The 144,179-nt window shown below is 42.6% G+C and overlaps 2 protein-coding genes across 6 annotated transcripts in view; one reads left to right on the top strand and one right to left on the bottom strand.

The window, feature by feature from the left end:
* LOC135512979 (adenylate cyclase type 1-like) overlaps positions 1-24,012 on the bottom strand; it is a 57,210-nt gene extending 33,198 nt beyond the window's left edge. For both annotated transcript variants that reach the window (XM_064935562.1, XM_064935553.1), the window contains exons 1-4: positions 23,131-24,012; positions 15,013-15,162; positions 14,467-14,585; positions 2,321-2,432 (exon numbers count right to left, since the gene is read on the bottom strand). In XM_064935562.1, coding sequence (XP_064791634.1) covers positions 2,321-2,432; positions 14,467-14,585; positions 15,013-15,162; positions 23,131-23,739 — 990 coding nt within the window. In that variant the 5' untranslated portion in view covers positions 23,740-24,012. The remainder of the gene's footprint in view (positions 1-2,320; positions 2,433-14,466; positions 14,586-15,012; positions 15,163-23,130) is intronic.
* A 31,207-nt stretch (positions 24,013-55,219) lies between these two features.
* Positions 55,220-143,313, top strand: LOC135512961 (phosphatase and actin regulator 1-like). Of its 4 annotated transcripts, none has more exons than XM_064935541.1 (12): positions 55,220-55,454; positions 101,831-101,995; positions 111,865-111,945; positions 121,007-121,213; positions 122,525-122,933; positions 125,524-125,717; positions 125,843-125,999; positions 130,415-130,470; positions 131,852-131,913; positions 136,019-136,163; positions 139,274-139,346; positions 141,000-143,313. In XM_064935541.1, the coding sequence occupies exons 1-12, from the start codon at positions 55,343-55,345 to the stop codon at positions 141,013-141,015; spliced, it is 1,677 nt and encodes a 558-aa protein (XP_064791613.1). In that variant the 5' UTR covers positions 55,220-55,342; the 3' UTR covers positions 141,016-143,313. The 4 variants fall into 4 exon arrangements, with proteins under 4 accessions (XP_064791613.1, XP_064791605.1, XP_064791598.1 ...); XM_064935533.1 differs by having other exon boundaries at positions 130,415-130,479; XM_064935526.1 differs by lacking the exon at positions 55,220-55,454 and adding an exon at positions 86,014-86,541.
* Positions 143,314-144,179: the final 866 nt, after the last annotated feature.

Below are 144,179 nucleotides of genomic sequence, written 5' to 3'. Positions count from 1 at the left end.
CTCCAGGCTAGCCATGACCTTCTTCTGAATAACTGGTAAGACATACAGTACTGTAAACCAAGGCATTGTGATATGTCAAATCAAATATGGAATAATGACAAAATAACCAATGTCACAATGACTTCTAGGAATTCCCTTTTAGTATCTTGACTGCCATTCATCACTTTTAAAAAAACTACAGTTGTCTTGTCCGATTCTGTTTTAATGCATGTAAAACAAACAGCATTTTTTTTGTAAATGGTTGTAATCCAGTGGATTAAGGGATTGCACAGGCATGTGCACAGTGTAAGTAATGGGGGCCAGATTACAGAGAGATGTGAGAAAATGATCTGCTGGGTGTGTGTGAAAGGGTGGGGGTCTGAACCCTCTAACTCTAACACAACAAATACATGTGTCAGCCTAATATCAAGGTCTGGAAGTCCCTGCAGAAGAAAGGGGATGGGTTGAGGCTACTACAGTAACGATGCCTGTTGTGAGAGCAGAATCTTAGAATTTATTCCACATTTGCATTTTCCCTGAGTGTAAGAATATCAATGATAATTGAAAAATCTAAATAGGCCAAAACAAGGGGAAGTACTAAAGTGTAAAGGCTTTTCTTGTTGTTGAATGGACTTTCAAGGCACCAACATAGCAAGAGAGTTGCTAAGAATGGAATACTGTATATTGACAGATGGACCATGCAAATATTTTTCTTTTGCCACTGGATGGAAAGACTGGGACAAATATACAGTAACTTAGTCCACTATTAGTCCACTTTCCCCTCCCCTTTACTCAGTTCATTCAGACTATCACAGAGGAGACATAGGAGCTTTAGTCAGGGGTCAATCTGGGATGGATTAAGAGTCCTGTCATCTCTTTCTCAGATGAGAGTGCATATAATCACATTAAAAATCATATGGGGCCCTGATGTTCCTGATGACATCCTACTAAGCTGTAATGATAGCTGCGAGAGCCAGTCGACTGTATCCCATATCCTTAAGAAGACAGACACTATCCATATGGCTATGGACCAAAGCCTACACAGACCAGGGAGCAAAAGGACAGTCCCCTGGTCTAACACAAACTGAAAACATTAGAAAATTGTAGGTTGAAGGCATTGTCTTACGTCAGATAGCGCATCAATTCCGCCTGCATTGATCAGTCTCATATCTCACAAAGGGTGAAGATATAGGTTCAAAATTATTTCGGACACAACATGCTGTCACAAATGTGGAAAATATGACTTCAGTGACAGTGTCTGCTGAACCCCATTTCTGCCTCAAAACAGTCCATCTAAAACAATACATCTCTATAATGTTCACATTTTTTGGTTTAGGTTGAAGATACCCAGGTTAGTACAAGTTATGATTCCGTGTGCTGTCGCTAGCTAGCATATTTGGTTCAACTGTTAAAAATTCTTCCTCATTTATGCAAAACCTTATGGGATATTAGAATCCTCTAGTCTTAACCTTTGTCATTTTCAACATAGTTTTGGAGAGAAAATCTTAGTCACACCATTTTTTATCTAGCAAAGGAGTTTTGTGTTTCAACAAGCAGTATTTTCTGAAGATTGACAATGTTCATGAACGCTAGCTTAAATCTGTCCAACATTAGCTTGCTAGCTGAGCCAGTCACACTTTCATATAGAACGAATGGGATGCTGCTAACCAACGAGCTACCCTGTGCTGCACACACAATGCCGAATGCTTCCACCAAAAGCTAGCTAGCTAGCCACTTTAGTAGCTAGTATTATTATGACTTTTCATCTGTTTTCATGAAGCAGCTGCCTCTTCTGCTGAGAGTCTTCGTAGTAGCGTCCTGAGTCAGCTGCTGCTGCATTTAGCTGACCCAATGTCACAACATAGCGATCGCGGCACAACATGCTGATCTACGAATTGATTTCTGATAACATTCCCTCTTACTTTTGGGGCAGCATGTCTACAACTTGAGGGTAATTAAACAAACCAAGCAAGCTGTTTAGCTTTCAGTAAGGTAGAGCTAGCTGGCAAAACTGTAAGCTAGCTACAAGTTCTTCTGTGATAAGTCATGAATAAACCTTCAATATCTTCCTCAATGATAAAGCAGCAAATTACTGAAATCCATGTGTCAAATTCCAAATGACCACAGTACATGACTTGGTGTTAGCACTTCAACAATAGGCACTAGGGTATCATGTAGATAAGGATGGACCACGTGACTGTATAGCAACTGAACAACACCTTGACCATGCCAGCATGTCTAGGAGCCATTCTATGGAACAGAGTGAGAATTATAGTAAGTTCCATATGTGTCCAGCAGTAGACAGCCAGAGAGAGGGAGGACAGGAAAACTGTAGACTCACTGTGGCCAGCTCATCAAACTTCCCAAAGAGCTCGTTGAGTAGTTTGACCAGTTCCTGGGCTGTACACTGGGACGCCAGACTGGTGAACCCCACGATATCAGCAAACAGGATACTGGGAGAGAGAAGGAGAAATAGTTACATACAAGCTATTTTTTATTTAACATTCATTTAACGAGGCAAGTCATTTAAGAACAAATTCTTATTTTCAATGACGGCCTACCGGGAAACAGCTGGTTAACTGCCTTGTTCAGGAGCAGAACGACAGATTTTTACCTTGTCAGCTCGGGGATTCTATCCAGCAACCGTTCGGTTACTGGCCCAACACTCTAACCACTAGGCTACCTGCCACCCCATGCTAAGTCAGACTGTCTCATTGGATTTGTTAAATTACATTTAGAAAGCAATGCTAAAGTGGAAGTGAGTGAGCATTGTCTCTATTCATAATGTGTTTTCCTCCAATCAATCAAACGTTGTGATTTAACGAACCGTGACAGCCAATGAGATGATCCCTGTTCTGTTCCACTGACTGACTGGCAGTGAAGTCAAGCAGAAGAACTCAGAATAGAAACATGGATAATTCTTCCCTAGATCATTCTCATAGGAATCAAAGCAGAGACATGCCCTGTTAGGAACTAGACAGAAATATAAATGCATCTCAACCCTTAGACAATCTAACTAGATGAGTAGATATTATAAGCAGACACAACTCATATAGGGCCCAAAGTTTGTCTTGACTGGGGAAAACTCCAGCCCCTAGTTACATGGGGTAACAGGTCCTTAAGGGGACCTAACAACATGAATATGTATCTGTTCAGACCTGAGAAGCTTAGTTATCTTGTATGGAATTGTCCTAACTGCTGGGGGAGCAGGGGAGGTGTGGTAAGGGGATCATTCGTCTTCATCTACAGATGAAGGTTGACCATACTACTTTGCATGTCTGTGTTTAAGGCTCTTGTGGTCGAAGTGCCCTGCTGTCTTTCTTTGGAATGGACTTTTCACAGTGTGACAGAGCATGCACACACACACATACACACACACACACACACACACACACACACACACACACACACACACACACACACACACACACACACACACACACACACACACACACACACACACACACACACACACACACACACACACACACACACACACACACACACACACACACACACAGCGTGTCCCTCTGGCGTGACGATCTGTGAGCTGCTAAATTCCAGTTTGTCATATCCCAGATGTCAATGTAATGAACTGCAATGGATTCAATTTACTGTGATTGTTTTAATTGGAAGCCATCTACGAGCAGCAAACATTTGGAGTGAGAACTTGAAATATTGTGCTCATGGTGAAATATGAGCTGTGGTTAAACAGCCATTTTAATGCAGCTCCAGTCCTATCCCACAGCCCCAAACCTAAATAGCACCAACTGAAACATTCTGCTTGAGGAGGTGGCATGTGTTGGGCGCAGCGACTGATCAATGCTACCTTGAGCAGAGGGTCCCTGGCTGGATAATGCTGTTAAATCCCTGTGTGAGAGGACAGGTGGCATGCGGTGCCATGACACACACACACACACACACACACACACACACACACACACACACACACACACACACACACACACACACACACACACACACACACACACACACACACACACACACACACACACACACACACACACATCATCAACAGGCATAAAGCCCCCAGAGGGCCCTGCTCTAGGAACACTAGACCTGTCAGGTGTGACAAGAATGTGTCAGGTGGGATTCAGGAGACAACTGTGACGCAACCTGTCTGTCTGTCTGCCTGTCTGGGATTACGCAACAATAGCAGACTGTCAGCAGGCTTGTGCATGTTGCAGTAGTGGTGCATGGGTAAACTCAATGGGGAAGATAATCCAGAAAAAAAGCCATGTTTCAACCTGTGTTCTGATAATTGCATTGTTTTCTTTATAACTCATTAGTACTTACACCACCTTGACAACATGGTGACAACAGTCACACAGTGGCAGAGTAAATTCAATATGACATTTTTTATTTGTTATTATATATATTTTTTTTTTCCTTTTGTTTATTTGTATTGTTTATTAGTTATAGTTTTATTTGAATTTTATTTGTACATTTTTTTAGTTTATGATTTAATTTTACTTCAGTTTATTTAGTAAATACTTTTTAAATACTTTATGTTTGTTAAAACTGCATTGTTGGTTAAGGGCTTGTAAGTAAGCATTTCACTGTAAGGTCTACTACACCTGTTGTATTCGGCGCAAGTAACAAATAAAATTAGATTTGATTTGTTTCATCGCAAAACCAGAGAGAAACATCTATCCGGTGAAGTCCACAAAACAAATACAATTACATGACCTACAGCATGGTAAAGCAAGTCAATGTGTTAGACGTTTTTAAACTGCTAGAATACTATGTATTTAGAACCATGGAGAGCTACCGCAAGTCGCAAAGAATCTAGGAGCAGCCTCCACTATTCCAGCACCATTTCAACTTCAACATTTCAACATCATCAAATCACCTCTGCTTAGTGTAATACAGTGACAACTTAAATATACCAAAAACGATTTAGTGTAATTAACTTAAGCTAAATATCATATGGCTGTCCATGGTGCTGATTTCTGTGTGTAGACCTGTGTGTGTATACACACATGTGCGCAAGTAGAAAAAACATGTTTACTCACCCAACTTGTAGAGGAATGCTATGCCAACCTCTCTTTCATGTTGCCAAAACGTCTATGACTCCTGTCACAGAGTAGTACACGCTTTTAGTATTTGTTGTCCTTGACCACCTTGCTAAAATACTTGCTTTCTTTTCTTCCTTTCATGGGCAATGATGTGACAGCTAGTTAACATTAGCCTATACTACATCTAACTTAGTGAGGTACATATTGATAAAACAATTGTTTTGGCCTTACTACTCTTAGCCCATACAAAAGCATTGAATAACAGATTCACTACATGGTAAAACAGACAGTTGTAAAAAAGGGCCTTCAGGCGAGACTTGTGAGGCCTGTGGGCGTCCTAAAGCAGGACAAACCGTTCTGATGCTACAGGCGATTCTGTGGGGAGACTGATTTTCAGGATGTCTCATGGGGTGATAAACACCGCTCTCGCTCTGTCACCTTTCACTGCAGATGCGGAAGTGCGACATCGGCGAATGCAGTGGAATGCATTCGCCTGTTGTATTGTATTTTTGTATTATACTAACTAGATATCCTCGGGGGCCCGGGCATCTACTTTAGGGGGTTAATGCTACGGGCTTGTCATACTAAATGTCATTCCTTCGTTGGCCAGACAGGATCAGATACATGGACTACAGATACTGAAACAGAGAGGCGCCGTTTCGCTTACTGAGATTCTTTCTCTGGTTGAAACATTCAGCTACTTGCGAATGATGAAAGAGACAGACGGTTGGTTTGTAGGCTGCAAGGATAAAGCAAGCCTCTTTTGTTAAGATGAGGCAGATGGCATTCTTTGCTGACTGGATAATGCTACTGAGATATTTTTTTGCTGTTATCACATTGTTAGTTCGCAAACAGGCAAACAGGTCTGATGCATTGCTTTCCTAATTTTCTTTGCATCTCTACTTTCCTCTCTTTCTTTCCCAGTATAATTCTGCACACACCAGTGCAGATTCTCTCCCTTATTTTCTCCCTCTCCCCAGTGCAACAGAAACAGACACACACAGATGAATGTGCTGTAAATTGAGAGATGAATAAATACAATCTCATTTGAAAGCATCTATGAAATTAGACTATACAGTATTACATTATCTAGTTTACAAAGCAGATGCCCATATCAAGAAGACTTACACTGTGGCTGGCATTTCATGTGTGGTTACGTTCTGTAACATATTATGGTTTTACTTAGTAAAGGGCAACTCCGCCACTTTTCAACCTCATATTAATTATCCCCAGCACCAAGCAAGTGTCTACATATGTGAAAATGGCACATTTCTAAGTTTTATAAAGAAATACTGTAATTAAAGCAAAGAAAATACCCTCCCTCTTGCTAGAAACACATTGCAGGTTTTGAAAATGATTGTTTTTCTTACTTTGAATCCTACCCTGTGATGTCACAGAGAAACACTCTTTATGTTTTTACCACAGATTTTCACATTACGTAGACACTGGTTTGGTGCTGGAGATAATTAATATTTGAGGTTGAAAAGTGGCGGAGTTGCCTTTAATTTTGGCAACGCGTCATATTTTAATTGTTTTATTTTTAAGGTTATTAGTACTGTATAATATTTACGTGTTTAATAACTTCCCACACCATGCCCACAATCTACAGTCTACAGAGATTGTCCAGACAGACAGATCATCAGCAGAGATTGTCCAGATAGACAGATCATCTACAGAGATTGTCCAGATAGACAGATCATTAGCAGAGATATTGCTCCCTGTGTACTCACCTAAGATTATACTTTTCTATCCCACATATTGTATGACTTTGTACAAAACCAAAATTACCTTTCATGCATATAAAAATTGGCTAATGGTATACAAGGTCTGCCAATGGTATAAATACTTGATAGGACTGCAATACAAAACTAAGATACACTCTGAATCTACACAGAGAGCTGTATTAGTGTGTATTCTCTGAAAAGTCATTATTCTCGGGCAAATCTCAAAAAGCATTTATTTGAATCCCGGTTTCTCTGGAGACAATATTATCATATGTAGAGAGGGACCTGTATCAGTGATCTTGACCTGATCGACAAATCCCCTGTAGAGATGGAGCACCTTATGTACTCGTCTATTGTCATAACTGGTTAGAACTAGGTTAAAATGACCTTACATATATGCTAGGCTGCAGTCAAAACAGCTCATCAAATTCTGTCAGTGGTATGAATACTTCTTAGAACTGTAATACAGAAACCAGCTACCCTCCAAATGTACGCATAGTGCTGTATTGGTGTATATTCTTTGAAAAATAGTTGTTCTACCGGAAATGTTATATAAATACCAGAATTCCTAAAATATCATCCAATATTCAATATATGCAACTTGTTTCACTAGCAGTAATGCTAATGCTGGCTGTGAGGTAAGTAAATATTACAACTCTAAGGATCAATGGATGAATCACTTTTTGTCAATAGAATTAAGTATATTTTAAATGTTGGTGTACTGCAACTTAAAATGGCAGTCGATTTTGTCAAAATATGTATTTAGATATTTTTTTAAAATTATACTACAATTAAATTATGGTAAATCGTCTTTTTAGTACTTATTTGGATAGTAAGTAGCACATTATTTAAGGGAAATCTTTACATATCTGTTTAACAGAATATATGAATGAATTGTAATTTAGCAAAAATAACAGTCTGCTTAGATTTATTTTCATCAGATAACATTATTTACATGTCTAATGATGTTTTTATAATCATTCAGTTTATATTTTGCTATGATTGTTGTTTTTTCCAAAAGTTTCTACTTGGGGGTCAAAATGACCCCCGTTGGTAATCTATGTACAGTATGTAAAATATGTTGGTAGTATGAGGGTTAATGATCTGATTTATTTTAAATCAAATAACGCCCACAGTTGTGGAAGATAATAATAAAGTATTGACTAAACTGCTGTAATATTGTTTACTTTGCAGTTACTGCCCACCCAAATCCCATCATCACCCCCTGCAATATGCTTGAATCTCTTATAATGGATCGTCAGTGGGCACTAACTGCATGTGAATAAGGCCTACAGTAAAGCCCTTTGGTGCAGTGAGAGGCGTAGTGCAATCAGAAGCACTCCATTGAGATGTGTCCATGCTTAACCACCACACACACACTGCTTTATGCAATACAGTTTAGTCTCCACTGCAGAGGCTTAATGCCGAGGCTAAGCAAACTTCCCACCGCACACCTCAATGCCCCAACGCCCCTCTGACAACATAAAGGAAGAGAGAGGGAGGAGAGAGAGAGATGGAGAGAGGGGGCTCGGGGAGAGAGATGGAGAGAGGGGGCTCGAGGAGAGAGGGGGCTCGGGGAGAGAGAGATGGAGAGAAGGGTCTCGGGGAGAAAGATGGAGAGAGGGGGCTCAGGGAGAGAGAGATGGAGAGAGGGGGCTCGGGAAGAGAGATGGAGATAGGGGGTGGGGGAGAGAGAGATGGAAAGAAGGGGCAGGGAGCAAGAGAGAGATGGAGAGAAGTGGCGGGGGGACAGTGAGATAGATAGATGGGGTGGGGGGAGAGTGAGATGGAGAGAGGATGAGGGGAGAGAGAGATGGAGTGAGTATGAGGGGAGAGAGATGGAGAATTGAATTTACTGTGTTAAATGAGGCCTCACCTCCTGACTACACTAGTGACCATATCCCCCGTGCATCCCGCAAAGGTGGAGGTGTTGCTAACATTTACGATAGCAAATTTCAATTTACAAAAAAAAAATGATGTTTTTGTCTTTTGAGCTTCTAGTCATGAAATCTATGCAGCCAACTTGATCACTTTTTATAGCTTCTGTTTACAGGCCTCCTGGGCCATATACAGCGTTCCTCATTGAGTTCCCTGAATTCCTATCGGACCTTGTAGTCATAGAAGATAATATTCTAATCTTTGGTGACTTTAATATTCACATGGAAAAGTCCACAGACCCACTCCAAAAGGCTTTCGGAGCCATCATCGACTCAGTGGGTTTTGTCCAACATGTCTCTGGACCCACTCACTGTCACAGCCATACTCTGGACCTAGTTCTGTCCCATGGAATAAATGTTGTGGATCTTAATGTTTTTCCTCATAATCCTGGACTATCGGACCACCATTTTATTATGTTTGCAATTGCAACAAATAATCTGCTCAGACCCCAACCAAGGAACATCAAAAGTCGTGCTATAAATTCACAGACAACACAAAGATTCCTTGATGTCCTTCCAGATTCCCTCTGTCTACCCAAAGACGCCAGAGGACAAAAATCATTTAACCACCTAACTGAGGAACTCAATTTAACCTTGCACAATACCCTAGATGCAGTTGCACCCCTAAAAACTAAAACAAATTCTCATAAGAAACTAGCTCCCTGGTACACAGAAAATACTCGAGCTCTGAAGCAAGCTTCCAGAAAATTGGAACGGAAATGGAGCCACACCAAACTGTAAGTCTTCCGACTAGCTTGGAAAGTCAGTACCGTGCAGTACCGAAGAGCCCCTACTGCTGCTCGATCATCCTATTTTTCTAACTTAATTGAGGAAAATAAGAACAATCCAAAATTCCTTTTTGGTATTGTCGCAAAGCTAACTAAAAAGCAGCATTCCCCAAGAGAGGATGGCTTTCACTTTAGCAGTGATAAATTCATGAACTTCTTTGAGGAAAAGATTATGATTATTAGAAAGCAAATTATGGACTCCTCTTTAAATCTGCGTATTCCTTCAAAGCTCAGTTGTCCTGAGTCTGCACAACTCTGCCAGGACCTAGGATCAAGAGAGATGCTCAAGTGTTTTAGTGCTATATCTCTTGACACAATGATGAAAATAATCATGGCCTCTAAAACTTCAAGCTGCATACTGGACCCTATTCCAACTAAACTACTGAAAGAGCTGCTTCCTGTGCTTGGCCCTCCTATGTTGAACATAATAAACGGCTCTTTATCCACCGGATGTGTACCAAACTCACTAAAAGTGGCAGTAATAAAGCCTCTCTTGAAAAAGCCAAACCTTGACCCAGAAAATATAAAAAACTAATCGGCCTATATTGAATCTTCCATTCCTCTCAAAATTTTTAGAAAAGGCTGTTGCGCAGCAACTCACTGCCTTCCTGAAGACAAACAAAGTATACGAAATGCTTCGGTCTGGTTTTAGACCCCATCATAGCACTGAGACTGCACTTGTGAAGGTGGTAAATTACATTTTAATGGCATCAGACCGAGGCTCTGCATCTGTCCTCGTGCTCCTAGACCTTAGTGCTGCTTTTGATATCATCGATCACCACATTCTTTTGGAGAGATTGGAAACTCAAATGGGTCTACACAGACAAGTTCTGGCCTGGTTTAGATCTTATCTGTCGGAAAGATATCAGTTTGTCTCTGTGAATGGTTTGTCCTCTGACAAATCAACTGTGAATTTCGGTGTTCCTCAAAGGTTCCGTTTTAGGACCACTATTGTTTTCACTATATATTTTACCTCTTGGGGGATGTCATTCGAAAACATAATGTTAACTATCACTGCTATGCGGATGACACACAGCTGTACATTTCAATGAAACATGGTGAAGCCCCAAAATTGCCCTTGCTAGAAGCATGTGTTTCAGACATAAGGAAGTGGATGGCTGCAAACTTTCTACTTTTAAATTCGGACAAAACAGAGATGCTTGTTCTAGGTCCCAAGAAACAAAGAGATCTTCTGTTGAATCTGACAATTAATCTTAATGGTTGTACAGTCGTCTCAAATAAAACTGTGAAGGACCTCGGCGTTACTCTGGACCCTGATCTCTCTTTTGAAGAACATACCAAGACCATTTCAAGGACAGCTTTTTTCCATCTACGTAACATTGCAAAAATCAGAAACTTTCTGTCCAAAGAAGATGCAGAAAAATTAATCCATGCTTTTGTCACTTCTAGGTTAGACTACTGCAATGCTCTACTTTCCGGCTACCCGGATAAAGCACTAAATAAACTTCAGTTAGTGCTAAATACGGCTGCTAGAATCCTAAAAAAATTTGATCATATTACTCCAGTGCTAGCCTCCCTACACTGGCTTCCTGTCAAAGCAAGGCTGATTTCAAGGTTTTACTGCTAACCTACAAAGCATTACATGGGCTTGCTCCTACCTATCTTTCTGATTTAGTCCTGCCGTACATACCTACACGTACGCTACGGTCACAAGACGCAGGCCTCCTAATTGTCCCTAGAATTTCTAAGCAAACAGCTGGAGGCAGGGCATTCTCCTATAGAGCTCCATTTTTATGGAACGGTCTGCCTACACATGTCAGAGACGAAAACTCGGTCTCAACCTTTAAGTCCTTACTGAAGACTCATCTCTTCAGTGGGTCATATGATTGAGTGTAGTCTGGCCCAGGAGTGGGAAGGTGAACGGAAAGGCTCTGGAGCAACGAACCGCCCTTGCTGTCTCTGCCTGGCCAGTTCCCCTCTTTCCACTGGGATTCTCTGCCTCTAACCCTATTACAGGGGCTGAGTCACTGGCTTACTGGGGCTCTCTCATGCCGTCCCTGGAAGGGGTGCGTCACCTGAGTGGGTTGATTCACTGGTGTGGTCATCCTGTCTGGGTTGGCGGCCCCCTTGGGTTGTGCCATGGCGGAGATCTTTGTGGGCTATACTCGGCCTTGTCTCAGGATGGTAGGTTGGTGGTTGAAGATATCCCTCTAGTGGTGTGGGGGCTGTGCCTTGGCAAAGTGGGTGGGGTTATATCCTTCCTGTTTGGCCCTGTCCGGGGGTGTCCTTGGATGGGGCCACAGTGTCTCCTGACCCCTCCTGTCTCAGCCTCCAGTATTTATGCTGCAGTAGTTTATGTGTCGGGGGGCTAGGGTCAGTTTGTTATATCTGGAGTACTTCTCCTGTCCTATTCGGTGTCCTGTGTGAATTTAAGTGTGCTTTCTCTAATTCTCTCTTTCTCTCTTTCTTTCTCTCTCTCGGAGGACCTGAGCCCTAGGACCATGCCCCAGGACTACCTGACATGATGACTCCTTGCTGTCCCCAGTCCACCTGGTCATGTTGCTGCTCCAGTTTCAACTGTTCTGCCTTATTATTATTCGACCATGCTGGTCATTTATGAACATTTGAACATCTTGGCCATGTTCTGTTATAATCTCCACCCGGCACAGCCAGAAGAGGACTGGCCACCCCACGTGCTCTCTCTAATTCTCTCTTTCTTTCTCTCTCTCTGAGGACCTGAGCCCTAAGACCATGCCCCAGGACAACTTGACATGATGACTCCTTGCTGTCCCCAGTCCACCTGGCCTTGCTGCTGCTCCAGTTTCAACTGTTCTGCCTTATTATTATTCGACCATGCTGGTCATTTATGAACATTTGAACGTCTTGGCCATGTTCTGTTATAATCTCCACCCGGCACAGCCAGAAGAGGACTGGCCACCCCACATAGCCTGGTTCCTCTCTAAGGTTTCTTCCTAGGTTTTGGCCTTTCTAGGGAGTTTTTCCTAGCCACCGTGCTTCTACACCTGCATTGCTTGCGGTTTGAGGTTTTAGGCTGGGTTTCTGTACAGCACTTTGAGATATCAGCTGATATACAAAGGGCTATATAAAATAAATGTGATTTGATTTGATTTGAGAGAGGGGGCTGTAGGACAGTGAGATGGAGAGAGGGGGCAGGTGGATAGTGAGATGGAGAGAGGGGGCGGGGGACAGTGAGATGGAGAGAGGTGGCAGGGGGATAGTGAGATGGAGAGAGGGGGCAGGGGGATAGTGAGATGGAGAGAGGGGGCAGGTGGATAGAGAGAGAGCTGGAGAGTGGGGCGGGGGGAGAGAGATGGAGAGAGGGGGCGGGGGGATAGAGAGAGATGGAGAGAGGAAGCGGGGGGATAGAGAAAGAGATGGAGAGAGGGGGCGGGGGGATAGAGAGAGGAAGCGGGGGATAGAGAGAGAGAGATGGAGAGAGAGTACAGGGACGGGGGGAAGGTGTAAACAAATTACTTAGACATCAAAGCTGGTTAATCATATGAAAGCAGATCCGCCCACAAACCTCTAATTGATCACTGGCTGTTTGTTTACTGGACAGGGAGGGAGGGAGGGAGGGAGGGAGGGAGGGAGGGAGGGAGGGAGGGAGGGAGGGAGGGAGGGAGGGAGGGAGGGAGGGAGGGAGGGAGGGAGGGGAGGGAGGGAGGGAGGGAGGGAGGGAGGGAGGGAAATACTCCAACAAAAAAGCCCTCTGGAAGTGGAAAAGATACTAAAGTCCATGAAGAAGCACTCAGTGAACCCACTAAATAAATCGCTGGTCTCCCTCCAGCGAAACCACAGTGTATCGGCCGGTAACATTCTGTGCAAGCTAATGCCATTTGGCAAAAACTGACACCCACCACTGACTGAGACACAATTCCTCTCTGTCTGCTCACAAGAAGCTCTGCTCAATGCCAACGTAACCACTACAATAGTAAACCCTCCAGCAAACGCAACAGCATCCCAACTCATACATGTCTATAAATCCACTGGTAATGGTATAGTGGATTGCTAGTGGTATAAGGCTCTTTTAACTGGAGTTTAAAGCTCTAATCTAGAGGAGACAGTGTGAGCAGGTAATATGATGCTCTTATAACTGGAGAATAAAGCTCTATTTTAGAGGACACGGAACGTGAGAATTTGAGCTCAGCCAGTAGGGGGCTTGGTTTGGCGGCCAAGGCAGGATATTGCTTAAGAGCCGGAGGAGTCTACTGCTCACTGAGCGTTGCTTAATCCACCTTTCACTGGAACCTAGAGGAACTATGACTCCCCGGGCCATGTTTCCCTTCCCCAGGGACCCAATAAGAAGTGACGCTCCCAGAAGTTGTCATGTTCACCCATGGGTCATGGCATAGTGCCCTCGGTCTGGCCAAAACATGGCGGCATCCTGACCTTGGCGTGAGTTGAGGTTGGGGGAGCGTTCACTACAACTCACGTCGTTAGTTTATTATTGTTGAAAAACTGTTTCGATTTTTGCTCACGGAACCAAAACTTGCCGGTTCTAATCCTGTGAGGGACAGTGTAGCCTTAAGCAAGGCACTGAATGGATGATGGAACTACTCTATTTAGAAACGCATTATAATATTATGCAAGTGACCTTGAGTTGGATAGGGGGTACATTTCACAGTGATAAAAAAAACACAGCAAGCAATGAATATTACAATCAATCGCAAATCTGCAGTAACGATGGATTTGGATGCAGGGTCTTTCTGGGACACTCTGCCGTAATGTTAGATTGTGTTACTCTCTCTCCATCTCTGAGTTTAGCTACATCCACAGGGCATGTTTGGTTTCCTTTTGTGGAAATATTATAACACAACCAGACAGTATTTATGCTTCTGCTTTTAGCTGAAAATGACTAAGAGGAGAAAATGTCTCAGTCTGTTAATTCATGGCTAAATGAGTCAAAGAGGGTGTAGGCAATATGTGTGGGGAGTTTTGAGTTGTTTTAAATGAACCAATGCCAAGTTTATCACCCTGACGCTGGGGTGGGAGTTCGGAGATTGGGTGGGTGTCCTACCTGACGTTGTCATGGCGTTGGATGTAGATCTTGTGGAAGATCCTTTCAGGAGGCTTCAGGAAATCTTCTTTCATCTCCATCGCCACGTTCCTTGGCAACAAACTCATCAGAAGGCGCTCCTGTGTGTGTGTGGGAGGGAGAGAGGGAGAGAGGGAGAGGGATAGGGAGAGAACGAGAGAGAGAACGAGAGAGAGAACGAACGAGAGAGAGAACGAGAGAGAGAACGAGAGACAGAACGAGAGAGAGAGAGAGAGAGAGAGAGAGAGGTAGAGAGAGAGAGAGGTAGAGAGAGAGACAGAGAGTTATACTGTATCAGACTTGAGAATAGGAGAGGAGAGAGTGTTGGTGCAGATAAGAAAAGTGAGAGACAAAAAGGTGGTGTATCAAACAGAATTGAAAAGGTGTGTGAATGAGTCACCAAGTGTGATAAAAAAAGAAAATGGGGGGAAGAAAGGAGCCATGCATAAATGAGACATCATACATGTGATTTTAACCTTATGCCTTCTGTTAATGTGTGTGTGTGCATGTGTGTGTGTGTGCTTGTACCTGTTTCTCATTCTCGTCCTCCATGCGTAGCCTCTCCTCGATGCAGTTGCGTGCCTGTAGGAAAGCCTTCCTTTGGGCTCGCTCAGTCAGGATGCGCACAAACAATCCAGACAGGTTCACACTGGTAAACAGCACTGTGTTGGCCACCAGCTACAAGCACAAACAACAAACAACACAACATTATGCCACTTAGCATATGCTTTTATCCAAAGTGACATAGGATCCCTGCAGAAATTGAACGTATGACCTTAGAGTTGCTAGTGCCACGCTCTCACCAACTGATCTACACAGGACTACGTTCTCAAGGCAAGACTGTCTTAAATAGCAAACACATGTATTGACTGTCTGATAATTGTGTAAAGTATGTATGTATGGTGATAGTGAAACTACACATTGACAGGTAGCTAGCTAACATGGCTATGCCCCCATACGATGACAATTCCCCCATCCACAGGGCACGAGAGGTCACTGAACGTTTTGATGAGCATGAAAACTATTTAAATAATATGCCACGGCAGTCTCAGTCACCAGATCTCAACCCAATTGAACATTTATGGAAGATTCTGGGGCGGCGCCTGAGACAGTGTTTTCCACCACCATCAACACCAAATGATGGAATTTCTCATGGAAGAATGGTGTCGCATCCCTCCCATAGAGACACTTGTAGAAGCTATGCCAAGGAGCATTGAAGCTGTTCTGGTGGCTTGTGGTGGTCCAACGCCCTATTAACACACTTTATGTTGGTGGTTCATTCATTTTGAAAGTTACCTGCATTATATCTTTAAAGGGGAAATCTGTGATTGCTACATCCATTTTTGGACTCTTAAATTCACATATACTGTATATACTGTATATCCATAGATTTTTAAAGAACATAAACATTTTTTGTTAAATTGTCTTATCCCATCAGATCCCCAATTACAAGCTTGTTTGACCTCTTTTGTTTGAAAACCATGTAATTGAAAACAAGCACTGTATAGCCTCAAAACATGTCTAAAGCTATCATGGATGGTCAGTCCATGTATCCATGTATCCATAGCTCTGTCAATGAATTGTAGAGAGGTACAATTTGTGTGTGTGTGTGTGTGTGTGTGTGTGTGTGTGTGTGTGTGTGTGTGTGTGTGTGTGTGTGTGTGTGTGTGTGTGTGTGTGTGTGTGTGTGTGTGTGTGTGTGTGTGTGTGTGTGTGTGTCAGCTGTGCTTCCAGCCGAGCATAGGACATGTAGGAGAGAACAACGGAACAACAGAACAACAGAGGCTGGAACAGTGAGTGTTTTCCATGTGGCTGGGCATGACTGGTCCTGGCACAGTGTGACCTTTACAACAACAAAACAAGGCCTGTACACAGAGGCACACATACACAAGTACACACACACACACACACACACTAGTCCATTAAAACTCTGGATAACCTCAGCCAGCCTTCCTCACCTGGAGCAATACTCAACATGGAATAATTTATTCCACAGACCCTGATTGGGGATTGGTCACTGGTGTTTACAAAGTCTACTGTAATATAGGTCATTGACAGAGTATGATGACTGGTGGTGAGAACAAGCATTTAGAAAACACAATACAGGAAACAGCAGCCAATGGGATAATTAGATAACACAGTACTGTACTATGGGGTTTGGGATTGTATTTGATGAGGGCAAGCTTGATACTGTCAACCTGACTACCAACAGTTATAAACAGGGATCTGACCTGACCCCCAAGGCACAAGAAATCCATGGTCTCACAAGACTGCCATACAGACGACGACCCTCGAATATCCGTGAGTGTGTTGGTGGACTCTTATAACAGAAGTCAGCCAAATAACGGCTGCAGTGACTAATCAGGAGAGGGGAAAGAAAGAGTCTAGTTCAACTCCTTCTCTCTCTGACTGAGGCAAGGCATGGCTATTGTTGGCTTGTTTACACCACACATAGACACACTGAGGCTCTGAAGAGAAGGTGGTCTATAGGTCCTGTACGGTTACACCGCTGAGCTCATCTTCAGGATTAAGGGATTAGCTTTCCCTCCCCAGGCTGCACTCTGCTTCTGCTAGCACTGTCCTTCACACACTGTCTTCCTGCCCCACATACAGTATAGGCTACAGGCGTGAGATATTATAGGCCACATGCTAAAAAACTAAAAACACACACAACCTTAACCTGTAAGGAGAAGAACTAGAGCTGATTTGATAGAGCTCAACCTATCCAGAGAGAGAGAGAGAGAGAGAGAGTAGTGATAGAGGTAGAGAGAGAGGTAGAGAGAGAGTTAGAGAGAGCGAGAGAGAGAGGTAGAGAGCGAGAGAGAGAGGTAGAGAGAGAGGGAGAGAGAGCGAGAGAGAGAGGTAGAGAGAGAGGTAGAGAGAGAGGTAGAGAGAGAGGGAGAGAGAGAGGTAGAGAGAGGGAGAGAGAGAGGTAGAGAGAGAGGGAGAGGTAGAGAGAGAGGGAGAGAGAGAGGGAGAGAGAGAGGTAGAGAGAGAGGTAGAGAGAGAGGTAGAGAGAGCGAGAGAGAGAGGTAGAGAGAGAGGGAGAGAGAGAGAGAGGGAGAGAGTGAGGTAGAGAGAGGGAGAGAGAGAGGTAGAGAGAGAGGGAGAGAGAGAGGTAGAGAGGAGGTAGAGAGAGGTAGAGAGAGAGGAAGAGAACGTGTTGAGATTGTCAAGACATTTTAGTTATTTCTGTCCTGAAATAACTTATCTAGCTTTGAAATGCCCTTTATTTAACTGTCTGGTTGTCTGGTATCTGGTTCAGATCCTCAACCTTGACCTACTTTGGTTCTGCATCAAGGATGTTTTATCCTCATCCTCTGAGGCCTAAGTGGACCAGATATTCCCTATGAAACAGAGGCATATGTGAACCCTGTCTGAACACTGTCTGTCTGCTCTCTCTGTGTGGTCCTGTTTGTTTTGTTTCACTCTGTGTTGGCGGTGTAGGATGATATGAGGTTGAGTCATATTATTAGACATACACTCTCATATTAGCTTGGTTTTCTATCAGACATGGCGGCTGATCACTTGATCTCAAAGGTGAGATTCCAGTAAATCTTGGATGTGCTTCAGAACAAGTATAATAAGTGAAGAGGCTTTCCATTTTCAGATAATGTGCACTGTGTTTTCATATTTGACATAGGCAGTTACAATATATGAATGGGGAATTGTACATTTAAACGGGAGTGTGTTTTCATAGATGATCCCTATTCCCACATCTTGTGTGATATTGAAATTCATACCATAGACCCAAGTCATATCAGTCACACAGGCTATTTTGAAGTCAATGGTGTGAGACAGACACAGCTCTATAGGCTCTAGTGGATACTGCTCATTCGCCTGCCGCTACCACTATCAGGCTTGAAACTGAGTATGCATGTCGCACATGGCTAGTCGAACGCCAAACGCTTCATTGAGACAATGTTGAAACATCAATCCATGGGGGCGAGTCAGTGGCACATTTTTATTTGTGCCGATGGAAAGCGGTTTTGACATATATTCATTGATTGATTGATTTTTTTTATCGATGATTAGAATTCTTGATATCAATAATTCATTTTTTTATTGATGATTATATTATATATATATATCAATAATTATATGATAATGACATTCATGAGAGCAGGATTACATTTGCATGCTCCTACATACTGTTGCTAGTGAAAGTCTACACACCCCTTGCTGTCTTCACATATTGCTGCCTTAAAATCATATCTAAAAAGAGATTACTACATTTGATCATTTTCCTATAGATCTACACAAATTACTCCTCTTTTTAAAAATTGTAAGAACATTTTTGGAAAATTTTCCAAATTCATGATAAAATATGTTTTCAATGTATTGATAGAATATGTCTTCACAGCCCATTAGTTAATACTTGGTGGAAGCACCTTTGGCAGCCATTACAGCTGTGATTAATTTTGAATAAGATTATACTAACCTTGCACAACTCTTAGGGAATCATATCCATTATTTTTTGTCAAAATTACTCAAGCTCAGTAAATTTGGTTGAGATTCACTGACAGACTACTAAACCATTCAGGAACACTCAACACCTCTTAGAAAGCCATTGTGTTGATCTTTGGCATTAGCATTTGTGTAACTGTTCTGCTGAAAAATAAAACCATGGCAAGTTTAGGTTTTCATCAGACTATTGCAGGTTTTCCTCTAACTTTTTATCTGTCAAATGTATTTTGATGCAAACACACTCTCCAGCCCCTGCCGGAAACAAGCATACCCATAACATGATGCTGCCACCACAATATTAGTCTTATTCAAAATGAATCACTCATGATGTTTCTATGGCACACCATTTTTGATTTATTTTAATAAAATCTATCGACGCAAAGTGTTAAGAAGAGTAGCAAAGTGCTTTTCTTTTTACTGATTTGCCCCATGATTGGTCAACTCGTGCACAATTTCTCTGTCTTTCACATCGGAGTGCTGCTGCAGGCTCTGTGCGTGTCTTGACCAATCAGATTCACAGAAAGGTCACACGAGCCGGGCACAACACACAAAGCTGAAGGCTCGCTTTCCACTTTCCGCCGGCATTTATTTAGCAAGCGTGATAACACATGATGAATGCCTAGAGGTCAGGCTACAGTCTCTATGTCTTCCCTGCTGTTAAGCAGTTTTATTGACAGGGGTACAAACTAATGTTTATATCTGTTTAGCCAGCATACAGGCACCCTGTAACGCCTCCACGATGGCATCAGCTGGAACTCTGTGTTCAGTGCGTGAGTGGGGTCCCACATGACCTTTCTGGCCAGTCTGATGATGGTCTCATCAAAACATGTCCTGGAGAGAGGAGGGAAGTGTCATGCCTATAATCTTCCTTGCTGTCTTGGTCAGTCTCAAAATGTGGGCTTTGAGCTGCACTGTCAGGTTACCAAATCATGTAACAATGCCATAGAGTAGGATTGACTCAATTGTGGATCTATAAAAGAGGAGCATGATCTTCTGGTTGACACAATAGACAAATGCAAGTGCTGTTGGACGCTTGAGCACACTCTCCACACGGATGCACCAGCACAGCCCACTGTCAATGTGGACTCCCAGGTACTATGAGTTCACCTGCTCAATGTGCTCTCTGTTTACCACTATGGGGCTGTGGTCCCCAATGGACTTAGGGTCAAGGATCATCTCCTCTGTGTTTTTTTTCACATTCAGTTGTAGGTGATGTTCATCACACCATCTGACGAATCCTTCAATCTCTGCCCTGTGGCCAGTGGTGTCAAAGACTTTGTTTAAGAGCCTGAGGACAGCAGTGTCGTCCAAGAACTTAACTATGTAGTTGTTGGGATGCCTGCAGGCGTAGTCCCTTACACAGCATGAAGCGTATAGGAGAACTTGGTGGAAGCACCATTGGCAGCCATTACAGGTGTGAATGATTTTGAATGAGATGAATATGCTTGTTACCGGCAGGGGCTGGGAGTACTGTATGTTAGGATCAAAATGAATTTGAAAGGAGCAAAGGGCAGGTAAAACATGAAGAGGAAAATCTGCCATAGTCTTCCAAAACCCTAACACTGCCATAGTCTTCTGAAACCCTAACACTGCCATAGTCTTCTGAAACCCTAACACTGCCATAGCCTTCTGAAACCCTAACACTGCCATAGTATTCTGAAACCCTAACACTGCCATAGTCTTCTGAAACCCTAACACTGCCATAGTCTTCTGAAACCCTAACACTGCCATAGTATTCTGAAACCCTAACATTGCCATAGTATTCTGAAACCCTAACACTGCCAACACTGCCATAGTATTCTGAAACCCTAACACTGCCATAGTATTCTGAAACCCTAACACTGCCATAGTATTCTGAAACCCTAACACTGCCATAGTCTTCTGAAACCCTAACACTGCCATAGTCTTCTGAAACCCTAACACTGCCATAGTCTTCTGAAACCCTAACACTGCCATAGTCTTCTGAAACCCTAACACTGCCATAGTCTTCTGAAACCCTAACACTGCCATAGTCTTCTGAAACCCTAACACTGCCATAGTCTTCTGAAACCCTAACACTGCCATAGTCTTCTGAAACCCTAACACTGCCATAGTCTTCTGAAACCCTAACACTGCCATAGTCTTCTGAAACCCTAACACTGCCATAGTCTTCTGAAACCCTAACACTGCCATAGTCTTCTGAAACCCTAACACTGCCATAGTCTTCTGAAACCCTAACACTGCCATAGTCTTCTGAAACCCTAACACTGCCATAGTCTTCTGAAACCCTAACACTGCCATAGTCTTCTGAAACCCTAACACTGCTTCATAACACTGTAGTCTTCTGAAACCCTAACACTGCCATAGTCTTCTGAAACCCTAACACTGCCATAGTCTTCTGAAACCCTAACACTGCCATAGTCTTCTGAAACCCTAACACTGCCATAGTCTTCTGAAACCCTAACACTGCCATAGTCTTCTGAAACCCTAACACTGCCATAGTCTTCTGAAACCCTAACACTGCCATAGTTTTATTTTCAGCGAAACAATTTTTTAAATTCTAATTCGAAAGACACAGCAGAACGCCTTTCCAAGAGGTGCTGAGTGTTCCTGAATGGTCTAGTAGTCTCAGTCCTGATCTAAATCTGCTTGAAAATCAGAGGCAAGAATTGAATATTGTTGTCTGGCAATTATTCCCAAACAAATATACTGAGCTTGAGTAATTTTGGCAAAAACAATGGATATTTTGCCCTTAGAGTTGTGCAATGTTAGTAGAATCTTATTCCAAATGATTCCCAGCTGGGATGGCGGCCAAAAGTTCTTCCACCAAGTATTAACTCTGGGGTGTGAAGACATACTCAATCAATACATGCAATCAACACATTTTCATTTCTTACTTTTTAAAATTATTTTGAAAAAAGGTTCTAAAATTTTTAAAAGAGCAGTACGTTGTGTAGATCTATAGGAAAATAATAAAATGTAATCCATTTTTTGATTCATTTTCATAGCAGCAACATGTGAAGACTGCAAGGGGTGTGTGGACTTTCACAAGTGACTGTATGTAGGAGCATGCAAATGGAATTCAGCCCCTATGAAGGTCATTATTATATGATTATTGATATCAACAAATTAATTATTTATATAAAAAATATGAATTATTAATATAAAATGTATATAAATATATGTTAAAAATGGCTTTCCACATAATGTGATATATTTTAACATTACTCTTTTTTTAACACACAAACAAACGTTAATTAATCAAATATGTAATCAGTCATCTCTCAAATGAAGGGGGTGATGACGCAATCTTTGCAAGAGGGAGGGAATCTGATTTCATTGGTCCTCACCTCGTGGCTGTCATTTCATTCATGATAAGTGAAGATAGCGATGAGTTGGCCTGCCCCGGAGCAGGTTAGTTTTGAAGGACTCCTTGCCATAGAAATGTACCTGTTAAAAGGTGACACACTTTCTTATGGCCAGTTATCCCGAACTGAACTCAAGTGTTGACCAAAGTTACCTCCTCAAACCTGCTTCGTGAGATACCCCTCTGCTCTACTGTCTGTAGTGATTATCAAAATTCGCCTCACGTCATTGAAGTCCGAGTTTAGATTGAGCTACTGAGCACCTCTCCGTTCATCATCTCGCACAGCCTTGCACTTTCTACAAGCTACTGTAGAGCCGTGCAATTTCTACCAGCCTACTGTAGGCCTACATCCAGCACACGCTCGTTATAAAAAAAGAAATGCATGGCTTGAGTTCACAATTGTTTCTATTCTACATAAATCTAAACCATTACATATAGAAACCTAAAACATATTTAATTTAAGAATTTAACTTTGTAGGTCTTCCACAAGCGAGACATTGTAGTATGGTGTGCCTCATTTGTTAGAGCATGACAACGCCAGGGTTGTGTGTTCGACTCCCACGGGGGACCAGTATGAAAATGTATGCACTCACTACTGTAAATCGCTCTGCATACGAGTGTCTGCTAAATGACTGAAATGTATATGTATGAAAAACTGCCGGTCGCTGTCCAGTTTGACGGTGCTGAACTACATATTGACATAGGCCTACTCATTGCTTCCTCTCGCGGATGTTATCCCTAATCGGTTCTTCATAAAAGCCGTTACCCATGCCTTGAACAGTCTGGTGGTTAACTATGTATGCACACATACAAATTAGTATGCACCTACTTACCGTTCTCCATAATTTCTGCGTCTTGACTGTCACCGAGGTCGCTGTCACAATTACATGAGAGATGGCAATCATTATTCCAAACACTACTGCTAACAGAGTCCGCACGGGCAGGAGTGAGTAGGCGACGAATGTAACCAGCATGAGCTGCCACATGCCCTGCTCCGGGTTGGTCGGGGGCTCCAGCCCCACGGCTCCGAGAGAGAAGGGACAGCAGAGGAACGAGAAGGTGAAGGCGAAGAGCAAGGTCAGGTTGACGATCTGCTGGAGCTGGGTCACCTGTAGGTATTTGACGTTGGTGACAATGAAGAGGGAAACGAAGACGATACAGTGGACAGGATGGGACCCCTTGGGGATGGTCAGATTGGGCCCGGAAAGCAACTCCACCACGGCCAGCGTCGATGCCATGATGATGAGCACCGCCAGGGCTTTGAGAGTGGACGTCTGCTCCAGCTTTAGGTTGTAGTTCTGGAACAGAGACTCCAGCTCCTTACAGTCGAACTCGTCCTCGCATGCAATGGTAGTCAGAGGGACGCCGGGTGGACAGTGGCTTTTCTTCCGCCGGGTTTTGACTTTCTGAAACGGAATTTCCTCCATGTCAGGGCCATTCATAAACGAGACACTGGACCACACAGCGCGCCACAGACCGACGCCGGGAAACAATCAAGCACGCAGCCGGCTAGAGGAGGAGAGCGTCCCGAATCCCTATGGTTGGAAACTGGCGCACGCCACGCAGTATCCACAGGTTGAAGTCTGTTGTTCGTGGAGATCAGTCACCAAGGAAACGTGCAAGCATTTTCTCCCCTTCAGGAAGACTCCAAAAAGTAGGCTCTCGGCAGCTTTTGTTTCACTCGTGCGAGGAATACAGTGTGGAAACAGACTCGAGCACACGACGGTCGAGTTCTGAATCTGACAGCTTTTCGCTAGGCTTAGATTGGATCACGCCTGCGCATTATGAAGTGGAGCTAAGACACGTATTAGTAACTCAACAGATCTCCAACACAAAACAGAGATTTGAGAGGTAGCTGGCACTACAGTCCCCACACAGAGAAAATAACTATCTTTCTCTGGGCTTAGTGAACTATACTGTAGGCTATTTACTGTAGTTTTAAGTCAGAGAAGTATGTCGATTATTTCTTAGAACAATTAATTTACACAAACTAAAGTAGACTACTGGGTTTCATATATACAAATGAAAACAGGTATGGCACTTCGGGGCCTATGCACAGAACACAATTAATGTCTGTGTATAACATGTATCAGCTAACAGGCATATACATAACATAATTGCTGTATAACTATTATATATTGCACTATAAAATGATATCCATTTTGATCCATTAATAGACTTTGTCCATTCCCCAATTAGAGAAACAGTAGCACATTCGCATATCTGTGAGCAGCTGTAAAAATAGCAATGCACAAGGGAGGCCACCTGTGTATTTTTATATAGACAGATATATCACCTCTGCCAGGTGAAGAGAGTTGTTTGGAAGATATCAGGAATGATCACAGTACTCATGGATGTGTGAATCCGTGTGTGTGTGTGTGTGTGTGTGTGTGTGTGAATCTGTGTGTGTGTGTGTGTGTGTGTGTGTGTGTGTGTGTGTGTGTGTGTGTGTGTGTGTGTGTGTGTGTGTGTGTGTGTGTGTGTGTGTGTGTGTTTGTGTGTGTGTTCTGTGTGTCTGCATGCGTTTGTTTATGGGCATGAGTAAGGACGCAGGAGGGAGAGCATTTTTCATGTCTAAGTCATCTTTTTAAAGTTTAAAGGGAAGTTGTCATGTGTAGGAGAGCAGCTTGTGAGATCTGGAGAGGCAGAATGAACACCAAAAAAAGAAAAAAAGCATGAGAGAAGGATAAATCCTTAATATCGCTTTGTCATTCTCCGTCTTCATCGCTCTCCTGTCTTGAAGAAAAAAAGACCCAGTATTGCAGAGCTCACTTTAGACCGAACCGACAGTTCCCCTCTTCTCTCTCTGGTAAACTACAATATTATCCTAACTTTAGGTCCTAATCATTGAATACACAGAAAATCCATAAGATACAATGTGATTCCACATGAAAAACTCCTATATTGGAAACATCTGTGAACATACAGTACCAGTCAAAAGTTGACACAACTGCTCATTCAAGGGTTTTTCTTTTTTCTGCAACAGGACAGCACCTCAAGAGTAAAAATGAACAGTTTAGTGTTCCATAGCCGCAGGCAGAACAGTTGAAACTGGAACAGCAGCAAGGCCAGGTGGACTGGAGTCATCAAGGAGTCATCATACCAGGTAGTCCTGATGCATGGTCCTAGGGCTCAGGTCCTCAGAGAGAGAGAAAGAGAGAATTAGATAGAGCATACTTAAATTCACACAGGACACCGGATAAGACAGAAGAAGTACTCCAGATATAACAAACTGACCCTACCCCCCCCCCCCCCGACACAAACTATTGCAGCATAAATACTGGAGGCTGAGACAGGAGGGGTCAGGAGACACTGTGGCCCCATTCGATGAGACCCCCGGACAGGGCCAAACAGAAAGGATATAACCCCACCCACATTGCCAAAGCTCTACACAATATTGTGCTGCTGATGCCAGGTGCCATAGCAGTCTCTTTCTGCTGTAAAGCAGAGGGTCACCAAGCATGTGGCACAGGTGATGGGGGACTTAATTTTGCAAAGAACACAGCGACGCCTCCATGCTGTGCCCTTTTGGCCCTGAGGCACATCCATGCCTGCAGAAATACATTTGGGCAGATGAACACCACATGTGGCAGGAGCTGGATGAACCAGCTTCAGTGGGGGATGGAAACCTTGGCCCTGGGGGCTGCCATTCGGAGTCAGTGTCACTGTGAAAGAAAATGTTCAGTTAGAATAGTTTCACATATGAGCCCTGTATCAACAGGTATAATAAACAGATAGAGTTTAGAGTACAGGGAACATAAGGTTGCATATATTATTATGACCTGCTAGATCTACTGTCTCTTTTACATTATGACATTTCAGCTAGATCTACTGTCTCTATTATATTATAACATACCAGCTAGAACTACTGTCTTTATTATATTACAACAGACCAGCTGTATCTACTGTCTCCATTTCACTTTGGACGTTGTTGTGGGCCTGCCCTCCCCTCAACAGCCTCAAATACGCTATTTCATGTGGGCTGTGGTGGGGCGGCAGACACGCATCTCACATTTCATGACATTACATGTTTATATATTGCTTCTAAAATAAAATAAAAATCACAAATAATAATTTATATTATTAATTTCAAACAAGGGCATTAGCATGATAAGAACTTACCAGTCCAAAACGATGTCCTCTCCCGTTCAAAAAATATTCCTCCATAATCGCCAAATGAATCGTCCTACAACAATCTCTGTCTCACTTTTTAATCTATTTTTTTCTAAAATTGTGTGTACATCTGTATATCTAGACTTAGATTTAGCTTTCCCTGACTTAGTCGCCATAATGATTGATATATAAACAGCTGAATCTGCGCGTTTACCAAACAATGTAGTGCGTAATACTGTATGTGTTTCTCCTTCCAGTATGAAACTTCAATAGCGAATGACTCGTTACACTGGAGCTTACTACATGGGTTGGTCTTGCGACACATAAACATGACCTATTGCCGTTTAGCTCAGCTCATTGGCTATCTATCCAGCTAGATTTCAAGACGATCAGTGGTCATTGGGTTAAAATACAGTCAATCAACGAAACAGCGGGCAAATCATTGGTGCACAATGATGTCATGACTTGTTGTCTTCAAATCGGTTTCTTTCAGTCAATACTTCCCGCGAAATGGCCCATCATGTTTGATTGCAGTGAATTGTTACAAACAAACCAGTTGATTGCAGTGAAACCAAACATGACTGGAAAAGTCACGTTCTGTGTGGGTTATTTACCTGGAATGTGTCGTCGAAAATGAAATGAGACAGAATTCACGACACAAGCGGGTTCACAAAATGTTTCGTGTTAGGCTATAAAAACAAATTTTATCAAACAAAAGATCATTCATTGTGTAACAATGAGCATTGGAATTGCAAACAGACGGAGATCGTCAAAGGTAAACTATTTATTTTAATGCAGTTTGTGATTATGTTACGTCTGTGCTGGTGAATTTTTTTATGGGGCTCTATGCTCAGATAATCACATCGTATTCTTTCGCAGTAAATCCTTTTTTAAATCTGACAACGCAGTTGGATTAGCAAGATGCTAGGCTTTCGATACATGTGAGACACTTGTATTTTCATGAATGTTTAATATGACAATTTATGTAGCGATCACCGTATGTTGAGGCATTTCAGCCCGCTTGCGGGTTCGGTGCGCAGAGAGGTTAAAGTAATGATGGACTGTCGTTTCTCTTTTCTTATTTGAGCTGTTCTTGTCATAATATGGACTTGGTCTTTTACCAAATAAGGCTATCTTCTGAATACCACCCCTACCTTGTCAAAACACAACTTATTTGCTCAAATGCATTAAGAAGGAAAGAAATTCCACAAATTAACTGTGTGGCTCCTGTGTGGCTCAGTCGGTAGAGCATGGCGCTTGCAACGCCAAGCGTCGTGGGTTCGATTCCCGCTAGGGCCACCCATATGTAAAAGTAGTGGCCCCAGCCGACTTGTAAGTCGCTTTGGACAAAAGCGTCTGCTAAATGGGATATTATTATTATTATTAACAAGGCACAGCTGTTAATTGAAATGCATTCCAGGTGACTTCCTCACAAATTTGGTTGAGAGAATGCCAGGAGTGTGCAAAGCTGTCATCAAGGCAAATAGTGACGATATTCTCATTTTTTAAACACTTGTTTTGGTTACTACATGATTCCATATGTGTTATTTAGTAGTTTTGATGTCTTCACTATTATTTTACAATGTAGACAATAGTAAAAATAAAGAAAAACCCTTGAATGAGTTGGTGTGTCCAAACTGTATATATTATGTATGTCTTAGTGAGGGTGTGAATACAGTATAATTATGATTATGGTTACTGCATTGAGCTAGCTGAGTGAAGAGAATAATTTCCTTCAAGCAGCCCCCTCTTCATTTTGCACTCTTGTATGTGTTATATTGTATTTCATGTTCAAAAGCAATGAAACACGAAAGCTCATGTTGTACGCAGGTTATTACACAGGAGATCTAGATACTATCAGTCTGAATCAGACACAGCTAGGGAATTCAGAAACACATGTCTACTCTTTAAAATTCTTTGGGGCTTCATGGTGTTGTAGCCACTCCCTGTCTCCCTCCCTCCTCTCCATCTCCCTCCTCTCTTTCTTTCTCCCCCTTTCTCTCCCTCTTACTCTCCTCTCACTCACCCTCTCCTTCTCTCCCCAACTGTCACCCCCCCCTCCTCTCGCGCCATCTCCTCTTATCCAGCTGCTTGGCATTCAGAAGGTAGCTCCTCCTCAGTCATTACCAGGAGAAGATTAGTCATCCATCAGAGGCAAAATGACGGCCACACACACACACACACACACACACACACACACACACACACACATGACCCATCTGTGCCAGGGGGAGGTTGGCGTGCAATAGCTCAAAGATGGCCTACCTATGTAAAGCAGAACACTCAACTATTTCACCCAGACAGACACTCTTCAGTTGTCTGCATCGTTGGCTTCGATTGATGAATACTCACTCTGAATAAGTGATTATGCCATAACATGCAAACAGAGAGACGATGCACAGGATGTTGATGTTGTGGTGGAAGGAAGAAAATAGACAAGAAAATTTGAGAAAGTTGATATCTAATACTGTACGTATATCAACGTTAGGGTTTGTGTAACATTGGAATTTCAATTCAGTTCCTTAACTGACTGTACTGAAATGGCAATGACCCCAACCCAAGTATACAGTAAATCACAACCGTCATTCCAACAATCACACACCATATGATGACCTATTTCTGGTTCACATCTAGGGATCACCAACTCCTCAGCATGACAATGAGAGGCCAAGGATGTGCCCCAAATTGCACCAAATTCCCTATAGTACGCTACTTTTGACCAGAGATATGGTCAACAGTAGTGCACTAAATAGAGAATAGGGTGTCATTTGGGACAGAGCCGGAGTGTGCATCTGTCAACTGCACAGACCACAGACAGCCTCTGGGCTCCTTCCCCGAAGGGCCTGGGCTTGGCACTGCATTTCATCAGTGACATTTCAACACCTCGCTAGCATGAAGAAGTACAAAGATGTGGGACTCAGGATGTAGACCACAAATTATTATGAGCCTGATATTCTGTCTTACATGTCTTGAACATATTGCTGCTCGGTAGTAGCTACTGTACATCCTCATGTAAGAGTTTCATTATTACTGACACAGATAGACGGACAGGACGACAGACAGACATACAGACAGGCAGACAGTCTAAGTTGGGTGAACAGTATCTGATTAATCTGCTGTTTAAATATCTGGTATACACATGATGAATATTGCATCAATGGCTTTCATGGATTTTAAATTTCCAACCTCAATAAAATAAAATAAATACTCTGTATTTCAATCCCCATGCATTCTATAGATGGATGTAAAAATGGATGATGACGAAGAGACCAAACAGATGCCAGTGAAAATTAACTAATTGTGTTGTGGTGCGTTAACAGACGATTTAAAAGGCTGCTTCTGGTATCAGTCTAGCAGTTGAGATTGGCCCCTGGATAGAGACATACATGAGGAACTCCTTAGAAATTATTTTTAGAACAACCGGTTGTCTGAGCTGCCTGTCACACTTTAAAAACATCCCCCACTCTAGGTTAGGCTCACACGCACGCAACCACACACACACACACAACCACACACACACAACCACACACACACACACACACACACACACACACACACACACACACACACACACACACACACACACACACACACACACACACACACACACGCTGCTGCTCATAGTAATCTTCTCCATCTCCCTTCTCTAGCCCTTATATGAACTGCCTCTGTTTATGTTATTGGGCAACAATAACACAGGTTCATTACTAATCCACAAAGTTGCTATGGAAGAGAAGGGGGAGTGAGAAAGAGAAAAACAGAGCAAGAGAGCAAGAGAGAGAGAGATCTGGTGAGAAAACTGATAAACTAAGGTGTCTTGTCCCCACCTGTATTTCGCTTTATTGGGCAGAGGCTAGAGGTTCTGGGTAGTGAGGCTAGGCTGATTGGGAGGGAGTTGTTTTTAAGACAGGCTGAGAATGGGGCTCAGGTGCAGGCTAATCTCCTCCAAAGCCAGGATAATTAGGATCAAGGCTAGCGGCCACCTAATTATTGATCATGGCCGCAAACCCTGGCCTGCCTCAGAACCCAGTCTGGACACTCACAGGATAAAAGCAGAGCATAGGACATGAAAGAAACCGACCTGAAAGAAACCGACATGTCAATTGATTCAAATCAAATTTTATTTGTCACATGCGCCGAATACAACAAGTGTAGACCTTACCGTGAAATGCTTACTTACAAGCCCTTACAACCAACAATGTAGTTTAAAACAATAAGAGTTAAGAAAAATATTTACTAAATAAACTAAAGTAATAAATAAAAAGCAACAATAACGAGGCTATATACAGGGGATACCGAGTCAATATGCGGGGATACAGGTTAGTCGAAGTAGTTGAGGTAATATGTATAGATACAGATAATAAACAGCAGGTAGCAGTGGCATAAGAAAAAATGGGGGGGGGTGTCAATGCAAATAGTCTGGGTAGCCATTTGACTAGCTGTCCAGCAGTCTTATGGATTGGGGATAGAAGCTGTTAGGAAGCCTCTTGGACCTAGACTTAGCACTCTGGTGCTTGTCGTCCGGTAGCAGAGAAAACAGTCTATGACTAGGGTGGCTGGAGTCTTAGGCAATTCTTTGGGCCTTCATCTGACACCACCTGGTATAGAGGGCCTGGATGTTAGGAAGCTTGGCTCCAGTGATGTACTGGGCCGTACACACTACCCTCTGTAGCGCCTTGCGGTCAGAGGCCGTGCAGTTGCCATACCAGGCGATGACGCAACCAGTCAGGATGCTCTCGATGGTGCAGCTGTAGAACTTTTTGTGGATCTGAGTACTCATGAGGGGGAATAGGCGTTGTCGTGCCCTCTTCATGACTGTCTTGGTGTGTTTAGACCATGATAGTTTGTTGGTGATGTGGACACCAAGGAACTTGAAGCTCTGAACTAGCTCCAGTCCAGTCGATGAGAATGGGTGCGTGCTCGGCCCTCCTTTTCCTGTAGTCCATGATCAACTTCTTCGTCTTGATCACGTTGAGGGAGAGGTTGTTGTCCTGGCACCACAATGCCAGTTCTCTGACCTCCTCCATATAGGCTGTCTCATCGTTGTCGGTGATCAGGCCTCCAAATGTTGTCGTCTGCAAACTTAATGATGGTGTTGGAGTCTTGCTCTGCCACACAGTCATGGGTGAACAAGGAGTACAGGAGGGGACTAAGCATGCACCACTGAAGGGCCCCTGTGTTAAGGATCAACGTGTCAAATGTGTTGTTGCCTACGCTTACCACCTGGGGGAGGTCTGTCAGGAAGTCCACGATCCAGTTGCAGAGGGAGGTGTTTAGTACCAGGGTCCTTACCTTAGTGATGAGCTTTGAGAGCACTATGGCGTTGAACACTTAGCTGTATTCAAGGAATAGCATTCTCACGTAGGTGTTCATTTTGTCCAGGTGGGAAAGGGCAGTGGTGAATGCAACAGAGATTGCATAATCTGTGGATCTGTTGGGGCGGTATGCAAATTGGAGTGGATCTAGGGTTTCTGTGATGATGATCTTGATGTGAGCCATGACCAGCCTTTCAAAGCACTTCATGACTACAGACGTGAGTGCTACGGGTCAGTAGTCATTTAGGCAGGTTACCTTGGTGTTCTTGGGCACAGGGACTATGGTGGTCTGCTTGAAACATGCAGGTATTACAGACTCGGCCAGGGACAGGTTGAAAATGTCAGAGAAGAGACTTGCCAGTCAGAGTACAAGTCCTGGTAATCCGTCATCCACACCCACTCCCAAAATGGCTGCTGTGCCATTTTTTCCCCTTGCATTACTTGACATATATTAGTCAACAAAGATGACTGCAATGGTGTGTGGTCATCCACACCCCCTCCCAAAATGGCTGCTGTGCCATTTTTTCCCCTTACATTACATGACATAGATCAAGAAAAACTAGATGTGTAAATCTAGTAAGTCCAGAACTGGCATAGTCCTTTAGTGGGTCCTTTAAGACAACGGGGCAGATATTGTATGTTACCAGTGAATGTTGACCTGTCTTACTCACATTGGTTACCAGGAGCGTGATCACACAGTCATCCGAAACTGCTTGTGCTCTCATGCATGCTTCAGTGTTGCTTGCCTCTAAGAGCGCATAGAAGTCATTTAGCTCGTCTGTTTGGCTTGTGTCACTGGGCAGCTTGCAGCTGGGCTTCCCTTTGTCATCTGTAATAGTTTGCAAGCTCTGCCACATCCGACAAATGTCAGAGCCAGTGTTGTGTCTTAGTCCTGTATTTATGCTTTCCCTCTTTGATGGTTCATCTGAGGGCATAGCGGGATTTCTTATAAGCGTCCGGGTTAGAGTACCGCTCCTTGAAATTGGCAGCTCTACCTTTTAGCTCTGTGCGGATGTTGCCTGTAATCAAAGGCTTCTGGTTGGGGTATGTACATACGGTCATTGTGGGGACAACGTCATCAATGCACTTTTTGATGAAGCCGGTAACTGATGTGGTGTACTCCTCAATGCCATCGGACGAGTCCCGGAACATATTCAGGTCTGTGCTAGAAGACGAGTCCTGTAGCTTAGCATCAATGTCATCTCACCACTTCCGTATTGAGCGAGTCACTGATATTTCCTGCTTTAGTTTTTCCTTGTAAGCAGGAATCAGGGTGATAGAATTATGGTCAGATTTGCCAAATGGAGGGTGCGAGACAGCTTTGTATGTGTCTATGTGTGTGGAGTAAAAGTGGCCTCGAGTTTTTTCCCCTCTAGTTGCACATGTACCATGCTGATAGAAATGAGGAAAAATGCATTTAAGTTTCCCTGCATTAAAGTTCCTGGCCACTAGGAACGCTGCCTCTGGATGAGCATTTTCTTGTTTGCGTATGGCCGTTACAGCTCGATGAGCGCGGTCTTAGTGCCAGCATCGGTATGTGGTGGTAAATAGAAAGCTACAAAAAATCTAGATGAAAACTCTCTTGGTAAATAGTGTGGTCTACAGCTTATCATGAGATACTCTAACTCAGACGATCTAAACATTGAGACTTCCTTAATATTTGATTTTGCGCACCAGCTGTTATTGACAAATGGACACAGACCGCCACCCCTGTCTTACCGGACACAGTTGTTCTGTCTTGCTGACGCAGAAAAAAACCAGCCAACTGTATATTATCCATGTCGTCATTCAGCCACGACTCTGTGAAACACAAGATATTACCGTTTTTAATGTTCCGTTGTTAGGATCGTCTTGACTAGAGTTCATCCAGTTTATTCTCCAATGATTACATGATGGCCAATAGGATGGATGGTAGAGGCGGGTTACCCGCTTGCCGTCAAATTCTCACAAGGCACCCAGACCTGCGTCCCCTGTATCGGTGTACACTGGTAGACGGAAAGCAAGTACAGGGAGTGAATTTAATAATAAATGTAACACGAGTAGCGTATAGACATGAAGCACAGAAACAGAATCAATAATGCCTGGGGAATTAACCATTCGGAGTGACAGATATAGGGGAGGTAATCAGGAAGGTGATGGAGTCCAGGTGAGTCACATGAAGCGCAGGTGCGTGTAACGACGGTGACAGGTGTGAGTAATGATGAGTAAACTGGTGACAACGAGCACCAGAGATGAGGAGCAGGAGTAGACGTGACAGTACCTCCTCCCTGACGCGCGGCTCCAGCCGCAGGACACCAGCCAGAAGGACGGTCCCGAGGACCAGGAACCTGTAGAGCCACGGCTCGTTAAAGAAAAAATCTTTGTACAGTTCGAGGTAAGTAATCGCTGTTCTGATGTCCAGAAGCAATTTTTGCCCATAAGAGACGATGGCAGAAACATTATCTAAATAAGTTACAAACAACGTTAAAAAACACAGAAAATAGCAGAATTGGTTAGGAGCCCGTAAAACGGCAGGCGTCTCCTCCGGCGCCATTCTTCTTCAATTGATAGAATGGATGGGTTGTATAGGACTTGAACAGGCTCTGTTCTATTTTCTTCCATTTTAATCTGTACATTGGAATTATATCCAGGTATTATCATGATGCATTAAGTGCTACCAGGTTTTATTGAAAGCAAAAAAATGCATGTTAATTTGTTACATTATGTTAATATGTTACATTATGGTAATCTTGTACATTATATTAATGTTTTACATTATGTTTATATACTGAACAAAAATATAGACACAACATGCAACAATTTCAACGATTTTACTGAGTTACAGTTCAAATAAGGAATTCAGTAAATTAGGCCCTAATCTATGGATTTCACATAACTGGGCAGGGGCGCAGCCATGGGTGGACCTGGGAGGGCATGGGTCCACCCAGTTGGGAGCCAGGCCAGGCCAATCAAAATAATTGTTTCCACACAAAAGGGCTTTATTACAGACAGAAATACCTCAGTTTCATCTAGGTGCCTGGTCTCAGATGATCCCGCATGTAAAGAAGCTGGATGTGGAGGTCTTGGGCTGGCATGGTTGTGAGGCCGGTTGAACGTCCTGCCAAATTCTCTAAAATGACATTGGAGGCATGCAGCATGTCAACATGCCAATTGCACGCTCATTCAAAACTTGAGACATATGTAGCATTGTGCTGTGTGACAAAACTGCACATTTTAGACTGGCCTTTTATTGTCCCCCAGCACAAGGTGCACCTGTGTAATGATCATGCTGTTTAATCAGCTTCTTCATATGCCACATTTCTCAGGTGGATGGATTATCTTTGGTGAAGGAGAAATGCTCAATAACAAGGATGTAAGGGCCTCCCGGGTGGTGCAGTGGTTAAGGGCCACCAGAGACTCTGGGTCCGTGCCCAGGCTCTGTCGTAACCTGCCGCGAGGTCCGTGGGGCGACACACAATTGGCCTAGCGTCATCTGGGTTAGGGAGGGCTTGGCCGGTAGGGATATCCTTGTCTCATTGCGCATCAGCGACTCCTGTGGCGGTCCGGGCGCAGTTTGCGCTAACCAAGGTTGCCAGGTGCACGGTGTTTCCTCCGACACATTGGTGCAGCTGGCTTCCGGGTTGGATGCGCGCTGTGTTAAGAAGCAGTACGAATTGGTTGGGTTGTGTATCGGAGGACGCATGACTTTCGACCTTCATCTCTCCCGAGCCTGTACGGGAGTTGTAGCGATGAGACAAGATAGTAGCTACTAACAATTGGATACCACGAAATTGGGGAGAAAAAGGTTCATTTAAAAAATATTTTTTTAAATAACAGGGATGTAAATACATTTGTTCACAACATTTTAGAGAAATAAGCTATTTGTCTGTATGGAAGATTTCTGGGATATTTTATTTCAGCTCATGAAATATGGGACCAACACTTTACATGTTGCGTTTATATTTTTGTTCAGTGTACATTGCTTTTCTTATTTTCCACATACCTTGACAAACCAATGTCTTGTTTTTGTTGTTGTCTTATTTGTCTTGTTTTTGTTGTTGTTCTGAACGTCACATCTGTTTACCTGACCCTATGACAACCAGTCTTTATGACTGTTGACCCTCATCCACTTATATCGCATAACTTCCTGCACAATCTTCTCTCGGTCTCCCTAGTCAAGGTCCCCAATATATCTACACTAGAAATAAACCATATCTGACTCATAGGTGTTACCTCTATTATTGCCATCAGACACCAATTTATAGGCATTTCCTCTTCCTCCTTTTTCCTCTTCCTCTATCTCTCTCTCTCTCTCTGTTTCTCTCACCCTCTTTCTGTATCCCTCTCTATGTGTGCCTCTGTGTGACTCTGCGAGGGGTGGGTGTGAGGCCTCCCATGTTCAGGGTAAGACCAACCTTGCACTATATTTCAGTTCAGCATCGGGCACGTGTAGCAAAGCCCTGGAGGGAGGAGACAGGGCACATGGGCAGGCACACACACAGTTACTGGCCTCTACTAGATTACTTGACCTATCAGCAGCATTAAGAGGATTCTCCTATCTATTGATCCAACCTAAGCTAGAGTACACACACACACACACACACACACACACACACACACACACACACACACACACACACACACACACACACACACACACACACACATGCACACATACACACAATGTATGTCAGAGGGAATTAGTTTTGGAGCCTTTTAGGTCTACTGGGTTTTGGTCATTATCACTTCATTAGTCCATAGAAGTACTCATACAGGTCCTCACAGGTAAAGTCCTCATACAAGTCCTCACAGGTAAAGTCCTCATACAAGTCCTCACAGGTAAAGTCAAGTCCTCACAGGTAAAGTCCTCATACAAGTCCTCACAGGTAAAGTCCTCATACAAGTCCTCACAGGTAAAGTCCTCATACAAGTCCTCAAGTCCTCACAGGTAAAGTCCTCATACAAGTCCTCACAGGTAAAGTCCTCACAGGTAAAGTCCTCATACAAGTCCTCACAGGTAAAGTCCTCTCATACAAGTCCTCACAGGTAAAGTCCTCATACAAGTTGTCACAGGTAAAGTCCTCATACAAGTCCTCACAGGTAAAGTCCTCATACAAGTCCTCACAGGTAAAGTCCTCATACAAGTCCTCACAGGTAAAGTCCTCATACAAGTCCTCACAGGTAAAGTCCTCATACAAGTCCTCACAGGTAATGTCCTCATACAAGTCCTCACAGGTAAAGTCCTCATACAAGTCCTCACAGGTAAAGTCCTCATACAAGTCCTCACAGGTAAAGTCCTCATACAAGTCCTCACAGGTAAAGTCCTCATACAAGTCCTCACAGGTAAAGTACTCATACAAGTCCTCACAGGTAAAGTCCTCATACAAGTCCTCACAGGTAAAGTCCTCATACAAGTCCTCACAGGTAAAGTCCTCATACAAGTCCTCACAGGTAAAGTCCTCAGTCCATAAAATAATATGTTATCCTCTAGCAATAGCAAATAGCCTGCTTCTTTGGGGTCTGGAATGCACATGCTGATGTACAATAGGCTCAGATTATTAAACCCAGCTCCCTGGCTGTTTCTCCAGATTGGATTTTTGGACTGAAATCCTCCAGGCAATAACTAATACACAGTTTGTTAGGAAGAACAAATATTACTCTAGAAAGAAAAACTGCTGCTATTTTTAGGCAGCCTAAGCTTTTTAACGAGTCACTTGGTTTACACACTGATTTCCTGCTTGGTAGCCTAATTAATCTAGAAATCAATAGAAAGATAAATAAACAAGCCCATATACTAAAAATGTATGGACTCACTGTAATGTGAATTGATTTATGGATATTGGAGTTGGCAGTGTGACTGGTACTACCATATTTATAAAGCATCTCAGAGTAAGAGTGCTGATTTAGGATCAGGTCCGCCCTGTTCATGTGATCTTGTTCAATATTATCCTAAAGGTAAAACTGATCCTCGGTCAGCAGCACTACTACTCTCAGATAGTTCATATTGGTCTCCAACCCAGGAGTGGCAGGGAAGCCTAGTGGTTAGAGCGTTGGACTAGCAACCGCAAGGTTGAAAGTTCAAATCCCCAAGCTTACCAGGTATAAATCTGTTGTTCCACCCCTGAACAGGCAGTTAACCCACTGTTCCTAGGCTGTCACTGAAAATAAGAATTAGTTCTTAACTGACTTGCCTAGTTAAATAAAGGTTTAAAAAAATACATCAGTCAGTCAACTGCTTGAACAGAGGAACTGGATGAGGCAAGAGATGCACCAACAGATGCCAAGCTATTTGAAGGGGTTAAAGTAGAGAACTGTGTTCATGATGTATAGTAGTGAGGATTCTTTTATATCTGGTGCCTGGGATTTGTGTCATAGTCTCATAGTCTCATAGTTTCATATGTAGGAGAGCATGTGTAAGAGCTTTAAAATGGTTAATTATAATTCTGCACTTTAGTTCTAATTCAGCTTTGACATTTTGTTCTCGTCATCACAAGTATACCGAATCCCTTGCCTGACAAAAGAAAAGCCTCACTTCTATCGTACTGTGTTGAATATTGGATTGCAATTCAAATATGTGAACTGTAACACTGTTCCGATGGCACTTAAAGTGTTTGTTGTATTGTATTAGTGTTATCACAGATACTGTAGATATCACTGTTTAGCAGTCACACACCGTTATATAATGACAGGAAATTAATTAATTCAATATTCATTTCAAGCATCTGAAATGTAAACTCATAATGGTTTGGCAACACATTTGACTTGTGTTTTACTTTTAGGTTTCAATTGATTTGAGATATTATGGAAAAGTAATATTTTTGAAACTTTCCTAGGCTATTGGCTATTTTGATACTCTGTCTCTGATATAATGACAGTTCTGTTTCAATCTCTGAGTCTGGCTTTTACTGCTCTTTGTCGTTTCTCTCTGAAACATGTTGCTTTTCCTCTGCCATTGTGAAATATTGTGCTCTCTCTTTGTTCTTATGGGCCATTCACTATCACTAAGATGACAAAAATAATTGCCTGGACAATAATTAACGCCTGAACAATGGGCAGTGGACTTGCATGCAACTCTGCTATAATCACTGATGATCACTTGTTGACAGCTAGCATAAACACAGACTTAGCCTAAGGTCAAATGTGCAAGAGCCTGGACGTTGGGTTTTGCTTGGTATTCTATTCCCTTATTTATTCCCACCTGTGTGTGTATGAGAGGGAGAAATAGAGAGAGAGAAAGAGAGAAAGAGATAGAGACCGGCCGCAGCCTCCCCTGCATCGTTGTGAAGCTGATTGACGATTAATATGAATAGAAAGTACCTACAGTGCCAGTCAAAAGTTTGGACACACCGACTTATTCCAGGGTTTTTCTTTATTTTTTTTACTATTTTCTACATTGTAGAATAATAGTGAAGGCATCAAAACTATGAAATAACACATATGGAATCATGTAGTAACCAAAAAAAGTGTTAAACAAATCAAAATATATTTTATGTTTTATATTCTTCAAAGTAGTCACCCTTTGCCTTGATGACATCTATGCACACTCTTGGCATTCTCTCAATGAGCTTCATGAGGTAGCCACCTGGAATGCATTTCAATTAACAGGTGTATCTTGTTAAAAGTTCATTTGTGGAATTTATTTTCTTCTTAATGCGTTTGAGCCAATCAGTTGTGTTGTGACAAGGTAGGGGTGGTACACAGAAGATAGCCCTATTTGGTAAAATACCATGTCCATATTAGTAAAGTTTCTTCAAAGGCAGTCGCAAAAACCATCAAGCGCTGTGATAAAACTGGCTCTCATGGGACCGCCACAGAAAAGGAAGATCCAGAATTACTTCTGCTGCAGAGGTTACCAGCCTCAGAAATTGCAGCCCAAATAAATGCTTTACAGAGTTCAAGTGACAGACACATCTCAACATCAACTGTTCCCACGGAGACTGAGTGAATCAGGACTTCATGGTCGAACTAAACGACACCAATAAGAAGAATAGAATTGCCTGGACAGAGAAACACAAGCAATGGACCATTGGAAATCTATCCTTTGGTCTGATGAGTCCACATTTGAGATTTTTGGTTCCAACCGCCATGTCTTTGTGAGAAGCAGAGTATGATCTTTGCATGTGTGGATCCCACTTTGAAGCATGGAGGAGGAGGTGTGATGGTGTGGGGGTACTTTGCTGGTGACACTGTCAGTGATTTATTTAGAATTCAAGACACACTTAACCAGCATGGCTACCACAGCATTCTGCAGCGATACGCCATCCCAGCTGGTTTGCACTAAGTTGGACTATCATTTGTTCTTCTACAGGACATTGACCCAAAACCTCCAGGCTGTGTTAGGGATATTTGAACAAGAAGGATGGTGATGCATCAGATGATCTGGCCTTCACAATCACTAGACCTCAACCCAATTAAAATGGTTTGGGATGAGTTGGACCGCAGAGTGAAGGAAAAGCAGCCAACAAGTGCTCAGCACATGTGGGAACTCCTTCAAGACTTTTGGAAAAGCATTCCAGGTGAAGTTGGTTGAGAGAATGCCAAGTGTGCAAAATTGACAATTAAGGCAAAGGTTGCCTCCTTTAAAGAATCTCAAATATAAAATATGTTTTGATTTGTTTAACACTTTTATGATTACTACATGACTCCATATGTGTTATTTCATAGTTTTCATGTCATCACTACTATTCTACAATGTAGAAAAAATAAAAAAAATAAAGGAAAACCTTTGAATGAGTAGGTGTGTCCAAACGTTTGACTGGTACTGTACATCAACTTCTGCTTGTCTGTTAATATATTTCACAGCAATGTTGAAATGTGATTTTTTTTTACACAAAGTGGCACCTTGTTTTGTAGGTAATTGAAATAATATCTGTCTTCACTAAGCTGCCATGCTCTTTGAATGGGTCAAATTCATGGTGTGTTTTTGCTGACCTGGATAGCTCTGACAGTCCTATCAGTCTGCATAAAGAGAAACCCGCTTACGCACACGCGCACACACACACACACACACACACACACACACACACACACACACACACACACACACACACACACACACACACACACACACACACACACACACACACACACACACACACACACACACACACACACACACCATGTCTCCTGGTCAATTTCCTTTTCATTCAAATAGACACAAGGATATTTGCAGAACTGATACCAATGATGATGGCTCTATAAACCTGCAGCTGCCTGGGTCAGACAGGGACCTCTACACATCTACCATCTCATCCCTCCCTCAGTCCCCCCTCATCCCACTCACCTGCATCCAGTCACTGCCAATAAAACCACTCACACTCCAGCAGGCTTGCTCAATTGAGGCTTTAAAACCACTGTATCACATTATATCGAAGCAAGGAGAATCTTATCTTCTATTTAATGGCTTCTTTTTAGGATGTGAAAAACCACGTCACATTTTCCCTCACATCTACCTGACATTAGACATACTGTTTATAGAAGATAAAGAATATGAACAAAATAAAGGGAAAGAAAAGGAAAGGAAAGGGAGATACCAAGTCAGTTGTACAACTGAAAACATTCACATTCAACTGAAATAAAGAGGTAAGAAGAGTAGGAGAAAGGTTCTGATGATAGTCATCATCATCATCAATGATAATCAACATTACAGTAGAAGATTCAATATGGTGGACATAAGGAGGATGTAATTTAGCCCTTAATTGTTGGTAAAGAAATGAAGCAGAGAGAAGCCATGAAGAAAAGGGAATTACTCCTTAATGAATGGGAAATGGGAAGGGGTATTTTTGGACTTGATGAGTCTAGACAGGGTTGTGATGCATGTCTTTTTGTTTTGTTCCCTCGGTTTTGTGCCTGTGTGTGTGTGTGTGTGTGTGTGTGTGTGTGTGTGTGTGTGTGTGTGTGTGTGTGTGTGTGTGTGTGTGTGTGTGTGTGTGTGTGTGTGTGTGTGTGCGTGCGTGCGTGCGTGCGTGCGTGCGTGCGTGTGCGTGTGCGTGTGCGTGTGTGTGTGTGTGACACTAATTTGATAAGAGTGCTGGGAGCAGGGTGGGCATGATATGAACTGGGCCTGTATGACTCCCCTGGGTTGGCAACAATGAATCACCTTGCCCACGCACGCACACACAAAATACACTGGGTGTACAAAACATTAAGAGCACCTTCCTATTACTGAGAGCACCCCAGCCTCAATTAGTCAGGGAATGGACTCTACAAGGTGTCCAAAGCGTTCCACAGGGATGCTGGCCCCAGTTGACTCCAATGCTTCCCACAGTTGTGTCAAGTTGGCTGGATGTCTTTTGGGTGTTGGACCATTCTTGATACACACAGGAAACTGTTGAGTGTGACACAAACCAGATTATTTTGTGCCCTATAGAAATGAATGGTAAATAATGTATTGTGTCAGTTTGGAGACACTTTTTTTGTAAAGAAGAAAATAATGTTTCTAAACATTAATGTGGATTCTACCATGATTATACAGTATGTAATCCTGAATGAATTGTGAATAATGATGAGTAAGAACGTTAGAGGCTTAAATATCATACACTCCCCAAAAATGCTAACCTCTCCTGTTATTGTTATGGTGAGAGGTTAGCATGTCTTGGAGGTGTGATATTTGTGTGTCTGTGTTCTTTCTCACTCATCATTATTCATGATTAGTTCAGGACTATCCATAGTCATGGTAGCATCCACATTCATGTAAAATAGAAGTGACTCCGAAAATGACACAATACATTATTTACCATTAATTTCTATATGGCATAATCTGAAACACAGCCAAAACAAACAGCAAATGTAGTCACAAGCTTGATGTAATCATTGCATGCTAGGAATATGGGACCAAATACTAAACTTTTTACTATTTTAATATACAAAAGTGAATTTGTCCCAATACTTTGGGTCCCCTAAAATGGGGGGACTGAGTCCAAAAAGTCCTGTAATTTCTAAACGTATCCCCCGATATAGATTAAAATACCATTGAATTTAAGCTGACAGTCTGCGCTTCAACCCTCATAGTCATTGTATAATATCAAATCCAAAGTGCTGGAAAACCAGGTTCACCTTCCAACAGGACAAAAACCCTAAGAACACAGCCAAGACAAAGCAGGTGTGGCTTCGGGACAAGTCTCTGAATGTCCTTGAGTGGCCCAGCTAGAGCCCAGACTTCAACCTGATCGAACATCTCTGGAGGGACCTGAAAATAACTGTGCAGCGACACTCCCCATTCAACCTGACAGAGCTTCAGAGGATCTGCAGAGAAGAATGGGAGAAACTCTCCATTTCAGGTTTCAGGTATAATCAAGATGGAGACAGTGTCGAAGAAACAAATGTTTATTTCTAGTACAGGGGCAGGCAAACGACAGGTCAAAGTCAGGCAGAGGTCAGTAATCCAGAGAGGGTGCAAAAGGTCCAGAACGGCAGGCAGTCTCAGAGTCAGGGCTGGCTGGCTCAGGGTCAGGGCTGGCTGGCTCAGGGTCAGGGCAGGCAGGCTCAGGGTCAGGGCAGGCAGGCTCAGGGTCAGGGCATGCAGGCTCAGGGTCAGGGCTGGCAGGCTCAGGGTCAGGGCATGCAGACTCAGGGTCAGGGCAGGCAGAACGGTCAAAACCGGGAAGGACTAGAAAACAGGAGCAAGATCAGACAGCAGCATGGGAACAAACGCTGGTTTCACGAAACAAAACGAACTGGCAACAGACAAACAGAGAACACAGGTATAAATACAAAGGGGATAATGGGGAAGATTGGCGACACCTGGAGGTGGGTGGAGACGAGCACAAAGACAGATGAAACAGATCAGGGTGTGACACCCCAAATACAGTTGTGCCAAGCTTGTAGCGTCTTCCCCAAGAAGACTCAAGGCTGTAATCACTGCCAAAGGTGCTTCAACAAAGTACTGAGTTCAGGGTCTGAATACTTATGTAAATGTTATATTCTAGTTTTTTTATTTTATTAAATTAGCAAAAATGTCTAAAAACCTGTTTTTGCTTTGTCATTAGGGGGTATTGTGTGTGGATTTATGAGGAGTAAAAAACAATGCAATCCATTTTAGAATAAGGCTGTAACATAACAAAATGTGGAAAAGGTCAAGGGGTCTGAATACTTTCCGAATGCACTGTATACTTAGTTTTATCCACATTCAATACTAGTTTAATGTCACTTAAGGTTTACAGTAAAACAATGAAGGCAGACTGTAGATCAGACAGAGCTGTGTCAACAGAAGGGGCAATACAATACACAGCAGTATCATCTGCATACAAGTGAAGGTTACATTGTTTTCTTTACAGACAAACCAGTTTCATTTATATAGATAGTTAAAAGTACAGCACCCAAAATTGACACCTGTGGGACACCTTTCATAATATCAAAGAAACTTGACTTAACACAATTTAAACCAATTACATATAGCTTGACACAGGCCAATTTCTGACAACCTTTGAATTAATAATGAGTGGTCCACAGTGTCAATAGCCTTTGACAGGCCAATGAAAAGGGTAGCACAATGTTTCCTTTTGTTGATAGTTTTAACTATAACTAACTACACACACACGCACACACTTGGATGGACACACACACACACAGACACACACACACACACACACACACACACACACACACGCACACACACACACACAGACCTCACTGTCACAACCACCCCCCTCTCCTCCTGTCAACCAGGCCTATAAGAACAGAAACAGGCCCTGAAACAGATGGAGACTCAGCTTGATGTGAACTACTGTCTCACACAATATGAACTAACCTCAACCATCAACAACCAATTAACAGTGAGGAGACAGGCAACCCCACCTGTGATGAGTGAACTTGTCTGTTATTTTGGGATGTTTACTGTGGTCTCTCTTTTCCTGTATTTGTGATTTGTTTTCTATAAGACATTCTAACTGATGTCATGCCCTCTGTATGACATTTCACCTTTGAACTTGTAAGTTGTAAGAGTGGTCTGTCATGCTTGGACCTTAGCATCCAGATCCTCTCCCCATACCCCATGCCTCCAAATCATGCTCTCTCTGGTTTCATAAGGTTTCTCGTTCACTCAATAGATCAATAAAAATGGAGAGTATTTTGAGAATACATATGGGAACAGAGAAATAACTAAAATAGCTAAACAGGGTCATACAATGACCATGAACCTGTAGTCAATGTGGCTAGTAGTTGACGCCTACATGATATTTTTATTTTACAACATTATGATGGTTTGAATGAGCTCCCTGGGTCTGCAGTCTACTGCATTACTGCCAGTGTTAGCTCCACCTCGAGCAGAGCAAAGCATTGTCGCAGGAGAACACAACTCTGTACTTCCTCTCACTCATTCATACTAAGTGAGAGACAGTCTGACTGCAGCCTCTCCTGACTATTCTGTCTGTCTGTTCAGAGGAGTTTGTTATTAAAGCTACAGTATGAGGAAGAAGCTAAACTGAACAAAAATATAAAGTCTTGGTCCCATGTTCTATGAGCTGAAATTTAAAAAAATACCAGAAATGTTCCATATGGACAAAAAGCTTATTTCTCTAACATGTTGTGCACAAATTTGTTTACATCCCTGTTAGTGAGCATTTCTCTATTGCCAAGCTAATCCATCCACCTGACAGGTATAGCATATCAAGAAGCTGATAAAATAGCATGATCATTGCACAGGTGCACGTGTGTCATTTTGTGTGAGAAAACTCATTCTGATTGGCTGGGCCTGGCTCCCCAGTGGGTGGTCCTTTCTGCTAAGTGGGCGGGCCTATGCCCTCCAAGGCCTACACATGGCTGCACCCCCGACTAGTCATGTGAAATCCATAGATTAGGGACTAATTTATTAATTTCAATTGACTGCTTTCCTTATATGAACTGTAACTCAGTAAAACCTTTGAAATTGTTTCACTTTACGTTCATATTTTTGTTCAGTATACATACTGGCATCTACTGTTAGCTTTGGGAACTCCCTCAATGACTCATAGCTTATTATGTAGAGACCGTTCACTGAAAGGACTGCAGTAATGATAACATTGTGTGAGACAAAAAAGGACAAACGTAATGAAAATGTATTCATAATGTTGTTGACAGTATTATATTTTGAAGCATTACATATGAGATCTCAACTTGAATTGAAGCGAAACACCTACAATAGCTAGTGGTAATTGTACAAAAGTACAAATACAATCATTGTATCGAAGTATATGCAGTACATTTGCAAGGTATTCAGACCCCTTAACTTTTTCCATTCCTCTCTGCAGATCCTCTAAAGCTCTGTCAGGTTGGATGGGGAGCATCGCTGCAAATGATTTTCAGGTCTCTCCAGAGATGCTTGATGAGGTTCAAGTCTGGGCTCTGTCTGGGACTCTCAAGGAAATTCAGAGACTTGTCCTGAAGCCAGTCCTGCGTTGTCTTGGCTGTGTGCTTCGGGTCGTTGTCCTGTTGAAAGGTGTACCTTCGTCCGAGTCTGAGGCCCTGAGCACTCTGGAGCAAGTTTTCATCAAGGATCTCTCTGTACTTTGCTCAGTACATCTTTGCCTCGATCCTGACTAGTCTCTCAATCTCTGCTGCTGAAAAACATCCCCACAGCATGACATTGCCACCACCATGCTTCACCGTAGGGATAGTGCCAGGTTTCCTCAAGACGTGATGCTTGGCATTCAGGCCAAAGAGTTGAAACTTGGTTCCATCAGACCAGAGAATCTTGTTTTTCATTGACAACTCTCGCCAGTCTGCACAGCGCAATTCAAACCAGAGCAATTCAGACTTATTTTTCTCCATATCTCCGGATTCCTACCGCAAGCTCTGAACCCTTTTTTATTTATTCCACCAGGATCGCCGCAGCTAGCTAGCTGCTATTTGAGTGGCCACTCCTGGCTAATGTCACTGTCCGGAAGCAATAACCAATTAGCCTGGAGCTAGACTTGCTAGGCCCATCTCCCGGCTAGCCAAAGAGGTCCATCAGCCACTACTTGGGCTACAATACCTATTTTTGCCAACTGGCTTGGAGCCCCACCGACTCATCACGACTGGACCACCGACGTGATTTGTCCGATGGGGTTTTTCTCAACTGACTCCACCGTCGATTCGTCCCCTGACATCCCATCCACTAGCATGCTAGCCGTGGCCTGCTAACTGTCCGGAGCACATCGGACTGTTAGCTTAAGAGGCCTTCCGGACAAATTATTTGGCCACTATACCTATTCTGCCAATTGGCCTGGTTTACCTCACGGAGCCCTGCTGATCCGTCTGCCGATGTAACAGCACGAGGGGGCCACAACAGACTTTCTTCCATCGCGACGTCCCTCCAAGGCCCTTCTGTTAGCTTGCAAGCCCCGGCTCGCAAGCTACCTGAAGCCACTCACTGGACTCCCTTTAAGAGTGTGCTCCTAATCTCAGCTCGTTACCTGTATAAGACACCTGGGAGCCAGAAATCTTTCTGATTGAGAGGGGGTCAAATACTGATTTCCCTCATAATAATGCAAATCAATTTATAACATTTTTGATGTGCGTTTTTATGGATGTTTTTGTTGTTATTCTGTCTCTCACTGTTCCTATAAACCTACCATTAAAATTATAGACTGATCATTTCTTTGTCAGTGAGCAAACGTACAAAATCAGCAGGGGATCGACTACTTTTTTCCCTCACTGTATATTACCCACCACTGCGACCTGTACACTCTCGTTGGCTGGCCATCGCTCTTCACCAAACCCACTGGCTCCAGGTCATCTACAAGTCTCTGCTAGGTAAAGCCCCGCCTTATCTCAACTCACTGATCACCATAGCAGCACCCACCTGCAGCACGCGCTCCAGCAGGTTTATCTCACTGGTCACCCACAAAGCCAATTCCTCCTTTGGCCGCCTCTCCTTCCAGTTCTCTGCTGCCAACGACTGGAACGAACTGCAAAAATCTCTGAAGTTGGAGACTCTTACCTCCCTCACCAGCTGTCAGAGCAGCTCACAAATCACTGCACCTGTACATAGCTCATCTGTAATTAGCCCATCCAATCTCCCTCATTCTCACGCCATGTAACAACAGTATAATACTTTATGATAGATATCAATATGGTACATATGGTTCAGGGACGGAAATACAAAACAGGTTCAAAAGATCAAACAAAAGCCCAAACTCTCCCGTGTCTCTGTCCACCTCCTCTTTCCCTTAGCAATAGCCAGCTCAGTGAACTTGGCTGAAACTCTCTCTGTGGCATTTGCCATGTACTTGATGTATTTGGTCATTGTTGTGTGTATTTGGTCATGGTTGTGTGTATTTGGTCATGGCTGTGTGTATTTGGTTGTGTAAACAGTTGACCAAGCATATGGATTAGGTATTGTACTGGGTTGTAGTTTATACAGTTCACAAGGGAAATAGTGTAAACATTTCCTCCATAGAGAATAAAAACAAGCATTCAGGTATATGATTGCATTACTGTATGATCATATGGTATGCTATAAAAAATATATATACGTATATACAGTACCAGTCAAACGTTTGGACACGCCTATTTAATCAAGGGTTTTTCTTTATTTTTACTATTTTCTACATTGTAGAATAATGAAATAACAGATATGGAATCATGTAGTAACCAAAAAAGTGTTGAGATTCTTCAAAGTAGCCACCCTTTGCATTGATGACAGCTTTGCACACTCTTGGCATTTTCTAGAACCTTTTGAAGATCTGAGGACCCATGCCAAATCTTGAGGGGGAATCAGTGACACACATTTGATAAGATATAAGTCTAATGAGCCATTAAAGCTGACTGATTTTAAACCTGAACTGTGTGGTGCAGTAGAATAAAACACATTTTATCTCTGTTTTGATGAAGTATAACAGTTTGATGAAATATAATGTTTTCCCCTACAAAAATGAACTAAACTAAATCCCAAAATAAACTTTTATTAAAACAAAAACATTGCATCTTATAATAGTGTCGTGGACGGCTGTGACACGGCCCGGGATCAAACCTGAATCTGTAGTGAAGCCTTAACCACTGGAGAGCGCCACTCGGGAGGCCCCTCATATATTATATCTTGTGCATAATGTATATGAAAAGTGGGTGTTTAAAGAGGGCATTTGCCAAAAATAATGAATGAGATTCATAAGATACAGATTGAACATAAATTCCACAAATGCACCACGAGACACAGATCACAGGTGTCCAGTACTGTCTCCACCTTGGTCAGGATGTGCAAGTCTAGAGTTTCTCCAAACCAGGTCACATTGAGCCTGAGCAGAGCATGACAGGCTCTCTTCTCACAGCTGCACATAAAACCACAGCCAGACAACACCACCATCAGACACATGCAGGTTAACATCACACATAACAGGTATGTATGGTTACTTAGGATTAAGACGAGGTTAGGTAAAAAGCAAATAACTAAATATTGCCACTATGTAGAAAATGATTTTGTAACAAAATATGTCAACAAAGAGACACAGAACCAAACTAATCGCTGTTTTGCAACTGTAGTTACCCTTTCCCCTCTAGGGCACATATAGGGCTGCCCTGGTTCACAGCCTCATGTCCACAGCTCACACAGCACAGACCTGATGATTCACAGGGGAGGAAAACACAGAACTGAACACCAACCAGACACTTATCGAGAAGAAAACAATGTATTTCTCTCTCCAAAGCATGCTGACAATGACATTTGTCCAAGAAGAAATTACATTTGTTTTTAATTTCACCTTTACGTATACAGGTCAATCAAAAACAAATTATTACTTACAATGATGACTTGTCAAACACATCAATAAACAATAATTACAATAAAGAGCACATCAATTACACAACACATGAAAAGCAAACACAAAAATACAGAAAGCAAAACAATCATCTGAAAAACAAAACACTTCGAACACTCAGTCCACCAACTTTAAGGACTTTTAGAGAGCATTCCACGAGGCACAAAAAAACTGAAAGCAGATTTACTTAACTCGGTGGAGATTAAAGGGATCTCCAGGGTTAGCCATCCCTGAGCACGGGTCTGAAGGTCAACAATGACGTAAGGTATGTCGGACGTTAATGCAAAAGGTCTTTGACAAAAAGAGTGCAATGCATCAATCTACGGGACTTCAGAGAGGACCAACCTACTTTCTCATTCAAAATGCAATTACCTGTAATCGCTCGTAACAAAGCACAATGTTAAACTGTGTCCAAGGGCTTCAATACAGTGAAAGCTGCATTCCTATAGACGATATCACCAAATTCAATAACCGGAATGAATAACGACTCAATGATTTGTATTCTACTATTTTTAACCATAGACGGGACCTGTTCTTATAGAAGAAGCCCATTTTAATTCTTAACTCATAAGAGTGGAATTCAACTGTAACGATGTGCATGAGAGATGGGAGTGAGTATTTTAATAAATAAACACAACATAATACAAAATATGAAACACGAACAACGCACAGACATAACACAGAAACAATAACGCCTGGGGAAGGAACCAAAGGGAGTAAAATATATAGGGAAGGTAATCAGGGAAGTGATGGAGTCCAGGTGAGTCTGATGGCGTGCGGGTACGGGTAATGATGGTGACAGGTGTGCGCCATAACGAGCAGCCTGGTGAACTAGAGGCCGAAGAGGGACCACACGTGACATCAACTTTATGGTCACAAGATTATTACTGACAATGCCCCTGGGAAGATGTGTACCTGTAGCAGTACGATAACGCTGTGACATACTGGGAATGGGATAAGTTACCTCAGCAGGGGTTTGGCTGTTTTTGAGTCAATGTTATGTTGGCCAAGAGAACGTATGCCCCTTTCATAATTGGATGCAAGCCATCCCTCTTGTAAAACTGGGGCCTCTCCCAAAAGTGCTCAAAATGGTCAATGTTTTCAAAATCCATCAAGGAACAGTAGGATTTAAGCCAGAAGTGTAGCCAGAGGAGAAGACTAAAGCATTCCATTCAGTGACCCATTGTTGGTAGAGACCCAGGAATGAGAACCCACTTCCTAGCCTGCCTATGAGCCCTCTGAAGTCCACAATTTATGAAGATTGTTGTGGTTTGTACCAACATTATTTTTTATTTAACTAGGCAAGTCGGTTAAGAACAAATTCTTATTACAATGACAGCCTACACCAGTCAACACTGGGCCAATTGTGCACCACCCTATGGGGCTCCCAATGACAGCCAGTTGTGATACAGCCTGGATTCAAACCAGGGTGTCTGTAGTGGTACCTCAAGCACTGCCTTAGACCACTGCACCAATCAGGAGCCCATGCTTCTCCATCACAGCATGGTCCTGGTGATCTATGTCACAAACACGGGCTCCAGGGAAGCAGTGGGTTCTTGCTTCCACGACCACCACATCCCTAACTATGGAGCTCCCTATAACAACCACTAGTGGAGGACGACGAGAATGTCGCTGCGAGCCTGTGAGGCATGTTATGATCCAGGGGATGGCCAGCTCATTAACCAGGACCAGATACAGAGGAGCTTGCGCTGGGTGCTGAGGTGGATTGGGAAGGCCTCATCGGAGGGCCCCGGTGATGTCAGGGGGCTCAGAGCCATACAACGGTTAGAGAGGGCAGAGGGAGGATACGTTGGAATGTTCCTCGTCTTTTACCTCTAACTCCATTCTACTTTGCCTCCAATGGTGTAAAGCAAGACACAATAGTTCTCCAGTTCTCGTGTGTGAGATGTTAATCTTAACATTTTCTACTTTTGACAACTAGTTTTGGAAACCACCACGAGAGCAAAGGCTAATTATCTGGCTACTGTATATCCTCTCAGTTTAGTCATAAACAATGGAGCCTCCCTTGAGGACAGGTCTAGAACCGGCCTGGCAGTGCAGATCATCTATGACCTGGGCGTTGACTACCACAGACCGGACCTGCTTCCCCTTACTCAGCATGTTTTCTCAACCTTCAGGGGTGGCTAGGTCCTGGGGACAGAGATAAACAGGGACATGGAAGGTTAGAGGTCAGCGTTTACAGGGCAAGGAGGTAGAAGTCACATTCCCCTTCTCAAACTTTGCATGTATCAACCAATGGTTGTGTGCCACGTCATTGACTGTGTCGTGTTTGCTATAACATATGATGTGGTTAGCTGATACTTAAAATAACTATCCAGGCGTTGTAAGATCTGGCAGGTGTCAGCAATGCCTGGGCAGCGGAATGCGGCCAGAGTCTGAGGGGTCAGGGTGGAGAGGGATGGGTTAAGTTTACAGTGTTAGGGGCCAAGCTCCCGTAAATATACACTTCGTGGGCACTCAATCATGCAGGATGACACTGGCTCCAGCTTCTTGGCACTGCACACAGTAACCGTGGTTACACAAGTAACACCCCACCCTCCTCCACCTTCTCACTCTTGTTGTCAAGATAAATCTGTTGATAGGGCACAGAGCCATATTATGTGAAGAAACAGACAGACCCCCATTACCACAATGACCCTGGAGCCACCCTGATGCTGAGATCAAAGACTAAGCTTTGACCCAGCAACAAGATGGGAAATATTACCTATTTAGCTACACATTCTCACACACACACACACACACACACACACACACACACACACACACACACACACACACACACACACACATGCAGTGTGTTTATTCTACAATTTCATACAGTACATGTCATACAGTATGTGGGAGTTTATGTAGATATGAGAGAGAGAAAGTGCAGTACCAGTCAAATGTTTGGACACCTACTCATTCCAAAGTTTTTCTTTATTTTTACTATTTTATATATTGTAGAATAATAGTGATGACATCAAAACTCTGAAATAACACATATGGAATCATGCGGTAACCAAAGATGTGCTACACAAATCAATATACATGTTATATTTTAGATTCTTCAAAGTAGCCACCCTTTGCCTTGATGATGTGGGGAGGCAGGTAGCCTAGTGGTTAGAGCATGGGACTAGTAACCGAAAAGTTGCTAGATCGAATCCCCGAGCTGACAAAGTAAAAAAATTGTCATTCTGCCCCTGAACAAGGCAGTTTAACCCACTTTACCAAGCTGTCATTGTAAATAAGAATTTGTTCTTAACTGACTTGCCAAGGTAAATAAAAATGACTGCTTGGCATTCCCTCAACCAGCTTCATGAGGTAGTCACCTGGAATGCATTTCAATTAGCAGGTGTGCCTTGTTTAAAGTTAATTTGTGGAATTTCTTTCTTTCCCAATGCGCTTGAGCCAATCAGTTGTGTTGTGGGGGTGGTATCCAGAAGATAGGTAAAATACCAATCCATATTATGGTAAGAACAGCTCAAATAAGCAAAGGGGAAGGACAGTCCATCATTACTTTAAGACATGAAGGTCAGACAATCTGAAAAATTTTAAGAACTTTGAAAGTTTCTTCAAGTGCAGTTGCAAAAACCATCAAGCGCTATGATGAAACTGGCTCTCATGAGGTCTGCCACAGGAAAGGAAGACCCAGAGTTACCTCTGCTGCAGAGGAGAAGTTTATTAGAGTTGACTGCACCTCAGATTGATTTAACCAATGTGCGCCTACCCTGTACGATTGTTGTCGGATTATGCAGTCTGAATGGTGTTTACAATTGAGATGGGTTGGGATGAGTTGGACTGCAGAGTGAAGAAAAATCAGCCAACGAGTGCTCAGCGTATGTGGTAACTCCTTCAAGACTGTTGGAAAAGCATTCCAGGTGAAGCTGGTTGCGAGAATGCCAAGAGTCTATTCCACGTCGGTTCAATGTAATTTCAGTGTGGCAACAACGTTGATTCAACGCATGCCTCTTTTGAGTCCACCCAAAATGTTTTAAAACATTTCCACACAGCTTTTAATAAAAACTGCTTCATCAGGTGACCTGGCCTCCACAATCACCCGACCTAAACCCAATTGAGATGGTTTGGGATGAGTAGGACTGCATAGTGAAGGAAAAGCAGCCAACAAGTGCTCAGCATATGTGGGACCTCCTTCAAGACTGTTGGAAAAGCATTCCAGCTGAAGCTGGTTGAGAGAATGCAAGGGTGTGCAAAGCAGTCATCAAGGTAAAGGGTGGCTACTTTGAAGAATCTAAAATATAAAATATAATTAGATTTGTTTAACACTTTTTTGGTTACTACATGATTCCATATGTGTTATTTCATAGTTTAGATTGTTTCACTATTATTCTACAATGTAGAAAACAGTAAAAATAAAGAAAACCCTTGAATGAGTCGGTGTGTCCAAACATTTTACTGGTACTGTATATCTGTAGCATTGTGGAAACATCGGTGTGTACATGAGCATAACAATCATGACTATGAAATGAATGCCTGTAGTTCTATGTATGTGTGCTTTACATTACCTGAGATTGCCATTTCCTCCAGTAGCACCCCTAAAGGTAGGATTACTCCACTCTTTGTAGGATTATGTATTCTGAATGGTGTTAACAACGTAGGCAAACCTGTTGGTTAAGGCCCCATTAGGCACAGACATCAATTCAAGGTCTATTCCAGGTTGGTTCAAAGTCATTTCAGTGTGGAAACAACGTTGATTCGACCAATGCGGGCCTGCCCAGATGGAGTCTACCCAATGTTTTAAAAGTTCTGAATCTGAATGAGCAAACTCATTCAAATCAGCTGTGGCTCGTAAATGAAATTGTTTTTAGAAAACATTTAAATACAGCTTTTAATAAAATTAATAGAATTTCCTCAACGATACATGTATAAAACTGAAAACAGTGAGGTGATGAGCCATCAAGTCAGGATAAAATTTACATGCAGGCAAATAAATTGTGTATCGATCACTGCATTGTATAGCCTGTGTTCAGAATATCTTGAGTTCATTCATAACTTTTGTAACAGGTCCATACCGAACCAGTAGAGTTACCAGACTGCGAGGCAGAGTTTGTTTACTTTTCTTACAGTAATTAGTTTGAAAAACCGTAAAGACTCCCTTATGTTTCGCTCCAAAATTCGGTCATGGATAGAAGGGATCCAGCTTTTGTCAAATTATCTTAACAAGTATTTTTTTGTATTTTAGCTAACTCTAAACCTTTTCATAACCTGCTATGTTAATTATCCTGACCTGCTGCGTAAATTCTCCTATACAACATGTCAAATCTGACGTTAATTTACCAAAAACTGGATCCTTTCTAGCCAGACCCCAAAATCCACTGAGGGGAAAGATATAGTCTAGTTTATAAGGACCTCTGGTGGTGTTAAAACATAGAACGTTCTCTCTTTCCTGAGCTCACACTTTCTTTCTTTCTTGTTTTCTTCATTTTCATGACACTTTGCTGATACGTCCATAAAGGACCCAATATTTATAATTTTATTCCACAAGATGGCGTTGGATAGGCTATTTTGAAAATGTATCACGAATGTATTACACAATTTACAGTTATGTCTTATAGTTTACCATAGTTTACATACATGAAGGGAAATAATGTTAATGTTCTCATAATGTTAGCTTTCATAGGCAGAGTCATAAGTTCAATAACCTCGAATAAATGTACTGACTGGTCTGATGTTTCCATTTTGGCGATTCCCCCCCCTCTGATATTCCATTCTCATTCCACTCTGCTGTTGGGTTATTAAGGAGCTCTGTAATAGCAGCTCAAAGCCTCGCTTCAAATCTCCCAGCATCTCCTTCTCCTGTTCTACCCTTTCTATTTACTTCTCTCCCCATCAATACCTTCCCGTGATCGGCCGTGGCTCTGTGTCTGTCCCAACACGCCAGTCGTCACTGGACGCTGCTCAAATTGATGGCGGCTTCTCCGGAAGACCATATAGACCGCCGGCGGATCAGGAGAGTCCGGTCCAAGAGCGATACCCCATACCTCGCCGAAGCCAGAGTCTCCTTCAACCTGCATACAGGTAGGTTTGTTCTCACGTGTGGCCATTGATTCTCGGAGCAGCAAACCTTTATATTATAAACTAACGGTTTTGTAAAATATAATTATATTTTATAGTTATTTTTACTGAGACAGCTCGATCTGCACTAGTGCATATATAATGTGGACATTTGGATTTGCATATTTTGCCATTTTGGACACATTTATCATATCGAATTGTTTGATTGGTGAATTGATAATTTTCTATTAGGCTATGTAAGAATAAGAAGAAGATGAATGGTCATTGTACAACGTGTGAGATTTTATTTCGTTAGAGAACGGCATTAGGTCCTCTAATTCATTTCAGTTACATAATAGAGGGAGCATTCGACTGACAATCGAGCCCCAGCGTGATCGTGTAGTCACCAGCAAGGTGTTCAGGATTATGCAGGAGATCCCTGACAGAGAGCAGATTGGTGTTGACTGTTAAAGCACCCGTTTATGTTAGATACATCCAAGTTATTATATACAGTGCAATATTATTGATATATTAGATGTTGATTATATTCAGTTTCTAGCTTGTGGGAAACGTACACAAATTGCTCCCCTCCGAGCGCCTAGGTGTATTGCATCTCTTGTTACCATGGTGACTTGGCATAATTTTCGGGCTGAGTCTGTTGTTAGCCCACGAGAGCCATTCATATTTTTTTGCATTGTAATAGCATACAACTTCAACTAAATACAGCCACATGTAGCCTTGGCATCCGATCACATATCGCAGTTATTCGTAATTCGATATCATGCAAAATTTGGTCTATGCGATTGCATGATTGCCATGATGAATTTGTTCAGAAATAAATAGCCTTGGAGCATTTTGCATGGTTTTAGTTGGCATATAGTCCGTGCATCAGTTCAATAGTATTGCAGTGCTTCTGTCACCTGGCCGGAGCTGTCCACTGTGCTGTGAGGCTGAAACGGCTAGATAGCCCAAATTGCTTTGTGTACGTGGACAAACTTCAAATAACTTAAGGTAAGGTCTTTAAATGTTTTCTTTTCAGATCTTTTTTTTCTGTATTAATCTGCTACATTTTGTTTCACCGTTAATGTTATGGTCACACCCACACCATGAGTGATCTTCTGTGCCTAAACTGCAGCATCAGTCCCTATGGTGTTTAGATGGACTTCACTGTGTTATTGATTAACAGTCAATATTGCACCGACTTGTAGTCCTTTGCATAGTTTCAGGAATAAATACTTTTCAGGCTATTGATGCATTCTGGAAATGTTTACTATCTTGTGTTTTGATTTGTCCATACCATGTTTGTTTTTTTGCGATCAACTGCAACTGCAATTTAAAGAGGACATTTGGAGCAGGTTACTTTCCCCCCAACTTTCTAAAACAGTGCTCCCAATCCTATCAGGTAGGCTAAATGTTGTCTGCAATTTTGTATGCTGTATGGGTGTGCCTTGAGGGAGATTGAGACGGAGAGAGGGAGGTACAGAGGGAGGGAGTGGGGGAGGGAGGGATAGCTAAAGAGTGAGAATGAGAAGAGAGAGAGGGGGAATGGTGGAGGAAGGGAGAACGAGATGAAGAGAAAGAGGAAAGTGGTGATGAAGGGAGAGAGCAAAATGAAGGGAGTGAGAGAGAAACAGGGCAACATAGACAGAGGGTTTACATATGGTTTGAGGCCAGCAGGAGGCCAAGCAGAGCTTCTATGTGGAAACAAGGTCACCAAGTAATTTAGTCCAGATGAGCCCTGAGGTAACCTGGACCCAGTTCACACTGTCTGTTCTAATGAGCCAGTCACTCTGTGGCAGGTAGCATGCTGTGAGGGTTATGACTTTGCATGTCTGTCCTCCTTTTGCCACCTTTTTGGGAGGTGGCCTTAGTGGAAAGGGGACAGAAGAATGGGGACCAGCACTTACAGGATTCATGGAATAGGAATGGAATGCTGCTGCTGGATCAGAGTATGTGTGACTGTGATTGAATGCTATCTGACCCCGTATTGTGACCTGTGGTGTCTGCAGCAGACAGATTGTCATACAGTATACAGTAGCAGCATGCATCAGGTCTATTCCATGAATCCTGTAAGTGCTGGTCCCCATTCTTCTGCTCCCTTTACACCAAGGCCACCTCTCAAAAGGTGGCAAAAGGAGGACAGACATAATATCTTTCTGCGGCAGACACCACAGATCACAAAACGGGGTCAGATATCACCCGAACTCACTGTCCCACACACTCACACATACTCCGACCCACCACAACTCAGATATCTGAGGACAACAGACAAAACATTCAGAGTGGACAAGAGTTGAATTATCTGAGGACACAGTTCAAAAGGCAGACTATTGCCTGATTGGGTGATGGACATGTTTATCCAGGGTCAACATAATAAAGAGGCATCAGGAACATCGACAGCTTGGAGAAATCAGTACGTGCAGTGCTAGTTGTACTCTGAACTGTTCACCAATTGTGCTGAAACTGTTGAAACATTTGGATCTCTGTTCTCCCAGTATCACATACAGTAGGCACCAACAGATATGATCGTCCTGTTCTTAGCTCCTAGACAACTTTGCAGTATTTTTCTTTTTTTGTGTGTTACATTTTACATTATTTGTTCAGATGAAAATAACTTTTGGATATTTGATCGTGGTCACTTACCAGCATGTCGACCAGAAATGTGACTTCCCTTAATTGGATTCTTTGTTTGTACACTCTGAGGCAATTCCACTCATCACAGGGGCTGCTCCAAGACACCGTCGATGGAGAAGAGGAATATGGAGTGTGGTTTTTGTCAGACTCAGGAGGCATACCGCTTCCAAGTATATTACTCGTTAATGTTCAGTCCCTAGACAATAAAGTAGATGAGCTCAGAGTGAGGATCTCCTTCCAGAGAGACATCAGGAACTGTAACATACTCTGTTTCACGGAATCATGGCTCTCTCCGGATATACTGTCCCCATCCATACAGCCAGTGGGGTTCTCCGTAGATGAAGAAATAACTCTCCAGGAAAAAGAAAGGTGGAGGGAGGTGTATGTTTCATGATTCACTGATCATGGTGTGATTGTGGTAAAATATAGGAACTCAAGTCATTTTGTTCTCCCGATCTGGAATACCTCACCATCAAATGCCGACTGCATTACCACCCAAGATAATTTTCTTCGGTCATCTTCAAGGCCGTGTATATAATCCCTCAAGCCCATGCCAGCTCTCGAGGAACTACACTGGACTTTGTGCAAACTGGAAACCACGTATCCTGAGGCAACATTTATTGTAGCTGGGGATTTTAATAAAGCAAATCTGAGGAAAACGCTTACAAAGTTTTATCAACACATCTCCTGCGCTAATCGCTCATCAAGAACCCTTGACCATTGCTATTCCCCCTTCAGGGATGGCTACACGGCCCTCCCCCACACTCCCCTCAGCAAATCAGATCACACCTCCATTCTGCTCCTCCCCTCCTATAGGCAGAAACTTAAACAGGAAGTACCCGTGGTAAGGCTCGTTCAACATGGTCTGACCAATCAGAATCCAAGGCTTCAAGATTGTTTTGATCATGCAAACTGCGATGTGTTCTGGGTTGCCTCTGAGAATGGCATTGACATACACTTTATATACAAAAGTATATGGACACCCCTTCAAATTAGTAGATTTGGCTATTTCAGCCACACGCAAGCAAACTCCGTAGGCTAACATTGGCAGTAGAATGGCCTTACTGATGACCTCAGTGACGATCAAAGTGGCACCATCATAGAATGCCACCTTTTCATCAAGTCGGTTCTTTAAATGTCTACCCTGCTAGAGCTGGCCCGGTCAACCGTAAGTGCTGTTATTGTGAATTGGAAACATCTAAGAGCAACAATGGCTCAGCCACAAAGTAGACCTCAAAATCATGATGCGCAATGCCAAGAGTTGGCTGGAGTGGTGTAAAGCTTTCCGTTGCTTTGGAGCAGTGGAAACGGGTTCTCTGGAGCGATGAATCCCGCTTCACCATCTGGCTCACCATCTGAATCTGGGTTAGGCAGGTGCCAGGAGAATGCTACCTGCCCCAATGCATAGTGCCAACTGTAAAGCATGGTTCGTGCTAGGCCTCTTAGTTCCTGTAAAGCATGGTTCGTGCTAGGCCTCTTAGTTCCAGTGTACGCTACAGCATACAATTACATTCTAGACGATTCTGTGCTTTCAAGTTTGTGGCAACAGTTTGGGGAAGGCCCTTTACTCATTCAGTATGACAATGGCCCTGTGCACAAAGTGAGATCTATACAGAAATGGTTTGTCAAGATCAGTGTGGAAGAACTTGAATGGCCTGCACAGAGCCCTATCAAGAGACCTCAACACCATGTTTGGGATGAATTGGAACGCCAACTGCGTGCCAGGCCGAATCACCCAACATCAGTGGTCGACGTCACTAATGCTCTTGTGGCTGAACGGAAGTAAGTCCCCGCAGCAATGTTCCAACATATATATATTTTCCCACCCTTATTTAACCAGGTAGGCCAGTTGAGAACAAATTCTCATTTACAACTGCGACCTGGCCAAGATAAAGCAAAGCAGTGTGACAAGAACACAACACAGAGTTACACATGGGATAAACAAACGTACAGTCAATAACACAATAGAACAATCTATGTACAGTGTGCGCAAATGTAGTAAGATTAGGGAGGTAAGACAATAAATAGGCCATAGTGGCAAAATAAATACAATTTAGCATTAACACTGGAGTGATAGATATGCAAATGAGGATGTGCAGGTAGAGATACTGCGGTGCAAAAGAGCAAAAAATAAATAAATAACAATATGGGGATGAGGCAGTTGGGTGGGCTATTTACAGATGGACTGTGTACAGGTGCAGTTATTGGTAAGCTGCTCTGACAGCTGATGCTTAAAGTTAGTGAGGGAGATATATGTCTCCAGCTTCAGTGATTTTTGCAATTCGTTCCAGTTATTGGCAGCAGAGAACTGGATGGAAAAGCGGCCAAAGGAGGTGTTGGCTTTGGTGATGACCAGTAAAATATACCTGCTGGAGCGCGTGCTACGGGCGGGTGTTGCTATGGTTACCAGTGAGCTGAAATAAGGCGGGACTTTACCTAGCAAAAGACTTATAGATGACCTGGAGCCAGTGGGTTTGGTGACAAATATGTAGCGAGGACCAGCCAACGACAGAATACAGGTCGCAGTGGTGGGTAGTATATGGGGCTTTGGTGACAAAATGAACGGCACTGTGATAGACTACATCCAATTTGCTGATGAGAGTGTTGAAGACTATTTTGTAAATGACATTGCCAAAGTCAAGGATTGGTAGGGTAGCCAGTTTTATGAGGGTATGTTTAGCAGCATGAGTGAAGGAAGCCGATTCTAGATTTAATTTTGGATTGTAGATGCTTAGATGGTTAATGTGAGTCTAGAAGGACAGTTTACAGTCTAACCAGACACCTAGGTATTTGTAGTTGTCCACATATTCTAAGTCAGAACCGTCCAGAGTAGTGATGCTAGTTGGGCGGGCAGATGCTGGCAGCAATCAGTATAAAAAATGTTTTATTTAGTTTTACTAAACATCTAGTGGAAAGACTTTCCAGGGGAGGCTGTTATAGCAGCAAAGGGGGGACCAACTCCACTCCATATTAATGCCCCTGATTTTAGAATGAGATGTTCGATGAGCAGGTGTCCACATACTTTTGGTCATGTAGTGTGTACATTGACTCAGTGACTGAGTTTATCAGGAAGTGCACAGAGGATGTTGTTCCTCCTGTGACGATTAGAACTAATCCAAAACTTGGACAGACGGCAGCATTTGCACAAAACTGAAAGCGCGAACCACTGCATTTATGCACAGCAAGGTGACTGGAAACATGGACGAGTACAAACAGTCCAGCTATGGCCTCTGTAAGGTTATCAAACAGGCAAAACATAAGTACAGGGACAAAGTGGAGTCGCAATTCAATGGCTCATACACGAGACGTATGTGGCAGGGACTCCAAAACAATCACGGATTGTCGCGGACACCGATGCCTTTCTCTTTGAAAAGCTAAACACTTTCTGCTTTGTGGAAAACACTGTGCTGCCAGGCACTGGCCACCGCCGCTCGCCAGGCCTGTGAGCTCTCGTTCTCCTTGGCCAACATGATAAAGACATTTTAGCGCGTTAAACCTTGCAAGGCTGCTGGCCCAGACATCATCCCTAGCCGCATCCTCAGAGCATGCGCAGACCAGCTAACTAGAGTGTGAACAGACATATTCAATCTCTCCATATCCTAGTCTGTTGTCCCCAATTGCTTCAAGATGGCCACCATTGTTCTGTTACCCAAGAAAGCGAAGATAACTGAACTAAAATACTATCACCCCATGTTACTCACTTATCTCATCATGAAGTGCTTTGAGAGGCTAGTTAAGGAACATATCACCTCCACCTTAATCAACACTCTAGACCCACTACAATTTGCATACTGCCTAAAGAGATCCATGGATGACATAATCACCATCGCACTGCACTGGCTTGTCCCATCTGGACAAGAAGCAGCTGATCGTGGACTTCAGGAGACAGCAGAGAGAGCACATCCCCATCCACATCAACAGGGCTGCAGTGGAGAGGGTGAAAAGCTTCAAGTTCCTCTGCGTGCACATCACTGACAACCTGAAATGGTCCCTCCACACAGACAGTGTGACGAAGACGCCACTACAGCACCTCTTCAAACTGAGGAGGCTGAAGAAATTAGGCTTGGCCCCTAGACCTCACGAACTTCTACAGATGCACCATTGAGAACATCCTGTCGGGCTGTATCACCGCCTGGTACGGCAATTGCAGGACATCTAGAGCACCCAGTGTTACAGGAAGGCCAAGAAGATTATCAAGGACCTCAGCCACCTGAGCCGCAGCCTGTTCACCCTGCTACCATCTCAACGGTACATAGTTATTGAACACTGGTCACTTAAATAATGTTTACATACTGTTTTACCCACTTCATATGTATATACTGTAACTACTGCTGTACACACATTTTCTATTCATTTACTGTCTACTCTGACATTGCTCGTTCTGATATTTCTTAATTCCTTTCTTTATGTCTTTGGAATTTGTGTGTATTGTTGTGTATTGTTAGGTATTACTGCACTATTGGAAACATAAGCATTTCACTGCACCCAAGATATGTGTATTTAATATATATATATATATTTTAAATGTAACCTTTATTTAACTAGGCAAGTCAGTTAAGAACAAATTCTTATTTACAATGACGTTCTATCGGGGGGAACAGTGGGTTAACTGCCTTGTTAAGGGGCAGAATGACAGATTTTTACCTTGTCAGCTCGGGGATTTGATCCATCACCCTTCGGTTACTTGCCCAACGCTCTAACCGCTAGGCTACCTGCCGCCCCAAAAGTGGCAGGTACACAACCAGTAGAATTTGATTTGGAGATACAGTCTCTGCTGAGGGGCTAGCTCGGCCCTGCAAGCCTGTATTACCCAGCCAGGTCACCCATGATACAAGTCAGTATTCGATGTCTGAGGACATTGGGAGATGACGTGGAAACCAGCCACTAGGGGCAACAGTTAGCAATAATACCTACAAGTATTATTATTATTATTATTTTTTAACCCCTACCTTAACCATTCAGAGTTAATGCCTAACCTTAACCATTCAGAGTTAATGCCTAACCTTAACCATTCAGAGTTAATGCCTAACCTTAACCATTCAGAGTTAATGCCTAACCTTAACCATTCAGAGTTAATGCCTAACCTTAACCATTCAGAGTTAATGCCTAACCTTAACCATTCAGAGTTAATGCCTAACCTTAACCATTCAGAGTTAATGCCTAACCTTAATGCCTAACCTTAACCATTCAGAACCTTAACCATTCAGAGTTAATTCAGCCCATTCAGTTAATGCCTAACCTTAACCATTCAGAGTTAATGCCTAACCTTAACCATTCAGAGTTAATGCCTAACCTTAACCATTCAGAGTTAATGCCTAACCTTAACCATTCAGAGTTAATGCCTAACCTTAACCATTCAGAGTTAATGCCTAACCTTGAGAATTTGGAGTTAATGCCTAACCTTAACCTTAGACACTTTGAAATGTTAACTTTTGGAACAACAGAAACCTGGATGGACATGAGACTGTGAGAGCTTGCAGATAGTACCATAGCATCCATTGACTTTATGATAGGAATCACCCTATAATGTATTCAGAGTTGAGTACAGTAAGGGGTGAGTATGACAAGACGTAGGTATATTGAATTGGCCTGTTTAGCGCCATGTGGATAATTTGATTAGTCTCTTTGATTAGATTAACCTGAGCTGCGTCATACCGCTGGCTTTTCATCCTTAATCGAGGTGTTTGTTGTTGTTGGAAACAGCTGTTAACATTAACCCTAGCTGTTGTCTCTCACCTCATGTTATGAAGCTCCCAGTGTGCACCCAGTGATACTGTACAATACCACAATGCCATCCTTTTGGAGGTTTTCTCAGAGCAGCTGGGGGGCCAGTCCAAAGGATGTACTGTATGTGTATGCAAGAATGCATGTGTGCATATGTGTGTGTGCGTGTGCGTGTGTGTGTGTGTGTGTATCCATCACTAATCTTTATATGGCTCTGCTTTGAGCTATTGGAACTACATCTGTCAGACTTGTTCACTCAAGGCACTAGTGCAGTGAGGATTTCAATCAACAATCCCAACAGGAAATGACTACTAACCAAAGAAGCTGGGTGACACTTCCATAATAAAGTACACTGTGCAGACAAACACAGGATTAATAGAATCCAGTCCCATCTGTACATGATCCTTCCTGTATGGTAGACAGGAGTCAAAATCATTCAGGGAAGGTTTGGGTGAGAGCTGTGTGTGTGTGTGTGTGTCTGCATGCGTATGTGTGTGCCTGCGTGTACATGTGGTGTATTTGCCATGCAGTTATGTGTGTGCAATGGTGTGTGTGTGTATGTATGTGTGACGGTGTGTGTTGCCTGCTTGCTCGACCGTCTGCTGATACAGCAGCTCATTAGATGTATTTGTTTGTTTTTGTTTGCTCATCATTCAAGCACAACTCAACAACAGTCACATCTGTTATCTCCCTCTCCCACACAGATACACAGGCACACAAACACACACATCCCTTCCCTATACACACTCCCCTCCATTTCTCCTCGTTCTCCTCGTATCATCCGACATTGGAGCCTTTGATCTGTGTGTGATTACATTTGATCTGTTTTTGGTTTAAATGTAATCACATCCTTGAAGATAGCTACACTCATTGTTGATCTGTCTTACACAGTATCTGGATGATCCTGTAATGTAGTGTATTGGTCTGTGATACACTGTACATTTTACAGGGGTGGGCTACATGCTGTGCAGTAGTTAGTTATCCTGTCCTGGGCAGGTGAATGCTGTGTGTGCAGACTGAGTCATGGGACAGGGGATGCTGATGGCTTTATCTCCACTACAGGACATGGGCTGAATATAAATAGCCTGTATGAGCTGGAGCCTGGGCTGGACTGGACTGGGCTGCATTGCAGGGGATGAAAGGTGTATTTGGTGCTCCCCCTGGCTGTGCTGCAGAAGAGTAACTGACACCCATATGGAGTTGGAGCCAGTTTAATACACATATAGTCCCACAGATACAAGTACATAACAGGCACACACCTGCATGTGATGTGTAGAAAGACACGCCGGTGGAGGCTGGTGTTTCTATCAACTCCGTTCCAGCCATTACTATGAGCTCACCAGCCTCCACTGACTCACACGTACAGTACACACTCACTCACAAACACACGCGCACACATGCCGTGTCACAATACCCCCTGCAGTATACCAATTAACACACCTTCTCAGCACCAAACATTCTGACAGCCTCTTTACAATGTTACGGGATCATTCTGTCCCATCCCCAGCCGCCTAGTATCCTAGTGCAGTTGAGGTATTGGGTCCTCCATATTTCCCTCCCTCCCCCTCCTGCTCTCTGTAATCACTCCTGTCCTGGAGAGAACATTCAATATAGCCAGATGGATGGTGGTGGCGGCAGGGCAAGGCAGAGCCCATCCAATGCCACCCTGTAGGCGCAGGGCTCTATCTGCCTGTCTCGCCTGGGCCTTTCTGGGGGAAATGACAGTGTGTCAAAGGAAGCACCTCACACAGCAACCTGCCAGACCAGACCCACTCTCAGCCTTAATACAGGCTGTATTTCATCTCTATTTGAGTCTGTCTGTGGTCTGCCCCGGGCAGATCAACTGTATCTTCTCTACTTCATACACTGTGTGCCTGGTCTCTCTGACCGTCTCACTGCAAGGCAGGGTTTCATCTAGTAGTAATTGCATCCCTGATATGAGCATCTATTCCTTAACAGAGATGACAGTTTAAAACACTTAGTGTGTTGTGAAAATCGGTTATGAATGTATTGTGATATTATGAATGTATTGTAATGTTTTTAAAATTGCATAACTGCCTTAATTTAGCTGGATCCCAGGAAGAGTAGCTGCTGCCTTGGTTGCAGCTAATGGGGATCCATAATAATAAATACAAATTCCAAAAGAACAAAGGCTCCAAAAACACCCAAATACCTTATTTTTAGAAACGGCAATGCCCTCAGTATATTGATGCAGGTCTTAAGATTTTTGTGTCTTTACAAACTTTATCCTCAACATTATATATAATTTTGTTGGACTCGAGCGTTACTTTATTGTGTGCTAGCAAGCTTGTACTTTCTCGTTTCTCATATCACCACAATGGGACTGAGAAATCTATTTTATAACATGACATTTACATAAAAAACAGAGATTTGGTTCATAAAAGCGAACTTGTCCTTTAAATGTAAAGCATGACACGTGAGCCTACGGAGTTGGATTTCACAGAGATCTCAAGCAACACACTTATTTATTCTCACAGTGATTCACGTTGACCAGCACCGGTTGTACCCTACTGTACCGTCACTCTGTGAATAAAACATTAATATCATATTGAAAATAGCTGTATAGCTGTGCTACACCAAGGCAACTAATGGTGCTACGATTCCTTTCAACTCTCAGAACCAACCATCCTACCAGGAAGTGTCCCATCATCCTCCACTTCAGATGAAAGAAGGAGACAGGCAGGTGTCAACCATGAAAGGCCTGGAGAGATTGCAAGATTGCTCGTCTCTCTGTCTGTCTCTCTGTCTCTTTCCGTCGCTCTCTTTCTCCGGAAGTCTGGCAATGGCTCTAGCTGTAATGGGCATTCCATGTGCCCCTCCTTGTGAAAAAATGCTTTCAGCAAAAGCTCTCCAAGCTAGGGAAAGCTGCGTGACGATGCGGTTATTGATCATATTTATAGTCAGTGTGGCAGAACGTTGGAAAGGGGAAGGGGAAAGAGGGGTGAGGGGGTAGGATGGGTTGAGGCACTGAATCCCAATGACAGCTCCACCACTGCCAAAAGCCAATATGCTGCCTGGAGGAGGGAGGAGGTGGAGGATGTTTACTGTGGTACAGTGCAGTGTCTCTTCTCCTACACAGTCTGTTTTATTTGATCCAATCTGAGGAAGGCCCGGTGGAGCACAGTTCGTTTATATCTGTTTGAGTTGGTGACAGGCAGGCAGCATTGTTGTGAAACAATGCGGAGAGGATGGCATAAAAGCTTGTTGGTAGTATCACACTACAGTTCCCACTGTGCACCACCAGCACTAGTTCTTTATGACATTTCTGCTGACTGGCAGAGGAGAGATCTGAGATAGAACTCTCAAAATGCAATGCTATTGTACAGTAGTAACCTTGGACTTCATTAAGTCAAAGCTACACTTCAGCATTTATTTACACAGTATACATATGGATAAGAAGCCATTGTCAAATTGCTTAATTATTTTGTACAGGTATAGTACTCTCACAGGTCGATGCTTCCACATTTTAGAATAAGACATGTGTGCATGAAAAATGAGACAGATCATGGGTATTGCCAGGGCAGGCATCATTTGATTGAATCCAGACCCTGTCTTGTCTGAACCATGACACTGGTACCAATTCCACATTTAGTACAACTAATTTCCCAAAAAATGTAGATTCCAGATGTGTTTTCATTGGGGCAGAAATAGAGTAGCCAATGAGAATGGGCCAAATTTGACATGTTTTTTTGTGCGTCTCTTCCATACAGACAGATCATAACGGGAAATAATGTACCCACTATTCAGAGTGACAGTTATGTAAGTCTACATTAAGCCTAGCCAGTAGGCCATGCAAGGAGGAAATGGGTGGGTGGAGTAAGAGGAAAGAGAGGTTGGATTAAGTGCCTAATATTATATTCATTTTTGTATATAATGCTCTTCCTGGAGCAATGTATGAATCAGGGGAGTCAGTATACTGATCTGGAATTCCACACACGTACACTACTACTACACTCCCACCATGCAAGGTTAAATTGCTTCATGCATTACATTGTGTTGCCAAAGCTGCATCAGCATTAAATTGGGAGCGGTTACAGCCGTCTTCCTCCCCCCTCTCTCTTACCCCCTCCGCGTCTCCACCCTTTTCACTGTTTCCATGTTCTCCCTGGGACCCTCGGGGACCGGAGTCCTGTGACATTAGAATAATTGTTGTTGGGACTTGCTGGCGTGCTCTGTCGCCAGCGAACTCCTGGGTGTAAGCAGTTACATAAAGCAATGCTACCCGCCCATGAGATCCAGAGCAGAGCTGCATGTATAGTGTATAATCTTCTACTGAGTCATCACAGGCCAGAGGGAATGACTGAGCTCTGATGAGAACTAGCAATCCATTCACAAAATGAGGGGGAGAGAGAGGAAAAGAGGGAAAGAGAGAAAGAGAGAGAGAGGGGAAGTATACAACAGGGAAAGCAGCGGCAGCTAGAGTGTTACAAATTAAAGATTTTTAGATACACCGGAGGGAGAGTGATAGAAAGGAGATATGGGAAGAGGGAGACGGAGACAGAGAGAGAGAGAGAGAAAAAGACAGTGTTGACAACAGAGGGAGTAGTAGAGTTACAAATTACAGATGAGAGAGAGAGAGAGACCTTGCTTCCTCTTATACACCTCCCAGCAGGCCATCATGTGCCAAGCTGCTGCTAGCTTACCTGTGTGTGTTGTTGCCGTGCTCAGCTCAGCAACAACTTGTCTCAGTGCCCATAGCAACGGTACGCTGAGAACAGATGCAGAAAGGAGGCACAGCAGAAGAGGCTGGTGGGAGGAGCTATAAGAGGATAGGCTCATTGTAACTTCTGGAATGGAATAATTGGAACGGTATCAAACAAATCCAACATATGGAAACCATGTTTGACTCCATTCCATTAATGCCATTCCAGCCATTACAATATGCCTGTCCTCTTAAAGCTCCTCCCACCAGCCTCCACTGAAGCACAGTCTACCTAGAAGAACATCAAACTCACAAGTACAGGTTTGACATACTGTTTATTTGGATATCAAACTCCATAGGCCTCATTCTAGAAGAATATCAGTCACAGATTTCAACCTCACAGAGCAAAGATTTTGAATTCTAGCTATCATTCACTGCATATCGTATGACAACAAAGCTTGTATTGGACTGAGTAAAATACATTTTTGTTACTTCAAAGAGCTGCACAGATCCTACATCTCCTCACTGAGACCTGACTGTAGGGTTTACACTTCATCACACCTGAATTAGGATTGAAACATTTCCCTCTCCCTTGTATGACCTTGCTTCATTACTCTAGCTATGTACTCACACACACCCCTCACATATGAACGCACACACACCTACCATGTGCTGTAGCCACACACACACACACACACACACTCCCCCTTGCTCCTCAGTTTTTAAAGCGATGTTCATTTTCTCCAAAAGCTGCTGTGTGTCTGTCACCATCTTTCACCCAACCCGCAGTGCTATTTCATCATTAGCACACTGTTGGAAAAATCAGAAACAGTGGGATTCGGCGCTGACTCTGCTGCAGCAGCAGCCTACTCTATAGGCAGGCGAATAAAGGGACGGGTAGGGGATAGGCTGAATATACTACTACATTGCATTAATATCAGTGGCGGTCAGTGCCGTTTATGATGAGGGAGGACATTTCTTTTTCATGAGCATGGCCTGTCATTCATATTCCATTCACCCAGTTCAACGTAACATCTCTAGGTTTAGGCTACTACATCATACTCTAATTTTCCATATACCCATCATGAGGTAGCTACAACCTAGCCTATTAATTTAAGTTTACAACGTAGGTGCACAGGTCGAGAGAAAAATGTGAGATCACAGACAGTGACACATTCAATACCACCTTGCACACTCTTGCCTGCATCTTGCTCGTCTATAGCGTAATCATTGGTCCAACAGTTGCAAATGAGAGTTTCTATTGTATTTTTATCCCAATTTAATTTGCTTCTGTTAAAGAAACGTTTTTCAACAGTATTGGTGGAATGAATACACCCCTGATCACGCATAAACACAGTTCACTTTCATAGCAGCCCACATTTAATTCCTTCTCATCTCTATGCAGCTCCTCCTCTCACCTTTTCCCTTTGTTTGTGAACTTCAATGAACACCACATCAGCTGTATGTGACCAAGTGACAAAACCTTTCAAAGCCAAACCATATCATAACCACTACACACAGCCTACATCGTTGTCACCATATTAGCTAAAGTAACATCCTAGTCAACATAGCTAATAGAACTAATGAATTAGTAAACCCGCTACAATCACGCAGTAACGTTGCAGTGTATAATCAGTACGCAGTTACACCGGAGGGCCCCAGTGGCAATAAATTAGTTAAACCAAAAGCTTACCTTGACTTGGAAGAGTTCCAATGTTGTGTTGTGTTGGATAGTCATAGCCAGCTAGCTAACAGAGCATCCCTCTGTTTGAGACGGGTGTAACTAAACTAGCCAGCTGCATTTGCTAGCTAAGTAAGTGAAACTGAAAGTGAAAAAAATGACACTCTTTCTCTCTCTTGCTTCTCCTTCATTTTTGAAGAAATGAATTGGTTGAAAACTGTTCAACTATTGTCTTTCTCTCTCTTTGAGTCAACTACTCACATTTTATGCACCGCAGTGCTTGCAAGCTGTAGCTTATGCTTTCAGTACTAGATTCATTCTCTGATCCTTTGATTGGTTGGACAACATGTCAGCTCATGCTGCAAGAGCTCTGATAGGTTGGACGACGTCCTCCGGAAGTTGTCATAATCACCGTGTACGTCTATGGAAGGGGGTGAGAACCAAGAGCCTCCTAGATGTTGTATTGAAGTTAATGTACAAAGAGCAGGATGGAAGCTAGCTGTCTTCCGGCTACACCTGACATGGCTCCACCTGTCACTAGAGGGCGGCAGAGACCATCCTAGAGACATGAATGACACATTTACTCATTATGATTTCCCTTTTTAAAGAGGTGTGTTTTCGGTTGTCCTTTGCTGAAGCTGGAATTAATTGTGTGCCATGTGCGTTTGTCTCCTGAGTGAGTTTTCTAGACTTAGTGTTTGTTGTTCTTCCAGTGATCCTTCTGTTAACATTTCTCGGTAAAGTATTATGCTTATCCTTAACCACTGATTCCTCATCTTGTCACGGCCATTAAAAGGACTGGACCAAGGTGCAGCGTGGTAAGCGTACATTTTCTCTTTTATTCAAAATGACGCTGACAAAACAGTAAACAATACAAAACAAACCGTGAAGCTTAAGGCTCTGTGCCATCAAACAATGTTAACTTCCCACAAACACAGGTGGGAAAAGGGGTACCTAACTATGGTTCCCAATCAGAGACAACGATAGACAGCTGTCCCTGATTGAGAACCATACCCGGCCAAAATCTAGAAATAGAAAATCATAGAAACACAAAACATAGAATGCCCACCCCAATTCACACCCTAACTAAACCAAAATAGACCAATAAAAAGGATCTCTAAGGTCAGGGCGTGACACGTCTGGTCACCTGAGTCCAACCTCACCATGTCACAACACCATGTTTCTACCCTACAGAGTGCTGTTGAGGCTACTGTAAACCTTCATTACAAAACCATGTTTTAAACATTTATTTAGTGACGTGACTATATTTAGTGTAGTTTTATCTAAAAAAGGATAACTTTTTCAATGTTTTACTATTTTTATTTTTATGAAATTCACTGAGGAGGATGGTCCTCCCCTTCATCCTCTAAGCAATCTCCACTGATATGTAGTAGCTCTGTTTATTGCAGCAACCAGTGGAATTAAATACATAGCAGAGTAAACTCCCTTGGGGAAGTTTGTATGGCACTTAAAGTTATTTGGGTCGTTCCATTACTCATTTTCAAATGAATCCTTTTAGAAACGACCAATGTGAACTATATTGTTCCTGGCTGTGCAAACCATGCAACTGAGTTTGACCCGTGTCTCCACCGGGGACTGCTGTACTGTACTCTCATAGACTCTCCATAAGCACCGAAGGGCATTGGTTTAACAGCGTCATAAAGATGATTTAAAAGGGAGGGTAGTGTGTTATATCTCCAAGCAGTTTAGAGAAGTGACCAATGATAGGCTTCTTTTTTTATTTTTATGATGAGTCTTTTTTTTGTTGCACTATCATTCTTATTTGCATACCAGTTTATTCAACACTCTTTCACTTGGTCATTCCAAGGACAAGAGGGAAAGTATATGTGTCCGTGTGTTCAGTGTAGAGACCAGTGTGTTCTAAATTATGTTGTTGTTGGGACTACACTCAGATGCCCAAAATAGTAAAAGCATTTCAATAAGATGGTAATTATTTGTAAAAATTATGGTCACAACTTTCAACATGAGCATTTTTGCTTGGGTGAATATCAATTTTCACCATTAACAAAGCCATTGGACTTTTGAATTTTAGATTGAGTAATTCATGTTTACCTTTATTATTGTTTGTTTTCCCCTCCATCAATAGCTCTAGCTATATATCATCATGTCAGTGTACAGATGTAAGATCTTAATTTGAGCCAGTTTAATACAGCAGGAAAATAATCCTGCTTCAACCTGGAATGTGAATTATTATGTGGATCATAATTAATGGACATTTTTGTGAAAATCAAGTGTGAAATGTAATAGTGGAAATTACAAACTTCAGAAGCTTTTTTAAACCTAAAATACACTACAAGTTTGCATTGCAGGAATGTTCTCCTGCAACAAGGTGATCAAATTAAGATCATACACTAGCTTTTTAGTGCTTGAGTTCCTTTGTGAAATATGAATGCTTTTACATTCCACATCTCCAGTGAGGTTTCATGGCCAAGAGCAACTGAACATACTGAAGGAGGTGGCCTGATTGGTGTTAAATCATCAAACACACACTGGTCAGAAGAGGCTTCAGTGACTGGGAGGTGGAAAACTACACCTGCAGCCTCCAGACCTGTTTCTGCTGTCTTGCCAACTAACTCCTATGGTCACTGCAACGAAAGTAAGACAGCACAGACATATCTGGGACCAGACTTTTTGGCACCCTACAGTTCTTGAGAGACTTGGCGCTGTTATCTCCCACCACAGAAGAAACTGGTCGAGTTCCTGCCAGACCAGATGTGAAGGCACTGTATTGCCTCACCAATTGTTGCATGCCACATCATCGACTGTGGTGTCGGGTATCAGATTTCAATATCATATGATGTGGTTAGCTGATATGTTAAATACCTATCCAGGCGTTGTGAGATCTGGTATGCGTCGGCAATGTAGTCAGGCAGGGACTCGACCTGAGTATTCTCTCATTTATTCAAAAGGGCTTGGTCCAGTTGTAGCACATAATGTATCACTGCTGCTCTCTGGTGGAGTGCAATGCTTCTGCAACTGCAGTAGAATAAAAATGCATGTGCCTCTGGGTTCTTACATGCAGTTACTGGAATGCTATTCACTAAACTCAAGGAAAAGAGTCACAATGGCAATGAATATTTAAAGGACATTCTGCAATTGAAACATACATTTTTGGACTTCTAAATCAATTATGTATAGACATTGATTCTTTAGAATATAAACTACAAATGCCTCATTAACTTAGTATAATTGTTTAACCCATAGAGATCGTTAGAGGATGCAAAATTGGATCTGTCCTATTATGGATCTGTCCTATATCTGTAAGAGCATGGGCAGCACCAGAGAGAGGGAGGCGAACAGATAGCTGAGAAATCTGTCCATGTTAACCAGGTACATAATTATTAAGCAGTTGAGGAGTTTTTGTATGAGGGCAAGGAGAGCGGGACTAATTTGGTCAAGATAAACTTGAATTGTTATTTTGATACCTGAGGCTTATTTGATCTAATATAAGTTTCATAATGCTTAGGTTGTTACGAGTGTACTGATATGAGTTTGATGCATGTGACATCCCAGGCAACTTTTATATTAAAAAAACACTTCATATCGGAGTTGTCCCTGTTGAAATTCTAGACGGTCTATTCATATTCATGAGGCTAGCATATCATCTCACTTTCCATTGAAACAGGTGATTGACATCAACACGATTCATCGTATATATATCGATTTTTCAAATAACGAGATTATCCGGCAATCCAAAGAGAGTAATAGGTGGGAGCCTGACAGCCCACTGTTCCGCTCTGTGGACAATGAATCCCATTGTTAGAGCGGAAACATAAGTATCTCATCAACGTCATTATATCCATACACTGTATCTCTGGCAGCGCCATTGAGGCCATCTCCAAGTTGAAGTGGTCAATTTTCTTCTTCGACTACTTCTATGAGTGGGGAAACAAACTGAAAGAGTGCATACTGCCACCTGGAGTGTGTTGTTGGAACAGGTATAAAGTCAAGGTTGGCAATTTACTGCCATCTGCAGCTATCGAATGTTTGCTCAATAGCATAATCATTGGCTGACCCCTCCTGATGATGGAATTTTGGGATCCTTCCTCAACCCATAGGAAATTCTACCCAGTTGACTACTTAAAAATGGTGAAAGTCCTTGATGGCGTTGCCCATGCTAAAACAGGCTTTTGGGCACCAGAGTCCTCTATGTACTATACAGTTGAAGTCAGAAGTTTACATACACCTTAGCCAAATACATTTTCACAATTCCTGACATTTAATCCTAGTAAAAATACCAGGTCTTAGGTCAGTTAGGATCACCACTTTATTTTAAGAACGTGAAATGTCAGAAAAATAGTGGAGAGAATTATTTATTTCAGCTTTAATTTCCTTCATCACATTCCCAGTGGGTCAGAAGTTTACATACACTCAATTAGTATTTGCTAGCATTGCCTTTAAATTGTTAAACTTGGGTCAAACGTTTCGGGTAGCTTTCCACAAGCTTCGCACAATAAGTTTGCTGAATTTTGGCCAATTCCTCCTGACAGAGCTGGTGTAACTGAGCCAGATTTGTAGGCCTCCTTGCTCGCACATGCTTTTTCAGTTCTGCTCACAAATTTTCTATAGGTTTGAGGTCAGTGCTTTGTAATGGCCACTCCAACACCTTGACTTTGTTGTCCCTTAAGCCCTTTTGCCACAACTTTGGAAGTATGCTTGGGGTCATTGTCCATTTGGAAGACACATTTGCGACCAAGCTTTAACTTCCTGACTGATGTTGCTTCAATATATCCGCATAATTTTCCTTCCTCATGATGCCATCTATTTTGTGAAGTGCTCCAGTCCCTCCTGCAGCAAAGCACCCCCACAGCATAATGCTGCCACCCCCGTGCTTCGCTGTTGGGATGGTGTTCTTCGGCTTGCAAGCATCCCCCTTTTTCCTCCAAACATAATGATGGTCATTATGGCCAAACAGTTCTATTTTTGTTTCATCAGACCAGAGGACATTTCTCCAAAAAGTAAGATCTTTGTCCCCATGTGCAGTTGCAAACCGTAGCCTAGCTTTTTTGTAGCGGTTTTGGAGCAGTGGCTTCTTTCTTGCTGAGCAGCCTTTCAGGTTATGTCGATATAGGACTCGTTTTACTGGGGATATAGATACTTTTCTACCTGTTTCCTCCAGCATCTTCACAAGGTCCTTTGCTGTTGTACTGGGATTGATTTGATATTTTCGCACCAAAGTACGTTAATCTCTAAGAGGCAGAACGTGTCTCCTTCCTGAGTGTTATGATGGCTGCGTGGTCCCATGGTGTTGTACAGATGAACATGGTACCTTCAGGCGTTTGGAAATTGCTCCCAAGGATGAACCAGGCTTGTGGAGGTCTACAATTTTCTTTTGAGGTCTTGGCTGATTTCTTTTGATTTTCCCATGATGTCAAGCAAAGGACTTGACATACATCCACAGGTACACCTCCAATCGACTCAAATGATGATGTCAGAAGCTTCTAAAGCCATTTTCTGGAATTTTCCAAGCTGTTTAAAGGCACAGTCAACTTAGTGTATATAAACGTCTGACCCACTGGAATTGTGATACAAGGAATTATTAGTGAAATAATCTGTCTGTAAACAATTGTTGGAAAACGGACTTGTGTCATGCACAAAGTAGATGTCCTGACCGACTTGCCAAAACTAGTTTGTTATCAAGAAATTTGTGGAGTGGTTGAAAAATTAGTTTTAATGACTCCAACGTAAGTGTATGTAGACTTCAACTGTAAATGTTCTGACCCCAGCAAACCCAACATACAATCTATTTGTAATCTATTTTAATATAATTGTAAACAAACCCTGTATTGTGGTGGAAATTCTAACCAAGTGAGTGAGACTTTGTCATTTCTTCAAACAATCATCTTTATTCAATAATAATTGCAATAATTAAGCTGGTCGACCCCACACTCTGGAGTGTGAGGCTGAATGTTCACAATACAGAAAAAACAGAGGTCCTATATAGCAGACCTAAAAATGCTTAGTCATGGCTGGTACCACCCCTCCCCGGCAGGGCATCATGATCTACCTTGTGTTCGTCTTGCGGTTATGTGCACCAGTGTTATTTATCAATCCCCCCCCGGCTTAGTTTCTCAAAAGCAAAGATGATTAGAAACAAATAGGTATTTGTTCTACTCCTCAGGTCATCTCTATCTCCTTGAAAACTACACACGTTTGTGAGTTTACACAGGTAAACTCACAAACTATCAATATTCAACAAAGCAGGTAAATATATACTTTTTCCTGTACAGCATAGCTTCAGAACATGGTTAAAACTATCATTTTGATATCACGTCTTGCATCCATAGCTCGGTCTATGAATTTGAGAGTGGATACATTTCTCCTGCCCCATCCCTCAGCTGTTTGCCAAATCTGTGGGAGGGTGTCTGCTTTGTTGATGTTTGAACTGCATATTGCTGCTTTAAACGCCCACACCAGTAGAAATTCACTTTTTCGAGCTGAAAGACCATGGACAGAGCTTGATGTTGCATAAGGATTCAAGTCATAAAGTCATAGTTTTCGTCAAAGTATGATATATTTGGGCTTGAAGTGATCAATCTGAACTGCCCACTTCATGCAAATCCGTGTGAATGCAGTGTCTGTTCCTATGAGGTGACATACACATTATTTTCAGCCTATGTTTTGTATCAGGCCTGGGTTTTATTTGAATGTTACCACCTAACATTGTTTATTAATCAGAAACAGCTGCAAAGTTATACCTCTTTGTGACTGAGATGAGAAGCCTTGTGTCCACTTGGCCCCCTCACCCATGGAGCAAATAAATTAGGGGATGCAAACTTATGTTTTTGGATCTCCACTTTTTTTAATCAAAATATTATCATAATCCATTGGATCATTTGTACATTTTCACATATTTTTGAGCTAGTCGGGATAAAATAAAATAAAAAAATATATAAAAATATGAATATATATATATATATATATATATATATGGCCATTTTATAAATGGTATAATTGCATGGTATGATAGCATTTTGCAAACCCACTCGCCACAAGATGGATGGTTTTGACCACTAATGTTTTTCTTCACTACACACACCAATGCTTTGATTGGTATAATGTAAGATTGAAACCACAAGTGTCTATCCACATAATGAAAAGACCCCAGTAAAAGACAATTCAAGGAACTTACATGTAATTTGTGGCGTGAATGATCATTGTAGCCTATCATTTCACTTCCCCTGTGAGAACCATGAGCATGGGCTGACTTGGCTTTGCTGTATCGCAGCCGAAGCCTGCCACCAGCCTGCCAAAGGTTGCACCGTGTCCATTACAATGAAGGAAAACGCATATCAGCTATCTTTCAATAGTTATCCATATTACCAGAGCTTCATCTTATTCTTTCCAACTATTTCTATGACGGATTCATGGGCGGAATTTAATAACAATAAATGGCGAAGTCAAAGAAGTCAAAGGCCATCTGTAGCAAAGTTTTCCCTAAATCAATGCTTATGACAAATCCAGCTCCAGAATCGGCCATAGAGGCAACTGGCTAATCTTTTGAATAAGGTGTAGTAAAACAAAAACAGCAACACAGATAAGATAAGCAAGCTAGATAATGTTAGCAAGATAGCTAGCTAGCTATACTATCCATGTTTCATGAGCTGAAATACAAAAAAATCACAGAAATGTCTATTATGCACAAAAAGCTTATTTCTCTCAAATGTTGTGCACAAATGTGTTTACATCCCTGTTAGGGAGCTTTTCCCCTTTGCCAAGATAATCCATCTACCTGACAAGGGTGGCATATCAAGAAGCTATTTAAACAGCATGATCCTTACACAGGTGCACCTTGTGCTGGGGACAATAAAATACCACTTTAAAATGTGCAGTTTTGTCACACAGCACAATGCCACAGCTGTCTCAAGTTTTGAGGGAGGGTGCAATTGGCATGCTGACTGCAAGAATGTCCAGCAGAGCTGTTGCTAGAGAAGTGAATGTTAATTTCTCTACCATAAGCCGAGTTTGGCAGCACGTCCAACTGGCCTCATAGCCACAGACCACATGTAACCACGACAGCCCAGGAACTCCACATCCGGATTCTTCACCTGCAGGATCGTCTGAGACCTGAAACCCGGACAGCTGAAACTGAAGAGTATTTCTGTCTGTAATAAAGCCATTTTGTGAGGGAAAACAAATTCTGACTGGCTGGGCCTGGATCCCCAGTGGCGGCGCCTCTGCCCATTCAAGTGAAATCCATAGATTTCCTTCTATGAACTGTAACTCAGTACAATTGCTGAAATTGTTGCATGTTGCATTTATATTTTGTTCAGTATATATACAGTACATAGATAAGGTTAGATAAGGTTAGCATGATAGCTATCAGTTCCTTTTTTGTTGATGTTTATCAACTCCACATGGAAATTCCCACAACCAATTCATGAATTGGCTTGGTCATTCTTCAGAGGTAGAACCTAAATGTGCATTTCATCCCAGGACAGGAAATTACATCGAAATAGTGGCATAAACTTCCTCTGGGAGGTCCTTTAAAATCCCTAAAGGGATTCTTGGGGATTTTGGCAGTGGAGCCCTTTATCTACTTCCCCAGAGTCAAATGAACTCGTGGATAAAATGTTGATGTCTCTGTGTCCAGTATGAAGGAAGGAAGAGGTAGTTTCGCTAGCATGTGGAATTGTTTTAAGATGGTCATACCAAAGATCATTTAGCTGTTTGATTTTTAATTTTAGAACCCCTTTAGGTATAATTTATAAAACAATTATTTGGTGAAACATTGGATTTGGCCTTACTGCTATTATCCCATAGAAACGCATTGAATAACAGATTCATACATGGAAAAAATGGTCAAAAACGAATCGAAAGGAGGATTGTTTTATAGTGTCTGTCCTTTATCTGAGAGATAGATTTTTACATTTTTTATTTACCCATATTTAACCAATTACATGGGGCACTAAACTGAGTTTACAAAACATTAGGCTGCTCTTTTCATGACATAGACCATCCAGGTGAATCCAGGTGAATCCAACCCTTATGGATGACTTGTTAAATCCACTTCAGTCAGTGTAGATAAAGGAGAGGAGAAAGGTTTAAGAAGGATTGTTAAGCCTTGAGACAATAGACACATGGATTGTATATGCGTGCCATTTAGTGCCTTTGAATGGGGTACGGTAGTAGGTGCCAGGCGCGCCGCTGTAAGTGTACTAAGAACTGTAATGCTGCTGTGTTTTTCACATTCAACAGTTTCCCATGTGTATCGAGACTGGTCCAACAATCAAAGGACATCCAGACAACTTTACACAACTGTGGGAAGCATTGGAGTCAACATGGGCCAGCATCCCTGTGGAACGCTTTCAACACCTTGTAGTCCATGCCCCGACAAATTAAGGCTGTTCTGAGGGCAAAAGGGGGTGCAACTCAATATTAGGAAAGTGTTTTGTACACTCAGTGTAAACTGTTACCGGGCTACCTTCAGACCAGTATTGTGAGGCGCCTTAGAGCAAAACAACCAATATGTACGTGTTCGTGAGAGTCTCACCTTTCCATAGATATGTCATACTATTAGTGTGTAGTCCAAACGGTTGGGATGCTACAGATTTTGGGTGATGGGCGGTACTGACTTCAGATGAGCCCCGTGACGCTTGTGGGGGTCGTAGAGCAAAAGGGAAAACACCATTGTTTCTGATAGTCTCATCTTTTCATCTTAGTTTTGTAGGCCAAATGCTTCAGATGCCACAGATGTTTTTGCGAGGAGAGCGATTTTCAGGATGTCTCCTGGACTGTCAAACGCTGCTGCAGCTCGGCCACAGATGCGGAAGGCCGCCATCGGCTGATGTGCTGGATTGAGACGCAGCCCATGGAAGATATATCTAGCTTAAACAGACGGATTTGAATGTGGATTTTTTTATTATGTTTATTCGATTTTCACGGGGGCTAGTTACCATTGTATAGATATTTACTTTCCACTATTCCCTTGAACCACCTTATAAACTCTGGAATATAATGATGTGTTGCTGCCACAGAGAGGTTCAGTATGTTAATACTCTACACATTTCTGACACTTAAGGTACAGAGTAGGCCTGTTGTAAAAATACAAAGGAAGGTTTGATGTCCCTGGGACAGCATACAGTATGACGGTATGTGGTGCACTAGAAACAATATAAAGGTATGAGATACATTTTATTGTATTTTATGATACTCCTGACCCGAATGAGGTCTGTGAAACGAGTAGGACTGATGTGAATTGAGTAACCACTAGGTGTCAGCATTATAAAGCCACAAATACCAAGTCATCTTTATCATCCTTCCACTGTAGCATTTTCACATAATGGACACAAGGTGGAACGCTTTCCACATTGCCAATGTTCATACTGTATAATTTAAGTGAAAGTTTACACCAGCTGGATTTTATGAAAAGATGTATTTCAGCCATTTTACTGTATTTTTACTGTATCTGGGCGTGGCGGTGCAGTTTACTGTATCTGGGCGTGGCGGTGCAGTTTACTGTATCTGGGTAGTGGCAGTGCAGTTTACTGTATCTGGGTAGTGGCAGTGCAGTTTACTGTATCTGGGTAGTGGCAGTGCAGTTTACTGTATCTGGGTAGTGGCAGTGCAGTTTACTGTATCTGGGTAGTGGCAGTGCAGTTTACTGTATCTGGGTAGTGGCAGTGCAGTTTACTGTATCTGGGCGTGGCGGTGCAGTTTACTGTATCTGGGTAGTGGCAGTGCAGTTTACTGTATCTGGGTAGTGGCAGTGCAGTTTACTGTATCTGGGTAGTGGCAGTGCAGTTTACTGTATCTGGGTAGTGGCAGTGCAGTTTACTGTATCTGGGTAGTGGCAGTGCAGTTTACTGTATCTGGGTAGTGGCAGTGCAGTTTACTGTATCTGGGTAGTGGCAGTGCACTCTCCTGGAGCATGAACTTGTGTCTGTTGGCTATCATTTATTTCATGTTTCTCTCTTGGGATGGGATTTATGTTACCATAGCTGCAATGTCATCAAGGTGTTCCCCTACAGGGTCATATTGTTAACATAGCTAGTGATACAGTCTAATACCTCTGGGGTGATGGTCTCTCAGTCCTCCCCAATACAAACTCTGAGCTAGCTGAATCACCACCTCAGAAAATATAGTGTGTGTGTGTGTGTGTGTGTGTGTGTGTGTGTGTGTGAATTTACGTGATGTGTGTACACACAGATATATAAGAAACGGGGAGCTGAAGCCAGAGACTCAACGGGCCTCATTTATGTTTTCTTTCATAGCGTCTCAGTCAGACTTTACATAAGCGATTACGTTAGATTGAGCTTAGTTTTCAGGGAGGAGCCAAGAACTGTGTAACTGAATGGAGGAAAATTAGGTCCCTCCCAGATTATAATTGCATAACAATTCAACACGCCAAGAGGAGACTCAAAGGAGAGAGAGAAAAAAGTCATCATGCTTTTATCATTTAAATGTGATTTCCTTTCAAATTTATGGAGAGGGAATACAGCAGATGTGTGTGTGTGTGTGTGTGTGTGTGTGGTGTGTGTGTGTGTGTGTGTGTGTGTGTGTGTGTGTGTGTGTGTGTGTGTGTGTGTGTGTGCGCGCGCGAGAGGGAGAGGGAGCAATAGAAGGGGAGGTAGAGGGGGTAGAAAGAGAGAGAGTGAAAGAAAGGGAGGGAGGGAGTGAGAGAGAGAGTGAAGTGGGACAAGGAAATGGAACAGGAGAAACTGAGGTGAGGTAGAGGGAGAATTCGAACATGGTGGTTGTTTGTGTCAGCACAAGACTCATGCCCAAGCCACGCCCTCACTCATAACACAGCAGCGGACTCTCCAGAGCGTGTACAGTGTACTGTCTCAGCCTAGGTATTAGCTCTAACAGATCAATTAATGTACTTCTCTGTCTGGATGAGTGACTATTCCAATCCACTTGTACAAACCGACTTTACAGAACAGTATGTTTTCTAATACAGGGTTTTGGGAGGGTAGCGTGCTGCAGACAGAAACATAATCGGTCTAGGGAAACTGGAAAGGCTGGTTAGACTCATTTACATTATTACATCAAAGAAAATAACCGATTAATGAGGTGAGACATGGTAGCAGTAGTACTGCATAAAGCACAAACAATATCCAGTTCAGTCAGAAACTGAAATACACACACAATGTGCAAAATAAACTAAAAGAGCAATCATAGTGTCGTACTCGACTTATGTTGTAAATGCACAACTTTATCAAACAAGCTAAATAATTAAAAAATAATGTACTAATCAAAATACTGTACTTGATGAACATAGGTTTGAATGCTGGTGTAGGTTATTTAAGGCTGTGGTAGTGCCTACCCTGCTGTACAGGGAATATGTGACCAAATGCATTTCCCACGGTATGGGCCTTGTCTACAGCCTTTACATCTAAAGTATCAAATTAACTCTAAGCAAAATCACTTCAAAAAATCTCTGCCTAAAAGTTTTTTTTTTCCTTCAAGAAACACTACTTGTAGCTAAAAATAAACTATGTTGCTCCGAGACAAAAATGAATATAAAACATCCTTGGTTTGTTTTCCCATGAATGAGCCCAAGTTATGTGGTTGGGCCCTATCCACAGCTTGTTGTTACATAAGAATGCTGTCATGCGTCATGTGGGCCAACAGCTAACACTGGAGCTGCATAGAGAGACTCCTGTAAGCAGTGAGGTTGGCGCTAAACTAATTTTTATTTATTTTTATTTCACCTTTATATAACCAGGTAGGCTAGTTGAGAACAAGTTCTCATTTGCAACTGCGACCTGGCCAAGATAAAGCATAGCAGTGTGAACAGACAACACAGAGTTACACATGGAGTAAACAATTAACAAGTCAATAACACAGTAGAAAAAAAGGGAGTCTATATACATTGTGTACAAAAGGCATGAGGAGGTAGGCGAATAATTACAATTTTGCAGATTAACACTGGAGTGATAAATGATCAGATGGTCATGTACAGGTAGAGATATTGGTGTGCAAAAGACCAGAAAAGTAAATAAATAAAAACAGTATGGGGATGAGGTAGGTAAAAAAAAAATAAACTATTGCACACAGAGCTATCGTAGACAACACGGAGGCTACGGCTGAGGACAGGAATAAGTACAAATCCCACTATGACCTCCACAGAGTCATCAAATGAGCAAAAGGAAAATACAGGTGGAATCATAATACACAGGCTCCGACGCATGTGTCCAGGGCTACAGTTCATTACAGATGACAAAAGATGACCCAACCTTGATCTGCCCAACGATGCCTCTCTACCAGATGAATTCAATGCATTTTATGCACGTTTGACAACAACATTGTGCCGGGTGTGAGGGCCGTCACCGAGCCAGAGGATTGGGTGATCTCGCTCTCCGAGGCCGACGTGAGAAAGGCCTTTAATCAGGTCAACACCCGCAAGGCCGCGGGGCCCGATGGTATTCCAGGGTGCCTTCTCAGATCATGTGCAGAACAGCCGGCAAGCAAATTCAGAGTCATTTTCAACCTCTCCTTGTTCCAGTCTGTGATCCCCACAGGGGCCGGTTATTGCACACATTAACTCCACCATCCCAGACACCCTAGACCCACTCCAATTTGCACACCACCCCAACAGATCCATAGATGACGCAATCTCAATTGCTCTCCACACTGCCCTCACCCACCTAGATAAAGGAATAAGAGAATGCTGTTCATTGACTACAGCTTAGCAGTCAACACCATTGTCCCCTCAAAGCTCATCACCAAGCTTAGGACTCTGGATCTGAACACCTCCTTCTGCAACTGGATCCTGGAATTCTTGATGGGCCGACCCCAGGTGGTGAGGATAGGCAACATCACCTACGCCACTCTGACCCTCAACACAGGGGCCCCACAGGGGTGTGTGCTTAGTTCCCTCCTGTACTCCCTGTTCACACCTGGAAATCCATAAATACTATCTGACAAGAGTCTGGGAGTATAGAGAACCTTACTGTCCATCGATCCAAAGGGTGGTGGGAATAGCACATGGTGAAATTCTGTAATCAAAAAATGCCCAAGGGCATTGACTCCACAGCATTGACCTGTGGCAGCAATAGGAAAATCAGGTGCCTTTGTCCCTCATTTCAGATAGAGGCTTTGATGTCACTGGAATAAGACACAGTTCATTGAGAGGAACATCAATTTTCACGCTGAAACATGATTGAAAACACCATGGAGACCATGGAGATCTTCCCGATATTAAAGCTGCAGCCTTATTACTGCCTCATTTAACTTCTGGAGTTTAAATTTGTGAGTATCGAGATTCAGAGTGCAAGGGGAAGGGACTGCATGGCTATGGGGTGGCAGCGTTGGCCATTACGCACGACAGGCTATACCCAACTCTCCTGTTGCAAGTCTAGATGAATATATCAGAGCACAAGATCTATCTCCTCATTCAAGATTTGAAAAAACGGCATGACGCACTGGTATAGTGCACTTGTTATGGTATGATAGATCCCATGACTGTGCACCTCCCTCCCTCCCTCCCTCCCTCCCTCCCTCCCATGACTTGCATCATGATTTACTTTCTTGACTTGTCCCCCTTTCGAGCATTGGGAAGCACTTCAAATGGGGAGGGCAGTCTCATAGTAATGGCTGGAACTAAATTAATGGATTGGTCTCAAACACACCAAACACCTTGTTTTCTATGTGTTTGATACCATTCCATTCATTTTTATGAGCCGTCCTCCACTCAACAGCCTCCTCTGGCATATACCATGGCTCTCCACCTCCTTTCAAGGAGCCTAATAATTGCGAAAATATACTTAAGTATGAAAAGTTAAACTAAAAGTAGAAATAATTTAAAATTCCTTATATTTAGCAAAGCAGACCACACCATTTTCTTGTTTTGAAAATGTACAGATCCAACATCATTTACAAATTATGAATTTGTGTTCAGTGAGTCTGACAGATCAGAGACAGGAGGGATGATCACGTGTTCTCTTGATATTTCCGTGAATTGGACCATTTCCGTATTGAGTAATTTTGGGTGTCAAGGAAAATGTATTGAGTAAAAAGTACATTATTTTCTTTCGGAATGTAGTGAAGTAAAAGTCAATGTTGTCAAAAATATTAATAGTAAAGTACAGATAGCCCAAAAAACTACTTAAGTAGTACTTAAAGTATTTTACACCACTGAATATATGTTCATTGAAGGACATGTGTGATGTAGCCCAAACCCATGAAGAGACAGTAGCTGGTGACTAGTTCATTGCTAAAAAGGATGCGCTATAGGCCTATTTAATATTCTTGCCAGGAACTTTAGGGCTAATGAGTATCTATCTATGTATATTACAAGGATAGTTGGCACAATGGCAGATAGATCCATTCATTAAAGTAAGCAGGCTACTAATTACATTCCTTCTAAAATGACAAGATAATTTTGATTTGTGCACAAACATTTTAATATCGCTCCTCTCCAGCAGTGTGTGTGTGTGTGTTTTGCTATAACGGCACATTTTATTATACTGTCTCTTAGGATGAATATTTAACACTATCATAACAAGATCAGCAGTGAATTGTGTTCAATTGGAGTATAATTGCCTGTCCAATCAAGTATACCTGTCCAATCAAGTATGAGAGGCTCTCTATCTAAACTATCATGTAGGCCTATAGTTGGAGCCTATAATTTGGTTCAAACCCGTTACTTTCTTTCTGTCTGTAGACTATATTACTGCAGGGGTGCGCACTGGATAGGTAGCCAATCATATGCTCACTTGCGGATTAGTTTTGCAGACGAGGATGGGTATTGAAGGAGAGACAGGCACAGCAATTCACTCACTCTATTTCACTATCAGTTATTCTTTTGGGACAAGCTGCAAAGTAGCCTATAGCAGCAATGGTCTACATCATAGTATAATAATATCCGTGGTTTTGAATTCTGCCCTTGGCATTCCGGAGGCAGCCCGGTGTGAGTGAGCGAGATCGGAATTCAGGTCCAGGTTTGGAATTTACAATATTATATCTGTCGTCGTTGATAGAAGAGAAGAAGGGGTTTAAGGAAGCGCTCAAGATCGAAAGCGTTGCGATTGGTTGAGGTCAGGTCGGATTCGGGGAGCCGTTCGTTTAAGGAGCCGTTCGTTTAAAACCCCGTCCCCCTTGCGTTTAGACGCAAATTCATTTTCGTCTATCCATGTTCAAATCGGGCAACTACCCCATGGCGGCGGATACTGCGCCCACCGCCATGCATGGGAGTTGGTTCAACAACACGGGCTACGTGGAAAACAATATGCCCGTGGCGGTGGAGAAACCGAAGAAGGCATTTTACCTGGTCAGAATGATGTCTCTCAACAACAATAAGAAAGGGCAACAAACCAAGCATCAGCAAACCAACCACCAGCATCACCAGAATAACAATATGCCCTTCATGATACACTGTCACATCGGAAAAGAGATCAAACACATTTGCAGCAACTGCAGTCGCGGGAACGAAACCCCGGACGGTGAGTAGTCTTGCTGCATATGGATGCATTATGCCCATATATACAGTCATTGATTGTGGCTCAGTCTCGCTTCATCTCTGCTGGCCATCAAACAAACGCTGGTTTCATTGAGCACGCTCAATAGGGGGGACACATGCGTTCTTGTTTGTCCATTCCGCAAATATATATCCTAGAGGTGAAAAGGTCTTGACGTATTTAATCCTGGTAACATCAATCACAGGCGCGCAACATTCCCAGTTGAGGCTTGACTGCGTTGCTCTGTGTAATCGAGGAGGCTATGCTCTGTAGGCTACCTTCTTTACCACATTATGTACACTGCCTTCATTAGTAAAGCAAAGTCTATTGGTGGCGTTAACGGATTTGAAGCTGTTATCGCAGATGGAGCTACAAACAATCATTTCGCTGCAACTGCAATAATGCCTTCAAATGTGTGAATGCCATGACTAGAATACACGAAGTGGGTAAAACGGCTTGTAAACATTTAAAGTGAAGTGTTCCATTACTATGTACATTGGGCAGCAGTCTCTAAGGTGGAGGGCAGAGGACTGAGTAGTAACCAGCTAGAACAGTGACTAAGGTTCAGGGCAGGGTACTGTGCTAGTCGTGACTCTAAGGGTCTGATGGCCTGAAGATGGAAGCTGTTTCTCAATCTCTTGGTCCCAGCTTTGATGCACCTGTACTGTCTCAGCCTTCTAGATGGTAGCGGGGTGAACAGGCCGTGGCTCGGGTGGCTGAGGTCCTTGATGATCTTCTTGGCCTTCCTGTGACACCGGGTACTGTAGATGACCTGGAGGGCAGGCAGTGTGGCCCTGGTGATGAGGATTAGCGTGGTGGAGGGGTTGTTGCCTCCCTTCACCACCTGTGGTTGGCCCATCAGGAAGTCCAGAACCCAGTTGCGCAGGGGTTCAGACCTTGGGCACTGAGCTTAGAGGGCACTATGGTGTTGAAGGCTGAGCTGCAGTCGATGAACCGCATACTTACATAGGTATTTTCCTTGTCCAGGTGGGATAGGGCAGTGCAATGGCGATTGCGTTGTCTGTGGATCTGTTGGGGCGATATACAAATTGTGGTGGGTCTAGGGTGGTGGGTTAGGTGGAGGTAACATGGTCCTTAACTAGCCTCTCAAAGCACTTCATGATGACAGAAGTGAATGCTACGGTACAATGATCATTTAGTTCAGTTACCGTCGCTTTCTTGGGGACAGGAACAATTTTGTCCCCACTTGCTTTAAGATGTCCACCAGACCGGGATATGGTGAGATTGAATATGCCTGTAAATACTCCAGCCAGCTGGTCTGTGCATGCTCTGAGGATGTGGCTTGGAATGCCGTCTAGGTCGGCAGCCTTGCGTGGGTTAAAGTGCTTAAACTCACTTAACTCATTCTGTTGCATTAGGTACACATTTCACAATGCAACACTTTGTAACAACATCCCATAGTGCAAAACTATGTGTAGTGGGTCAAACAAATGCATCATGAAAAACAGGCATCTACAATGTATTATTTCTGGCAAAGAGTGGTATGAAACAATGTAGCAGCAGCTACAATAGAATAGCTACATGGCATTGTAGACTTAGAGAAATGATATTTGTGTTGTGTGTTTGACAGGTATTTTTGGAGCAGATTCCTGGTGTGGTGTAGAATTGGCCAAGAGGCCCCCCCCCCCCCCCAAATGCCTGACTCCACTACCCAAAATCCTCTCCTTCTACTGAGTAGCACCTGAAGTGGACATTCTCAGTCCCCTGCTGAGCTGTTCCACCCTACCACACCCCACCCTAACCCTGCATGAAGCCAATATGATTATGAGGATGTAATGAAACATGAGGGTCCAGTTTCCAGTACCCATATTAATATTCTTTCAATGACTAGGCTAAATCTGGCACTCTGGTTCTGGATAACTGGCCAGAGGAGTATATATGTGTTTATCAGGGAATACATGCTGGTAAAGAAACACTAGTGATGTAGTAGCCTACAGTTTAAAGCCCTTTTATCTTATTCTTAAAGTCTTTGTAGCTTTCTCTTGAGAGTTTTTGTTGAGTTGGAAGAAGAGTGTAAACTTTGCTGCAAAGTACTTTTTATTCATTTGGCTGCTGCTCACGCAATATGATGAGTTCTGAAGGATGTCTCGAGGATGTTTGGCACGTTAACGGGCAGCTATGGGAGTATCTTTCACCAAACACAGATGAAAAATAAACTGTCACTTTCAATTTGCATCCCTGTCTACAAGACTAGGAAGTGTGTGGTTGGCTGCAGTTGTCTCAAATGCAGAGTTGACTATGGTTAGTGAATTCTGTTTTTCTTATTGGACTTCATTTGAAGTCATTTGAAACATCACCTGGATTCAATTAGCATTGAATCTGATCTATTTCTAGACAGAGCTGTGGCAGGATTGTGGCTATGAGGTGTCAGACAGTGCATTTAAATAATGGTCTGTGTTACTGGTTTCACTGCATTCATGTCTGCCTTGGTTCTGAATGAATCTTGCGAGAGCAGTGTTTCCTAAACTCAGTCCTGGCCCCCCCGAAAGGGTCCACGTTTTGTTTTTTTGCCCTAGCGCTACACAGCTGACTTAAATATTCAACTCATTAGTCTTTGATAATTTGAATCTGCTGTGTAGAAAAAAACAAATTGCGCACCCCTCAAGGTCTCCAGGACCTAGTTTTGGAAACACTGTGCTATACCATATAACCTTAACCCCAGTGGAGCTCCTGCAGTGATGTCATTTGAATTATGAACGCAGTGGTGGTGTGACACTGTAGTGACTGACGCACTGTTTCCTGTCCCCGAGCTAGAGGTCATCTCATACATCTGAACTACAGCCCCATGTAGCAATCAGTTATTACTTGTAGAGCTGAACTGTAAGAAAGTAGTGATAGCTGAAGTGGCAGATTGCATGGCTCTCATCAGGGCAGTATATAATATAATTATCACTATGGAACTGTTATAGGCCAAAGACTGTAGGTTGGTTGTCTATGGGCTTAATTACTGCTTCTGTAGCCTGTGTGTGTAATCATTTTGTGGGTGCTTATTTCCCATTTAACACATCTACAAGTGTGTATTATACGCATGTGTGAATGAAATATGCAAAAAACATTTCCAAACTCCCCCTGAGAAATCCTCCGAGAGTGGGGTCAAGGCCAGGGTCAGCCATTTACCAACAGAGTTTTTTTGTATTGTAGCGTACCGTATTGGTATACCCAATTCCCCCGCATCGTAATACTTTTTAGCAACTGTCGGGGTCTCAACTTACTGTTACGAGTTGATTACACAAGGTGCAATTTAAAAATGTTGTATTTTTGGGGCGATCTAAACCTGTAGTAATCATGGTCGAATTACTGACCGGGAGGCCCTCCGTGATCATCAGATATCATATTAAAAACGGGTAATTTCTCTCCACCCCATGGCAAAATGAGTAGAAGTGCATGAAATTATACTGAACAAAACTATAAATGCAACAATTTCAAAGATTTGACTGAGTTAGTTCATATAAGGAAGTCCGTCAATTGAAATTAATTAATTGGGCCCTAATCTAGTGGTTAGAGCGTTGGGCCAGTTACCAAAAGGTAGCTGGATCAAATCCCTGAGCTGACAAAGTAAAAATCTGTTTTGCCCTTGAGCAAGGCAGTTAACCCACTGTTCCCCGGGCACCGGCAAAGTGGATGTCGATTATGGCAGCCCTCAGCACCTTTCTGATTCAGAAGGGTTGGGTTAAATGTGGAAGACACATTTCAGTTTACAACTAACTAGATATCTCCCTTTCTATGGATTTCACATTACTGGGCAGTGGCACAGCCATAGGTGGGCCTGGGAGGGCAAAAGCCCAGCCACTGGGGAGCTAGGCCCAGGCTTTATTACAGATTGAAAAACTCCTCAGTTTCATTAGCTGTCCGGGTGGCTGGTCTCAGATAAACCCGCAGGTGAAGAAGCCGGATGTGGAGATCCTGGGCTGGCGTGGTTACACATGGTCTACGGTTATGAGGTCGGTTGGACATACTGCCAAATTATCTAAAACATTGGAGGTGGCTTATGGTAGAGAAATTAACATTCAATTTTCTGACAACAGCACTGGTGGACATTCCTGCAGTCAGCATGCCAATTGTCTTCAGTGGAGGGAGTATGCATCTGTGGCATTGTGTTGTGACACAACTGCACATTTTGGAGGCCTTTATTGTCCCCAGCACAAGGTGCACCTGTGTAATGATCATGCTGTTTAATCTGCTTTTTGATATACCACACCTGTCAGGTGGATGGATTATCTTGGCAAATGAGAAATGCTCACCAACAGGGATGTAAACAAATTTGTCTACAATTTAAGAGAAATAAACTTTTAGTGCATATGAAAAAATTCTTGGCTCTTAAATTTTTATTTCAGCTCATGAAACATGGGACCAACACTTTACGTGTTGCATTTATATTTTTGTTCAGTATAGTTATACAATTGCTAAATGTTCTCACCGACCCATGGCAGCATGTCAAGTCGTTTGTCTGTGCCTAGTAGTTTTTAACCTACGAATAACCTATTCCTTTATGGTGGCGCAAATCTACACTTTCCATGTGGTGTAGTGCAAATTTAGTTTTGCTGTTGTAAAGATCGTGGGTCCCCCTCAACATTTTTTTAATCACTATTTGCACTTCCCTACTTGTTGTTTACCAAAGTAACCCCCTCTCTGGCAGGCCTGGGTTCTATCCTCTGCTTTCCCTCTGTGTAGTGTCTCGTCCAAGCTGCTCCTTTTTGCTCTCCACCTGGTTGTCAGCGGCAGCTCAACAATCCCCAACCCGTTCTCTCAAATCGACCCCACCCCCAATCTACTCGCGCGCACACACTCCCATACAGATTACATGCTGACCACACCGCCCGCGTCACATGTGTAAATGTATTTTTCAGCACACATCTTATTCAATCATCGCACCCATCAACGAGTCTGTGTTCCATGCGCTAAAACAGGATTGCTTCTGTTTGATGCACTGCAAGTCCCACCTCTCCACATCTCCTCATTGGTTTTTAGGCGCATATACCCACATGGGTGATTTGAAAGATGAACTGAGGGCCACACTCCAGTCCAGTTGGTGGTGGTAATGCATCTTAAAGTTGGGTGCTAAATGCCATAAAATCCAAAGAAGAAGCCTGAAGGACTTGGTTTACCCTTTTATCTCTGGATGAATTGTTGGAGTAGAGGCCCTTGTGTATTTCAGTTAAGATAACAACCCAATGTTTCTATCCCAGGACAAATTAGCTAGCAACAGCTAGCTATCTAGCTAAATTTCCATACATGTTTAATGCTTTTTTTAATGTTCCCAAATTAATATAGTTGGTCCAGAGTTTGTTTTGATATTTCAACCTGCGTGTCCTGAGAGGATCTGTGGGTGGACAAAATCAACATGCGCATGTAAGTGGTGTGGTCAGCATACATGCATACAGTCAGTTCCTCTTTCCCTGGTCTCTCTTTCTTACATCTCTCAGAGAAAAATTACAATTTATGGTATTGCTTTGCGCATTGACTTTACTGAACTCTAGAGAAAATGAACATTGTCAGATGTACTCACCCATCAACAATGTGATTTCCCCTCCATTAGACACTGTGTGTGCAGGAACTCACTCTTTTTCACTCGGTCCACTCATTCAAGTGCCTATGTGTTTGTGTCATGATGTGAACAGTACGAACTTGTTACTAAGTCTAATGGTTTTAAACGACTGTATTGTCTGGAAACTCACTTGTAGAATTCACTTGCAGTAAGTCTCTTACAGAGAAGCAGTGCAAGGTTATTAAAGAGGTGCCTAGTTATTCTTATTTTGTTGCTATTAGGTCACTTGCAATCTGGCCCTGAAATGCAATGTCTCCAAACCCCCTCTGATTTTATATCTAGATCTGGTCTTGGTATTCTTCATTTAAAATGTACACAGCCTGTTGTCTAACATTGGGAGTTAGGATTTAGGCTAAATCAACTGATGCTAATGTAATTTTATTTTCTGAAACCTGGCTCAGCAAGTCTGTTCTTGATAAGGCTATTTGTATAATTGGTTAAAATGTTTATCGCACTGATGGAGTTAAGAAAGGTGGGTGTGGCTATATATGTAAAGACTAAATTCCTTGTAAGTGTGGCTATTTGAAACTATTTGTAAACAGTTGGAATTTCTTGCTTTGAATCTTGAGGTTTCAAAGGATCTCTCCATAACTGAGATTGGCTGTTATAGACCCACCTCTGCTCTCTGTGATGCATTTTCTTCTCTGATGCACCTTAAGTCTAAACCTCTTTACAGTGAAATGATCTTGATTTGGTGTTATCAACTGGTGCTTGTTAAAGCCGGTGTCTGATGTATTTTAAAATGTATTGCTATTCTATGAAACTTACCTAGTTTATTAACTCACCCACCCGCCCAAATCTCAAATGTCCAGAGAAATCGACCCTGATTTGATGTTAACATACGTTTCACGTAAATATTCTGCGGTTGGTGTTTTCTGTAATGATTTAAGTGATGTGTTCTGTTGCTGTTAAAAATACGAAGATTCCTAAAACAAACCCATGCTTAATTTGTAAGAGAATATTTATAATGAGCAGGCTTTCTTCATGATTTTGTTTTATTTTGACTGGAGCAAGAATTGTGCTTATTCCTGATGTGGAAACTGCCAGGAAATTCTTTCATGTTTTTTTTCAAATAGTAAACAAACACCCCATTCCACAGGTTCTGAGATAAAGGGTGTGATAATCAATGGTTTTCTTCTGAGCTGTTTAATAGCTCAGGCTAGATTTATATTTACAAATACTAAGGCAAGGAAATCATGTTCTGATGCTGAATGGCATTTTTTTAGGTAGATATGAAACAAGTGTTAATCTCTTCTCAGGAAGGCCAAATCGGTCTTATCACTGATAGACTTAATTTTTTGGAAGGCTATTAAGTCTGTCTGGTCAAAGTAATGTTAATGAATTACCGTCATGTGTATTGTGATTCTGTTGCTGTATATGACAACTGAAATGCTGAATTGTTTCAATGAGCACTTTTTGTATCATCAGGTAGGCTGTTTGATTCAGTGTACTCTCTCTGTACAACCCTGTGGATGCCATTCTCAGTGCAGAAGGTACATAAAGCCGTGAAATCCTTAGATCAGAGAGAGCCTGCAGGTCTTGATTCTTGACCCCTGATTTTTATTTTTATTTTGTATTTTTTTTTTTTGTAAGTGGCAGCTGATTTCACAGCTGAACCACTTATATACAGTGGGGCAAAAAAGTATTTAGTCAGCCAACAATTGTGCAAGTTCTCCCACTTAAAAAGATGAGAGAGCCTGTAGGATTTTTAATGAATTTAATTGCAAATTATGGTGGAAAATAAGTATTTGGTCACCTACAAACAAGCAAGATTTCTGGCTCTCACATACCTGTAACGTCTTCTTTAAGAGGCTCCTCTGTCCTCCACTCATTACCTGTATTAATGGCACCTGTTTGAACTTGTTATCAGTATAAAAGACACTTGTCCACAACCTCAAACAGTCACACTCCAAACTCTACTATGGCCAATACCAAAGAGCTGTCAAAGGACACCAGAAACAAAATTGTAGACTTGCACCAAGCTGGGAAGACTGAATATGCAATAGGTAAGCAGCTTGGTTTGAAGAATTCAACTGTGGGAGCAATTATTAGGACATACAAGACCACTGATAATCTCCCTCAATCTGGGGCGCCACGCAAGATCTCACCCCGTGGGGTCAAAATGATCACAAATCCCCGAACCACACAGGGGGACCTAGTGAATAACCTGCAGAGAACCAAAGTAACAAAGCCTACCATCAGTAACGCACTATGCCGCCAGGGACTCAAATCCTGCAGTGCCAGACGTGCCCCCCTGCTTAAGCCAGTACATGTCCAGGCCCGTCTGAAGTTTGCTAGAGAGCATTTGGATGATCCAGAAGAAGATTGGGAGAATGTCAGATGAAACCAAAATATAACTTTTTGGTAAAAACTCAACTCGTTGTGTTTGGAGGAAAAAGAATGCTGAGTTGCATCCAAAGAACACCATACCTACTGTGAAACATGGGGGTGGAAACAGCATGCTTTGGGGCTCTTTTTCTGCAAAGGGACCAGGACGACTGATCCGTGTAAAGGAAAGAATGAATGGGGCCATGTATCGTGAGATTTTGAGTGAAAACCTCCTTCCATCAGCAATGGCATTGAATGACAATGATCCCAAACACACTGCCCGGGCAACGAAGGCGTGACTTTGTAAGAAGCATTTCAAGGTCCTGGAATGGCCTAGCCAGTCTCCAGATCTCAACCCCATAGAAAATCTTTGGAGGGAGTTGAAAGTCCATGATTCCCAGCAACAGCCCCAAAACATCACTGCTCTAGAGGAGATCTGCATGGAGGAATAGGCCAAAATACCAGCACAAGGTTGTCACACACTGTTGAAGACTTACAGAAAACGTTTGACCTCTGTCATTGCCAACAAAGGGTATATAACAAAGTATTGAGAAACTTTTGTTATTGACCAAATACTTATTTCCCACGATAATTTGCAAATAAATAAATTAAAAATCCTACAATGTGATTTTTCTGGATTTTTTTTTTCTCATTTTGTCTGCCATAGTTGAAGTGTACCTATGATGAAAATTACAGGGCTCATCTTTTTAAGTGGGAGAACTTGCACAATTGGTGGCTGACTAAATACTTTTTTGCCCCACCCTAACTAGGCAAGTCGGTTGAACACATTCTTATTTTCAATGACTGCCTAGGAACGGTGGGTTAGCTGCCTCGTTCAGGGGCAGAACGGGAGATTTTCACCTTGTCAGCTCGGGGATCTAATCTTGCAACCTGACAGTGACCTAGTCCAACGCAATAACGACCTGCCTCTCTCTCGTTGCACTCCACAAGGAGACTGCCTGTTACGCGAATGCAGTAAGCCAAGGTAAGTTGCTAGCTAGCATTAAACTTATCTTATAAAAAACAATCAATCATAATCACTAGTTAACTACATATGGTTGATATTACTAGATATTATCTAGCGTGTCCTGTGTTGCACATAATCTGACTGGGCATACAAGTATCTAATTAGCTGACTGAGCGGTGGCAGGCAGAAGCAGGCGCGTAAACATTCATTCAAACAGCACTTTTGTGCGTTCTGCCAGCAGGTCTTCATTGTGCATCAAGCATTGCGCTGTTTATGACTTAAAGCCTATCAACTCCCTAGATGAGGCTGGTGTAACCGAAGTGAAATGGCTGGCTAGTTAGCACGCGCTAATAGCGTTTCAAACGTCACTCGCTCTGCGCCTTCTAGTAGTTGTTCCCCTTGCTCTGCATGGGTAACGCTGCTTCGATGGTGGCTGTTGTCGTGGTGTTGCTGGTTCAAGCCCAGGGAGGAGTGAGGAGAGGGACGGAGGCTATACTGTTACACTGGCAATATACTAAAGTGCCTATAAGAACATCCAATAGTAAAATGTTAATGAAATACAAATGGTATAGAGGGACATAGTCCTATAATTCCTATAATAACTACAACCTAAAACCTTCTTACCTGGGAATATTTAAGACTCATGTTAAAAGGAACCACCAGCTTTCATATGTTCTCATGTTCTGAGCAAGGAACTGAAACGTTAGCTTTCTTACATAGCACATATTGCACTTTTACGTTCTTCTCCAACACTTTTTATTTTTGAATTACTTAAACCAAATTGAACATGTTTCATTATTTATTTGAGGCTAAATTGATTTTATTGATGTATTATATTAAGTTAAAGTGTTAAATCAGTATTGTTGTAATTGTCATTATTACAAAAATAAATAAATAAATTGGCCGATTTTTAATCAGTATCGGCTTTTTTGGCCATCAAATAATCGGTATCGGCATTGAAAAATCATAATCGGCCGACCTCTACTTTTTACACACACACAAGATGACACTGATAAAGATGGCAGCTTCACTTCTAGTCCTCAGGAAATTGTGCATTATTTAAAAAAATGTATTTCTTACATTGTTAGCCCAGAAAACAAGTGTATTTACATACAGCCGGGAAGTACTATTGGATATCAGAGTCGTCAACTTACCAGCACTATGACCAGGAATACAACTTTCCCAAAGTGGATCCTTTGCACCTCCCGGGGCATTTGAACTGATTCCAGAGGCCGACCCAAAACAACGCTGCTGGAGGAGAGGGTGCCGGCGCGGTCTTCTAGAGAGGCTTCGGGTGCGAGCACACCACCCACCGCTTCCGAGTATATTACTCGCTAATGTCGTGTCCCAAGTTAACAAAGTCAACGAAATCCGTGTAAGAGTGGCTTTTCAAAGAGATATCCGGGATTGTAACATGCTCTGTTCCACAGAAACATGGCTAGCTGGGGACATGCTGTTGGAGTCCGTACAGCCAACAGGATTTTCAGTGCATCGCGCCGACAGGAATAAACATCTCTCCAGTAAGATGAAGGGCGGTGGTGTATGTTTCATGATTAACGACTCATGGTGTAATTGTAACAACATACAATAACTCAAGTCCTTTTGTTCACCTGACCTAGAATTCCTCAATCATTTCCCAAGAGAATTCTCCTCCGTTATCATAACAGCCGTGTATATCCCCCCGCAAGCGGATACCAAGACGGCCATCAAGGAACTTCACTGGCCTTTATGCAAACTAGAAACCATATATCCTGAGGCTGCATTTATTGTAGCTGGGGATTTAACAATGCTAATTTGAGAACAAGGCTACCTAAATTTTATCAGCATATCGATTGCAGTACACAAGCGAGTAACACGCTCGACCACTGCTACTATAACTTCTGCGACGCATACAAGGCCCTCCCCCGCCCTCCTTTTGGTAAATCCGACAATGACTCCATCTTTTTGTTCCCCTCCTATAGGCAGAAACTAAAACAGGAAGCACCCGTGCTTAGGTCTATCCAACGCTGGTCTGACCAATCGGATTCCACGCTTCAAGATTGCTTCGATCACGTGGACTGGGATATGTTCCGGGTAGCCTCAGACAATAACATTTGATGTATACGCTGACTCTGTGAGCAAGTTAATAAGGAAGTGTATAGGAGATGGTGTACCCACTGACTATTAAAACCTTCCCTAACCAGAAACCGTGGACTGATGGCAGCATTCTCAAAACTGAAAGCACGTACCCCCGTATTTTAATCATGGCAAGGCAACTGGAAATGTGGCCGAAAACAAAAACAGTGTAGTTATTCCTAATCAAATAAGCAAAGCTTCAGTATAGCAACAAAGTGGAGTTGCAATTCAACGGCTCAAACACAACGTATGTTGGCAGGGTCTACAGAAAATCATGGATTACAAAAAAAACCCTGTCACCGACATCGACATCTTGCTTCCAGACAAATTTAATACACTTTTTTGCAAGCTTTGAGGACAATCCCAGTGCCACCGACGCGGCCCACTACCAAAGCCTGTTAGCTCTCCTTCTCAATGGATGACACGAGTAAAACATTTAAACGTGTTAACCTTCGCAAGGGAGCCAGCCCAAAGGGCATCTCTAGCCGCGTCCTCAGAGCATGCGCAGACCAGCTGGCGAGGTGTTTTACAGACATATTCAAACATTCCCTATCCCAGTCTGCTGTCCCCACATGCTTCAAGATGGCTACCAGTGTTCCTATTCAGTGTCGGCACTCACTGTCATCATGAAGTGCTTTGAAAGACTAGTCAAGGATCGTATCACCTCTACCTTACCGGTCACCCTAGACCCACTTCAATTTGCTTACCGGCCCAATAGATCCACAGACAATGCAATTGCCATCACACTGCACACTGCCCTATCCCATTTGGACAAGAGGAATATCTCATGTAATAATGCTGTTAATTGACTACAGCTCAGCATTCAACACCATACTATCCTCCAAGCTCATCATTAAGCTTGAGACCCTGGGTCTCGACCCCGCCCTGTGCAACTGGGTCCTGAACTTCCTGACGGGCCGCCCCGAGGTGGTGACGTTAGGAAACATCTCCACTCCGCTGATCCTCAACACTGGGACCCCACAAGGGTGCGCTTTCAGCCCCCTCCTGTACTCCTTGTTCACCCACGACTGTGTGGCCATGCACGCCTCCAACTCAAATCATCAAGTTTGCAGACGACACTACAGTGGAACGCTTGATTATCAACAACGATGAGACCGCCAAGAGGGAGGAGGTGAGGGTCCTCCGTGTGGTGTCAGGAAAATAACCTCACTCAATGTCAACAAAACAAAAGCGATCGTTTACTTCAGGAAACAGCAAAGGGACATCAGTGAAGGTGGAAAGTTAAGTTTATTGGTGTACATATCACCAAGGAACTGATATGGTCCACGCACACAGTGTGGTGAAGAAAGTGCAACAACCTCGAGGCTGAAAAAAACTTTTACAAGTGCACAATTGAGAGCATCCTTTCGGGCTGTATCAACGCCTGGTACGGCAACTACACTGCCCACAACCGCAGGGCTCTCCAGAGGGTGATGCGGTCAGCGCAACGCATCAATGAGTGCAAACTACCTGCCCTCCAGAAGACTTACAACACCTGATGCCACACGAAGGCAAAAAAAGATAATCAAGGACAATAACCACCCGAGCCACTGCCTGTTCACCCCGCTTCCATCCAGAAGGCAAGGTCAGTACAGGTGCATCAAAGCTGGGACAGAGATAGACGCAGTTATTCAAACTCAAGGTCATCAGATTGTTAAACAGCCACTACTAGCACAGAGGCAGCTGCCTACCTACAGACTTGATATCATTGGCCACTTTAATAAATGGAACACTAGTCACTTTAGTAATGTTTACATATCTCGCATTACTCATCTCATATATATTTACTGTATCCCATCTATTGCATCTTAGCCGCTCACTGCTCATCCATATATTTTATACTTATACATTATCGATTGTGTGTATTAGGTTTTGTTGTGGAATTGTTAATGTTAGATACTGCTGCACTGTCGGATGTAGAAGCATAAGCATTTCACTTCACTCGCAATAACATCTGCCAAACGTGTATGTGACAAATACAATTTGATACAGTTGATCATGCTATACTGAGGCAGAGATTGTCGAGTATAGGTCTTTCTGAGCATGGTTTACTATCTGATAGAACCCAATTTGATGGGCTCCTGTCTGTTCAATTGTCTCTCTGTAATGGTGTGTCCCAGGGCTCTGTACTTGGTCACCTCTTCACTATTATAAATAATTTAGATGTGCAACTTCACTTATGCTCTCCTCGTCTCTCACAAAAGCTTTACAGAACTTAAACAGCTTTTTATACTGTTCAACATACCTTTGTATCAATTGAAGCTCAATGCTGACTAAACTAATGGTGTTTTCTAAAGCAAGAAATGGACCTGAATCTCACCTTTTACTACCTCTCAGGGCAATAACCTCAGAAATATATATCTATATCTATATCTATATCTTGGACTTGTAATTGACTGCCTTTAAAAAAAATGTAATTGCATATTCCCCAAAAAAATTGAAACTGAGGTTAGGATTTTATTTTAGGAATAAGGCCTGTTTTTCTTTTGAAGCCAAAAGGAGGTTAGTATCGGCTACATTTATGCCTATACAAGACTGGTGATAATTTCACACACTGAGCGGAACTATTCATAAAATAACACCCTTTTACCATGGAGCATTGAGATTTATTTTAAACTGCAAAACACTTACGCACCACTGTACATTATATACCAGGGTTGGCTGGCCTTTAGTCACTCGTATACTTTTATTTACAAAGCCATTTGGAGTTTACTACAATCTTTTATTTGGACATTTTTATTTTTCAGAAATGTGGTTGGTACTTGCTTCGTTCGCAGGACTTTATCCTGGTAACTGTTCCAAATGTCCGAACGGAATTTGGTGAAAGGGCTTTTATGTACTCTGTGCCATCGGCTTGGAATGCCTTACAAAATAGTTATAACTGAAAGAACTTGTCCCCAATTGGTGTTTTTTTAAATCATTGAAGGATTTTGAGACTGATTCCTTGACCGGTCAGTGTTTTTAATTTGCTGTTTTATGATTTCGTTATATTCCTGTGATTTCTATGGTTTTCACTAGATTACTTGTAGTCTGTCTGTAATTGTGTAATGACTCTTGAACATATATATTTCAAATCTCAATGAGGTTTCCTGGTAAAAAAAAAATGGAAATGTGTTGAATTGCAGCAAACTTCTCTTAACTGCATGATTTCTGCTACGCCCCATGGGAAAATGTGTAGAATTGAACTATTTTAGGGAGCCCAAAAGGGCTAGGGCCGGCTCTGACTGCACGTGTGGGTACGAAGGCCTGCGAGCCACTGCAGCCCTTCATGATAGGGTCAGATTTTGTGGCCCCCATCACATTTGGCCATCCCTGCTCTAAATTGATCACGTTCCTCGACTTTGTTACTGATTTAACATTTTGTATATACGCTAATCATGACTCAGCTGATTCCCAGCAAGTGCCCAAGTTTCTGTGTAACTTGAGTCAAGTATTTAATTTTTTCTTGGTGGCGTTTGTCATGTTAGTTCTACTTCTCAGTGGACATGTGCGTGTTTAGCCCTTTTTTCCTGCAGGATCTTTATTTATTTCTCTGCTATTGATGATGTACTGGTTTGAAATGAGGAAGGCCTGTGAATATTGTTATACTTTTAAGATCTTTGATTGGTTGATCTGGAATTTGTTACAGGAAATAATCTTGCTGGTCATGTTAGCATAGTAGCTAAGTGTAACACATTATCTCATGGGAATAAGCTAAATGGGTTTAAACTTTCTCAAATGCTCAGGTTTTAAGCACATTTAAATCCCATTCAATGTAGAGTTGATGCTTATGTGGATTACAGTAGCCTACAACACGTTCATCTGGACAAGCCTGAGTGAGTCGTTTTTTTAATATGGATGCTATTAACTTGAACATTGTCTTCAACTACTCCTCTTGATGGTATTGAAAACAACATCATGATGAGAAAAGCTCTAGTGACTATAAGGAGCTTGTAAACAGGACTATTTCTCCCTGGCCTGATATTGCATGTCTGTTTCTTGGCAAGCTAGTACAAACTAATCCGCAGCTTCCTGCTGTTCAGATTTGGAATATATCATGCTAACATACAGGTCTATTTACCCATGCCAGATCACATCATTGAGGAAGGCCAGTTGGCATATCTTTATTTCTACACTGGAGTCTTATCAGAGACGCTTCAGTGGTTTTACTGCTGTTGAAATGTCATTTATTTGACTTGTGCGTGGTCTCACAAACAACAAATATGACAACTGATTTAGCTATCGAATTCCGTCTGTGGTCCCTGAATATAGCAGAATGCTAACTAACCAGCCACTCTTTCCATTCTGTGCCCCTATAGCAGAGGAGGTTGAAAGGCGGTCTGCAATGCGTTCCGAGTCTCTGGTCTCTGGCACACACACCCCGCCCATCCGCCGCCGGAGCAAGTTTGCCACTCTGGGCCGTCTCTTGAAGCCCTGGAAGTGGAGGAAGAAGAAGAGTGAGAAGTTCAAGCAGACGTCTACCGGTAAGGGACACACAAACGCAAAACACACACCGCCTTCTTTCTGTCCCTCAAAGTACCGCTCCCTTATTTATAGCCTCCTAGGTATGTCTCCAGTCTTTTAATCCTATATCCTCTACCTAAAACTGTCTGAATATTTCAGCATGCAGTAAAGATTGAGCAACGTGCTGCTCTGAAATGATTTGCTGCTATTGTTTTTCTAAATGCATCAGGAAAATATATTTTCTTGTTCAGCGCTTGCCAATCCAGAGGTCTAACAGTCAGGGGCATGTGAAGGGCACACATTCTTCATTATACTGCACATGTCCTTGGTTTTCTACAGCATTTATTTACTACTAGCCATGGTGTGTATTCTCCTAACAATCTGACCTCTTCCCCTGACGATCCACTGCACATGAAAAGATTGGAAAGATGTCTTCTGAATCAGCTCCCTCGCTTTGAATTTATATTGGGTCAGTCAGGTACAGAGCTGAACTCCTGTCTATATTTGGGTTCCTGCTCCTCCAGGCTCTGGTGATGGCTTTGTTATCCTTCTCTGTTCCCAAGAGTTTTCTTCCCTGAAGCTGTGCTGGCTAGAACTGGATTTTATGGTGCTTTTGTTAGTGGTCAAATGTCCTATGAATGCAGTTGATCTTGATCAGTCAGTAATTCATTGAGCTTGGCAGTGATGCCATATGCACTTTAATGTTTTGTGTATTTACATGTAGTAACGTTGTCATATCCGTTTGAAATATTACAGTCTCACCATTAAGGATTCTAGCTTTAAGGTTGAGGGCTACTAAACTGTGACTGTCACCTTCCCCTCCAGTGATCTAGCCTTGGGCCCTCAGCCTTGCCTTTCTATCCCTGGGGACACTGACACGAGTGAATGCTGACACCTTGACTTTACAACGACTCATCACTTTCTGCTGGCCACCATCTTTTTCTCACACATACTTTGTATGCATAATGTTGACTGCATATTTGAGCAAAAAAATTGTCTTCCCTTTTCTCCTGAGCAGAACAGAGCAGCAGAATTTAACAAAGGGAGGTTTTTTTGTGTTAAATCGACAGTAAAACCCAATGGATAAGACTACTCTCTCTGTGTAGTATTATTTTGTTTTAATCTTATTCCTACTGTTTACACTAATGGCAGCATAATGGCATATTGTGACCTACTAGCTTTTCCCATAGGACTTGCTTCTGTAAGAGCTTTTCACTTCAGTCCCTTTCTACACTGGACACTGGACACTTATTGTTCCAAACACTGCAGAGGACATTGTAGTTGGTTGTTTGGAAACATATAGTTTCTTTGTTGCAAATGCATTTTATGTTAGGATGGCTCTGTGAGGAGTTGGAACCAGAGAAGGCTATATGGAGACTGCTAAGCTCATCATGACTTACAGCAGTGACTTTGGTTGCCCCCTGACCATTGAGCAGAAGTAGTGCACCAGGTTTACTCCATCAGTCAGTTGTTCAAGGACGTCACTGACAGATGGTTGGAAGTGTTCAGTAGGTTACACCATAGCAAAACCTTTTGCACAAACTCAAATCAATGATCTTATTGGATTAGTTCAGCTATTACCAAGTTTGTTCTTTTGTGGTTCTTGTTTATGATGTTCGTCATGATCATTGGGACTGTGACTGCAGGCAAGAAGCAGACAAGCTGCTGGGCATGCAGATGTTCTAACCAGGTAATTGGAGAATGTGCTTGTGGATTATGTATTCTAGTCAGGCAGATGAAGGCCAGCTCTGGGGGGCTATACTCATAAATCCAGGAGTGGGCTAGCCACAGTGCTCAAAGTCCTGAAAGCCTTGCCTCCTGTCCCTTCGGTTAGTCAGGCCACAGTGTTCTTATGGTAACATAATGCTATTGAAACTAGAGGTACATGGATCAAGCTTTATCCCTTGGGAGTGTGGGGCACTAATCTGACCACTCCTGGGTTTGTTGTTCTTAATATAGCTTATTGAAAATATGGATTTTGTTTTTAATGCCACTGAAAATACAGTACAAATATGCAGATTTTGGAATCCTTTTGTTTTTCATGTTCTGTAGACCTTATTTAAAAATGTTTCATACACCATGATTGGGTTTAGGATGTACAGGGGTCCTTAGGCTGTATTTGTCTTGAGTCAATTTGTATTTAACCCCTTTTTTGTTAGGGCAAACCTACATAAATCATGAGTAAAAATTTGCTTCACAAGTTGCAAGGACTCTGTGTGCAGTAAGTGTTGTTAACATGGTTTTGTTAATGTCTACCTCATTTCTGTACCCCACACATACGATTATCTGTAAGGTCCCTCAGTTACGCAGTGAATTTTAAACACCAATTCAACCAAAGACCAGAGTGGTTTTCCAATGCCTCGCAAAGAAGGGCACCTATTGGTAGATGGGTAAAAAAAAAGTTATTACACTCTTGATGGTGTATCAATACACCCAGTCACTACAAAGATGCAGGCATCCTTCCTAACTCCGTTGTTGGAGAGGACTGAAACCGCTCAGTGATTTACAAGCATTTCGCTACACCTGCTATAACATCTGCTACACACACGTATGTGACAAATAAAATTTGATTTCACCATGAGGCCAAAGGTGACTATGAAATAGTAAGAGTTTAAATGGCTGCGATAGGAGAACTGAGGATGGATCAACAACATGGTAGTTAATCCACAATACTAACCTAAATGACAAGGAAGCCTGTACAGAATAAAAATAGTCTAAAACATTCATCCTGTTTGCAAAAAGGCACTAAAGTAATACTGCAAAAAATGTGGCAAAGCAATTAACTTTTTGTTCTGAATACAAAGTGTTATGTTCGGGGCAAATCCAATAGAAAATGTTACTGAGTTCCACTCACCATATTTTCAAGCATAGTGGTGGCTGCATCATGTTATGGGTCTGCTTGTAATCGTTAAGGACCAGTGTTTTTCAGGATAAAAAAAAACAATGGTGGTTGTCTGCTTTCCACTAGACACAGAGATGATGAATTCACCTTTCAGAAAAAAATAACCTAAACAATATACATTGGCGTTGCTTACCAAGACTGAATGTTCCAAAGTGTCAGAGTTAGTTGTGATTTAAATCTATGCCAAGACCTAAAACAAAATGCTTGTCTAGCAATGATCAACCAATTTGACAGGGCTTGAAGAATTCTGAAAATAATCATAGGCAAATGTTTTGTTCAACGAATGTCTCTAAGCTAGCTGGAGCTTTGATTTCAGTACTAGATTCATTCTCTGATCCTTTGATTGGGTGGACATGTGAGTTCATGCTGCAAGAGCTTTGATAGGTTTGAGGACGTGCTCTGGAAGTTGTCATAATTACTGTGTAAGTCTATGGAAGGGGGTGAGAACCACGACCCTCCTAGGTTTTGTATGGAAGTCAATGTACCTGGAGGAGGACTGAAACTAGTTGTCCTCTGGCTACACCATGGTACTACCCTACAATGTGCTGTTGAGGCTACTGTAGACTTTCATTGCAAAATAGTGTGTTTTAAACAGTGAATATTGTAAAATATGCTTTAGATAAATAAATAACTATACTATTTCTATTTTTATGAAATTCACTTTTCTCCCTGGAGGAGCCTCCACTGGTGTAGATTTGGTGAGACAAAATCCATTCCATTTTGAATTCCGCCTTGAACAACCCCTTGACTAATGTGGAATTAGTCAAGGGGTATAAATACTTTCTGAAGGCACTGTTAAAAAAAAATGTTTTAAAAGGGCAACTAAAAGTAATGCCACCAGAGATGCCACCCACACACTTTTTTTTTTAAACTCTGCAAGTCACTGAAGAGCAAATTCTTATTTACAATGATGGCCTGCCCCAGCCAAACCCGGGTGATACTGGGCCAATTGTGCGCCGCCCTATGGGACTCCCAATCACGGCAGGTTGTGATACAGCCTGGAATTGAACTAGGGTCTGTATTGATGCCTCGAGCACTGAGATGCGATGCCTTAGAACGCTGCGCCACTCGGGAGTGTTATCACTAGCGTACAAACCTTGTCCTGATCTTAAACACCGACGCTTCCCTTGTCTTAACTTCCAGATGTGAGAGCCACAACATCTGTGACACAAGACAGCATGAAAGTTTGAAAGTTGGTTTTGTGAGGCTAACGGGTGAGTGAATTGCCTCGCTAAAAGCCTCACTTCGTCCCGGGGCTTGATACTGTAGGGAATGCTCTGTCTCCTATCTGGGTCAATTCACAGCAGAATGGATTTCTCTCTAAAGCTAAGCGTAGCACTTGCAAGTCGATGCTGTTGGAGTGTATTCAATGATGCCAGTTTAATTTAATATGCTCTGAGAAGCGTCTCTCCAATGCATTCATAATCTCCTCATCTTGGTGCAGATCATGAGTAGCTAGCTTGGTCATGATTGCCAAGATTTACTGTGAATGGACGGACTGTGGCAATAATAACTGACTTCACAATGTCACTTGTTCATGCTCTGGGTCTGAACCAACTCACACTAGTGGAAACGTAATGTAGCCTAGCCTACTGTTGTTTTTTTTTCAATATAATTCTGGAACAGGGCAACAAGTAGTGATTTACAACATTTTGTAGTTAGAAGCTGTTCAGTGTTCACAGAACATACGTGTAGAGTGATATCCTTTGTCCACATTTTTTAGAACTGCATGTTTGTGACAAACCTGAAGACCGAGCTGGCTGAGGCGTGTTGCAAATCAGTGTAATCATGGCCCTTGATCATGACTCTGTTCCATTACATTACACAAGACATTGGACAACGGCGTCCTCTGTAGCTCGGTCTGAACATTAACACGCATCACTTGCGGTATGGTAATGGAAGCATAAGGACCTTCACTTTCATTTTTTTTAAACAATTTAAATTGATACACACCTTGTTCGTGTTCCCACATTGCCATATTTCCATGTTAGAGCATGTCAGAACACCTGTGCTTATTGGCTATCTAGCATGCTCCGAACACCTGTGTGTAAGTGCAACTCAAAGTAGTTTTGTCTGATGGAGACACCCATTGCTGTGTGGCATTTTGTAAAACTGCTGATGAAAGATGAGGGCCATATGTTTCGAAAGCTGTATCGCAAGTGAATATTTACATTTTAGAAACGTGAACTGTGGGGAGAAGCCAATATGCCGCCTAGAGTTTGAGAGCTTGCACTAATCCATTTCATGACGGCATGTACAGTAGGAGTCAAATCTAGTTGGCCTCAATTGTCCAATGAAAATCCTACACACTGATCTTTCCAGTATCAGCCTTTTTAGTTATTAGCAAATTATTTTCCACACGTACATTCTCAGATGTGAGTGCTTTTCCTATTTGTATAATTTCAAATGAAGAAAACATCCCAATGTAAAGTGTGAGCATTTGCTAATCCTGTTTCAGTGTAGAAATGACAAGCCACATGTACAAGTGCATTAGACATGCCCACGAGGCCAATACTAATCCCATGTCTGCATTTAGCATGCGTATCATTAATAATCTCCCATCCACTGTCACCAAAAGGGTAGAGCACAGCTAGTGGATGAAAGAGAGAAATGCACTGAGTGACCACAGTGAATGGTCACTTTATGACTAACCCTATGCAAACCCTAATCAAATATTACACTAGTAGCTAGCATGCCAACCACTGGAGGGTTCATTTCTAGATGGGATCCAGATTTTGTCCAATTTACATCAAATTGATAGATCTTTTTTGCATTTTAGCTAATCCTGACCCATTTTATAACATTAACCTGCCACGTTAACTATCCTAACCTGTTGTGTAAATTCTCTAAAACCTGCTAGGAATAAGTACATTCTGACAAAAGCTGGATCCCTTCTAGCATTAACCCCTCCAATGGTTGGCATGCTAGCTACAAGTGTCATTTGATTAGGATTTGCATCCCGGCCCAATGGAGGAGGACAGTGATTGTAGCAGAATGAAGTAAATCAGTGCAAAATTGCAAAAGGAAATCAGCTGAGATGCTTATGCTATTAAAAATCTAGATGCATTCATGATAGACTACTACTCAAAGTATCAGGGGGGTGACATCAGTGTCTACATCAGTGGTCACACCCCTCTCACCTATGCCATTGACTGTGACCGGCGTCAATGTAGCAGAGTTAAATACACAATGTATTCTGTGGGTGCTAGATGGACTCGGTTGTTTGCGCTGCTGCCTGCTGAGGTTGAAGCAGAGAAGGTCAGTGAGTGTAGCAGAGGGGTGAGTGCTAGGCTCTTTCTCAATTTATCCTCTCGATTCCTCTCCCCGCCTCCTAAAAACCCATTGGAGAAGGTCAGAGGGGAGGGACCTTATCCTCCAATACATTTGCACTGGGATGCGAGTAATCAAGGAAAGACCAAGTGAGACACAGCCCTAGTAGCCATCGTGGTGATGTCAGCCGCCCTGAGACTGAAAGTACTGTTATCCTAGACCAACCAAGATAATGGATGCTGCTTTGTGAGTATGTAGTGCTGTTGTGGACAGAGGTTGTATCCTAGGTCAGCCATACAGGAATTGTTACACCCACTAAATCAAGGACATCCTCTGCAAATCTGTAATATCAGACAAAATGAGTGACAACCAGATAAAAAACGGGGAATGTTCAATGACCAAACTATTACTTTAATCAAATAATCAACACTTTCATGTCATGCAAAGGATGCTTGTGTAAATGGTTTGTGGGTTTAGACATTCATCTGACTCTTAACAAGATTGAATAGTTAAAGTGTCTTATACAAATAATATGCAGAATGTCAGGGCTGGCCTGGAACTGATACCTGCACAGAGTAGCTAGAGCTCTATAAGCCAGGTTGGCCATTCATGTTCTAGGTCTATGCATTGTTGCTTAACAGTACTTGTGTTGCGCTACAACTGACTCGTAATAGTAAACCAATAGCATATAACCCATTGGAGATATACCCATCAATCTATCCAGGACTTGGGACTTTCACAGGACTCTGTATCTGCTGTTAGGAAACATAAAATAGACCAGGACTTGATACATTATTCTCAAGTGATAAATAACATTTGATATTTCATTGCAATTGTTTTCGTATTGCATTGGCAGTTCTCTCTTTGCGACTGTTCATTGGCTAGCTTAGCTACTAGCTAGCTAACATGGTTGTTTTTTAGCAGGTCAAGCTATTTAGCTGACGTTACCTATAAGATGGTTAACCAAACAACTTACCCGTGTGCTACACATCATGGCGCTGCTAAAAATTTTGTTAATGAGAAAACAACTAGACTATGTTAGCTAGCTGTTTACAAATGCACTTAAGTTCTTTGGGGTTCTGGGGTTCACTTCCACTCATCCTCAAAGCTGTTAAAGGTCTGCTATATACTCCAGCATTTTGGATTTGATATTAAATGTTTTATGAGGCAACATTACAGAATGTCCCCTTCTGTTTTTACTGTTTTAGAAATGAAAGCACTTGATATATCTTGTCCCCCCATTATTTGGACAAATACACTAAGTGTATTGGAGTAGTCAATAGTGTAGCATTTTATAACATATTCTAACACGCAAGGACTGTATCAAGTTTGTGACTCAACATACTTGTTGGCTGCAGTTTGTTTTGATCGTTTCGAATTATGTTGTGCCTCAATAGAAATTAATGGTAAATGTATTGTCATTGGAGTCACTTCTATTGTAAATAGGAATTTAATGTTTCTGAACACTTCTACATTAATGTGGATGCTACCATGATTATGTATAGTCATGGATTAATTGTGAATGATTAGTGAGATCCTACCACCAAAAAAATGCTTGCCTCCCCTGTTATTTGTAATGATTAGAGTTTAGCATGTTTTGGGGGGTATGATGTTGCCGTGATTGAGTATAGGGTGGGAGGCAGGGTTGTGCTCAATTCTGAATTTTCAAATTGACTCCCATTCAACTCATGAGTTGAACATTTTAATTGGCCACACTCCACAGGATGTATAATTTCAGTCACAGGAAGTATAATTCAATTCTGTGCAATTCAAAGAATTTCCACTCAGTCGTAGAGCATGCGTTTCATTGACTCTGACAGGTCACACTTCCAGATACATTATTTTGTATAACTTTTCTCTGGAAACAATGTTCTTTTACTCTTAACCTTAGTGCTTAGAATAGCCTCTTATATTTCCACCATTTCATTTGTTTGGCTTCTTTTGTAAGGCTTTAGGGTCAATTGGAAGGTTAAACTAATGCATTCTGGGACATGTAATATTTTCCACATATTGAACAAAATGTAGGTCATAATAAAATATAATAATTTACTATCTTTACATACAGGTTTTGTGTTCCGCGGTCATTCATTTCCAGTTTGTCCTGAAGATCCAATATTTTATATGCACGTATGTAACAACATGTCTGTTTTGTGTACAGTATGTATTTGTATAGACGACACCTAAATATAGATTAGAAGAGGCATTTGAATTGCAATTCTGTATCCTGTTTACTACTTCAATTCAAGAATTTGAGTCTCAATTCTGAATTGAGCACAACCCTGGTGGGAGTATAAAAATATAAATAAATCTGTGCTTTTCTATTCCTCTGCCTGTCTGCTGTACTAGTAATGTAGGTGGATATCCTGCTCATGGCATTATATTTGGTATAGCGGTCCAGTTCTTCAAAATATAATGTTTTTGCACACTGCCCAATTTCCACTTCTCCCATCCCCAACGAGCTTCTCTGGCTAGTCTTTGAAATTTGGATGGTGAATTAAAACATCTGGATGTCCTGGAAGAGCTCATAATGTTGAGAACTTTATGCAATGTGACATATTAGAACACGGAGGTTCACTCTGACTGCATGCACTAGAGACTCACAACAGTTTCTGACCTTTTTTAAATGATTCTCATGTGTGCCTTCTGTTTGGGTTCTAAGTGTATTGGCCCTGGCCCCTACTGTCGAGAGCTGTAGCTCCTTATTACACACACCACATCTGCACACATACTATGCGTTTGAGTGCGCACATACACATAGTCTCACTTCCAGAGCTGGTGGCCTGCAGGGAGATTGTTGCACAGTGTGCTGCTCAGGTGTTTTTGCTGATCCTCATTTTACATTCTTAATTGGTTCCTTTGCTGGGGTAGATTTAAAATATATATATATATATATATATAACTAACTAACTAACATGATGGTAAACTGCCTCTGTTCAGCCCAGCGATAAATGGTTAAGTCCCTCAACTGCTGAGATCTAAATATAGAAGCATTAACTTTGGGACATGCCTTCCCGATGTGCTCATACATAATGCATGACCCTGGGAGGTGATGTTGCACTACCTTTTGCCTTTTTTATTCTCATCATTCTCACAAATTAGGTTAACATCCCCTTCATGCCTTTTTGAAGATCTTCCTTGGCTTAAGGCTAGTGCTTTACAACTGGATTAGGTGTTTGTTTTGACTATTTATTTAGAGGCCTCTTCAATTTTTCATTTCACTGCCAATTTTACATTGCTAATGAATTTGATGGGCAGTGGTCACCAGTTCATAATATTTTAAACTAAGTGAAAAGGAATATAAATAAAAATAAATCACCTGTCCCTCGTGTCCCCATGGTGAATGTATGACCTCTTGGGAATGTAGTGTGATGCATAGGACCCATTATTATCAGTGCCCCCAGAGTGCTTATGGCGTTAGGGTTCAGTCACAAGTGTGCCAATCAATGTTGGGAACCAAGTGAACACATTTATAGAAATAACCAGGGGAAAATGTTTCAATATTTAACATATTGATTACATGGGTGATGCTGGTCCCACAATAAACCTCATCCTGGTTTTCCTAATCTTCTGATTTGGCTCCATTACAATCTGTTCAGGATTTACTGCAGGTTTGATATCAAAGATAGTATTCCTGTTTTTCCATATACGAATGCTCATGCACACACACTCTTGATATATGATATTGATATATGATTTAACAATCATGTTTCCCCTCAGCGTTGGAGAGGAAGATGTCGGTAAGGCAAAGCAGAGAAGAGCTGATCAAGAGAGGTGTGCTGAAAGAGATTTTTGAGAAAGGTGAGATGCTTTCCTCATTAACTTCATCATGTGCCATAAAGAAATAATGGTTTTGGTCATCTCTCATCGTTTTGTTGAGCCTACAGTGAATGCGTGTGTGTGAACTGAGCTGCGTGAATGTGACTTGGGTGTTCTGCTCAGCTAAATGCCAAATTCCATCACTTTCAGAAAGTCATTCACTCATGATACATACATATTGTGTACCCAAAATATAGAACATTTAGCAGATTGAGACTGTGCGTATACTACTGGTCAAAAGTTTTTGGACACCTACTCATTTCAAGGGTTTTTCTACATTGAAGACATCAAAACTATGGAATCATGTAGCAACCAAAAAAGTGTTAAACAAATCAAAATATATTTGAGATTCTTCAAATAGCCACCCTTTGCCTTGATGACAGCTTTGCACACTCTTGGCATTCTCCCAACCAGCTTTGAGGTAGTTACCTGGAATGCATTTCAATTAACAGGTGTGCCTTAAATGAATTTGTGGAATTTCTTTTGTGGGGGTGCTTTGCTAGTGACACTGTCTGATTTTTATTTAGAATTCAAGACCCACTTAACCAGCATGGCTACCACAGCATTCTGCAGCTATAAGCCATCCCATCTGGTTTGGGCTTAGACGATCATTTGTTTTTCAACAAAACAATGACCCAACACACCTCCAGGCTGTGTAAGGGCTATTTTACCAAAAAGGAGAGTGATGGAGTGCTGTGTCAGATGACCTGGCCTTCACAATCCCCCAACCTCAACCAAATTTGAGATGGTTTGGTAATGAGTCGGATCGCCGTGTGAAGGAAAAGCAGCCAACAAGTGCTTAGCATATGTGGGAATTCCTTCAAGACCGCTGAAAAAGCATACCAGGGGAAGCTGGTTGAGAAAAGGCCGAGAGTATGCAAAGTTGTCAAGGCAAAATGTGGATATTTGAAGAATCTCAAATATAAAATATATGTTTTTAATTTGTTTTTCACTTTTCTTTTCTTGGTTACTTCATGATTCCGTCTGTTATTTCATAGTTTTGATGTCTTCACTATAGTCTACAATGTAGAAAATAGTAAAAATAAAGAAACCCTTGAATGAGTAGGTGTACTAAAACTTTTGTCTGTTTTGTTTTATCTAAACATGTTTTGGATCTGACATAGGTTCTCCCCCCTGTTGGTCAGGATATCTTCTGAGGAAGTAGAAAGCCCATCAGGGTTTAAGAGATGCTGTTAAGTTAAGCTGATGGGTGTAGTAAGCATTCTGCCTCCCTCTCTGTGGACAACTTGTCAGAACACGAGCCAGTTTCTACTGGTACTACTGGTACTTACTGCTGGCTACAATAAATATAGAGCTGTTCGATCGGGCTCTGGCTGGGCCACTCAAGGACATTCAGAGACTTGTCCCAAAGTCACTTTTGCATGGTCTTGGCTGTGTGCTTAGGGTCGTTGTCCTGTTGGAAGGTAAACCTTCACCCCAGTCTGAGAACCTGCTCCAGAGTGCTCAGGACCTCATCAAGGATCTCTCAGTACTTTGCTCCATTCATCTTTCCCTAGTTTCCCAGTCGCTGCCACTAACAAACATCCCCACAGCATGATGCTGCCGCCACCATGCTTCACCGTAGGGATGGTGCCAGGTTTCCTCCAGACATGGTGCTTGGCATTCAGGCCAAAGAGTTCAATCTTTTTTTCATCGGACAAGAGACTCTTGTTTCTCATGGTCTGAGAGTCTTTCGGGGCCTTTTGTCAAAACTCCAAGTGCGCTGTCATGTGCCTTAAGCTGAGGAGTGGCTTCCGTCTGGACACTCTACCATAAAGGCCTGATTGGTGGAGCGCTGCAGAGATGGTTGTCCTTCTGGAAGGTTCTCCCATCTCCATAGAGGAAGTCTGGAGCTCTGTCAGAGTGACCATCGGGTTCTTGGTCACCTCCCTGACCAAGGCCCTTCTCGCTCGATTGCTCAGTTATCTGAGCCAGCTCTGGGCCAGCTCTAGGGTGAATTTTGGTGGTTCCAAACTTCTTCCATTTAAGAATGATGGAGGCCACTGTGTACTTGGGGACCTTCAATGCTGCAGAAATGTTTTGGTACTCTTCCCCAGATCTGTGCCTCTACACAATCCTGTCTCTGAGCTTTTTGGACAATTCCTTTGACCAGTGAGTGTGCAGAGTCACTGCAAGAGTCAGTGCAACAAAAAATAAAGGGGTTTCAAAGCAAATAGTCCGGCCATGTAATTAATAATACATCTGCTGTCACTGGAGTAGCTTGTTTATCTTTTTCCATTTTACCAATCCAGTCTCATCCTGGATAAGATGTTTGTTTGTTTGTTTGTTTGTTTAGTTTATATCACCACTTAACTCTTTTTGGGAAAATCCACTTTCTCTTTTATGCTGAAAATGATTTGTTCTGATTGTGGGGAATAGTTGCAAGTAGTTTTTATACTTGTCACTGAAGAACCTGAAATGAAGTATGAGTTATTGAACAGAGTAGGAGGTGCCTTGCCAGTGCTGCTGGCATAAATGGTTGATGTATGTTTTCTGGATGAAGGTCTAATGAGACTTGCCATTAGCTGTCATCCAAAAGGGAGAATAGATTGAATTTCATTAATCAGAATTGATTTAATCACATCAGTTCCCAAAACATTTGTTAATCTCTCCTCTGATTTTGGCTGCTGGCGTGTAATCAGCTTTTAACTGGCTGACACTGGAGTGGTGCTGCATGTGCCTGGATTTAATGTAACACCCCAACTGTCTGTCTCCAAACCCTCCTACTGTAGCACTCACAGGAGTGTTGGTCAATGAAAATGACAGCGATAGTGATAATATAAGTTTTCTGCAATGGGAATGGTTATTTTTGTAGTAGCCTAGTGTGTTCCAAATCACCCTTCATCCTTTGTATTGGTAGCACCTGGGAAAGGGAGAGGATTGTCTGATCCCTCTCAAACCTTGTTCTTTTTATTGGAACGATTGTTTCTCAGCCTGATTTTGCTCATGCTGTATTAGGCTTACTCATTGCATCTCAGCTTTCGTGGTCCTTAGAAACAACGGCCTCTTACCTGACAGTGTGCACGAGGAAAAGACTAAGTAAACCAAGACAAGTTGCACTACTGCAATTAACTTGTGGTCATTTGACAGCCCATATGAGGTCCCATGTGTCATACATCAGTCTGTCTCCCTACCAGGTTTCCCAGTAACACCTTCAAGGTGTTGCAGTCATTATGCAACCATTTCATAACTTTTTTGATATGTGAGGATTTGGTCTAATAGAAGCCATCAGACCTGAAGCGACGGGAACAAGACGCTCTGGTGCGTTGCGGATGTCACAAGAAAATGATGGGCGCAAAACACCTGTGTGGGAGGATTTCTGTATGTTCTCACTGTATGTAGAAAACATTTAAGAACACTTGATCTTGCTATGAGACTGACTAGGTGAATCCAGGTGAAAGCTATGATTCCTTATTGATGTCACTTGTTAAATCCACCTCAATCAGTGTAGATTAAAGGTAGAAGAGAGGTTAATGAAGGATTTTTAAGCCTTGGGACAATTCAGACATGGATTGTGTATGGGTGCCATTGAGGATGAAGGGGTCATAACAAATATTTAAGGCCTTTGAACGGGGTATGGAAGTATGTGCCAGGCGTACCAGTTTGTGTCAAGAACTGCAATGGTGCTGGGTTTTCGACGTTCAACAGTTTCCTGTGTGTATCAAGAATGGTCCACCACCCAAAGGACATCAGCCAACTTGACACAAATCAAATTTTATTTTTCACATAAACATAGTTAGATGTTAATGCAAGTATATCGATCTGCTTCTAGTTCCGACAATTCCCCAACAACTACAAATCTAAAGTTAAGGTGCAATAGATGGTATAAACTCCGCAAAAAAAGAACCCATCCCTGTCTTTCAAAGATATCTTCATTGGAAAGGTTTTTAATTACTGTTTCCCATGCTTTTTCAATGAACCATAAACAATTAATGAACATTCACCCGTGGAACGATTGTTAAGACACTAACATCTTACAAACTGTAGGCAATTAAGGTCACAGTTTAGGACACTAAAGAGGCCTTTCTACTGACTCTGAAAAACACCAAAAGAAAGATGTACAGGGTCCCTGCTCATCTGTGAGCGTGCCTTAGGTGTGCTGCAAGGAGGCATGAGGACTGCAGATGTGGCCAGGGCAATAAATTGTGTACTGAGACGCTTAAGACAGCGCTACAGGGAGACCGGACGGGCAGCTGATCATCCTTGCAGTGGCAGACCACATGTAACAACACCTGCACAGGATTAGTACATCTGCTTGTCAGCCTGTTGTCTGGTGAGGATCTGCGTTACATCACCAGCAACAACGTCGCCTATGGTCACAAACCCACCGTCGCTGGACCAGATAGGACTGGCAAAAATTGCCGTTCACTAACGAGTCACGGTTTTGTCTCACCAGGGGTGATGGTCGGATTCACGTTTATCGTCGAAGGAATGACCGTTACACCGAGGCCTGTACTCTGGAGCAGGATTGATTTGGAGGTGGAGGGTTCATTGTGGTCTGGGGCGATGTCACAGCATCATCGGACTGAGCTTGTTGTCATTGCAGGCAATCTCAACGCTGTGTGTTACATGGAATACATCCTCCTCCTTCATGTGGCACCCTTCCTGCAGGCTCATCCTGACATGACCCTCCAGCATGACAATGCCACCAGCCATATTGCTCGTTCTGTGTGTGATTTCCTGCAAGACAGAAATGTAAATTCTGCCATGGCCAGCGAAGATCCTAATCAAATTGAGCACGTGTGGGACCTGTTGAATCGGAGGGTGAGGGCTAGGACCATTCCCCCCAGAAATGTCCGGGAACTTGCAGGTGCCTTGGAAGAGTGGGGTAACATCTCACAGCAAGAACTGGTAAATACGGTGCAGTCCATGAGGAGGAGATGCACTGCAGTACTTAATGCAGCTGGTGGCCACACCAGATACTGACTGTTTACTATTGATTTTGAGCCCCCCCACACCCCTTTGTTCAGGGACACATTATTAAATTTCTGTTAGTCGCATGTCTGTGGAACTTGTTCAGTTTGTCTCAGTTGTTGAGTCTTGTTATGTTCATACAAATATTTACACATGTTAAGTTTGCTGAAAATAAATGCAGTTGACTGTGAGAGGACTTTTTTTTTTTGCTGAGTTTACATGTGGTATGAGTAATGTATGATATGTAAACATTAAAGTGGCATTATGGTATAAGTGACTAGTGATCCATTTATTAAAGTAACCAGTGATTATGTCTCAATGTAGGCAGCAGCTTCTCAGAATCAGTGATTGCTGTTTAGCAGTCTGATGGCCTTGGGATAGAAGCTGTTTTTCAGTCTCTCGGTCCCAGCTTTGATACACCTGTACTGACCTCGCCTTCTGGATGGTAGCGGTGTGAACAGGCTCGGGTGGTTGATGTCCTTGATCTTTTTGGCGCCTTCCTGTGACATCGGGTGCTGTAGGTGTCATGGAGGGCAGGTTGTTTGCCCCCAGTGATGCGTTGTGCAGACAGCAAAACACTTTGGAGAGCCTTGCGGTTGAGGGTGGTGCAGTTGCCATACCAGGCTGTGATCCAGCCTGACCGGATGCTCTCGATTGTGCATCTGTAAAAGTTTGTCAGGGTTTTGGGTGACAACCCAAACTTCTTCGGCCTCCTGATGTTGAAGAGGCGCTGTTGCACCTTCACCACACTGTGTGGGTGGACCATTTCAGTTTGTATGTGATGTGTACACAGAGGAACTTCAAACTTTCCACCTTCTCCACTGCTGTCCCTTCAATGTGGACCGGGGAGTGCTCCCTCTGTTTTGTTGACGTTGAGTAAGAGGTTATTTTCCTGACACCACACTCCGAGTGCCCTCACCTCCTCCCTGTAAGCTGTCTCGTCATTGTTGGAAATCAAGCCCACTACTGTTGTGTTGTCTGCAAACTTGATGATTTGAGTTGGAGGTGTGCATGGCCACATAGTCATGGGTGAACAGGGAGTACAGGAGGGGGCTGAGCATGCACCCTTGTGGGGCCCCATTGTTGAGGTTCAGCGAAGTGGAGATGTTATTTCCTACCTTCACCACCTGGGGGCAGCCCGTCAGGAAGTCCAGGACCCACTTGCACAGGGCGGGGTTGAGACCCAGGGTCTCCAGCTTGATGATGAGCTTGGAGGGTACTATGGTGTTGAATGCTGAGCTGTAGTCAATGAACAGTGTGATGGCGATTATGTCGTCTGTGGACCTGATGGGGCGGTATGCAAACAAGTGGGTCAGGGTGGCTGGTAATGTGGAAGTGATCTGATCCTTGACTAGTCTCTCAAAGCACTTCATGATGACAGAAGTGAGTGCTACGGGGCGGAAGTCATTTAGTTCAGTTCTTTGCCTTCTTGGGTACAGGAACAATGGTAGCCATCTTGAAGCATGTAGGGACAACAGACTGGGATAGGGAGCGATTTGAATATACCTGTAAACACACCAGCCAGCTGGCCTGTGCATGCTTTGAGGACGTTGTTAGGGGTGCCGTCTGGGCCAGGAGCCTTGCAAGGGTTAACACGTTAAATGTTTTACTCACGTCAGCCACGGAGAAGCAGAGGGGGGCGCTGTCCTTGTTTGCGGGCAGCGACGGTGGCACTGTATTATCCTCAAAGCTGGCAAAGAAGGTGTTTGTTTGTCTGCAAGCGTGGCGTTTGACATGGCTGCATTTATTTTTGTAGTCTGTGATTTTCTGTAGACCCTGCCGCATAAGTCTCATGTCTGAGCCATTGAATTGCGACTCCACCTTGTCCCTGTACTGGCGTTTCACTTGTTTGATTGCCTTGTGGAGGGAATAGCTACACTGTTTGTTTATATTCAGACATTTATTAACGCACTCACCGAGTCAGCTTATAGATCGATGTTCTGAGGCTGACCGGAACATATTCTTCGTGATCAAAACAATCTTGAGCGTGGCTTCCGATTTGGTCAGACCATCGTTGAATGGTTCTCGTCACTGGTACATCCTGTTTGAGTTTCTGCCTATAAGACAGAAGGAGCAAGCATGGTCGGATTTGCCGAAGGGAGGGCTTTGTGTGCATCACGGAAGTTAGAGTAGCAGTGGGCGAGGGGATTGCGCATGCGCGTAGCGCAATCAACATTCTGGAAGAATTGAGTTAGACTTGTTCTCAAATTTGCTTTGTTAAAATCCCCAGCTACATTAAATGCAGCTTCAGGGTGTATGGTTTGCATATAGTCCAGTAAAGTTCCTTGATGGCCGTGTTGGTGTCTGCTTGAGGGGGAATGTACACAGCTGTGACTAACTGACGAGAATTCTCTTGGTAGGTAAAATGGCCGGCACTTGATTGTAAGGAATTCTAGATCGGGTGAACAGAAGGTCTTGAGTTCCTGTATGTTGTTATGATTACACCATGAGTTGTTAATCGTAAAGCATACACCCCAGCCCTTCCTTTTCCCAGAGTGGTGTTTATCTCTGTATGCGCGACGTATAGAGAAGCCCGGTGGCTGAACCGATTCCCGAAAACATATGCCGAGAGGGCCATGTTTCCATGAAACAGAATGTTACAATCTCTCTCTCTGGAAGGCAACCCTAGCTTGAATTTGGCCAGGTGGCCGTTTCGTCTTCCCCTTCTGCGGTGTCATTGTTTTGAATCGCCTACTGGAAATAACTCCATATTCCTGGGTGGTGGTCTGAACTAGAGGTCGACCGATTGTGATTTTTCAATGCCGATACCGATTAATTGGAGGACCGAAAAAGCCGATGCTGATTTTGTTTATTTATTATTTAAAAAAAAAACATTTTATTTATTTGTAATGATGACTATTACAACAATAGTGAATGAACACTTATTTTAACTTAATATAATACATCAATAAAATCAATTTAGCCTCAAATAAATAATGAAACCTGTTCAATTTGGTTTAAATAATGCAAAAACAAAGTGTTGGAGAAGAAAGTAAAAGTGCAATATGTGCTAATGTTTCAGTTCCTTGCTCAGAACATGAGAGCTGGTGGTTCCTTTTAACATGAGCCTTCAATATTCCAAGGTAAGAAGTTTTAGGTTGTAGGAATTATAGGACTATTTCCCTCTATACCATTTGTATTTCATTAACATTTGACTATTGGATGTTCTTATAGGCACTTTAGTATATTGCCAGTGTAACAGTATAGCTTCCGTCCCTCTCCTCGCTCCTCCCTGGGCTTGAACCAGCAACACAACGACAACAGCCACCATCGAAGCAGCATTACCCATGCAGAGCAAGGGGAACAACTACTAGAAGGCTCAGAGCGAGTGACGTTTGAAACGCTATTAACGCATGCTAACTAGCTAGCCATTTCACTTCGGTTACACCAGCCTAATCTCGGGAGTTGATAGGCTTGAAGTCATAAACAGCGCAATGCTTGATGCACAACGAAGAGCTGCTGGCAAAACGCATGAAAGTGCTGTTTGAATGAATGTTTACACGTCTGCTTCTGCCTACCACCGCTCAGTCAGATACTTAGATACTTGTATGCTTGTATGCCCAAAAATACCGATTTCCGATTGTTGAAACCTGAAATCGACCCTAAATTAATCAGCCATTCCGATTAATCGGTCGACCTCTAGTCTGAACAGAGGATCTGCTTCGGGAAAGACGTATTTCTAGATGTAATGTTTGTAAGTTGGCGTTGCTCTTATATCCAATAGTTTTTCTCAGCTGTATGTAATAAGATTTCCTGGGGTAACAATGTAAGAAATAATACAATAAAAAAATAATGCATAGTTTCCTAAGAACAACCATCTCTGTCGGCACCATGCTGTTCAGAGTCTGTGGGAAGCTTTAGTCGACATGGGTCAGCATCCCTGTGGAACACTTTCGACGCCTTGTAGAGTCCATGCCCCAACAAATTGAGGTTGTTCTGACGGCAAAGGATAGTTGCAACTCAATATTAGGAAGGCGCTCCTAATGTTTAGTGTACTCTGTGTGTCACTATCATATCATTCATGTTCACCTGCATGATGCAGCACATTAGTTCTCTTCACCTTTGTAGACCGTTCATTTCCAGTTGTCTGTACATTATATTTATAATTGGTGTATGTGTCTTTATCCAGCAACCGTGGAGTTCCGATCCTCGATGGAGGGTGGAGTCTGCACTCGGGAGCCCTCTAGTATGAAGTCGTCCATGGTCCTGCCTTCCAAGAAATCTGTTGGTTTCCCCAGCAACGTTCAGGACAACGTCGCCAAGACCCCCATGTACCACAAACAGCCCCCTGCGCTGCCCCCCAAACCTTTCAACAGGATCCCCAACCACAGCACAGGTAAGCACACACACCAACAACTACAGCAACCCTGCCACTGATGCCCCTTGTTCGACTAATACAAAGGCACTGTTAATGTGCCAAAGACATGTGAAACCCACAACGAGATTTGCTGATCTCCTTCAACAAAGGGAAAGTGGATTGGATGGTGTCAGTCAGGCTCTTCCTGTAGTTGTCTCCCCTGAGAGTGAGGAAGGACAAACACAGGTGTACACCTAAGGCCCAGACCTGTCATCAACTGGAACATTGGGACAAGCCTTTTACATACAATGTAATCATGTTTGGCACTGAATACCAAGATGGACGATTGACTGAACTGGCAAATGGCTTACAGTACAGTGCTCTGAGACACACACACACACACACACACACACACACACACACACACACACACACACACACACACACACACACACACACACACAGTGAAAGTTTGTTCAGTCAGGTATGTAGTTGAATAATCATAAACCTATTGTCAGTAGACACATGCGCGCACACACTGTCTGTGCGGATGGAGAGATTAGTGTCATTAAGTCCCAGTGTAGCCAGGTCAGCTGTTGTCTGCCCATCTGTGCTGGAAGTGGTAATAGCCTAATCTAATTCTCCCTGCTCAATCAAAACTGGGCATTCTACTGTATACTGTCATGTTGATCTGCTCTATCCAACTGTTGCCCGTCTCTTACAATATGGCTTGGTGATTGTGCTTAGAGCCCTGTGCTTTCCCTGGTCAGGACACACTAATCTGTAGTCCTACTTATACTCACCACTTGCCAGTTAAGACATGGTGGAAGGGGCCTCCTGGGTGGGGCAGTGGTCTGTGTTAGCTGTGCCACCAGAGACTGGGTTCGAGCCCGTCCGTGACCGGGAGGCCCATGAGGCAGCACACAATTGTCCGGGTTAGGGAGGGTTTGGCCGGCAGGTCGCTAGTGTCTCGTTGCGCACTAGCGACTCCTGTGGCGGGCCGGGCACAGTGCACGCTGAACAGGTCGCCAGATTTACAGTGTTTCCCCTGACACATTGGTGCGGCTGGCATCCGGGTTGGATGTGCATTGTGTCAAGAAGCAGTGCGGCTTGGTTGGGTTGTGTTTCGGAGGACGCATGGCTCTCGACCTTCGCCTCTCCCGAGTCCGTACGGGAGTTGCAGCGATGAGACAAGACTAACTACTACCGATTGGATACCCTGAAATTGGGGAGAGAAAAGGGGGTAAAATAAAAAGACATGGTGGAAGAATGATCATGTCAAAGCACTGATCAAACATGGATGTTTACCTGTTTCTGTCTTTCTCTACTCATCTGTCTCTCTCTGTGCAGACTCTTGTCAGCAGATGAAGCTGCCTTGTATGCCAGGCCAGGGAGGCAAGCTATCTCCTCCTCTACCTCCCAAGAAATTGATGATCTGTGTGCCTCAAGGGGGAATGGACAACTCTTGCTCCTCACCCTCTCCCCTCAGCACCTTCTCCCAACCGAAGTTCCCCCCTCCACATGGCCACCTCCAAGGCCATCCCCCCCACCATGGCCCTCTGCTGCCCTCGCATCTCACATCCCTGGCCAACCTCCACCAGGGGCTCAAGGGGGGCGGGAAGCATCATAACCACGGACACGCACACAACCAAGGCCACCAGCTCCATCTGCAGTATGGCTCCATGCAAGGCCATGCCCCCAGCCGCATCATCGAGGAGCTCAACAAGACGCTGGCCTTCAACCTGCAGAGGCTGGAGAAGTGAGTTGTTGTATACACATTATTAAATAAAACCATTATGTATATTTATGGTTGTATAGCTTTTGTCCAGGATGTTGCAGGTAGAAATTAAGAGTTTAGATGGTACAACCTTATGATGGGAGTGAAGTGGAACATCCGTTCTATATCATACATTTGTCTCCAACACTCACCGTAGGTAAATTAATCAAATGTGAAGACTTGTATGTATTGAAGATGCACTATCTGTCCAGTATAGCGGGTACAGATGGTTTGTAGGTCAGATCACCCCTGCCTGGTGTTATTGGGGTCAGGCTGCCACCATGTGACTTTGATGTAGAGGTCTGACCTAGCTCGCCCCGTTCCACTGCGACAGAGTGGCCCACTTGATAGCAGACTGTGTGTGGCACCATGGCACACAGGCTGCCTCCAGAGGCAAGTCTGGCACAACTGATGCCACAGCCTGTCCTCCCTCCCCCTAGCAGACATTGGCCAAATGAATACAGAGAAATGTATTGGGGAATTGGACTTCATTTCTCTGTATTTTATGTGACACTTGGTTAAAATATCTCAAAATTGGGACAAAAAAAATAGACCAGAATGAATCGATCAGCTGTTCTCCCTTATCTTTCAAATGAATTGAGTTGGTACAGCCAGTATTATCGTATCATTTGTATAGACTGGAATATCATGTATAGAGGGGTAGTGTAGAATAACTAGGATCTCTTATTTCTGCAACAAAATATCAGACCTCTTATTCATTCAGGTTGACAATGTATGCATGAGTATGATACCATCTCACAACAGGGGATCCTCTTATTCATGCACACACACAGTTCCTCCCTGGTCCTCTGATTGCTTGCTTTGCGTGTCTTATGGTGAGCTGAATGGTCCCTAGTGTGCTCTCACAGCAGGGGCTTGTGATTAGTCATAGCGTGATAGCAGTGTGGGCTGTCTGATATGTAGATTTAAACCCCGCTCTACAACTGACTACAGTATGGAACCAGCCCCTCATGAACCCAGTTGATTGACAACTTTGTTTCTTTGAACCTGAATGGTCTGTGATGTGAAGGATATGAGCAACTATCTAATGCAGTGGTCACCAACTGCGATCTTCAAGACATTCCTAGTCAATCACCAAACATTTCTGTAGAAAAGCCAAAGATAAGGCCTTGCGTTCCTATTTTTTTTGCACTGTTGGTGGCAGGTGCACTTGATTCAGAAGCCCAGCGTGCCGGGTAGGCAAGGCGTTCCCATTTTGAACCATTTCATTTGTCTGAAGGGACGAACACTGCCTACCCGGCGGACCAGGAGAGCTAAATCCAGTGTGCCTACTGTGCTGGCCAATCGTATAGCTCAAATCACTGCCTACAGCTTCCACAACCCCACAGCAAAGTTTGATACTAGCCTGTGTGAGATTTCATAACTTTTAAAACCTTGACCCAAGAGAGACTGTCAAAGAATACAGCAAAGAGCTGCTGTTTTTGAGTGAGTTCATGTTTAAGTTTTTATACAGCACTGTCAAGTTTTTTTTAAATATTCAAGACTTTTACAAAACATAATGTGCTTCTCCCTAATTCCACTCGTGCTACAACCAGCACTGTATCTGGAATTAATTAGTTCATCATTAGGCCTGTTTTATTATTAGTAGCTCATGTCAATTTTAATATTGAGGAATATTTCACTTTCTCTGGTCATAGGAACAACATGGATTTGTGCATTCGGTAGAAATAATGTGGTGTGACTCGAGTTTCGCCATCAGGTGGACGACTGTCCCCTCTCTGGTCAGTCTCACCGGAGGAAAGGAAAGAGCAGGGGCCCTCTGCTGCGCTCTCCCTCTGCTGAGACTGACCATCAGATGCTGGTACCATCAGTTCAGTAAAATAATTTTTCATTTTATGCTCAGCTGTGCCTCACAAGTGATACAACTTATTTATTTTGTTATCAAAGCTTGAGTTTTGATACATAATAGTATAGTCTGAGAATAACAATACTGTCAGACCAAGCATAGCCAATATGCTGTGATTAATATATTAGATCTACTGCACAATCCACAATCCTAAATCTGACTTTTTACAAGGTAATGTTGCATAGGCTTTCATTTCTTTTAAAAATTTCTTAGCGCTAGATCTCTGCTTGCTTTTTGACGCTGAAAATGATTTTGACTCCGATCCGTGGTCACCAATCTTTTGTAATGGTATGTAGGCTAATGTGGCAGTCAGACTGACCTCCCTGCTAGGAACCTATTGCTCGGATAACCAGATATGTTTGTCTGTCTCACTAGTTCAATGGCTGCAAGTCAAGGTGGACAATTTGGTGCTAATGACCATGATCCAGAAATGGCACAGCCTTGAACTCGCGCATTGAGTGCGTCAAGGCAATTCCAGCCAGACTGCCATTTTCTCAGATGACAACACAGGAGATAGGGAATGAGTCAACCACTTGTAGAGTCATGATTATAGTGGCTCTCTACAGCACATTGTTGCATTTCTAAAGCAACCATTAGATTCACACTGGAAAATGAAAAGTGGTAGATTGAATCTTCATATTAATCTCTTCTATCCATCATTACCACTAACATTAACACTTACCTCCTGGCCTCTTCTCCTTGCAGCAATGCAATGCATTCTGGTCAGTGTAGTCTTCTGGACAGAAGCCAGGTGCCCTCTGAGATCATCGACGAGGACGACAAAGAGAACATGCCCAACGAGTCTGACTATGAGGACCTGCCCAGCATGTACAAAATCGAGGATGATGATGATGAGGATGATGAAGATGATGACGAGGATGATGACTCGCTCTTTACAAGTAAGATCACCATGGTGGACACACACGTTAGGTTAATGTTGTGTTTTAACTCCTGGTGTCTGTGTCTAGGTACCCTGGGTCTGGTGAGGTAATTTCTTTATTTAACTCCTGGTGTCTGTGTCTAGGTACCCTGGGTCTGAAAGTGTTGAGGAAGGATTCTCTGGCTGTCAAGCTGAGTAACCGTCCATCTAAGAGCGAGCTGGAGGAGAAGAACATCCTGCCCATGCAGACTGATGAGGAGAGGCTGGAGTCCAGGCAGCAGATAGGCACCAAGCTCACACGGTGAGAGAGGGAGCACACGCGCGCACTCACACAACCTGCCCAAGGAGGATTGAAAGGTGGACCAGGATCTTTTCAGTTTTCATCTGTTCTAGTCACAGATGGATAGTGACTAGAACAGACTCCATTGTATTTTCATAAATAGAGCGATGTGTCCATTTGATATGTTAAATATCTTCAACATCTTTAATGTAGCACTAGACCAAGCATGCCTCTTCTGCAATGCCAACAGCTCTCTGATGTGTTTTGAAAGGCGTGTCCATTTCTCCTCTATAACAGAGCTTTCAGGAAACAGTTGTCAACAGCCAAATATTGCACTGTGGCCTACTTTGGGAAAATGGTCTGATATCCCCACTAACATAACTAGCTATGACTAATCTGTCTTTTTAAAAGCGCAATGGAAGCCTCCTTTTTATCAAAACACTTTTCCATCACTTTAGTTGTATTTTCTTTCCATCCGTTTAAAGATGAACCCTCCACCTCGTTAAGAGGGGCGCTGAGAGCTGAGCTGACCTCATTTCAGCAATGCATCAGCTCTCCGTCTCGCTCTACATTCTCTCCCTCCCTCTTTTCTTCCCACTGCCTGCCGTCCTCCCTCGCTCACTGAATCACCACGGTGATATGTGCCAAGGCATTACCACACCACTCCTCCACACAATCGCTATACTGACGGCCCTCTCTCTCTTTCACACACACCAACAGCTCTCACACATTCAGTGGTAAGGGAACAGACACCTTAGAAGCCCATATGAAGTGATTACACATTCATATAAACACAGCAGTAACACTTTTCATTGTTTCACATTCAATTTGAATATGGCAATATAGAGATGGGTTGTTTTTAATCCAAGGTGAACATGACCGAGCCATGCAGTCTTTGTCAATTAATCTATGGTTTGATTTGGATCTACCGTCACTGGACAGAATTCTGTTTGGACAGAAACAGGCCTGGCCAGTAGGGAAACAATGAGATGGTAGTGACTGAAGAGGTGGACAGGATGGAGCAGAGGGAGTAGAAGAGGGAAGAAGATGACGGTGTTAAAGAGAGGGAACATCATGGTTTAATGTGAAAGAGAAGAGGGCGTACTCTGCCACTATTCCATGCTGTGATTGGCACATGGTGTGTTGTTCCCAGAAGGCATTATGGTTGTTCCCAAAATGCTCCCTGTCTCTCTATCCTTTAGGCAGTGCCATTGTAGGCATCTTAAATGGCACCCTATTCCTTATGTTTTGCACAACTTTTGGGGCCCTGGTCAAAAGCAGTGCACTATATAAGGAATAGGGTGCCACTTGGGACACACTATCAGCGTCATGACTCCCAATTTCATGCCATTTGCCATGTGCATTGTGCTCCTCTGTAGCAGATCTTTGTGGCACGCCAATAAATGGATGGTTCTAATCCTGAAGGAGGTCATTGTGACCTTAGCCATCTCCTCCTCTCTCCTTATTGTGATGGAGACTTAATGGACGGTAAAATAGATTTTCATATTGGTAATTTAATAATTTATTGTGTAATTCCTTATGATTATGGCAATGGCCTCTTGTATAACGATTATACATGTATGATTTGGGACAAGTGTGGAGGTCAGTCAGACTGTCTGAAGTTGGGTTGAGGTCGGCACCGGCATGTGTCTGTGTAGATCTGCAGAACTCTGAGCAGAAGTGGAGACGTCCGGCAGACTCACTGTCTTGTTTCTCCGGGACGCGTCCAGCCAAGCGAGACACTGAGATGAGGCAACACAAGGCGAGACAATCAGTCTCTCTGTAACTTGAGTAACTCTGGGTCCTGGACATTGTAGCAGCAAACGCCTGTCATGTAGGCTCCGGCAGAAACCTCAGTCTGAATAGCTACTTCTGCTGTGTTCAGAACATATTCCCAAAAACCCAAATGTTAGAATGTCATACTGTATTCAGCCAATCATGTCAGGCGCTTGACGTCAAAGAAATGTTATACAAGATTTCTCACTCTCTCGGCATAAATTAGGAATGGAATCTTTTAAAAGCGTTGACTCCTCATCCTTTAACTTCTTGAAACTCCCCATACCGGATCCGGGTTTGTGACTAAAGCCTCAGGCTCATTAGCATAACGCAACGTTAACGATTTCTGAAAATCGCAAATAAAATGAAAATAATGCGTCTGCTCTCAAGCTTAGCCTTTTCTTAACAACACTGTCATCTCAGATTTTCAAAATATGCTTTTGAACCATAGAAATTGACTAATTTGTGTAAGAGTATGCAAAGCTAGCATAGCATTTTGAGTAGCATTTAGCACGCAACATTTTCACAAAAACCAGATAACCAAATAAATAAAATCATTTACCTTTGAAGAGCTTCGGATGTTTTCAATGAGGAGACTCTCAGTTACATACCAAATGCGCAGTTTTTCCTGAAAGCATCTGTGTGTAGGAGAAATCGTTCCGTTTTCTACATTGCGTCTGGCTACCGAAACGAACCGAAAATTCAGTCACCTACAACGTAAAACTTTTTCCGGATTAACTACATAATATCGACCAAACATGGCAAACGTTGTTTGGAATCAATCCTCAAGGTGTTTTTTCACATATCTCTTCATTGATATGCAGTTCGTGGAAGCTTGCTTTCCTCTCTGTATCCCATGGAAAAATACTGGCAGGTGACTTTTGCGCACCAATTTCGGCGCAGGACACCGGGCGGACACCTGGTAAATGTGGTCTCTTATGGTCAATCTTCCAATGATCTGCCTACAAATACGTCACAATGCTGCAGACACCTTGGGGAAACGACAGAAAGGGCAGGCTCATTCCTCTCGCATTCACAGCCATATAAGAAGACAATGGAAAACAGAGCCTCAAAAATCCTGCTCATTTCCTGGATGCCATCTCATCTTGGTTTTGCCTGAAGCTCACGTTCTAGGGCACGCACAGAGAATATCTTGGTAGTTCTGGACACGTCAGAGTGTTTTCTTTCGAAAGCTATCAATTATATGCATAGTCGAGCATCTTTTTGTGACAAAATATCTTGTTTAAAACGGGAACGTTTTTCATCCAAAAATGAAATAGCGCCCCCATAGATGTAAGAGGTTAACTACTTACAAACAGTCATACATTCTCACTCCCCTATTTTTTTCTTTTATTTCTCCATATGTCTTGCTCTACCCCTCAGGGGTGCAGAAGTCACTGGATCAACTAGAAAAAAATGTATATCTTAATGTGACTTCCCTAAACAAAATAACTAGGAGGGGGGATAGCGAGATGGGCATGGTTGACTGAACTGTATAATGTGGTGCTGTATGCTACTGTTACAGCATATACTTTTCTGTGAATAAACCAGATTTCGTAACTGGTGTTATGTCTGGAAATAAATGAGGGTGATGTGCACATCCTGACCTTGACAATACTGGTCTAAATAAAATAACTGAGATAAAGGAATGAGCCCTGCATGCAGAATATTGTGGCTCACTGCCTTGAATCCAGTCAGTTTCTATTCATGTCTAAGAATGGATGTAGATTTCTGTAGTGACTGAGATACCATCCGTCCTGACGTGCCAACTCAGCCATAGCTATCACCCTGGTGCTGGCTGGCACTCCAGCTGTCACTCAAACTGTCACTTAGATAACACTGGCTGGATGGAGTCCTCTAAAAGAGAAGTGACCATAGGAAGAGGAACACATAAAAAATTGTCATGTGATTTGGGTATGAACTTTGTCCTGAGATGACGCGCACAGCATTTGAAAGTGAGCTGCTTAGTTTAAGTTGACTGCGAAATATTCATGTTTGCATGTTTCTGTAGACTCAAATTATAAATTTGTCAAACAGAAACGCATTCTGCGTGCAGGGCTCATTCCTTTATCTCAGTTATTTTATTTAGACCAGTATTGTCAAGGTCAGGATGTGCACATCACCCTCATTTATTTCCAGACATAACACCAGTTACGTAATCTGGTTTATTCACACAAGTATATTCTGTAAAATATATATATATTTTTTGCTAGGTTGCGTTAACTAGCACTAGTCAGCTGTTCCTATGCCAAAACTCTTGTATTTTTCATCCTATAGTTAGTTTATCCAACCTGTTTTTAGCACTTATTCCATGACTGATCAAACCTTGTTTCCTCATGCTCTCTCGTCTCTCTTCAGCTGACATATAGTGAGCAATATGTTTAAAACATCAAATCCCAACACGTATAAAATCTTGTGCATTGCAATGCATATCGTATCTGCACCTAAGTATCGTGAAGCCCCTGGCAATTCCCAGCCCTACTTTCCAATGTAAGTTGAGTTGCCCATGTTTAGTACTGTTGTCGTCTATGGAGATTTGGCTAGTTGACAAAGTTTGCTTTTGTTGTTCAGGGGGTTTATCATGTTTGTTTTTTTGTACTATCCATCGAAGGTTGAGTTTGACTGTTGACTTGACCTTGTGTTTGGTTGTGTTTGTGCAGGCAGTTGAGTCAGAGGCCCAGTGCTGAGGAGCTGGAACAGAGGAATATCCTGAAACGTGAGTACTGTATGTACCTCTACCTTCTGAATCTATCATTATAACATATCATCATTTATATAGACAGTAGCAATTTACTGATAATAATCACCTCACTATTAAACCACTGTTATCCCTTGTACAACTCTTCCCAGTGACTTGACTTACCCTGATGTACCATATTATTACACATTTAATAAGTATTTTATGCAAGCTGCCTCAAACCACAGTTGCCCTGGTTATTTCAGAGGCCTACTTATCCTGGAGCCAGTGGAATACATCTTGCCTTTCTTCTCTCTCCTTCCTCTGAGGAAGGCAAGGCGGTGTGGTTCCCTCAGGATGCCGGCTAGGGCCAAGGAGGCTGTTTTCTCAGCTCAAACACACTCCGTATCAGAGAGACGCAGGCAGTCGATAGCAGCTTGGGCTCCTCTGCTTTCATCAAAGACCGGTTTACCAGCAGTGCCTTGGTCTCCCAGAGGTTGCTCTGTGATTGGCAGTGTGTGTGTAAGGAGAGGATAAGCGGGGTGTGCCATTCCTGAAATATTAGTCTCCCACACAACATAGCCTAGGTTAAATAAATGGGGCATGCCTTTTATTTACATTTTAGCAGACACTCTTATCCAGAGGGACTTACAGGAGCAATTAAGCTTAAGTGCCTTGCTCAAGGGCACAATGACAGATTTTTCCCCTAGTCTGCTCGGTGATTCATACCAGCAACCTTTCGGTTACTGGCCCAACGCTCTTAACCACTAGGCTACCTGTCGCCCATTTATCAAATGGAACTTTCTGTACTGGCACTCCAAACCAAGACTACAGTGGTATAGTTAGGCAATTAACACAGAACTCTCATGTGTTTTGGAATAGCAAGTATAGAATGTTTTCAGTCCTCTTCCTACTTTTTGATTTTAACTTCACTCTAAAGCTGGAGGGTGCTTATCTGATCATTAGTTTGGAGTGTGTCCATGGAAAAGGCTAAGAGTAATCTCTAGTGAGACGGGAGTATTTCTTCTGAGCAAAACTGGGTCTGAATATTCTAATTTGTTCCTTAGAAGCATTTTATTTTAATGTAACGTACACCAGCCAACCAACCCCATGTGAATGAATGTGGAAGAACTAGCCATGTGGGAATTGGGGATAGAGAGAGACAATTTCCCTTCTGTTTCTGCAATGCAAATAGTCCTACATTACAAACAGGTGATGATGATGATAAACCATTTAAGACTTTGAGATATTCAGCGATGTGGAATATTAAGTATGTTTCTGTGCTGCATTTTAATCCACTACATTATGTAAATTAGGTGTTTTTCTCCTTCCAGTAGTGGGAAAACATTTCCTAAGCAGCGCAGCCCAGTTGTGTGCCCTGAAACACGGTATAACCTCTGACCCCTTGTGTTTCCCACAGCGCTCAACGAACAGGAGGAGTTGGAGGAGAAGAGGGAAATAAAACGCAGATTAACGCGAAAGGTAAGGCAGGAAAGGGGCTTCCAAAAAGTACGAGCTGTGTCACTGCAACCTTTAAGGTCCTAAATTATGTCACCATTGCCTTTGATTCCAAACAATGTTGTGCTGCTATTTGTATTGCCTTGGCCTAGGTCATTCCATTCTTGTGGGCCGGCTAAGGAGTATTGGTGTCTCTGAGGGGTCTTTGGCCTAGTTTGCTAACTACCTCTCTCAATGACTGCAGTGTATAAAGTCAGAACATTGCTGTCTCAGCCACTGCCTGTCACCAAGGGAGTACCCTAAGGCTCGATCCTATGCACCACACTCTTCTCAATTTACATCAAGAACATAGCTCAGGTAGTAGGAAGCTCTCTTTTATCCATTTATTTACAGATTATGCAGTCTTATAATCAGCTGGCCCCTTCCCGGATTTTGTGTTAAACGCTTTAGATCAAATCTTTCTTAACTCCCAACAAGCTTTCTATGCCCTTAACCTTGTTCTGAACACCTCCAAAACAAAGGTCATATGGTTTTGTAAGAAGAATGGTGTGATTACTACCTCTGAGGGTTTAAAGCTTGAGGTAGTAACCTCATACTTGGGAGTATGGCTAGACGGTACACTGTCCTTCTCTCAGCACATATCAAAGCTGCAGGCCAAGGTTCAATCTAGACTTGGTTTCCCCTATCTTAATCACTCCACTTCCACCCTAGTTACCAAACTAACCCTGATTCAGATGACCATCATACCCATGCTAGATTACAGATACATTTTATATATTATTTTATTTATATTTTACCTTTATTTAACCAGGCAAGTCAGTTAAGAACAAATTCTTATTTTCAATGACGGCCTAGGAACAATGGGTTAACTGCCTGTTCAGGGGCAGAACGATAGATTTGTACCTTGTCAGCTCGGGGATTTGAACTTGAACTAGTCCAACGCTCTAACCACTAGGCTACCCTGCCGCCCCTAATTTATGAATCTCGAGTGACTGGATGTTCTTTACCATTCGGCCATCAGATTTGCCACCAATGCTCCTTATAGGACGCATCACTGAACTCTATACGCTGTAAACTGGTTGATGCTTATTTATGAAACCCTCTTGCCCTCCCCCTCTGTCTGAGATACAGTGCCTTGCGAAAGTATTCTACCCCCTTGAACTTTGCGACCTTTTGCCACATTTCAGGCTTCAAACATAAAGATATAAAACTGTATATTTTTGTGAAGAATCAACAACAAGTGGGACACAATCATGAAGTGGAACGACATTTATTGGATATTTCAAACTTTTTTAACAAATCAAAAACTGAAAAATTGGGCGTGCAAAATTATTCAGCCCCTTTACTTTCAGTGCAGCAAACTCTCTCCAGAAGTTCAGTGAGGATCTCTGAATGATCCAATGTTGACCTAAATGACTAATGATGATAAATACAATCCACCTGTGTGTAATCAAGTCTCCGTATAAATGCACCTGCACTGTGATAGTCTCAGAGGTCTGTTAAAAGCGCAGAGAGCATCATGAAGAACAAGGAACACACCAGGCAGGTCCGAGATACTGTTGTGAAGAAGTTTAAAGCCGGATTTGGATACAAAAAGATTTCCCAAGCTTTAAACATCCCAAGGAGCACTGCAAATCTACCAAGACCTGGCCGTCCCTCTAAACTTTCAGCTCGTACAAGGAGAAGACTGATCAGAGATGCAGCCAAGAGGCCCATGATCACTCTGGATGAACTGCAGAGATCTACAGCTGAGGTGGGAGACTCTGTCCATAGGATAACAATCAGTCGTATATTGCACAAATCTGGCCTTTATGGAAGAGTGGCAAGAAGAAAGCCATTTCTTAAAGATATCCATAAAAAATGTTGTTTAACGTTTGCCACAAGCCACCTGGGAGACACACCAAACATGTGGAAGAAGGTGCTCTGGTCAGATGAAACCAAAATTGAACTTTTTGGCAACAATGCAAAACGTTATGTTTGGCGCAAAAGCAACACAGCTCATCACCCTGAACACACCCATCCCCACTGTCAAACATGGTGGCAGCATCATGGTTTGGGCCTGCTTTTCTTCAGCAGGGACAGGGAAGATGGTTAAAATTGATGGGAAGATGGATGGAGCCAAATACAGGACCATTCTGGAAGAAAACCTGATGGAGTCTGCAAAAGACCTGAGACTGGGACGGAGATTTGTCTTCCAACAAGACAATGATCCAAAACATAAAGCAAAATCTACAATGGAATGGTTCAAAAATAAACATATCCAGGTGTTAGAATGGCCAAGTCAAAGTCCAGACCTGAATCCAATCGAGAATCTGTGGAAAGAACTGAAAACTGCTGTTCACAAATGCTCTCCATCCAACCTCACTGAGCTCGAGCTGTTTTGCAAGGAGGAATGGGAAAAAAATTCAGTCTCTCGATGTGCAAAACTGATAGAGACATACCCCAAGCGACTTACAGCTGTAATCGCAGCAAAAGGTGGCGCTACAAAGTATTAACTTAAGGGGGCTGAATAATTTTGCACGCCCTAATTTTTCAGTTTTTGATTTGTTAAAGTTTGAAATATCCAATAAATGTTTTTCCACTTCATGATTGTGTCCCACTTGTTGTTGATTCTTCAAACAAATACAGTTTTATATCTTTATGTTGGAAGCCTGAAATGTGGCAAAAGGTCGCAAAGTTCAAGGGAGCCGAATACTTTCGCAAGGCACTGTACCTACTGCAGCCCTCATCCTCAACATACAACACCCGTTCTCCAAGTCACATTCTGTTAAAGGTCCCCAAAGCACACATATCCCTGGATCTCTCCTCTTTCCAGTTTTATCTGCATCTCTTCATTCAAAGCCTCAATCATGGACACTCTTACTGACAGTTGTGGTTGCTTTGCGTGATGTATTGTTGTCGCTATCTTCTTGCCCTTTGTGCTATTGTCTGTGCCCAATATTGTTTGTACCATGTTTTGTGCTGCTACCATGTTCTGTCGCTACCATGCTGCGTTGTCATGTGGTTTTGCTGCCATGCTATATTGTTGTCTTAGGTCTCTCTTTATGTAGTATTGTGGTGTCTTGTCGTGATGTGTGTTTTGGTAGTCGCCACAAGAGGCCTTTTGGTAGGCCGTCATTGTAAATAATAATTTGTTCTTAACGGACTTGCCTAGTTAAATAAAATATATATATGTTTAAACTTCCAATTCCATCCTGACTACAAAAATAGCTTTAAAAAAAGACTGCATAAACCCTATGGGCAAACAGCGTGCCAACCACCGAGGCTCACAGTTGTTCTTTAAGGTGTTGGACAGGACAGACTGTTCACACAGCAATACGAACAGCACAACAATTACTCACTCTGGGTGAGAGGAGAGCAAGGTGTAAAATCAGTGGTAGTCACAGCACTACATCTCTCAGGTCATCCCAGAGGACAGTAGTGTCCTCGGTGTCCTTGGCACTGGCATTTGTGAACAAACACTAACGATGCCGTCATACAACAAGTCATACATTTCTTAAACAAGAAGCCCCTTGTCACTCTCAGATGCAGGTATGTAGTGTGGCTTGGGACTGTAGTATTTATTTACTAAAGTCAAACCAAAATCACTTTTATTTTACATTTGTATTGTATTGATGTTGGTTTGTTTCCTGACTACATATGAGAATGTGCGATCTAGCTATATCTGGTATATCACGTATCAAATGAATACGTTGGATCAGAAATTTGCAGTGCAACTGAGTGGCTTCAGAAACCAGGCTGTATAGATGTTTAGGTTCCCTTCAGTGGATTAGCCTTCAGGCCTTAAGTCTCCTCCTGGGTAAAGGTAAGCATTTCACTGTAAGGTATACACCTGTTGTATTCGGCGCACGTGACAAACTTTGATATAGTGGTCTTTGCTCTGAACAGTCTACTCATACAAACACACTAGTCATGTGGAGTACAGTATAGCTGCTCCATAAAGAAGTTGGAGGGACCTTCAGCATACTAGCTTTCAGGCCTGATAAACTTCCTCTGTAATGGTTGATAATGCTGTCTTTTCCAGTGTTAAGGTTAATGTTACGTCCTTTGCTCTGTGATACCAAACGTTGATTATTTGTCTAGGGCCTATACTCATCACAACACTCTGTTCCTCTCTCTCTTGTTCCAGCTGAGCCAGAGGCCTACGGTGGAGGAGCTGAGACAGGCTAAGATCCTGATACGCTTCAGTGACTACGTAGAGGTGTCCGATGCCCCGGAACACGACAGACGGGCAGACAAACCCTGGACCCGCCTCACGGCAGCCGACAAGGCAAGTAGTGGTGGGGATGAGTGGGTAAAAGGAGACGCATGTAGCGTTTTAGTGATCACTTCTATATCCTCGTGGAAATGCTAAATGTATCACTTTTGAGATGTACAGCAGCAAGAAGAAGTATGTGAACCCTTTTTAATTACCTGGATTTCTGCATAAATTTGACATACAATTTGATCTTCATCTAAATCACAGCAATAGACAAACACAGTGTGCTTAAACTAATAACACACAAATGGTTGTATTTTTCTTGTCTATATTGAATACATCATTTAAACATTCACAGTGTAGGTTGGAAAAGTATGTGAACCCCTAATTGGAGTCAACTAACCTGGAGTTGAATCACTGAGATGAGTTTGGAGATTTTGGTTAGAGCTGCTCTGCCCCCTAAACACTCACAAATGTTTACGTTTGCTATTCACAAGAAGCATTACCTGATGTGAACCATGCCTCGAACAAAATATATCTCAGAAAACCTAAGATTAAGGATTGTTGCCTTACATAAAGCTGGAAAGGGTTACAAAAGTATCTCCAAAAGTCAGTCCACAGTAAGACAAAATGTCTGTAAATTGTGAAATTTCAGCACTGTTGCTACTTTCCTTAGGAGTGGCCATCCTGCAAAGATGACTGCAAGAGCACAGAGCAGAATGCTCAATGAGGTTAAGAAGAATCCTAGAGTGTCAGCTAAAGACTTACAGAAATCTCTGGAACATGCTAACATCTCTGTTTACGAGTCTACAAAACGTAAAACACTAAACAAGAATGGTGTTCATGGGAGGACACCACGGAAGAAGCCACTGCTGTCAAAAAAACCCATTGCTGCACATCTGAAGTTCGCAAAAGAGCACCTGGATGTTCCACAGCGCTACTGGCAAAATATTCCGTGGACAAATTAAACTAAAGTTGTGGTGTTTGGAAGGAACACAACACTGTGTGGAGAAAAAAAGGCACAGCACACCAACATCAACCTCATCCCAACTGTAAACTATGGAGGAGGGAGCATAATGGTTTGGGGCTGCCTCAGGGCCTGGACAGCTTGCTATCATCGACGGAAAAATTCAGTTTATCAAGACATTTTTCAGGATAAAGTAAGGCTCTCTGTCCGCCAATTGAAGCTCAACAGTAGTTAGGTGATGCAACACACGAAAATACACAAGGACATCAAGAACAGAAGAAAATCCACCTTCTGTAGTGGCCGTCAGTCCTGACCTCAACCCGACTTTGAGATGCTGTGGCATGACCGAGTAGTTCACACCAGACATCCCAAGAATATTGTGGAATTTAAACAGTTTTGTAAAGAGGAATGGCTCAAAATTCCTCCTGATTGTTGTGCAGGTCTGACCCACAACTACAGGAAACATTTGGTTGAGGTTATTGTTGCCAAAGGAAGGTCAACCTGTTATTAAATCTAAGGGTTCACATACTTTTTCCAACCTGCACTGTGAATGTTTACGCTGTGTGTTCAATAATGACATGAAAACATATTGTTTGTTCTTCGTTTAAGCAGACTGTGTTTGTCTATTGTTGTGACTTTGATGAAGATCAGAACATTTTATGACCAATTTATGCAGAAATCCAGGTAATTCTAAAGGGTTCACATACTTTTTCTTCCCACTATTTATCTAGTATTATGTCAAGTGGTGTCATTTAGTATCAAATGGCCTTTGAGGTTGTGTATACTGGTATGAGGTATGGTATTAGCTTCTTTGAAGTCAGTTTATGCTGCAGAGAATCTTGTTATCCTATTGTGCATAGACACAGCCCTGGGGAGTACATGAGCGACTTGACCTCACATATCTATTATCATTTAGATTTTTCCCAGCCCAACTCAAAGTTTGAAAGTCTGTTGGTCTGTTTTGTTGTACTTCCCCTTTGCTGTTATAGCAGTAACGCCGTGGTAGCAGCCCCTCTGCAGATTGCCCTGGATCAATCAATCTCCACCCTTCAGTTCAGAGCTCAAAGAAGTATAATGCAGGAGTATAATGCCAGGAGTTTTCCTCTCATTACAGCACTTCCAGGCTGCTGTTTATTAGTTCAGATAATTCCCCCCCCCCCCTTGTTTACCGCCCCGAGAGTAAACACCCCCAAGCGATCCTCCCGGGCGTCGGAACGTGGTTCTGACTTTTAATGAACTGTGTATTACTTAGAAGAGCGAGCCGCTCGCCGTTTTCTCCACTCTGTCATCCCTATGACGTTGGCGGCAGCGGTGGAATCCGAGCATACGGGGTCAACACCTGGGGACCATTCAGGTGCAAAAATATGGCACGTTCCTTATTACGTAAGATAATAATGAAGGGACAGACGGGAGCGCCTCCGAAACCCTCAGCCTCCACTAACTGCACACGCTCCGATAACATTAGATTTGTTCCTGCCGTCTACCAGAGGTCAGGGCTTTTGTCTTCCTGTTTTCAGACCAGTAGCATCGTCCTGTTCAGGCGATGAGACGTTCCCCTGTGTCATCCTGCTAATTAGACTTGTATGTGACATCACCAGCCTGTGTTAGAACATGTCAGGGGGATTATCCAAAAGACCTGACTGAGCCACCACATTTTGTTCCTGGAAGAAGTCCTCTTCGGGGATGGGATCAGTTTAAGAATGCATTGCATCTAGTCAGATGTGCTTGTACACAATTTTGTTTTAAGAAACTGTCTTTGTTGCACAATACAACCACCACAAAAGGTTGCTTCCGGTGCTGTTATCCCAAATGGTGCAACGAAGGGGGAGGTACGAGACGATGCATTTCATTATTTTGTACAGGCTAAAATGTAATGCTTTTCTAAGCACCAAGCCATTGTGAATGTTGTGATACTGATTTAACATGGTGCACAAACGAGGTGCTACCTTGAGTACAAGACTGAGCAATGAGCAGCAGGGTGGAGATTATTGAAGGTTCTTTGTTGCTCCCTCAAACCAGCGGGAGGGAAAGGATGGAAAAAGATGTAGACCAAGGAAGAAGTGTGTTTTATTGGAGAGAATTTAGTTTATTCACTCTTGACCTTAAGATGAGAGTAAATGATGCATTTAAAAGGAGTCTGAGCAAGACTGAGTGACTTTCTATTTGTCTGAGCACTAACCCTTTGTTCCCCTTGAAACCTATTTGTCCTTCACAGGCAGCCATACGGAAGGAACTCAACGATTTCAAGAGCCATGAAATGGAAGTGCACGAGTCAAGTCGCCATTTAACCAGGTAAAGACCTGTGCATTAGCATGTTTTAATGGTATTTATTTGTATACATGAACACATCCCCGAATGGCATGGTGAAAAGCAATTTCTTTACAAACCTTTAAATACTTGATATGTACGGTGCATCTGGAAAGTATTCAGACCCCCTTTTTTTTGTTACGTTACAGCGTTATTCTAAAATGTATTTTAAATATTTTTTTCCCCTCATCAATGTTCACATTATCCCATAATGACAAGGCAAAAACAGATTTTTTGAATTTTTTGCAAATTTATTCAAAATTAAAAAAATGTTACTTTGAGCTCGGGTGCATCCTGTTTCCATTGATCATCCTTGATGTTTCTACAACTTTATTGGAGTCCCCATGTGGTAAATTCAATTGATTGGACATGATTTGGTAAGGCACACACCTGTCTAGATAAGGTCCCACAGTTGACAGTGCATGTCAGAGCAAAAACTAGCCATGAGGTCAAAGGAATTGTCCAAAGGGCTCCGAGACAGGGTTGTGTCGATGCACAGATCTGAAGAAGGGTACTAAAAAATGTCAGCAGTATTGACGGTCGCCAAGAACACAATGGCCTCCGTCATTCTTAAATGGAAGAAGTTTGGAACCACCAAGAACTCATCCTAGAGCTGGCCCCCCAGCCAAACTGAGCAATCGGCTGAGAAGTGCTTTGGTCAGGGAAGTGACCAAGAACCCGATGGTCACTCTGACAGTTCCTCTATGGAGTTGGGAGAACCTTAAAGAAGGACAACCATCTCTGCAGCACTCTACCAATAAGGCCTTTATGGTAGTGGCCAGATGCAAGCCTCTTCTCAATAAAAGGCACATGACGGCCTGCTTGGAGTTTGCCAGAAGGCACCTAAAGATTCTCTGGTCTGATGAAACCAAGATTGAACTCTTTGCCCTGAATGCCAAATGTCACGTCTGGAGGAAACCTGGCACCATCCCTACGGTGAAGCATGGTGGTGGCAGCATCATGCTGTGGGGATGTTTTTCAGCAGCAGGGACTGGGAGACTAGTCAGGATCAAGGGAAAGATGAACAGAGCAAAGTACAGAGCTCATTGATTTAAAATTTGCTCCAGAGCTCTCAGGGCCTCAGACTGTGGGTGAAGTTTCACCTTCCAACAGGACAACGACCCTAAGCACACAGCCAAGACAACGTAGGAGTGGCTTTAGGACAAGTCTCAATGTCCTTGAGCAGACCATCCAGAGCCCGGACTTGAACCTGATCGAACATCTCTGGAGAGACCAGAAAATAACTGCGCAGTGACACTCCCCATCCACCCTGACAGAGCTTGAGAGGATCTGCAGAGTAGTATGGGAGAAACTCCAAATACAGTTGTGCCAAGCTTGTAGCGTCATAATTCAGACTCAATGCTGTAATCGCTGCCAAAGGTGCTTCGACACATTTCTGAGTGAAGGCTCTGAATACTTTTATAAATGTGATATTTCAGTTTCATTAAATTTTTTATTGCAAAAACTTCTGTAAAGCTGTTTTTTGCTTTGTCATTGTGATGTATTGTGTTTAGATTTGAGGCACTGTATGCATGTATCTGTCATACCTTTTACAGTACCCTATAATAAGGGAATTGCAATATGTGACCTTTAGAATTCGTACAAATGACAGAATATTTCTGCTCTTTTCTCCCTCAGGTTTCACAGGCCGTAGACCATCACTGTCTATAGGAACGCCAGACAGACTGGCTGTTTTCCTTCACTGAGAACCATAAGTGCTGGACAGTAAATGGTGCCCATTTCTACAATAAGGCCATGTCTTCTTCTGATTTGAAATGCCTTTTCAATACCCTGCTACTCAGTCGGTCGGTACCTTCCCCTCCAGAGACAAAACAGTAGTTGAACACCTTTAGTAGCCCCTCCAACTCCCACAATTTTCTCAATGTAACTGACTGACGAGTTCGTCCCACACCTTAGTGCTGAGCTCTCAGGAAGGCGCTCAGTGCTTTGGGGATGATGATAGTGGGATGGGCTGGTTGGGATTGGACACCTGCCATCTCTACTCCACTGACTGGCTGTCATGGTTACCAGGTACCTATGCCCCGCCCTTGTCACTGTCTCATCATTGGCTTGTCACTATTGGTGGAAGGAGCCTCCACATCCTCACTCAATCAGAAAGGACATTTTTACTCCCTCTACCCATGGATGTTGCAAGAGATGGACATCAACCACTTGGAGAATGTTATCCTTGGTCTGTTAAGATGAACCTAGTGCTGTTTGTAGATTCATCTACAGTGTTTAATTGGTTAAAGAGAAAAAGAAGTGAGGTGTCTGGTCCATAAAACATTTCAGAATTATGTGCAATATTTTCCCTCTGTGCTCTCTCCTTAGGTCATAGCGCCCTCTGGGGTTCACCCTGTCATGACCATGCAATCCCACCTCTACTTCTCCCCATGGTGGTCAGTTCAGTTCCCACTGTACCGACAATGTTGATCTATTGCTAACTGTGAATTTGAAAGTGCAGACAATGTTTTGTTGACACTCTCCAAATATACATTGTGTTTATACAGAGGTATGAAGTAACATTTTAAATAGAATCACGCTTCAATACTGTTCTTTTCATGTCGGGATCCTGAAAGGAAGGGTAACCTTAATGAAAAATGTAGCTGGCAGATAATGCACTGACTGTATGTGTTAAGGTTGAACAGCTTTTTACATCATTTTTATTTTTAAAAGTGACACTTTGATTTTAAGCTGTGGGTTATGTGGCTTTAGGGCATGCCACAGGTCTCTGATGTTTGAATATAGACTCCTTTAGAGAAGAGCTATTTTGTGTCCCAAATCTCATCCTGTTTTCTATATAGTACACTACTTTTGACCAGAGACACATATGGGCCCTGGTCAAACGTAGTGTACTAAATAGGGAATAGGGTTCCATTTAGGATGTACATGTGGCTCGCCATCCAGGTATACTTTATGCTTTTTACTGTTTACAATTAAGCTTTTCTCATTTTGCAGTCTTATGTTCAATGAACTCTGCTGATATGAGTGCATAGCACTCTATTTATTTTTCAGTCTTTTCTGTATATTTAAGAACAAGCTATATTCTTTCTGCTGCTTGGCAAACTGTATGAAAACCTTTTTAGTTTGCTTGTAAACGGTCCTCTCCATTTTTTAAAAGTTTTTTTGTTGCCATTTTAGGAAAGGCCCCAATGGGAATATCGGGATTGCAATCCTATTGGCCACTGTTTTGAGTTGTTTTAAAATGCTACGTATTACTCTTATCGTTGCAATATGAAAATGTTTGCTTGTCATAAGACGTATATTAGATCTGGTGAAGGGTCTGATTGGCCACCTAAGGTATTAATGTATTTGCATAGGAAAATGCACCAACAAAAAGACATCCTCTGTCATTTTTAACGTCTTTGTAGTTGAGGCCAATGAAATTTACGAAAACATTAAGGAACATCGAAGGTATTGCACATATGTTTGGTTATCAGGTAAACATGGGTCATTATATTATATAAAATGTTAGTTCATTCTCCACATATGACTTATTGCTTCATTTATTACACAGGTTATTCTCTTTCCCAATGTCCCTGTTTGTTTTTCCTAATTTCATTGGAACAACTTAAATCAGTAGATTCTTCAAGAGATGATGGTGTCATGTTTTCTGCTCGAATCAGCATCCTTGTTGATTCCAGCATCATGCCAACCACGTCATCATGTTTGCCTCGAACTGTTTTGGGCATTGTTTTGAATCCTAACACTTTGATCAACATCTTGAGGGGGCTCCTCTCTCTTTTGACAGACCACTTAACCACAGAGCATAGTATGAGGATGGTGTCATGTTGGAATTAAGGAATATGAATTCAGTCAAACTTTTGTTTACATGTACTTGTTGAGAATTTAATTTGAAAGTGATTTTGATTTATTTTGGAAATAGGAATACCTTTCCATTTACAATGTGAATGACCCCCTTGTCTGTCTCTCTATTAAACGTCATTATGTATTTTGCATTCTGTTCACTATCATTTAAGACACGTTTTCTCAAACCATGGCAATATTGACATCAGCTATTGGGTCTTTATGGCTGCCCAGGAATTGTAGCTAATGTGATTTAGAGTAAAATACTGCCTTACTACTTTGGCTTTCCTGTGTGTGTGTGTGTGTGTGTGTGTGTGTGTGTGTGTGTGTGTGAGAGAGAGAGAGTTATGCTGTTGACCACCACAACCTCATCGGTCTATCATAAAGAGGTTATCCCACAGAGCTCCAATGAATCACCATGTAATTCTATGGGTTATTCCTTTTTGCTTTATGAGTTCAGGGAAGCTCACTCTCTCATCCCAAATAGTCTGGATGTACCACTTGTTGGTGTTTTGGGGTTTCATAGATCCAATAACTGTTCCAAGCACGTCAAAATATTTTCATCCAACTAAAAAGTCAATTTTGACAATTTATTACATTTGTAAAGCACTTTTCATTATACAGAATAATCAAAGTAGTAATGTATAGTAAAACCTATGTACAGGATTCTCCAATGGCCTACCCTATGTCAGATCTTCACTTTGCACAGGTAGACAATGCATGTAACGGGTAGACTGATTTGTTTATGTCCAAGAAATCTTATTAAAAGGATTTTCCCAGCAATCATTCTTCACTGGTGTCAATTATTTCCGTGATCCAGTCAAACTCCATTTGTACCCAATTCCAGGATTCAAACTGTTGGACGCGAGACAGCCAAGCAGAAATGACAGCGGGCAGCACTGGTGTGATGGATAAGAACTTGCCCCAATCAGAGAGGGATGAAAGACATTTTTCAACGGCCTATGCTCTTTATAGGAGCCAAATGCTGAAATCAAGTAAGTGCAACTGTTA

Source organism: Oncorhynchus masou, chromosome 3 (assembly GCF_036934945.1).
Source record: "Oncorhynchus masou masou isolate Uvic2021 chromosome 3, UVic_Omas_1.1, whole genome shotgun sequence".
Taxonomy (NCBI): Eukaryota; Metazoa; Chordata; class Actinopteri; order Salmoniformes; family Salmonidae; genus Oncorhynchus; species Oncorhynchus masou.
This window is presented reverse-complemented; position numbering and strand designations above follow the sequence as displayed.

Bases quoted from the DNA above. Each gene is read 5' to 3' on its own strand.
- LOC135512961 (XM_064935517.1), top strand. From the start codon at position 86,232: ATGTTCAAATCGGGCAACTACCCCATGGCGGCGGATACTGCGCCCACC. The intron at 86,542-101,830 runs GTGAGTAGTCTT...GTGCCCCTATAG, and splicing joins CGGGAACGAAACCCCGGACG to CAGAGGAGGTTGAAAGGCGG. The intron at 131,914-136,018 runs GTAAGGCAGGAA...CTCTTGTTCCAG, and splicing joins AACGCAGATTAACGCGAAAG to CTGAGCCAGAGGCCTACGGT.